The 144179-nt window shown below is 41.6% G+C and overlaps 2 protein-coding genes across 2 annotated transcripts in view; one reads left to right on the top strand and one right to left on the bottom strand.

The window, feature by feature from the left end:
* Positions 1 to 32041: 32041 nt before the first annotated feature.
* Positions 32042 to 90888, bottom strand: TDRD3 (tudor domain containing 3). The gene is made up of 14 exons (XM_087726815.1): positions 90749 to 90888; positions 82121 to 82205; positions 76975 to 77040; positions 73215 to 73375; positions 68745 to 68886; positions 66707 to 66778; positions 66236 to 66385; positions 64168 to 64305; positions 62505 to 62661; positions 61837 to 61962; positions 56544 to 57370; positions 49996 to 50121; positions 32955 to 33080; positions 32042 to 32233 (listed from the first exon to the last, which is right to left on the bottom strand). The coding sequence occupies exons 1-13, from the start codon at positions 90790 to 90792 to the stop codon at positions 32961 to 32963; spliced, it is 2214 nt and encodes a 737-aa protein (XP_087582941.1). The 5' UTR covers positions 90793 to 90888; the 3' UTR covers positions 32042 to 32233; positions 32955 to 32960.
* A 27859-nt stretch (positions 90889 to 118747) lies between these two features.
* The window catches only part of DIAPH3 (diaphanous related formin 3), a 122504-nt gene continuing 97072 nt past the window's right edge, over positions 118748 to 144179 (top strand). The window contains exons 1-12 of the mRNA XM_087726315.1: positions 118748 to 118807; positions 126141 to 126173; positions 131563 to 131739; positions 132604 to 132708; positions 134190 to 134320; positions 138168 to 138242; positions 138333 to 138402; positions 139077 to 139213; positions 140016 to 140121; positions 141797 to 141907; positions 142161 to 142279; positions 142676 to 142792. Of these exons, the coding sequence (XP_087582441.1) occupies positions 131674 to 131739; positions 132604 to 132708; positions 134190 to 134320; positions 138168 to 138242; positions 138333 to 138402; positions 139077 to 139213; positions 140016 to 140121; positions 141797 to 141907; positions 142161 to 142279; positions 142676 to 142792 (1037 nt within the window). The 5' untranslated portion in view covers positions 118748 to 118807; positions 126141 to 126173; positions 131563 to 131673. The remainder of the gene's footprint in view (positions 118808 to 126140; positions 126174 to 131562; positions 131740 to 132603; positions 132709 to 134189; positions 134321 to 138167; positions 138243 to 138332; positions 138403 to 139076; positions 139214 to 140015; positions 140122 to 141796; positions 141908 to 142160; positions 142280 to 142675; positions 142793 to 144179) is intronic.

The raw sequence follows: 144179 nt of genomic DNA, 5'->3' as shown, positions 1-144179 counted from the left end.
ATTCCATCCATCTGTTCTGTTCTATTCTGTTCTATTGTATTCTGTTCTATTATCTATTATCTATTCTCGGCAAGAGCCGAGGTGGTGCAGTGGTTAGGGTGCAGTACTGCAGGCCACTTCAGCTGACTGTTATCTGCAGTTCAGCGGTTCTAATCTCACCGGCTCAAGATTGACTCAGCCTTCCATCCTTCCGAGGTGGGTGAAATGAGGACCCAGATTGTTGTTGGGGGCAATATGCTGACTCTGTCAACTGCTTAGAGAGGGATGAAAGCCCTATGAAGCGGTATATAAGTCTAACTGCTATTGCTATTGCTATTCTATTTTACTCTATTATTCTACTCTATTCTATTCTACTCTACTCTACTCTATTCTATTCTACTCTACTCTACTCTACTCCACTCCATTCCATTCCATTCTATTCCATTCCATTCAATTCATCTGTTCTGTTCTCTTCTGTTCTATTTTCTATTTTCTATTCTATTCCCTTCTACTCTATTATTCTAGTCTATTATTCTAGTCTACTCTTATCTAGTCTATTATTCTACTTTATTCTATTATTCTACTCTATTATTCTACTCTATTCTACTCTATTATTCAACTCTATTCTACTCCACTCCGTTCTGTTCTATTGTATTCTATTCTTGCATTTTTACATGCTTTTGAACTGCTAGGTTGGCAGAAGCTGGTACAAGTAATGGGAACTCACTCCGTTACGTGGCACTAGGGATTTGAACCCAAATTTACTGCTGACCTTTCTGAGCAACAAGCTCAGCGTCTTAGCCACTGAGCCACCGCTTCCCATACGACAACATATATGGCTCCAAAAATAGGTATCATCCATTATTTCACAAAGCTGTCCAAGCAGAGCAGATATTGAGTGCCACTAATCATCTGCAAACTAGGAAGACAACCTTAAAAAGAATAAATGTGCCTGCTACCGGTCTAAATTTGGAAGAAGAAATAAGGTGGTAGCAGGGAGCATTCCCTGTGAAAAGAGCATTTGATAAATCACTGACATTAGGTCTGGCTGCTAACATGTCCTGCCGAATTGTTATCTCGTTATCTTGGCTTGTATCTTTCCAACATCAAAACTTTTTGCATGAATTACACATTCCCTCGCTATCTGAACTTGACAAGATAATGACATGGCCTAGACAACAATATTTAGAGGTCGCACAAGGCTGATAGACACATTTAAGGAGCATAATCATTCCCAAACATTTATGGAATGAAAGATGAGAGATGCACTTAGTCAAACAAACAGTTACCAAGAAAGCCAGCACAGAAAGGTTTCCTGCAGACTTAAAGGAACTCGTGGGTTTGACCTGACGATGTGATTAAGAATCAACAATTATAATTTAAACAGGACAGCATCAGGGTGGTATTCAGCAGAGTCTGACCGGTTCTGGAGAACCGTTAGCAGAAATTTTGAGTAGTTCGGAGAACCAGAAAATACCACCTCTGGCTGGCCCCGCCCCCATCTATTCTCTGCCTCCCGAGTGTGGCACGACAAAAGCAGCACGACAAATACAACCGCGGAGAAAAAAGGGTGCTTTAAAAAGCGCTTTTAAAGCAAGCCGATTCACGTAAAGGTAAGGGTTAGGGTTAGGGTTAGGGTTAGGTTAAGGGTTAGGGTTAGGGTTACGTTAAGCGTTAGGGTTAGGTTTAGGGTTAGGTTAAGGGTTAGCGTTAGGTTTAGCGTTAGGTTAAGGGTTAGGTTTAGGGTTAGGTTTAGGGTTAGGTTAAGGGTTAGGTTTAGGGTTAGGGTTAGGTTTAGGGTTAGGTTTGGGGGGGTTAGGTTTAGATTTACGCATTAATTTTAACTTTACCGCTCACAGCGTGCTGTTTTCGTCGCGCTGTGATAACGTCACGTACGCGCTTTCGTCGAGCGCGCTTTAGTCTACCGCGGTTTTGTGGTGGAACCCCTCCTGAGTCCCAGCTGATTGGGAGGAAATGGGGATTTTGCAGTAACCTTTCCCTGGAGTGGGGTGGGAATGGAGATTGTACAGTATCCTTCCCCTGCCATGCCCACCAAGCCACGCCACCAAGCCACGCTACGCCCACAGAACTGGTAGTAAAAAAAACTTTGAATCCCACCATTGGATGGCATGTATATCTTAGGCTTAGAAAATAATCAAGTCAACAAAATCTCCTTTGAGTTAAAGTCAGACCCCGGGAGTTTCATGTGTTATAGTTCTCTTGGTCTGGCAACAACAGTGGCTTTATCACTGTCCCTCCTATGTATCCTAGCTGCTGAGATTTTGAGCTTCTTTCTAACTATTGTGACGTGTGCACGAGGATGCAAACTTGGATCGGAGGTTGGTCCATCTGCATTAGCACTGTTGTTTTCTGCAAAACCAGGTCCTCCTAGCTACACGCTTATTTAGAGTTTTTGCCTCCACACTTAACTTGCTTCAAACTACAGGAATAAGGCAACCCTGTTACAGCAGGGCTGGCAAAATTCAGTGTAAGGTACGGCAAGAATTAATTAATTTGTCTGAAATGTTATAGGGTTTCCTGCCTGTGCATGGAGTTGGACTAGAAGACCTCCAACCTCCCTTCCAACTCTGTTATTCTATTCTGTTCCGTTCCATTCCATTCCATTCCATTCTATTCTATTCGCCTGGTACACCAGTTGCTACCTGAACCGGGAGGCCCTCACAATAGTCACTCATGCCCTTGTGACCTCTAGGCTGGAATACTGCAATGTGCTCTACATGGGGCTGCCCTTGAAGAGCATTCGGCGACTTCAGCTAGTCCAGAATGCGGCCGCGCGAGCGATTGTGGGTGCACCTCGCTTCACCCACGTTACACCTATCCTCCGCGAGCTGCACTGGCTGCCTGTCGATCTCCGGGTGCGCTTCAAGGTGCTACTTATCACCTATAAAGCCCTTCATGGTAGTGGGCCTGGGTATTTGAGAGACCGCCTACTGCCAATTACCTCCACTAGACCGATACGATCGCATCGATTAGGCCTCCTCCGAATTCCATCATCCAGCCAGTGCAAACTGGCAACTACCCAGAGGAGAGCCTTCTCGGTGGCTGCTCCGACCCTCTGGAACGAACTCCCCGTGGAGATTCGGACCCTCACCACCCTCCAATCCTTCCGCGCCGCTTTGAAGATCTGGCTGTCCCGGCTGGCCTGGGGTTAAGATTCCAACCCCACCCGAATTGTGTGACTGTTGTGCTCTCTTTTAATATGTTGTATTGTTTCCATATTGGAATACTGTTTGTCTTCCCCCCCCCTCCCTTTTTGAATTGTGAGCCGCCCTGAGTCCCCCCAGGGAAAAGGGCGGCATACAAATAAAGGAAATTCAATTCAAATTCAAATTCTATTCTATTATTATCTCTGCCTCCGACGCAGAGCCCTCGTCTGAGCTTTCCTCAGCCCCCAGGACTGGCCCATGTTCCTCCCCAACCTCCTCACTGTCCGACTCTGCTGCCAGCTCCTCTGGCCACCGGTGGGCCACAACAGAAGGAAAAGGCGGAGGTTTCACCAGTGAGAAATTGCCTGACTTATAATTTCAGAAGACCCATGGAAGAAGTATCTTTGTAGTGTTTCTTCTGAGGAAGCAGCTAAACTGGAAATGAATCAGTTCAGATTGAAAGACTTCTGGAAGTGTTTTTGGTATCCGGACACAAGAGAAATGATGCTAATCTTGGCTCAGATTTGCACTTAGACGTAGAAAGGGCTTTAGTAGGCAAAGGGTAAGTATTAGGCCCTCTGGGGGAAATCAACCACGTAATGGTAGCATTCTTGGAATCAAGGGATGCCACGTACAATCAAATGTGTCCCTTGGATTTCTTTTTTTTTTAAAAAGCCATTTCCGAGGTGGGTAAAATGAGGACCCAGATTGTTGGGGGCAATATGCTGACTCTCTGTAAACCGCTTAGAGAGGGCTGAAAGCCCTATGAAGCGGTATATAAGTCTACTGCTATTGCTATTGCTATTGCTAAACCATCTTAGAGCAACGTGAGGATTAATTAATTAATAGCCTAGCAAAACCACTGTCTATTATCTTTATGTAATACTGGAAAACGGGCGAGGCTTCAGATAAAGTGGTAAGAGAAAAGAGTGTTTGCATTCAGCTGAAATAAAGAGTTCACTCCTCCTGGGAAAACATTGCCAAAATTATAGGGATGGGATGGGAAACAGCTGTTTTGGTAGGAGACCAGGTGAAAAATGCTATTATAAATAGAACTGATCACAAGCTGCGTATGACTCGCAAGTGTGAAATGGATGATAAATGCTTCACTATTAGGCCTAAATATATACATTTCTTTTGAAGATGTATCTAGTTGCCACCTGGATCTATCAGTGACTCTGTATAGTGTATGTTAAGATCACCAATTGAAAAACCCCAAATGCAACAAATACTACACTGTCAATCTCAATGCATGCTCTACTTGCCATAGATATGACCTTCTACCATGCTAAGCGGCTCAAGTGGTTAGAACGCAGGGCAGGAGATTAGCAAGCCCACGTTCAAGACCCAACTGCTGCCACGGGGTGGGGTTGAGCTCTCGCCCTTCCCTCCAGCTCCTGCCAGGGACATGAAAGGAGTCGCCAGCTCAACAGTGATGTCACCGGCTAATCCTTTCAATCAGGAAGCATCTCAGTGCTTCTGACACAAGTGCAAAGATAGAGAGGGGGCGGGGGGAGAGACAGAGACAGAGAGATAAAGAAGAGAGAGATGATAGATAGATAGATAGATAGATAGATAGATAGATAGATAGATAGATAGATAGATAGATAGATAGATAGATAGATAAATGGATGATAGAGGTATGTATGTATGTATGTATGTATGTATGTAGGTAGGTAGGTAGGTAGGTAGGTAGGTAGGTAGGTAGGTAGGTAGGTAGAATAGATAGATAGATAGATAGATAGATAGATAGATAGATAGATAGATAGATAGATAGATAGATAGATAGATAGATAGATAGATAGATAGATAGATAGATAGATAGATAGATTGATAGATAGATAGATAGATAGATAGATAGATAGATAGATAGATAGATAGATAGATAAATGGATGATAGAGGTATGTATGTATGTATGTATGTATGTATGTAGGTAGGTAGGTAGGTAGGTAGGTAGGTAGGTAGGTAGGTAGATAGAATAGATAGATAGATAGATAGATAGATAGATAGATAGATAGATAGATAGATAGATAGATAGATAGATAGATAGATAGATAGATAGATAGATAGATAGATAGATAGATAGATAGATAGATAGATAGATGATAGAGGTAGGTATGTAGGTAGGTAGGTAGGTAGGTAGGTAGATAGAATAGATAGATAGATAGATAGATAGATAGATAGATAGATAGATAGATAGATAGATAGATAGATAGATAGATAGATAGATAGATAGATAGATAGATGGATGATAGAGGTAGGTATGTAGGTAGGTAAGTAGGTAGGTAGGTAGGTAGGTAGGTAGGTAGGTAGGTAGGTAGGTAGGTAGGTAGAAAGAAAGAAAGAAAGAAAGAAAGAAAGAAAGAAAGAAAGAAAGAAAGAAAGAAAGAAAGACAGCAAGCTAGTTAGCTTCTGGTTCCTTTGCAGCAAATGTAAGTAAATTACAAAATTATCTCTTACTCTATTATTAGGGAATTACTTCCCTTTTTCCTATTATCTGGGGTTTATTTCCTCCATTCCTCGCAGGGGGAGGACTGCTGCCTCCTAATTCATGCCCAATGTTAGAAGGCAGAAACATTTGAGATTTCCTTTTGTTAGAAGTACAATTCTATGTTTTCCTTCTCTTCTCTCAGCCTATATTCATGCTATTCCATTGAAACGTTCCTTGTGCTATCATGGATAATTCTCTCTTATATATTGAGTATGATCTACTATCGGATAGCACCGTATCTTACAGTAAGAGTCATTTGCAATGTACCATATAATTACCTGAAAAGGCAGCGCATAAGGGAAAAAACAATTTCTCTGTGTTCCTTTTTAGAGGGAACACAGCAATTTAGTCAATAGAAGAGAACGTAGAATAATGAAATGAACAGCCAGGGAAAGAGTTGATCAAGATTTGGATTCATTCAGCAAAAGACCTTTGCAAACTTTATGTACTTTCTCCTCGTTTTTTTCCGCCCTGGCATTGAAAGAACTTCTGTATCCTCCATAAAACTGTCCAAAAAAAGATATTGCGGCTAACATCTTTAAAACATTCAACAGCGCTAGCAAATCCTTGCTCTTTTTTTGTCACGGACACTTAGAAAAACACTTTCTGTCCTCCCCTTTGACATGTTCTATTTTATTTCTATTTATTAGTTTGTCAAACATGTACAAGATAGCAGGTATAAGGATGAACATGGACATGGACCAAGGAAATGAGTACAAATAAATGGGGACAGTAGGACCGGGACGGTAAGCACGCTGGTGCGCTTATGCACGCCCCCTTTACGGACCTCTTAGGAATGGGGTGAGGTCCACGATAGACAGTTTGAGGCTGAAGCTGTGGGGGGTTTGAGGATGTAACAACGCAGTGGTGGGTTTCAAAAATTTTTCGAACCTACTCTGTGGGTGTGGCCTCCTTTGTGGGAGTGGCTTGCCAGCCATATGACCTGGTGGGAGTGGCTTGCCGGCCATGTGTTCTCGTTCTCGTTCTCTCTCTCTCTCTCTCTTTCCTTCCTTTTGTCTCTCTGTCCCTTTTTCCTTTTTTTCTTTCATTTCTCTCACTTTTTCTTTCTTTTTTTCTTTATTTCTTTATTTCTTTCTTCCTTTCTTTCTCTTTCTTTTTCTCTCTCTGTGTGAGTCTGTGTGTGTGTGTGTGTGTGTGTGTGTGTGTGTGTGTGTGTGTGTGTGTCTGTCTGTCAGTGGTGGGTTTCAAAAATTTTTGGAGCCTCTTCTGTAGGTGTGGCCTGCTTTCTGAGTCCACTGGTGAAACCTCTTCTAACCAGTTCCGTAGATTTGACGAACCGGTTCTACCGAACTGGTACGAACTGGTAGGAACCCACCTCTGTAACAACGGAATCAGGTAGAGCATGCCAGGCGTTGACCACTCTGTTGATGAAGTCACATTTTCTGCAATCAAGTTTGGAGCGGTTTACCTTGAGTTTGTATCGATTGTTTGCCTGTGTATTATTGTGGTTGAAGCTGAAGTAAGACTTTGACAGGTAGGATGTTGTAGCGGACAAAATGATTTTCAAGAGAGCAGGTGAGGGACAGGCGTTCATAGGAGGAGGATCCAGGGTTGTTAGTTATGAGTTGGTAAGCTTGAAGACTCCAACTCATCATCAATAAACCTTTCACAGGGACCCCTGAAAACCTTGGGAAAGAACAACTGTGTGACAAGCATTTGAAGAATGAAAACAGCTCAGAGTTGAGAAAGTTTCAATGCACCAAACTTGAAATCATGACAAAGAAACGTAACTCTTTTAACCTTCATGTAGAGATATCTCAAACACTTGTATGGCCAATAGAAAGATGCCTAGAGTTCTTAAGAGAAGTTTTAGCTTTTGGAATGTTCTTCTGTTGGAAGAAATGTCCTTCTGGGTTCAGTAGTTCCAAGTGGGGAGAAAAGACACTGGAAACATGGAGGCTGCTTGGAAAGATGATTTAATGGTGGACAGCATCACATGGCTTGAGCTCCTGAACAGAGAAGGAGAATCACCTACTTCCAGATGTTGGGTGAAGAAGGAAAGAGAGACCGAGATGCTGAAAATCCCTTGTTTTATGCCTTCTCTGGTCTTTGATCTTGATCTTGTATTCTGATTGGTTGTCAGACTCCCATGGTCCCATGCAGGGGCAACTCTCTAGGCCAGTGGTCTCCAACCTTGGCAACTTTAAGACTTGTGGACTTCAACTCCCAGAGTTCCTCAGCCAGCTTTGCTGGCTGAGGAACTCTGGGAGTTGAAGTCCACAGGTCTTAAAGTTGCCAAGATTGGAGACCACTGCTCTAGGCTCTCTAGTTTGGTTGAGCATTGCTTTTTCCCAGGTGCCCTGTGGTGAGATGGCTAAAGGGCTAATACTATCATGCCTTAATCCCATCACCCTGGAGCTGAAGGGGGGAGATCTTTGTTATGCAGAATGGACTGGCTCAGGAATTTTAATGGCCCATTGACAAAGGTGGGGGCTATTAGGAGAGAGTCTGTTTCCTGCCTAAAAACATGTTTCTCCATTTCTCACCCAGGGAAATATAATATTCTGCCTTTTCAATATTTCCCAGGATATTTCATTTTTCTAGGAGAGGGCTGGGTTTTAACTTCCTACACTTCAATACCAAGTCTGATCTCACCTGTGACTGTCATGTACTGTCAGCGTGACTAATAGTCACAGGTGAGATCAGGTGAGCCATACTCCTATTGCTTCCTATTGCTTCCACACCTGTTCCACACTAGGCTAAAATCATGGAGAATTTGGGATCAACTCCTCACTATCTGCCTTTTATTTGTCTCTGCACTCTTCTGAACCCACTGAGCAACAACATTTATCCACTCAATTATTATTATTTTTTTAAACTAATCTATCGTACAGAAACAGCAGGACAAAGATAGCTTAGGAAAACTGCATTTTCTCCAGTTGCACATTTTTTTTCCGCACTGGGACAAAGGAAATATAAGTGGGAAGAATTTCAGGTAAAAATAAAGATCAGGACCATGAAAGGAAGCTAAATTTGGATCAAGAAACGTGTCTCCCAAGAGGGCACAATTAATTGCACAGCTGTGATTTATTGCTCATAGCACTGTCCAGCCTTCACCAGGACAATATATCATCCACAAAGACAGGTTGTGTATCTCCCCTGCAATCTCTGGCCAACATTGTGAGACACAATAAATCACAAGTGAGGAAATGGTCAACGATTGCTGTAAAAAAAATTTTTTTGAAAAAAATACCAGTGAACTTGACAGCCGGATCATCATCTGAAGAAAACAAAGTAGTGAATTTGGCAAAGGCAAAGTCCTTTACTAATGTGAGTAAATGGCCTTTTATTTCTTAAGGCTGAACCTACATATCTTCTAAGCACCCAGACCTGACTCTGCTGAAGAAATAATAAAGGTTTTGGTTCAAGGTATTATTTAAATAACAGAATAGCAGATTTGGAAAGGACTGTGGAAAGTTATCACCCAGACCTCTCCCAGAGAAATGAAATATCCTAGGAAAGGTTGAAAAGGCAGAATATTATATTTCCCTGGATGCGAAAGGGAGAAACGTTTAAGGAGAAACTTCCTGCAGCTTCCTGCCTCCCTGCCCCGCTTTTGTCAAGGGGCCATTAAGAAGGCCAAGCTAGTCCCTTTACATAACAAAGACTTCTCCACTTCAGCTCCAGGGGATGGGATTAAGGCACGATAATATTGGCACTTTACCGAACTCGCCACATGGCATCTGAGATCTCAACCAAACATGGATGGATGGATGGATGGATGGATGGATGGATGGATGGATGGATGGATGGATAGATAGATAGATAGATAGATAGATAGATAGATAGATAGATAGATAGATAGATAGATAGAGATAGATAGATAGATAGATAGATAGATAGATAGATAGATAGATAGAGAGAGATGGACGGACGGACGGATGGACGGACGGATGGACGGTAGGTAGGTAGGTAGGTAGATGATAGATAGATAGATAGATAGATAGATAGATAGATAGATAGATAGATAGATAGATAGATAGATAGATAGATAGATTTATAGATAGATTTATAGATAGATTTATAGATAGATGATAGATAGATAGATAGATAGATAGATAGATAGATAGATAGATAGATAGATAGATAGATAGATAGATAGATAGATTTATAGATAGATTTATAGATAGATAGATAGATAGATAGATAGATAGATAGATAGATAGATAGATAGATAGATAGATAGATAGATAGATAGATAGATAGATAGATAGATAGATAGATAGATAGATTTATAGATAGATTTATAGATAGATTTATAGATAGATAGATAGATAGATAGATAGATAGATAGATAGATAGATAGATAGATAGATGATAGATAGATAGATAGATAGATAGATTTATAGATAGATAGATAGATAGATAGATAGATAGATAGATAGATAGATAGATAGATAGATAGATTTATAGATAGATTTATAGATAGATAGATAGATAGATAGATAGATAGATAGATAGATAGATAGATAGATAGATAGATAGATAGATAGATAGATAGGGATAGAGATAGAGATAGAGATAGAGATAGAGATAGAGATAGAGATAGAGATAGAGATATAAAGGTATACATGTACAGATAAAAAGAGTATAACTGAGACTTACTGATGTATAAATGTTGCAAAGATGTTATTTATGTTTAAAAAATGGGAAAACTGTTTAAAAATATTTTTTTTTAAAAAAAAGATTCTGTAATCTAACTCCAATTCTTGGCATTAAAATATTGAAAAGACCATGGGAAATTTGCCTGTACACTACAGTTAAGGGGGCATGATAAACAGGGAATCTCTGGTAAGTCTTTGTAATAAAGCAATGACTCCTAATTAGAAGAATTCATGGACTGTTGAAGCTTTCCTACAATGGACTGTTTAGGTCAATTTCACTGAAGTTGGTTGATTAAGAAAACTTGGAAATTAAACAAATTGCTGTCAACGTTCAAAACTTGGGATTCTCTCCATGATGGAGTGCCTGCCAAAGGATTGGTTATTCTAATTACTGCACATTATCCTCTCCTCAAAAGGACATTCAATGCAGCAAAGAGATAATTGAGAAGAAACCAGATGCTTTAAAACCATATTAATAACCTATCTTCTCTAGTCTCAGCCCACATTTTGTTTACATTGGGAATAAGGATTCATTCAGCTGTCATATAAATCGGTGGAATTGTAAAGAAAGTTTTAGCATTGATCTGATAACGTGATTCAGTTTTGTACATAGTCAACTCTATACAGAGTAAAGGGGTTTTTGAGGGGTGTTTGAGCTTGGCTGGGTTTTTAAAATTTTTGCAGATGTTTTATTACCCAAACTGTTGTGGCCCAGCAGGAACCATTGGAGCTGCCACCAGACTCCGACAGCGAGGGGCCCTATGAGTCTGCTCTGGAGGATGTGGAGGACCCTGGACAGGATTCCGACTCCGAGCAGGGCGCAGAGAGGCTGGTTGGCCACCAGGAGGTGCCTGAGCCTTGGAGCAGTGGGGAGGAGACAAGGGAGTGTGATCCTGACGTCATGCATTGGAGCAGTGGGGAGGAGACAAGGGAGTTGGTCCTGGATGCCCGGAAACGGAGGGCTAATAGGCATAAGGAACAGTTACACAGTTACAGGAGATAATTGAACTCAGTTGGTGGTAATTAGGCTCCTCTCAAAACTATAAAAGGAATGACTTTCCACACACTCATCGCAGGAGTCAACATATTTACTAGAGCTGGAGAACTCTCGTGGCTAGCTTGGCTGGCTGGATTGCTGCCAAGGTTAGTCTGTGCTGGATTGCTGCCAACGTCTAGTCTGTGCTGGATTGCTGCCAAGGTCTGGTCTGTGCTGGATTGCTGCCAAGGGCTAGTCTGTGTGTTAATAAATCCTTGAAGTATCTTTGTCTCGGCGTGCTTGGTTCCACCACAAAACCGCGGTCGACTAAAGCGCGCTCGACGAAACCGCATACCTGACGTCATCACAGCGCGACGAAAAAAGCAGGCTGTGAGCGGTAAAGCTAAAATTAATGCGTAAACCTAAACCTAACCCCCCCAAACCTAACCCTAAGCCTAACCCTAAACCTAACCCTTAACCTAACCCTAAACCTAACCCTTAACCTAACGCTAAACCTAACGCTAACCCTTAACCTAACCCTAAACCTAACCCTGACGCTTAACATAACCCTAAACCTAACCCTAACCCTTAACCTAACCCTTACCTTTACGTGAATCGGCTTGCTTTAAAAGCGCTTTTTAAAGCGCCCTTTTTTCTCTGCGGTCCTTGTCGCGCTGCTGATGACGTCAGCGACGCGCTTTAATCGGGCGCGCTTTAGTGGACCGCGGTTTTGTCATGCCACGGCGTGCTTTGGTGTGTGAAGAGGCGGGGTCAGAACACCAAACTATGTAGCTTCATCAGTTCACTAGTTTGGATAATGAAACGTCTTGTTTTGGCAGGTCGGCTGCCGGCCCCTCCAGCAGCCAAATCAGAGGAGGAGGAAGCATGGGAGGCAGAGTCAGCAACAAGACAACCCGAGAGCTCCGGGGGGGGGAAGAGGGAACGAAGCTGGCAGAGAGATAATGACAGAGGTGGAGCCTGGGCCATCTGCCAGCCCTCAGATGGAAAGTCAACAGCCCTCAGGTCTGGAGGTGGCTGATGAGAAAGAGGAGGAACAGCTGGGTCCAGTGCCTGACGTGTGGCTATAGAGAAGACAGAGGAGAGGAGAGCACTGGAAATCTATGGGCCAATCCTTGGGATGGAAGAGCCACAGCTGTTAGCGAAGCCCCACCTTAGCTCTGGGGATAAAATGCAGGGGACAGAGATGGATAGATGTGGCAGACAGCTACTCATCTCCCTGCCAGACAGATTTGTTAGCCTGCGATGAGAGAGAAACTTTTTGCCGGGGCTGCTAATAAAGGAATCATTGATCTAAATACAGAGATGTTTGTCAAGTATTTTGGGGGAGCTGGGACAGAACATGTCTGCAAGAATACAACCAAGGACCCCTCATTCCAAACCCTTTCTCCTTTAGAGGGGCTGTTACTCTGATAAACATTATCTTAGAATCAGTGGTGGGATTCAGCCAGTTCGCACCTATTCGGGAGAACCGGTTGTTAACTTTCTAAGCAGTTCGGAGAACCGGTTGATGGAAGAAATCTCCATTTTTTACCCACTTTACAGGGCTGATCCCTATAAAGGAAGGCAGGAAGGAAACATTCTGGTGTTGTTTCTAGCCTAATCTTTATTGCCCTGCTTACAGAAACTGCCTCCGGTTCGTGACCCATCAAAACCGCGCTCGACTAAGCCACGCCCGATTAAACCGCGTCACTGACGTTATCAACAGGGCGACAACAGCCAGCCCGGAGAAAGAAGGGTGCTTTAAATAGCGCTTTGAAAGCAAGCCGATTCAACTTAAGGTAAGGGTTAGGGTTAGGGTTAGGGTTAGGGTTAGGGTTAGGGTTAGGGTTAGGGTTAGGGTTAGGGTTAGGGTTAGGGTTAGGGTTAGGGTTAGGGTTAGGGTTAGGGTTAGGGTTAGGGTTAGGGTTAGGGTTACGTTAAGGGTTAGGGTTAGGGTTAGGGTTAGGTTTTGGGTTACGTTAAGGGTTAGGATTAGGTTTAGCGTTAGGTTAAGGGTTAGGTTTAGGGTTAGGTTTAGGGTTAGGTTAAGGGTTAGGTTTAGGGTTAGGTTTAGGATTAGGTTTAGGGGGGTTAGGTTTAGGTTTAGGGGTTAATTTTAGGTTTAGGGTTTACAGCGTGCTTCTCTCTCCGCGCTGTTGTCGCCCTGTTGATGACATCAGCTACGCGGTTTAGTCGGACGCGGTTTAGTCGAGCGCGGATTTGTGGTGGAACCCCTCCGGTTAACCCTTACTACATTGTAACAGTTGATGCGAAGCGCCCATTGAGGTGAGTGACGTTGAGTTGGCCGCACCCACCCAGTCACATGACCACCGAGCCATGCCTACCCAATTAGTCATTAGGGCAGAGAACCGGTTGTTAAATTATTTGAATCCCACCACTTCTTAGAATTAACCGAGTTAAAAGGCACTCAAAACAGATTAGGCCTGCACTCCATGAGATTGTATGAATTATGAATAAAAGCTCGAGACAGATGGACAGGTTGCTCCAGCTAATGCTTGAAAAGATGTGTGGAAGAATTACAGTCGAAAGAGGTGCGAGAGAATGACAACGAGAAAGAAGTTATGAAGTGCGATGTAGATTTATGATAAGCAGGGACTGTACAAGACAAATGTTTTGCATTCAACCAGTCATTGGGAAATATGTGAATGTGACAACGTTCCTTGGACCTTTGATTTAAAGGAAATGCATGAGGTGTTCTGTAGGTTTCAATTATGGGAGGTTTTACATGAATATGGAGTTGAAGGCCGGCTTCTGAGGGGGGATAAGAATAGGATATATGAGGAAAGTTTTTTATTAAAAAAGTATTCGAAGGAATCTGGTGGCCCTTTTGCAAATTAACCGATGTTATTCGAAACTTTGATGAGCTATAGTCATCTGTAGTAAGCTACTGAGGCCCATGTTAGAAGGAAGGGGAGTGTGAAAATAAACACATAGTTAACAGCAAGTAGGACAAGGTCGTATGTTTGAGGTCTTCTTGGTCATTTACAGGGGTGGGCTGCTGGGGATTCTCATGGGTTGAAGATTCTGTGCAGTTCGGAGAACCCCCAAATCTCACTCCTGGCTGGCCCTGCCCACCCTTCTCAGGAGTTCCTGATGGGCCTGTTTTGGATGCAGGTAAGTGCAGGGCGCACACAAAGGCTCGAAGAGGGCAAAAAATGGGCCTACTGGAAGTTTGGGAAGGCTGGAAACAGGCCTCTGAGGGCCGACAGAGCCTGAGAAGGCCATTTTCACCCTCCCGGAGGCTCGAAAAAAGCCTCCAGAGCCCAGGGATGGAAAAACACCTCCCCCCACCATGGCGCAGGAGGCCTACTAGGCCACGCCCACCATGGCCACACTTACCCGACAACTGAGCAGAGAACCCCTTGCTAAAATTTTGGAAGCCTACCCCTGATTTTTTTAATATATTAACAGATAACAGCATAATAAATTATTAGAGATATGCTGGAAAGGATAGAAATGTGTAGAGAAGAAGAATAAAGTGTGTTAGTATAAGCTAGATTTACCAGTTGCTTCTTTTTCAAGAAGCAACTGGACTTTTGGGGTTTTCTTTGAAGACGTTTTGCTTGTCACCAAAGAAGCTTCTTCAGCTCTGACTGGATGGTGAGGAATGAAAGGATTTATAAATTCCTTGCTTGTCATTTGCATCCTTTTAGAAAGTCATTGACGCCACTTGGAGGTTTATCTGTATCATCTGAGTCGCCTGAGGGGTGCAAATCAGAGGTGGGTTCCTACCAGTTCGCACCTATTCGGTAGAACCGGTTCGTCAAATCTACCGAACCGGTTAGAAGAGGTTCCACCAGTGGACCCGGAAAAAGCAGGCCACACCTACAGAAGAGGGTCCAAATTTTTTTGAAACCCACCACTGGTCCTTGGATATGATTATTCTACACTATCATCCTCCTATTTATAAAACTCAGTGCCTCTGTGAAAGGTAAGGATGACTACTGCGTTTGTGGTGCAATCATAACATTGCATGTGTTGAAGTTGTTTTAACGCAAACCAAAGATGCCTTTTAAAAAGCAAGTTTACATCATATTCTTATGCATGCCAGTGCTGTGTGTGAGGTAATTTAAGGTGGTTCTGACAAGTGTCGTCGGCATCTTCATATCCGGTCACATGGGCCGCAAGCCACTCCCATCCAGTCACATGGGTGGCAAGCCACTCCCACAAAGGAGGCCACACCCACAGAGTAGGTTCGAACAATTTTTGAAACCTGCCACTGGTGCAAATGGATGTGGAGCAGAGGTGGTATTCAGCAGTTTAGACTGGTTCAGGCAAACCGGTAGTGAATATTTTGAGTACTTCACAGAACCGGCAAATACCACCTCTGGTGGGCCCTGCCCTCCCACCCTCATTGTTCTCTGTCCTATATTCCCTTGTTTCTTTAGCTCAGCTGATTCGCGCAGCAGAGTTGATTGCCGCGCCTCAGCTGAGCTAAAAAACAGCTTAGCTCACCAGCACTGATACTGAGGGTGGTCTTTGAGTGCTGCGCACGGTGCAAATTGCATGTTAGGCACGTGTGTGCATGAAAAGCAAGCACACGTGCAAAGCACTCTCTCATAAAACCAGTAGGAAACCATTTGGAATCCCACCACTGGTGTGGAGTCTTCTTCTTGGGACTATTGAGAGGACTGTGTTTTATACTGGAGATAGATGATGCGTCAGGCCTGCAGCTTTCTTTTGGATCTTGGACCTGCCATGTTTTCCATTATTCTACTCTGTGGGATAATGTGGGAAAATGGGAGGGGGGGGTTGTACGGAGTGAGATGCTATGTAGCCAAAACAAAATTCTTTCTAGAAAGCCAAGGTCATCCTTTGTCTCTGCACCTCTGCACCTGACCGGAACTGGATGGGTGGAACTGCCAGCATGGCAGTGGGAGATTGGACCATGTGATGGACTTGTGGATGTGGGGGCAGGATCTTGAACTTTCAACTGGGTGGGGAAGCTTTCAGATTCAGGTTTTCCCAGATGTGCCAACATCTTAATAAATTGGAGCAATACTTTGCCTTGGATTCTGATTTACTTTTGGATGCTATTTGGAACCCTGATATTATGTGGCCGTAACTGCTCTACCATTCTTCATAAGTTTTAATCTCCAGGCCTCTCATCATCTTAGTTGCTCTTTTGTCTCAGAATATATATATTTTTTATCTCAGAATAGTTTCATAGCCTGCAGCTGGAAGAGGGACTTGCTGTCTTACAGGCAAACATTCACCGCGTAGTAAGTGAAGCTGCCTTGAATGTTGCATGATCTAATGCTTTTCGACCTGATGCATTGCTAGCCATTACGTCTACTGCAGTGAAGGATGTAAGCGTAAAATGAAACTTATGGTGCCTCTGCTAGAGCAATTTTGTATTATTTAGACTTGAAAGATAGGTGGAGAAGAATATCAATGGGCTGCTTAAGATGTAACCGAAGACAATTTTATTTAGGATTGTGGCTCAAAGCACAATCCACGGTGACAGAGACTGCCACGAACGCGGCAAGATTTTTTAAAAGCTAATAACACGCCATAGATTCATAGTATAAGACGCTGTTCAGTATTAATTGACATACACGAACAGATGAGTCGTTTAAAAAACGCATGCTGGGGAGACTCTCCATGCATACTCAGTGAATGAATACATGGCTGCATTGTGCAAAATAATGTAGGAAGTTAGCACCCCCGTCTTTCCTAGGAAAATGAAATATTTTAGGAAATATTAAAAGGACAGAATATTCCTCCTAAAGGGGGGCAAAAACTCACCCCCCACACACCTTTGTCAATGGGACATTAAGGACTGAGCCAGTCTATTCTAATTAATAAAGATCGACCTCCTTCAGGCAGAGCCATAGGAGGAATTGCCCAAAGCCCCTTCATTACATCATCACCCAGCAAGAGTCAACCAAGCTTGGGACTCAGGACAGCCTACAGAGTTGCCCCTGCATGGCCCCATCAGAGTCTGACAACCAATCAGAATACAAGCTCAAATTCGATTTGAAATAGACACCTACAGCAATAGAAAAAGAAAGGGAGAGAGGAGGAGAGAATGAGAGGAAGACGGGGGAAAGAAGAAAGAGGTAAGGAGAGGAAGATGGAAGGCAGAGAAAGAGAAGGAGAGAGGGTAGGAAGGGGAAGAGTAGGACTAGGAAAAAGGGAAGAAGGAAGGGGAAGGAGAGGAGGAAGGAAGGAAGTAGAGAAGGGAGGGAGGGAGAAAAGAAAGGGAAAATAAGGTGGTTTTACAACAGGAGGAAGGGATGGTAAATTAGGCAATCCAAACTGTACATTATAACCTGTTAAATGAAGTAACAAATGTGTTAGAATGACAAGTGTAAAGAAGATTAACAATTATCTGAGTGTATACTTAAAATGGTATGTAAGAGAATAAAAAAAATAGGGGAAAAAAGAATACAAGCTCAAATTCAAAGCCCAAAAGAAAGTATAAATCTATCTATAATATCTCCCTCACCCATGTGCTCATTTTGCCCAGGACCTCAAGCCATGCGGTCCTGTCCACCATTAAACCATCTTTCCAAGCAGTCTCCATGTTCTCAGTGTCTTTCTTCCCACATGGAACTGAACCCAGAAGGGCATTTCTTCCAAAAATAACAACAGGAAATAAAAGGACACTAAATATACCTACCCCAAAGAAATTAATCAAATCATCTTTCACAATGTCATGCGGCGTTAGGGGGGGGAAATTACCTCCCACTAGAGCAGGGGTGTCAAACTCAATTTCATTAAGGACCACATCAGGGTTGTGCTTGGCCCAGAGGTGGGTTCCTACCAGTTCGCACCTATTCGGTAGAACCGGTTCGTCAAATCTACCAAACCGGTTAGAAGAGGTTCCCCCAGTGGACCCGGAAAGCAGGCCACACCTACAGATGAGGTTCCAAAATTTTTTGAAACCCACCACTGGTCCTTGGATATGATTATTCTACACTATCATGCTCATATTTATAAAACTCAGTGCCTCTGTGACAGGTAAGGATGACCACTGCGTTTGTGGTGCAATCAGAACATTGCGTGTGTTGAAGTTGTTTTAACGCAAACCAAAGATGCCTTTTAAAAAACAAGTTTACCTCATATTCTTATGCATGCCAGTGCTGTGTGTGAGGTAATTTAAGGTGTGTGAGGTAATTTAAGGTGTGTGAGGTAATTTAAGGGCTGAGCTTAGCCTTCTAAGGCAGCCCCAGGAAGTAGAAAAGCGGAGGCAGGGAAATGAGCTGTGCTGCGCAAATCAGCTGAGCCAGAAAGAAGGAAATCTAGGACAGGATCGGGCGCGGACGGCGGGGCAGCTGATCGTCGTAACTACCGGCTCGCCCAAACCAGTCCAAACCGGCCACAGCCCACCACTGCCTGCAGGCTCTTGTTAACACAATGGCAGCAGTTAACACAATGTCTTTAACGTGGCACACATCATACCTTTTCTCTGGGATAAACGGCGCAAGCACATTAGCTACATTAAATGTTATGAAATGGAGTTGAACCGGAATGCCTGCGGATCTAAAATACAGAGGCATGAGAAATCACATTTCACAGATTGAATTCCCCCCAACCGTTGAATGTTTGGTTTCCAGCGTTGACTGGCGTATCGTCACAATCCTGTGACTGGCTCTAATCATCACTTAATGTCCTGCAGTGCCTTTTATATCCCTGCCTTCCTGGAACGCCAAGCGAGCCCAAATCTACCTCTGGCTGCCTTCGTCTGAGGCGTAAACTCTGGCTGAGTTTGCATAAGGGATTAAGCCTATGAATGAGGGTATTCACCGAATGACTGGATTCAACCAGGGAGCGCTTTGAATGTAGTCCAATGTTTGTCTGAATTGGTTTGGTGAATTTGTTCTATGTGAAAGTGACAGTCCTTTTTAAAAATAAAATAAAAAAACCAGCAACAACTGGGATCTCGAGGCCGGGTTGAGCCAAAGGGGGCACCGTTTGCAAAGGGTGCTGAATCAGTTATTAAATGTTTGCAATTTTTCTGAGTATTTATGCAAATAGAGATTCTATCTGTAGAAATTTAGCACCCGTCCCTTTCCTAGAAGAATGAAATATTTTGAGAAATATTTTTTAAAAGGCAGAAAATTATATTTCCTTGGATGAGGAATATGCTCTTGGGAAACAACTCCCACCTTTCTTAATAGCCCACAGCAGATGTCAGCACTTAAGAGACAAAGAGATAGATAGCTCTATTCAGAAGCAAATACACTCACCCAAGATCCAACAAAGGTAGAATTCGCCCTTAGCCACAATAGGGATTGCCCAGCATAAGCCTTCATTGCATCACCCTCCAAACTTCACCCAAGCATAGCTCAGATTCTGCTTAGGATTTGTACATGGCCCCGTGGAAATCTGGCAACAGAATACATGTCCTTGCACAGGAACAGGAAGCTCAAGTGCAAAGCCCAAGAGAAGGTATAAAAAAATGCGACGTTCAACTCCATGTGATCAGCTGCACCAGCACCATATGCTTGGCGGTTCTGCTTCACCGTTAAACCATCTTTCCAATCAGCCTCAATGTTTCCAGTGTTCCGGCTTAGAAATGAACCAGGTGGATATTTCTTCCAACACATCTAAGCCTATTACCCCATCCATTATCCATCTGTGGGCTATGCTGTCTCTTATCTAACCATTTCCTTGGCAGAATTTCTTCACCCCCCCGGCTCCTGAGGATTGCCCCCCTCCCCATCCCATTACAGTCTCTGGCTCTTATCGTAAATCAATCCACTGCAATTACATTTCTTGCAATGGACAAATTTCTCATTAAACCAGGCTGGTGTTTGCTTGATATTGGTTTAACCTCCTATCAATAGCTATATAACAGTACATGTAACCTGCATTTGGGGCCTCACATCAATTTAGCAGAATGCAAATAAGGTGGCAGCTATTGTTAAAAGCCAAAAAAGGGATTCTTATAAAAGATTATGGTCCCTTAGCCTGCATTAGTAATAGGTAAGTCGATATATATATATATATATATATATATATATATATATATATATATATATATATATATATATATATATATATATATATATATATATATATATATATATATATATATATATATATATATATATATATATATATATATATATATATATTAAAAAAGAAAAATGGTTATAGCTGTAGAATAGAAGATTCAGTGGCCTCCTTGAGGTGAGTGAAATCAATTAGAATGGAAACCAAGGAGTGAATTTAAGGGGAAATATTTTTCACTCAGGGGTTTTAACCTTGACGAAATTAAATAAAAGCAAAATGTGTGATGCTTGATTAATATTTGCTAAGCGGTTAGATCTAAGCTGCATTAAAAAAAAGTATCTAAGAAACTTTCTTGGCTCCTAAGATATATAAGATAACAGAACAAAGTAACAGAGATGGAAGGGACCTTGGAGGTCTTCTAATCCAGCCCCCTGCACAAGGAGGAGACCCTATGCCATTTCAGGCCAGGAACTGCCCAGTCTCCTCTTAAAAGCCTCCAATGATGGATCATCCACAACTTCTGAAATCAAGCCATTCCACTGGTTCATTGTTCTCACTGTTAGGAACTGCTCCTTAGTTCTAGGCTGCTTCTTTCCTTGATTTGTTCCCAGCCATTGTTTCTTCTCTTGCCTTCGGGGATTTTAGAAGATAGGTTGACCCCCTCTTCTTTGTAGCAGCCCCTCAAATATTGGAACATTATAGCAATAGCCATAGCAGTTAGACTTATATACCGCTTCATAGGGCTTTCAGCCCTCTCTAAGCGGTTTACAGAGTCAGCATATTTGCCCCCAACAATCTGGGTCCTCATTTTACCCACCTCGGAAGGATGGAAGGCTGAGTCAACCTTCAGCCGGTGAGATTTGAACAGCCGAACTGCAGAACTGCAGTCAGCTGAAGTAGCCTACAGTGCTGCACTCTAACCACTGCGCCACCTCGGCTCATCGTGTGTTTTATAGTTCGTGAATGAAAATAAGGCTCATGTCTTTTCTTGATCAACCAAATGTTTGAAAAGGGCAAGAAGCCTGTTTAATTAGTGTGCCTGATACTTTTTATTATTATTATTATTATTATTTTGGACAAGTTTTCCACCTAGAGGTTGGAAATAGATGAGGGGTTTTTTTTTTGCACTCGGTTAAATCAAAATATTTGCACAGTGACATAAGAAATAAGGCCCATACCTGTTTTTTGTTTTTGTTTTATTAATACGAAGGGGCTAGATTACAGGAACTTGATTAATACAGGCTTAAATTATACAGAGGCGATTATGGAAGTTGCCAGGTTTAATTAATGGATTCAGAATTAGCACACTCTACAAGGACTCCTGTGGTTATCGGTGCCAGGCTGCGTCAACAAATCTGATCAATGCAGCCGTGAATCCTAATGAAGCCGGAGCGCTGTGATCCATCAGCAGGGGAGAGGCAGAATAAAAGGTGAGAAGGCAGACAAGTATAAAAACAAGATTTGGCAAACAAAACACTCCGTCTTTTCCTCCTGGTGCAGGTTAGGTGTCAACGGGTAGAAATTGTTTTTTTCCCTTCTTATTTAGGAATATTAAGAGGCAGGATTGCTATACAGGCCCAGGCTCTCTAAGCTGATCGAAACTTAATAAGCTGGCATTGACCAAATAAAAACCCCAGCCAAAATGCCAACAGCCAATTCCAAAAATGTCTAGTTGGATGGAAAGGAGGACTAGGGGAGACAAGATAGCAGTGTTCCAATATCTCAGGGGTTGCCACAAAGAAGAGGGACTCAAACTATTCTCCAAAGCACCTGAAGGCAGGACAAGAAGCAATGGGTGAAAACTAATCAAGGGGAGAAGCAACTTAGAACTAAGGAGAAATTTCCTGACAGTGAGAACAATTAATCAGTGGAATAACTTGCCTCCAGAAGTTGTGAATGCTCCAACACTGGAGGTCTTTAAGAAGATGTTGGATAATCATTTGTCTAGGGTGGTGTAGGATTTCCTACCTAGGCAGGGGGTTAGACTAGAAGACCTTCAATGTCCTTTCCAACTCTGTTATTCTATTTTATTCTATCCTATCTTATCCTATCCTTCATTCCAATATTCTGTTCTGTTCTGTTCTATTCTATTCTACTGTTCTGTTCAGTTCTGTTGCATTCTATTCTATTCTACTATTCTATCCTATCCTGTCCTATCCTATCCTATTCTATTCTATTCTATTCTATTCTTCATTCCAATATTCTATCCTATCCTTCATTCCAATATTCTGTTCTGTTCTATTCTACTGTTCTGTTTGGTTCTGTTATATTCTATCTACCATTCTATTCTATTCTATCCTATCCTATCCTTCATTCCAATATTCTATCCTATCCTTCATTCCAATATTCTGTTCTGTCCTGTTCTACGGTTCTGTCCTGTTCTACTGTTCTACTGTTCTGTCCTATTCTACCGTTCTATTCTATCCTATCCTATTCTATCCTATCCTATCCTATTCTATCCTATCCTATCCTATCCTTCATTCCAATATTCTGTCCTGTTCTGTCCTGTTCTACTGTTCTGTCCTGTTCTACTGTTCTGTCCTATTCTACCATTCTATTCTATCCTATCCTATTCTATCCTATCCTATCCTATCCTATCCTATCCTATCCTATCCTATCCTATTCTATTCTATCCTATCCTATCCTATCCTATTCTATTCTATCCTATCCTATTCTATCCTATCCTATTCTATCCTATCCTATCCTATTCTATTCTATTCTATCCTATCCTTCATTCCAATATTCTATTCTATCCTTCATTCCAATATTCTGTTCTGTTCTGTGCTATTCTACTGTTGTGTTCTATTCTATTCTTCATTCCAATATTCTATTCTATCCTATCCTACCTTACCTACGAAGGCCAAGAATCAGAAACGCCATTTATAATATATAGTTTTTCATCTGCCCCCACATGGTTCTTTTTACTTTCATTCCCCAGTTGTTTATCCTGATCTTTGATTTATGTGGTCTAGTTCCATTTATTTATTTTTTCTTTTGAGTTCCTTCTTCCCAAACCACAACTCCGTCTTTTCCGAACCGTTACCACAGAGTGGAGCTGGGGAGGGCAGTCATTGAAAAAAGAGTCACTTTGGAGAACAAGATATTCCTTGGACCAGCCACACAAGGTAGGGTACCAAAGCTTCTCCCCTCGGATGTCCTTTAGAGCCATTCGAGGGATTTAGTAGCTGAAAGAGGGATGATTTACTGACAGTAGCCTCAAACTATATTCCGTTTGGAGCCTTGGGTAAAATTTTCTGCACTGACAAATTGAACGGAATGAAAGATGGCATTTTGTTTGTGATTCATTAAGTAACCCCAAGAAAAGCTCTGGCTGGTGGTGGATGGGAGGGGAAAGAGGGCTGGGAATCAGCAACTAAATGTTGAAGCCCCCCCCTTCCCAAAATAAAATGCATCTCCAGCTTTTAGCACAAACTAATTGGGAGAGAACAGCTTGAAACGGGGAGAGATTTATCATTGCCAATCATCCTTTCGGCAGAGAGAAAGAGCCAGTCGGAGTGACAGATTGTCTCCTCTCAAGTCTTACTGTGTGTTTGTCTCCACTTACTACATCAAGGCACGCTGGAGTGCCACCTGCATCGACTGTGGGAAGAACAGCTGGTAGACTCTGAGTTACGACAGATGATAATGTTTTAGAAGAGAGGAGGAATGATTCACAGGCAATAGAAAATGTGTGGGATTGGCTATGGCAACAAGGCCTGCACCCAAAGTTTGGGGGGAGGTGGGGGCAAAGCAGAAGTGCACATAGGTGTTCCCACCCATTTAGTGTGACAGCCTGCAAAGTGTCCTCACCCCAAAAAGCACGAAGCAGATTCCTGGGGTCCCAGCAAAACCCCTTTTATTAAATGAATGTGAATTCCTCTCATTCACATTCAGCAAAGGCCTGGTAAAACAGTCTTTCAAAGGTGAATTTATAACCACAGAACTTATCTAGCTTGGAAAGCTGCCATGTAAATATTTTCCAAACACAATGTTGTGCAAGGAAAAACTTGGCACAGAGTCTCTGAGATTCACGGACAGATCTTCACACTCCTGAAACGAATGAACGAACGAAGGAACGAACTGTTTCCTGCAAAAGCCCATTTTTGGGCAGCCTGCAGAATACAAAACCTTTTTTAAAAAATTGCCTCTTCAAAATCTTGGTGCGTCTTATACTTCGGTGAGTCTTATACTCTGAAAAATACGGTATTCGTTATTAAAATCTAGCACAGAAAACAGCAGCTTTTTCTTAAACCACCTCCTCAAAACCAAAGCTATGGACCTTGTCTTTCCAAACTTGATTACTTTGACTGTTCAGAAACCCAGCTGCCAGCACTTCCAGTTCCCAATTTTGTGGGTCATGGGGCAAAAAAAATGGACCGGTAATCCTCTCCTGCTCTCCATAACCCAGGGCCGGTCTTCCGACTTGCATTTTTATTGCCTCGGTGGTAATTGCAAGTTGTAGTGTGCAAGCATAATTGGCCACCTTTGCAAGACAATTGCACCCTACCGGCCTTTCTATGGAGGAAAGGAAATGCTGAATTTTAGACTTGCGAGGGTGTGCAAGTGCAGAATGGATGCCGTTGACTTATCTGTTAAAATTGGCTTTCTAACTGGGGTTCACGCTGTGCTATATATGAATGTGATAATTTTTGCTACTTCTTCTGTACAGGACCTGCTTATTCTGTGTGTGGAAGGGAATTAAGAGGCTACCTTTGGCCTTGTTAGAACTGGACCTCTTCTCTACCATGGTAGAGTCACTCTTCGGAAAAGAATCACACAGGAAGGATGCAATCCAGAGACAAGGGTGGCCTTATTTTCCACTGCAAAGAACCAATGAAAGTCTACCGTGTGGAAAAACGGCGAGCTCAGGTTAAGACTATTTGCTGACAAAGTCTTCATTCTCCGCTCCGACTCAAATCTTACCCTTGTGCCTCTTTTCTTATGGGCACATTTCTTTTTTGTGATGATGAATAGTGTTTTGTTACAGAAACTCTAGTGTAAAGGCCAAGACTTAGGAAGTTTTTCAGCCACAACTACAGTAATGGCCAAAATTTTGGGAAAAGCATACAGTATTTTTGAGATTTGATGGCTAACAACACTCATTTTTTGGGGAGTACCATAGTATTAGTATATATCAATGGAAAGATAATTTAATCAAGAATGTAACGCAATAATGTTCATGAAGGATTTGCTATTAGACTAGCAGTTATAAAGAAGAAAAGTGAAGCACGTAGAAAAAAACGAGATATACAAAAATTGCATATGACAAATGTCCTCCTCTCAGCTTCAATACATGACATCAATAACTGAATCCTATTGTGATCTGATTGTCTCATTGTCAAAACAAGATGATGCCTGATTGGTTCTCTAAACATTCATGTTCATTGGCTACAGTCAGATGAAGGAAAGCTATCTGATATCAACTTTAAGCAAGTTGTGCTTCCTTTTTCTGGCTACTTGGCTATATCTTTTCATAGAATACAGATAATTAAACACACTTTGTTGCAGTACATTCTTGATTAAATTATCTTTCCATTGGTATATAATTTTATGGTACTACTCCAAAAACAAGTGGTGTTATTAGCCATCAAACCTCGAAAATACACTTTTTCCCAAACGGTTTCCACAATTTTGGCCACTACTGTATGTTTTTGTTCGTAATTACACAGCAGGAAAAACATTTCTACACAACACGTTCCAACAAAATGGATACCTGTTGTGGCCCAGCAGGAGCCGTTGGAGCTGCAAACAGACTCCAACAGCGAGGGGCCCTATGAGTCGGCTCTGGAAGATGTGGAGGACCCTGGACAGGGTTCCGACTCCGAGCAGGGATCAGAGAGGCTGGTTGGCTACCAGGAGGCGCTTGAGGCATGGAGCAGTTGTGAAAGCCAAAGGGAGTGTGCTCCTGACGTCAGGCCTTGGAGCAGTTGGGAGGAGACAAGGGAGTTGGTCCTGGACACCCGGCAACGGCGGGCAGATCAATGTAGAGAACAACTACGCAGATACAGAAGATAATTGGACCCAGGTGGTTGTAATTAGGCTCCTCTCAAGATAGTATATAAGGAGGGACTTTGAGAGGAGTCTGGTTGCAGGATTCAACTTAATTATCAATGCTAGAGAAGCTGTTATCTGTATCTGTCGGAGTCTGGGTTGCTGCCAAGGTTCTTTATCTGTTCGTTCATGTTTGGGCTTTCAGCCACCAAGATTTATGTTTCCTGCTAATAAAGTGTTGTGGCATTCCAGCTAAGCTTGTCTCGGCATTCGTTACTGGACGGAGGAGGGGGTCAGAACAGATACCCATGCAACTTTGTCAAAAAAAGTCCCTGTGCACCCAACCCAACCCATCACAACCAACACAAACCCTAAAAAGAATTTCATACATCAAGAATAGCTCAGAAACCACCAAAAGATTCCGACAATCACAAGGAAGTCAACATAGCACACAACTACGCCTGGAGGTGGCTGATGAGGAAGAAGAGGAATAGCTGGACCCAGTGTCTGTTACAGTGATGTGCAGAAGGCAGAGGAGAGGAGAGCAATGGAAATCTATGGGCCGATCCTTGGGATGGCAAAGCCACCGTTGCTAGCGAAGCCCCATCCTCGCTCTGGGGATGAAAGGCAGGGGGCAGAGATGAATAGATGTGGCAGACAACTACTCATCTTCCGGCCAGCCTTGTTGGCCTGCGTTGAGAGAGAAACTTTTTGCCGGCACTCCTAATAAAAGAATCTTTGAGTTCACTTCAGAGGGTTTGGGGAGCTGGGTCAGAACAGGTTGCTTCATAACTGCCTCCAGCAAAGTTTGTCACTTTGGTCTTCCCTGTTACTCCGGGGAACATTTCAAGAGAAGATGATCCAGGTGTATTTCAGACTTTCCTGAAAACGATCAATGATAGACAATATTCTGCTGTAGAAGGGATGGTCACATCTTAGACATGCTTTTAATGTAATGAATGCTCACCTTTGCAGAGCAGGTGCTCATAAGAAAAATTACTGATTTTTTTAAAAAAATTCTAGAATGTCTTTCAGGTAAACAAAGCAATATGAAAACAGACTTCTAATTCATTTCACTCCCTATCCCTGAAAAGCCAGTGGCATTCATCTTACTAATTGGGATGTCAAAGAACATTATTTTTCATTATGCCACTGCCCTTCACATTATGTAATCACTTCAAGGCTGAGGGGGGGAAATCAATGCACTATTATGGCAAGGAAGGCAGGGACAAAATTAAAAAAAAATAGTTTAGTGATTCTCTAGTTTTTCCTCTTCTTCCTCCTCTTCCCCCTCCTCCTCCTCAATTCCTACTTATTGCAAATGGAGGGAGGGAGGGATGGAAGAAGGAAGGAAAGAAGGAAGGAAGGAAGGAAGGAAGGAAGGAAGGAAGGAAGGAAGGAAGGAAGGAGAAATAGGAAGGAAGCAATAAGAAGAAAACTAGGAAAGAAGGAAGGAAGGAAGGAAGGAAGGAAGGAAGGAAGGAAGGAAGGAAGGAAGGAAGGAAGGAAGGAAGAAAGAAAGGAAGGAAGGAGAAATAGGAAGAAAGCAATAAGAAGAAAACTAGGAAGGAAGGAAGGAAGGAAGGAAGGAAGGAAGGAAGGAAGGAGAACTAGGAAGGGAGCAATAAGAGGAAAACTAAAAGGAAGGAAGGAAGGAAGGAAGGAAGGAAGGAAGGAAGGAAGGAAGGAAGGAAGGAAGGAAGGAAGGGGAAATAGGAAGGAAGCAATAAGAAGGAAACTAGGAAGGAAGGAAGGAAGGAAGGAAGGAAGGAAGGAAGGAAGGAAGGAAGGAAGGAGAACTAGGAAGGGAGCAATAAGAGGAAAACTAAAAGGAAGGAAGGAAGGAGAAATAGGAAGGAAGCAATAAGAAGGAAACTAGGAAGGAAGGAAGGAAGGAAGGAAGGAAGGAAGGAAGGAAGGAAGGAAGGAAGGAAGGAAGGAAGGAGAAATAGGAAGAAAGCAATAAGAAGAAAACTAGGAAGGAAGGAAGGAAGGAAGGAAGGAAGGAAGGAAGGAAGGAAGGAAGGAGAAATAGGAAGGAAGCAATAAGAGGAAAACTAGGAAGGAAGGAAGGAAGGAAGGAAGGAAGGAAGGAAGGAAGGAAGGAAGGAAGGAAGGAGAAATGGGAAGGAAGAAATAAGAGGAAAACTAGGAAGGAAGGAGGGAAGGAAGGAAGGAAGGAAGGAAGGAAGGAAGGAAGGAAGGAAGGAAGGAAGGAAGGAGAAATAGGAAGGGCAAAATAAGGAAGAGGAAAACTAGGAAGGGAGGGGAAAGGCACAATAAGGAAGAGGAAAACTAAAAGGAAGGAAGGAAGGAGTAATAACCCAATTAAGTTAACAGAGCAATACAAGAATTATAAAGTTATGTAATAACAAAGCACAAGTTCTTGAGCTCATAGATCTATTATATTGAGCAAGTATTTTGCAATGTAGCAATATCCAGGGACAGGGGGAAAGTAGGCAATGCGAAATTTTGCACAAGACGTGGTGAATAAGCAGTGTTTGTTTGTTTTTTTAACAAAAGTGGTTATATATACATAGCAGCTGTGTCCAGTCCAAAAAAAAAACAACGTACTCTGGGGACACCTATTTTAGAAATGTAAATAAATCTTCCGTCTACGAGCACGTTGAAACCTTCCATGTCCGTTTAAATCGTGGGCTTCAAGTCAACCACGATGTAGCTGCTGTTTTCCTCGCCTTGAGAGCCTCTCGCCTTTCTGTCCTGTTTACACAAACGCCTTTCTCGGATATCCATCAGAGATGTGTGACTCCTCGCCCCTTTCAGAAGCTGTACGAAATGGAAGATCTCCTTCTATGCCTTCCACGTCGCTTTGAGCATGGAATTGAAGGAGTTGTAAGAAGCCTCTCCTACCCACCCACCCCGCCAAGAGAATAAAATATTTTGGGCACTATTAAAAGAGGCAGAATATTATATTTCCCCAAAGGAGAAAAAAAAATCTTAACAAGAGTAGAAAGCAGGACCCCAACAGCCTCTAGCAGAATGCAGAAGTCTTTAGAGATGGATATTTTGTGTCCCTTAAGAAATTCAGGAATTCAGCCTATTCACAAACAAAACACCTTCAGCTACAGTTGATGGGATTTAAGGATTTACAACCCCCATCCCACCCAAATTCTTTCTAAGGACAGGACAGGACCTTTAGGCCGTAAGAGGATTAACCCACCATCATTAGAATAGCAAAAGACACAAGGCTTACTACATTGCACAATCCCCTGCAGCATCTCAGAAACTGCATAAAAGCCCTGGCACTCATCAAACCAATTTGTCGGCTGTCCCAGAACTACCTGATCCACAGCATTTCTTATTTTCATCTCAAAGCTGAGCCTCACTTGGCATGATAGAAAGCATACTAACCAGAGGAACCGGCAGCGACCCAGGCCTGTCACGCCTCTAAACTGGTACTCTCTGCGGTGCGACATGCACCACCATCTTGTTTTTGCCTTCTGCGCGCGCGCAAAGCAATTTTTGTTGCGATGTGCATGCGTGTGGCTTGTCCCTGAGCGAACTGGCTGTAGTAGCAGCCGGAACTCACCCGATACCAACTCTTTTCCTTTACTTTCCTAATACCTTCTGAAAAACAAATGAACACACACAAAAATGCCCCACAATTCACCCAGAAATTACATACACCATTCCAACAGCTGTTATCTTACATTTTAATATTTAGGTTGACATTTCAGACATACAATCTGTTTCCTCCACTTTTTTTTTTTTTTTTTTGGCAATTGTAATTCAAGCTCCAGTTAGAAAGGGCTAAAAAAGTCAAGAAAATTGAGACGGAATGAAAAGCTAGAAACATACAACTCAGGGACGAAATATCAGGGACCGATTCCTGAGAATTAATCCTCCTTGGGGGACTTAATTTTAATAGGATCAACAAATGGTAAGTCAACACTTCTAATCTTATCCTTTTTATAATTGAGTGTGAGGCGCTGATCTTTTCTCAAATTGTCTACTGCACAACTATTATTTCATCTAAATAGAAACACGAACTGAATTGAAAATAAAGACTTTTTTTTTTACATTGACATATAGTAGAAATAAACCAAGGGGAGGAGGAGTGGGATAGAAGAAAGAGGGGTAGAGAGGGCGGGAGAGAGGATGGGAGGGAGGGTGAGAAGGAAGGGAGGGAGTGGACCGGGAGAGAGGAGTGGTAGAGGGGGAGGGGAAGTAGGGTAGAGGGGAATGATGGAGGGAAGATAGTAAGTTGGAGGGGGGCGGAAGAAAGAGGTGTATGGAGAGTGGAAGAGGTATATTGGGCTTCTATTTGAGTTTGAGTTTTATTTTATTTATATTTCTGGGGGTATTGTTGACAAGAGGAATTGCTGTGATTATTGTTTAATGTTGTATGGCCCCGGTTATGCACAGTATATATGTAACTGTACGAAAATGAAAAATGGAAAATAAAAACATTTAATGACTAAGAAAATAAAGACTCTTTTCAGTTCAGTTCAACTCCTGATGGACACACGGCTGATGCTTTTTTGGCTACAGGGTACAATAGGCTGGTTTTTTTTTTTTAATTTCATGCGTTTGATATTTCTCTCTCTGAGCACAATGAGAAAATATCTGCTGCAAACTCTGCACTGGCGACAGAAAGGGAATCCGTCCAGTAAACACTCAGCTCCATTCCATTGCCCAGACTCCACCCTGATTCAAGGAATTATGGGGTCATTAAAAGCAATAGATAGATGATAGATAGATAAATAGATGGATGGATGGATAGATGGATGGAGAGAGAGAGATAGAAAGATGGATGATGGGTAGATGGATGAATAGGCAGGTAGATAGAGGTAGGTAGGTAGGTAGGTAGGTAGGTAGGTAGGTAGGTAGGTAGGTAGGTAGGTAGGTAGGTAGATAGATAGATAGATAGATAGATAGATAGATAGATAGATAGATAGATAGATAGATAGATAGATAGATAGATGATAGACAGACAGACAGACAGACAGACAGACAGATATAGATGATGGATGGATGGATGGATGGATGGATGGATGGATGGATGGATGGAGAGAGATAGAGATAGAAAGATGGATGATGGGTGGATGGATGAATAGGCAAGTAGATAGATAGAGATAGGTAGGTAGGTAGGTAGGTAAGATAGATGGATGGATGGATGGATGGATGATAGATAGATAGATAGATAGATAGATAGATAGATAGATAGATTGATTGATAAATGATAGAGATAGATGTATGGATGTATGGATGTATGGATGTATGGATGTATGGATGTATGGATGTATGTATGGATAGATAGATAGATAGATAGATAGATAGATAGATAGATAGATAGATAGATAGATAGATAGATAGATAGATAGATAGATGAGAGAGAGAGAGAGAAAGAAAGAAAGAAAGAAAGAAAGAAAGAAAGAAAGAACGATGATAGATAGAGGTAAATAGATAGATAGATGATAGATAGATGATAGATGATAGATAGATAGAGATTGATTTATTGATCAGGTAGGTAGGTAGGTAGGGTGGGTGGGTGGGTGGGTGGATGGATGGATGGATGGATGGATGGATGGATGGATGGATGGATGGATGGATGGATGGATGGATGGATCAATACTGGTATTCTCAGGCTTCTCCTATTCAGGTATTAATCAGGTTTGATCTTCTTAGCATCTGAAGAACAGCCAATATCTCTTAAATGCTGCAAAAACCCGGGGCCTCCTCAGTTCTCAGCTTTTCAAGTCTGAATTTTTTAATAGAGTCCATCAATTCTTTGATACGAGAGAGATCACGGCCATACTTAATAACAGTTCCTGCGAGCAGGAAAATACAAAGCAAAGACAGTGCTGAACATGGTGGCTTTTATTGATGTCACTATTAACAAGGTTTTTTTTTTTTATATGTAAAAATTTTAGCTTCACAGCATTAACTTAAAAAAAGTCATTAGTGGAGTATAGATTTCTATACTCCTTCGTCTGGATCTTTCAAAAACGATCTCCTTCAGGAAGAAATCCAGAACGATCTTGCCACAAGGAATATCTGAAGTAGAAGAAAAGGAGAATGTGAGATAAATGTCATTGCCTTTATTCTCTCTGTTCATAGGGATGTCCTAAAGGTGTTTTTTTTCAGGGGACAGCTGGACTTTTTAGTTTTTTTCCTTTGAAGTCCTTTCGCTTCTCATCCCAGAAGCTTCTTCAGCTCTGACAGCATAATGCGGACAGGAAGGATTTACCGTATTTTTTGGAGTATAAGACGCACTTTCCTGCCCCCAAAAAGTGGGTGGAAATGTCTTATATTCTGAATATTATCGTGGGGGGGGAGGGAGTTAGGGAGGTGCCCATCAGCTGTTCTAGAATGGGCCGTGGCAGGAAGAGGGTCACGGTGGCAGACAGCGAATTGGCGACGCTGAACGGGTCGCAGCAAACGGGCCGCACCGAATGGGCCACGGTGAAGGGGCAGCGGTGAAGGGGCCACACTGGCAGTGGCAAACAGGCCACAGTGGGGAAATGCGCAGTGGCAAACAGGCCGGACAATTACCGGGTGGATAATGGGAGGCAGATTTTTCCCGCCTTGTTTTCCTTCCCAAAAGCTAGGTGCGTCTTATAGTCCGAAGTGTCTTATAGTCCAAAAAATACTTTTGATATCAAACGTATCAAAATGGATATGCGCATTCCCTTTTCAAAGCTATTTGGAACGTCAAGGGAATTCCAGAAGAATAGAACTAGTCCTTTTGTTAATTATAAGAAGTAATGATTTTTACCTTTGATCAGTTTCTAGCTCTTGGAGGTTGGTAAAACTGTTGGGTGGGTCTTGTTGAGCGCCTGGGCTGCCCATCGCCCCCTCTGCGAAATTCTAAAGTTTGTTCATAGGTCATTTCTTCCTCCTCCTGCAAGTAAACAACATGATTTAGAAAGGCACGCGATTGGCAAGGATATCCTTCTGTCTATGCAGAATTATCTTCATTTATTTATTTATTTTTAAAAGAAGAAATAAAAGAAACACAGAGACGGGTTACAAGTTAGGTGGTTTTTTGCCTTCCAAAACAGATCCAATATCCCTTAGTTGCTTTTTCAGGAGGCAACTGGACTGTCGGGTTTTTTCTTCTAAGATGTTTCGCTTCTCCTCCAGGAAGCTTCTTCAGCTCAAGAAAAGCTGAAGAGGAGGAGAAGCGAAACATCTTCAAAGAAAAACTAGAAAGCTCAGTTGCCTCTTGAAAAAGCACCCCGCCCCTTGCACTCCGTGTGCATGTGCACTTGAGCCTCTGCCCCCCTCCTGTACATACACACATGTCTCTCGCCGTGACCCATCAAAACCGCACTCGACTAAACCGTGCCCAATTAAACCGCGTCGCTGACGTCATCAACAGGGCGACAACAGCCAGCGCGGAGAAAGAAGGGCGCTTTAAATAGCGCTTTGAAAGCAAGCCGATTCAACTTAAGGTAAGGGTTAGCTTTAGGGTTAGCTTTAGGGTTAGGGTTAGGTTTAGGGTTACGTTAAGGGTTAGGGTTAGGGTTAGGGTTAGGTTTAGGGTTAGGTTAAGGGTTAGGGTTAGGTTTAGGGGGGTTAGGTTTAGGGTTAGGTTTAGGACTAGGTTTAGGGGGGTTAGGTTAGGGGGGTTAGGGGGGTTAGGTTTAGGTTTAGGGGTTAATTTTAGGTTTAGGGTTTACAGCGTGCTTCTGTCTCCGCACTGTTGTTGCCCTTTTGATGACGTCAGCGACGCGGTTTAGTCGGGCGCGGTTTAGTCGAGCACGGTTTTGTGGGTGAACCGTCTCTCGCATGTGCCCCACCCCCCTGTGTATGCACAACAGAGACCCCAAAATCAGCTGGCCAACGTGAGGCACGCACGCATGCGCAGTGGAACTGAGCTGGGGCGACAGTTTGCGTGCCTGCAGAGAGGGCTCTGAGTGCCACCTGTGGCACGTGTACCATAGGTTCTCCATCACGGGTATATATTATAATTAATGGCAGTGTTCATATGTATCACTAAACTAGGGTGATATAAGCAGGGTTTTCTGAAGAAGCAGCTTTAAGATTAAGCAATTGTTTTATAGATGGCAGCTACCACCAGCGAGACTGGCAAAGGTGTTTAAGAACATGTCTGGCAAATGTTGGAAATGTAATCAGATACTGGGTTCATACTATCACATGTGGTGGAATTGTCCAAAGGCAAAAAAATATATATTGGGACAAGAAAAATATAAATGGTTAGAAAAAATGATAAAGCAATACACAGATCTAAAACTAGAAACATTTTGGTTGGGTATCAGAAAAAAGTACAATAAAGGGAATATTTAATTTACATGTGTTAATAATGGCGAGAATTGTGTTTGCACAATAGTGGATAAACAAAGAGATCCCTACAGATGAAAGTGTAATTTTAAAAAGTACTAGAAATGTGTAGAGATGGATAGATTAACACTTAAAATTAAAGAGAAGGAAGAAACAGAATATTTTTTTAACCTGGAATTCGTTTTACCAATGGTTAACTATCAGAAACAGACATTTAAAAGCTCAAGGGAATTATTAATTATATAAGGAAGGTTTATTAAAATGGATAATCAAATATTACTATCATTATGTGATCATTATCAATGTTATAAATATTATCATTATTATTGATATTTCTCAAAATTAAAAGTACCCAGACAACACATTGTACATGTAGACATTATCTATCTATCTATCTATCTATCTATCTATCTATCTATCTATCTATCTATCTATCTATCTATCTATCTATCATCTATCTATCTCTAACTATCATCTATCTATATCTATATCTATATCTATCTATATCTATATTTATATATCTACCTACCTACCTACCTCTACACACACAAACATCTCTCTCTCTCTCTCTCTCTCTCTCTCTATATATATATATATATATATAGATAGATAGATAGATAGATAGATAGATAGATAGATAGAGAGAGAGGGGGGGGGAGGGAGGGAGGGAGGGAGGGAGGGAGTAAGCAACTGTTGTATTTCTCCAATTTCTTCTCTCGCTACCTAAATGTGACAAGTAGAGCACAAACACAAAATTCTGTCATACATCAATGACAGATCAGAGTGAATAGTTGATTATTATACTTTCCTGCCAGCCAGCCCTTCCCCATGATTTGCTAAAAACAAGCCAGCCACATAATAGCTTGATGTTATGCACAGCGTGGTACATAGAGAGCAGCCGAACATGTCATCTCCAAGAACATTTTTGAGACAGTGTGAAGTAAATTGAAGTTGAAATGCAACTGTTCTTTTAACTGTCCAATTATAACCCATCACAAATATGCGGGGAATTTAAGGTGTCGCTTAGATCCCTGGTATTTACACTACAAGAGATGGAGATTTATTTTATGTACAAATTCATTTCAATGAGTTTGCAAGAGTTAGTCAGACTTTTCGTTCACAAAACATTTGCAGGGGGGGGGGAAATTGCAGGTAGCCGGCAGTCGTGTTAGAATATTCATGACTGGGAGAGACAAGGTCAGCTAATGAATAGGCATAGCAACTAAGTCAGCCAATGGGAGCTTAAACTTTCTGAGTCTGTGCAGAGATTTGAAACTGAAACTTAAAGAAGAAAGCAGTCTGCTGCTCTGAGAAGAAAACTAGCAGTCTGTCTGGGCTTGTCTACTAAAATGAAACTAACTGCTTGTGTTTGCCTGTAACTCTCTTGCCTTGTGTTTACTTGGAAGAACCACCTGTTGGTATTGTACATTTTTTCATCTATTCTTATGTATATAAAGAAGTTAATGAATCCAGCTGAATCAGTTATCTGTGTGTGCTTTCTGGATTTGATTTTTGTGCAACAAACTCTAACAAGTCAGCCTGCAATACTGCACTCTAACCCCTATGCCACTGAGGGTCTAAATAAATGTTAAAACATGTACAAATTCATTTCAATAAGATTTTTCATTCATAACATTTGCAGGGTGGGGTGGGGAATCCAGCTGAGCTAATTAAGGCTACGGGTTAAAATAAATATATATATATTTTCACATTCCATGCCATTTCTTATTTTTATCTCAACGCTGAGCCTCACTTGTCATGATTGAAAACATACTTCTCCTTTACTTTCCTGATACCTTCTGAAAAACAAATGAACAAAAAAACCCACCCCAAAATTCACCTAGAAATTACATACACCCTTCCAACAGCTGTTATCTTACATTTTAATATTTAGGTTGAAATTTCAGACATACAATCTGTTTCCTCCCCCTTTTTTTTTTTTTTTGCAATTGTAATTCAAGCTCCAGTTAGAAAAGGCTAAAAAAGTCAAAAAAATTGGGAAGGAATGAGAAGCTAGAAACATACAACTCAGGGACGAAATATCAGGGACCGATTCCTGAGAATTAATCCACCTTGGGGGACTTAATTTTAATAGGATCAACAAATGGTAAGTCAACACTTTTAATCTTATCCTTTTTATAATTGAGTGTGAGCTGCTGATCTTTTTTTCAAATTGTCTACTGCACGACTATTATTTCATCTAAATAGAAACACGAAATGAATTGAAAATAAGGACTCTTTTCAGTTCAGTTCAACTCCTGATGGACACACGGCCGATGCTTTCTTGGCTAAAGGATACAATAGGCTGGTTTTTATTTTATTTTTATTTCATGAGTTTGATATTTCTCTCTCTGGGCACAATGAAAAAATATCTGCTGCAAACTCCGCATTGGCGAGAGGAAGGGCATCCGGCCAAAGGAATTACAGGCTCATAAAAGCTTCTCCCATTCAGGTACTAATCAGGTTTGATCTTCTTAAGATCTGAAGACAAGCCAAGATCAGCTAGATGCTGCAATGGACCTAGGATTTAAGCAGGGGGTGGGGTGGGGGTGGGGGGAATTGGAATGATTTTATTTGAAAGGCCATTCCCGTGTGAGGATGAGTAATACTAATAATATTGCAAGCCACGGAGGGTTACCATGGGGTATGATGGATAGCTAATAAATTTTACAAATAAGTAAAGAGATCAAACGTCAACATCTATTTTTTTTTTTAAAGGAAGTGAGGTGAGGAATCTGGAAATAAATAAATATTTCCATTTGGAAATAAATGGAAGATTGCTCCAGTCAGTATTTAGTTGGAACTGTGACTGTGAGGAAGGAAGGGAGGAAGGGAGGGAGGGAAGTAAAATAGAAAGAGAGCAATAAGAAAAAGGAAAACAGGAATGAAAGAAGGAAGGAAGGAAGGAAAGAAGGAAGGAAGGAAGGAGAATAGAAAGAGAGCAATAAGGCATAGGAAAACAGGAAGGAAGGAAGGAAGGAAGGAAGGAAGGAAGGAAGGAAGGAAGGAAGGAAGGAAGGAAGGGGAAATAGAAAGAGAGCAATAAGGAAGAAGAAAAACATGTAGGAAGGTAGGTAGGTAGGTAGGTAGGTAGGTAGGTAGGAAGGAAGGAAGGAAGGAAGAAAGGAAGAGGAAATAGAAAGAGAGCAATAAGGAAAAAGAAAACAGGAAGGAAGGAAGGCAAAATAGAAAGAGAGCAATAAGGAAAAAGAAAACAGGAAGGAAGGAAGGGGAAATAGAAAGAGAGCAATAAGAAAGAAGGAAAACAGGAAGGAAGGAAGGCAAAATAGAAAGAGAGCAATAAGGAAGAAGAAAACAGGAAGGAAGGAAGAGGAAATAGAAAGAGAGCAATAAGGAAAAGGAAAACATGTAGGAAGGAAGGAAGGAAGGGGAAATAGAAAGAGAGCAATAAGGAAAAGGAAAACATGTAGGTAGGTAGGTAGGAAGGAAGGAAGGAAGGAAGGAAGGAAGGAAGGAAGGAAGGAAGGAAGGAAGGAAGGAAGGAAGGAAGGAAGGAAAAATAGAAAGAGAGCAATAAGGAAGAAGAAAACAGGAAGGAAGGGGAAATAGAAAGAGAGCAATAAGAAAGAAGGAAAACATGTAGGTAGGTAGGTAGGTAGGTAGGTAGGTAGGTAGGTAGGTAGGTAGGTAGGTAGGAAGGAAGGAAGGAAGGAAGGAAGGAAGGAAGGAAGGAAGGAAGGAAGGAAGGAAGGAAGGGGAAATAGAAAGAGAGCAATAAGGAAAAGGAAAACATGTAGGAAGGAAGGAAGGAAGGAAGGAAGGAAGGAAGGAAGGAAGGAAGGAACAAACGAACGAAGGAGAAATAGAAAGAGAGCAATAAGGAAGAAGAAAATAGGAAGGAAGGAAGGAAGGAAGGAAGGAAGGAAGGAAGGAAGGAAGGAAGGAAGGAAGGAAGGAAGGAAGGAAGGAAGGAAGGAAGGAAGGAAGGTTCATGATGGCAAAAATCCCATGGGGAACAAAGGATATTTCATCTTTTAAAAATATGATTGGAGATACATTAGGTTTTGTCTGAGTAGGTTTTAGCACAGTGTGTCTGTAGGTGTCAGATTCCATGTGCTACACTTGAATTCCCCCCCCCCCCGCCGCCGCCCCCCGTTATTGGAGTATGAAATAGGCTCCTATCTTTTATGGATATTTAAACAGAGTCCTCAATTACACTGCCTGGCTAAGAACAAAAGCATTGTTTAATTTATACAATGAATATCAATGAATTTGGCCTCATTCTTAAGAAGGGCGATTCTAGAGCAAAATTTCAGTGGTTGGCTAACTATGGGTGTTTCTGTCCTCTGCCGCACCAGGGGAAGGCATTTATGTGCGGTGCAACAAAGTTATTATGCCCCCCTCAGAGTCCGACTCTGAGATGGAAGACGAACATCTGGCAGAGAGCGGGAGAGTGGCTCCGTTGGCTGTGGCGGAAACTAGGGAAGGGCAAAGTCAGGCTGGGCAGAGCAGGGGAGAGGTAGAACAAGGGAAAGGGGGTTCAGATGAAGACCGAGGCCCACCCCTTCCTCATCCTAGGCAGGGGTGGGTTGCTACCGGCGTTACTGCCGGTTCGGATCGCTCGTGCATGCACCCCGCCACACGTTGCTTGCGCATGCACAGTTACTTGTAAATCGTTCTGTGAATGCGCAGAACATTATAAAATGAATAAAAAACTTGCCTGCAACAGCATGAGTGACCAGGAAACCGGTTCAGGGGGGTGGCCAGCCTATCATTCCTACCAGTTCAGTGACCCAGTCCTTATTTCCACTACAGGTTGGTCTGAACCGGTATCAACCCACTTCTGATCCTAGGGAGCACGCAGAAGAGAGCAACAGGGGTCGCATGGTTTACGAGGAAGGAAAGGCCTCCAATTCCCTTCACAAGGAACAACTGGGGATGGAGTTTAAAGGAGAGGCAGTTGGGAGGGGCCTTTGTCAGGAACAAATGCTGAGTTCACCCAGTGTAGAGTTGTGGCCTGCATTTCTGGCATTCCGCCCGACTGTCTGAAATATTTACGACCTTCTGTGTCTTTATCTCGCCTTGCTGGATTCGACCCTGGGACTCCCTATCTTGTCCTGTTGGAGTGATTGATAGCTGTCATCTGCTTACAGCGTTTGGGCTGCAGGTTTGAGGAAGAGCTTTTCTCCAAGCCCCTTCCAGTGAAAGGGACATTGGGAGCACAGTTGGGGACTCATCCCAGTTCTCTGGCTGTGTTGCCTTTGTGCCACGCCCCGGGTCATCACATAACCATTGAAGATATTGCTGGTGTTTGATGAACCCGCCACTGGAGCAGAGCTGCCAGGAGAAGGGAACAGCTAAGGAACAAGGGTCGACACAGGAGTAAAGGCACAGGTGGATGGTGAATGGCCCCTCCCATAGGTAATAAAGGGGAGCGAAAGGGGAGTGGAGAAGGGAACAGCAGAAGGGAACAGGGAGCAGCTAAGGAACAAGGGTCGGTCGACACAGGAGTAAAGGCACAGGTGGATGGTGAATGGCCCCTCCCATAGGTAATAAAGAGGAGCGAAAGGGGAGTGGAGTTTGCAGGAGACAATTAGTTCGATTCATTAGGGTGAAGATCTGTTCCTGACTTCTTGCCAAGTAATTGCTGCTACAGCATGGAGTTTGGAAGATAGCAGCCTGGCAGCTCTCCAACCCTGATCAAGGTCTGTAGTTGTGAAATCTCTTGAAAGACTGTTGGCTGGGACTTTGCTGAAGAGGAATTCACTTTCACCTAAATAAAAGAGGTGTTATTAGGATGAGGAGTCGACTTTGTGCTTTTGGGAAGCCTAGGTAAGAACACTCTGGCATACTGAGTCCTTACACAGCATCAGAAGTGGGTTGCCCCTGGTTCGGCCCGGATCAGACGAACCGGTAGTGGCAGGGGCGGGAAGCTCCGCCCACACACCCGGACGCTTGCGCACATGCGCAGAAGCGTCACGCAAACCTGTAGTTAAAAAAAGAGAACCCCACCACTGCACCGCATGCGTGCTACTAAATCATTCTGATCACTAACTGTCCTTTTCGCTATTCCTTCTAGATGAATCGGACAGCCTCTGGGAGGAAAAAATAAAAATCCTAAAAGCCGGCAATTAATCATTCTCTGGATTAACCAAAGTGACATTTCACAGGTGAAACAAAATATGAAAAGCGCCTTGCTCTTCATTCCGCCAGGTTATAATTATAAAACAGAAACTTAGAAAGCGTCAATCGGAGGCATCAAGAAGATGCCGCTCGGATAGTCCTTAGAGAACCTCCTTCTGGAAATATGAACATTAGAAAAGACAGAATATTTTGATAGAATGCCGAAACAGATTATTTAGAAGAGTTAGCAGATTTCTCATGAGTGCAACTTTTAAACAATTTAACAGTTTAAGCCAATGTTTTCTGGTGTGCCGGACTAAAAGAAAAAAAAAAAAGACTGGAAGATATTGCAAAATCCATTTCAATTCTAGTAGTAAATAATAAACTTTGGTTCTTGGCTTGATGGCCATTCCCATTAGCATCGGTACCATTTCAAGGGAATAAACTTAAGCAGTCACAACTAAATAAATAGTTTTTGGACTCAGAAGGGATGTAGAATAGCTAGGGTCTCATTTTTCCCAAGATGGTAGCACGGTTCAGTGCCTTGAAAATGGCGAAAACGAATAAAGTTGGCAGATTGTTGACCAAACATCCATAAAACCTAACACAATTTTACATTTAAATGTCCATGTACTCCAGTGGTGGGTTATGACCGGTATATGCCCCTGTTCTGGTACAGTGTTCCAGAGGGCCCGCCTGCCCACATACTTTACACACACACACACAAACACACACACACACACACACACACACACACACACACACAGAGTGTGCTGTTAAAAGATAATATAATAAATATAATTAATGTCATGAAAATTCTGAACATATTCCTCTGGCCTTTACTTTCCGTTCAACTATCTGGAATAAAGTCTGTGGTTCCTTTTTCTCTTCCTTCATATAAAGTTGATTAAAAGCTTGATTACAAAATGTATAAAATAGGGTAAGAAGCTACATTGCTAACTGCTCTGTTCCTCGTTAAGGTAATTGATTTGCAGACCTTCTTCATTTGCATTGAAAGATCATTCCAGAACATACACGAGGAAGCTGTAGCAAATCATATCTTCTCAGCAGGTGTACATATATATACACATACATATATACATACATACATACATACATACATACATACATACATACATACATACATACACGAGTCTCAAACATAAAAATGCCTTGCTTTCATCTTATGTAATTTTTTTAAAGACGGACTTAACCCTTTTAAGGATTCTATCTCCATGGAAAAAAAGGGCCCTGAGATGTGAATTCTTAATTATAGTAAGAATGAATTATACTAAAGAACCTTAGGATGGAGCAGATATTTCCATTTGTAATCTTGCTGCCATCAACGTATATAAGATCAGAGTTGTCTAAGTCTTTTTCCATTAAATGCAAAATATGATTTTGTCTACCTTGGACAAATGGCTATGGAAGTTGATGGAGTTGGCAAAGATGGCTAAAATGACTTTTTTGATCAAATAAATAAATAAATAAATGTGTGTGTGCGTGTACATATACATACATACTTACATATATACACATACATACATACACACACACACATACACATACATACATATACATACATACATACACATATATACATATGAACATATACACATATACATACGTACGTACATACATACATACATACATATATATATATATATATACACACATACACTACAAACACACACCCACGTATGTATGTATGTATGTATGTATGTATGTATGTATGTATGTATGTATGTATATGTATTTAGTGTCACAACCCCTGGTATGCCCAAATATGGGAGGAAGGTCACTACTTCCATTCTCCGTCTATCGGCTCATCACAAGAGACCATCCAGACAGAAACCCAATATTTTTACTGTTGCCTTTGCTACATTTGTATTGTATTTGTGCTGATAAATAAATAAAGGGAGACCAGTATAGATCTATTTCAAGCTATTTAGCTCTCATCAGCTAGCCATACCCTTACTGGGATTAGAACCTGTGCTGTCTAAGATGCAATACAGCACAGGTTCTAATCCCAGTAAGGGTATGGCTAGCTGATGAGAGCTAACTACTTCTGGACTTTGTGCTTGAGGTGGAAAATGAAATTATGAAAATTATGAAATTTTGATTTTGGGTGCCATGATTTACTTAACTACTGTGGCAAGAAAGGTTATCAAATGGGGGCAAAAATTCACTTCACCCATGTTCCGCTTAGCAACAGAAATGTTGGCCTCAACTGCGGTCATAAGTCGAGGAGTAACTGTATAGATTTGCAATCTTCCTGTTAAAATGTCAGATTTTTATATTCTACGTTCTGTATTTTACCCGTGTTCCTTTTTACTGAAATGAGCATGGACAATGTTGAGTTTATTATCTGATCCAAGTACCTCTTTCCATGAAAAAACCTGACTTTTGCCAAGCTGAACTTTTTGGGAGGAGTGACCCCTTATGGAAAAATAAAGCTTGCCCAATTTCAGATAAATTGGTACAAGTGGGGATTTTTGCACTGATAATGACTGAAAAATGAAACTGATAATGTCTTGACAGAAGTGGGAAAAATCACAATAGGGGTATTGCTAACCTCCTTTAAGAGTTACGTGCCATGCAATTTGGTGAATAAATTCAGAATATTTTGTCTTCCTGGTATATCTGTGGGGGAGGAATATTTCAGAAAGGATACACTCACTTTTTATATGTATATTTTTGGCAGGCAATTGGAATACATGATATTCAGTCTATTGATAATCATTAGTAGGAAGACAGTGTGTGTGTGTGTGTGTGTATTTATATATCTATCTATATCTATCTATCTATCATCTGTCTGTCTGTCTATCTATCTATCTGTCTGTCTGTCTATTTATCAATTATCTATCAGCTATGTATATCTATCTCTCTATCTCTCTATCTCTATCTCTCTATCGTCTATCTATCATCTATCTATCTATCTATCATCTATCTATCTATCTATCTATCTATCTATCTATCTATCTATCGTCTGTCTATCTATCTATCAGCTATCTATCAGCTATATCTATCTATGTATCTATGTATCTATGTATCTATCTATCTATGTATCTATCTATCTATCGTCTGTCTGTCTATCTATCAGCTATCTATCAGCTATATCTATCTATCTATCTATCTATCTATCTATCTATCTATCTATCTATCTATCAATCATCTATCATCTATCTATCTTTCTATTTTCATCATCGTGGTGTTAAACTGGCATGCTTTCAGACAAGGAAGAACTGAATTTTTTTGTCATGTTGTGCCTCTCAATTTCTCTCCCTTTCCAAATAACGAATGATGAATGTTTAACAGTATTAATTTCTACCTGTTTTGAAGGAGCCATGCTATCATGGGACAACTCCTAACACTTTTTTCATGTGTAATCAATTTGGAAATCTCTGCCCTTCAACAAAGCAAAATTAATTAATTAAGGACCACAATGCATGTGTGTGTGCATGCATGCATACACACACACCTTCCCAAAACTGAATTTCTTGTAGATATTTTCCATGGTTTTCTGAGTAGACATACCATCTTCCGATAGATAGATAGATGATAGATAGATAGATAGATAGATAGATAGATAGATAGATAGAGATAGAAAGACAGACAATGATAGACAGATGATAGATAGATAGATAGATAGATAGATAGATAGATAGATAGATAGATAGATAGATAGATAGACAGATGATAGAGATAGATAGATAGATAGATAGATAGATAGATAGATAGATAGATAGATAGATAGATAGATAGATATAGATAGATAGATAGACAAACAGACAATGATAGACAGATGATAGATAGATAGATAGATAGATAGATAGATAGATAGATAGACAGATGATAGATAGATAGATAGATAGATAGATAGATAGATAGATAGATAGATAGATAGATAGATAGATAGATAAATAGATTAGATAGATAAATAGATAGAAATATGGAAACTATTTGGGAAGTCATGGAAAATATCTACAAGAAGTGGGAAACAGTAACTATGATCAGGAGTAATCAATTTAGAATACGTGTAGTCCTTGACTTATGACAGTTCATTTAGTGACTATTCGAAGTTACAACGGGCATTGAAAAAAGTGACTTAGAAACATTTTCCAGACTTTAGCCTGTGAATCAACCACATTTTTTAAAAACCGTTCTGTGCAGCTAATCCTTGACTTACAACCAAGGGCACTGATAAAAGTGACTTGTGACCATTGTTCACACTTATGACCGTTGCATCATCTCCATGATGACATGATCAAAATTCAAAGGCTTGGAAACTGGCATGTACTTACGATGGTTGCAGTGTCCCGGGTTGATGTGCTCCCGTTTGTGATCTTCTGACAAGCAAAGGAAATAGAGAATCCAGATTCACTTAATTCTGAACGAGGCTTACCGAGAGGACGAAGCAAGCTCCTTGTCCCAACAAAAAACCCTTTTATTGATTGAATGTGAATTCTGCTCATTCACCTCCAGCAAAGTCTTTCGAGGGAGGATTTACAGTCACAGACCTTATCTGGCTTGGAGAGCTGCCAGGCCGAGATCTGCAAAACTTGGCCAGGAGTTTCGGAGAGTCACGAACCAATTAAGCCAACTAATTGTCTCCTGCAAACTCCACTCCCCTTTCGCTCTTATTTTCTCTGGGAGGGGCCATTCACCGTCCACCTGTGGCATTACTCCCAAGTCGGCCCCTGTTCTTTAGCTGTTCCCTTCCTCTGGCAACTCTGCGCATGTGCACACTGGGAACAGGCTCCAGCTGTTCGTCTGCCTCACTGATGTCTGACTCTGAAGGCAGCTGATAACTGGCATATGGCCCTGGCCCCCTCTCTGCCTCCAACGCAGAGCCCTCATCGGAGCCTTCCCCAGACTCCAGGACTGGCCCATGTTCCTCCCCAACCTCCTCACTGTCCGAATCTGCTGCCAGTTACGCTGGCGGGCCACAACACTCAGCAACCATGTTACTAACAGCTGTACTGATTCACTTAACAACTGTAGGCCAAAGGTCGTAAATGGGGGAATAAACTGCCTGGTTTAGCAAATAGAGATGTTCGGCTTGATTGTCTAAATATCCTTTTGTCATTTAGCATGGTCTTTTTAAAACCTAACTTTATTTCAGTTTTCCTTCCCCCCCCAAAAAAACTTTCTTCCCTTGTAATGAAATCTGACAGCTTTCACGGCTCGTGGGAAGTGAAATCATAAATCACAAGGAAAAAGTAGACAGGATTTACTTAACTCAAATTTAAATGAAATAACATTTCCTGTTTGTTCGTGTCGAGCTATAAAGTTATTGTGATCCGTGGAACTTCCAAACGCTGCCTTAGAATTGCACAGAAACTTCAAGAAGCCGGTTTTCGGGATTCTACATTTCTTACTGTTTATTTGGTTTGAGAGAAAGATATTCCAGTGAAAAAACTGGTAATCACCATACAGCAATTGCATATAAATTGTTTTGTTATTCTTTCTTCCACTGAAGCTAGAATGTTATCACATACAATCTCCCGGGAAGCAAAACTCATCATGTCACTGTAGTATTGTACAGACGAGTCTAGTAATTCTGGAATAATGTTGTACCCTGAGACAGAACTCACATCCGTGGCAGATCACAGTGGGTGACCTTCTTCCTAGGAATGAAATCAATTCACCTTTAGTTTCCTGGAAATGTTACGTTACTGTAAAATTAAGTGTTTTGGAAGTGGCCCTGGCGAGAAGTACAGGAGAAATACTTAGCATTGGATTTTATGAAACAACTCAACACTCAACACGTAGATCAGCCTCTAACCATCTTTAAGCTTTAGAAGTGTCCCTTCAAGGTGAAATTCAATGTAGAGAGAGGCAGCGATATGATGAAGTTGGAAAATGCCTCTAGAATCTCCTTCTAATGACCCCATAATCCCTCGAGGGGTAGAGTCTGTGCAACTGAATGGAGCTGAGTGTTTACTGCCCTTCCTGTTGCCAATGCGGAGTTTTGTTCGGCAGGTATATTCTCAGTGCACCCAGAGAAATATCTGCCTCTACCTAGGATCGAACTCACAGCCTCCTGATAGTGAGGCGAGAGCTCCACCTCTAGGCCACCGCACCACTCATGCCTCTAGAATACATCAAGGTAATTTCTACAATACACTCAGTCCTTGACGTACGACAACAATTGGGCCCAAAATTTACGTGATACATTTGCTACATGAATTTTGCCCAACTTTATGACTTTTCTTGCCACTGTTGTTAAGGGAATCGCTGCAGTTGTGAAGTCAGGAACACGGTTGTTAAGTGAATCTGGCTTTCCCCGTTGACTTGGCTTGTCAGAAGGTTGCAAAAGGGGATCCCTGTGACCCGGGGACACGGCAACCGTCGTAAGTACCTGCCAGTTGCCAAGCCTGTTTGAATTTTGATTGCGTGATTCTGGGGATGCTGCAGTGGTCGTTAAGTGTGAAGGCGGTCGTAGCTCACTTTTCTCAGGACCGTTGTAACTTTGAAGAGTCACTGAATGAACTTTCGTAAGTCAAGATTTACCTGTACACACAAAGACCCTTATGAAGGATGTCAATTTGACAAGTGTTCCCTGAAAGGAAGCTAAAATTGCCCAGCCAACTGGAAAATGGCATATGTTTTTTAAAACAAGTTTCTCTCCGGATTATCTCAATATCTTTCAGGAACAGGGGAAGCCACAATAATCTACTCCAGCAGCTGAAGATCTATCTTTGTAAAATAAAGTCAAACTACTGCAAAGTCAAGAAGGCCAAGGTATACTTGGAATAAAATGCACTCTTGATCAATATGTATTTGTGGGAAATTGTAGAAATTGACATTTCTAAATCTGAGAAAATAACATAGAACACTTTGGGTTTAAGTTATTTGTGTTTATTTTATATTTCTACAGCACAGACTTAATTTCGTCTGAACAATGCATGCTTTTTGATATTTATTTTAAATATTGCAAGAGGAAAAAGAAGTTTATTACAGTGACGACCTTTAAGCCTGGGCTGATATGTCGCAAACATATAACTTTATTCTGTGATCACTGCCACATTTAGCATAACAGTGGAATGAATGAATGAATGAATAAATATAAATATATATATATAAATATATATATAAATATATATATATATATATATATATATATATATATATATATATATATATATATATATATATATATATATATATATATATATATATATATATATATATATATATATATATATATATATATATATTTTCATTCATTCATTCATTCTCTAGTCAAGTGTAAAAGGTTAAACAATCCTTCAACAAATGGAAATGCAAGCTGCTTTCTTGTCCACATTTTCTAATGAAAACTCCCTAATGCCTACATAGGAAAAGCTAATTCAACACTCCATATTTATTGCTCTATGAAAGAAAGAAAAAATACAGACTTCGTGTAGCTGTTCATTTAGGTTTAATCAAACTAAAATGTATTGCCCTGCTTAAAATTCATTCCTGCCTTCTGCACCATGTACTTTGATGTTATTAAATGAATGCTATTTATCCACCACGATGCGAGAAGTCATGGGGAAGACTGTTGAATGATCGTTCCAGAAAACTGGTGGTTTGCTAACAAAAATTACTGAATTTAAGAGGATCAAAAGAAATCAGGTGCCTTTCCAAAAATGAAGTTCAATTTCAGGAAAAGAAAATATTTCATTGGATAGACCACAATAAAACATTCTGGAGATGTACAGGAGCTAAAACCTCATTGTCCTACCTAAACCCATGAAATCCAATGAGAACCTTCCATCTTAAGTCTGTTTATTTCAAGCCTGACTGCATGTAATTAGCCTACTTGTATTGTGTATAATTTACCGCCATGGGATGAAGCAATGGCCGTGATGATGATTATAAAACATTCAACCCTGGGTAAACCCTGAAATTTCTGCAGGTGAACGGATGATGCTTTCAACTACCATATTTTTCAGAGTATAAGATGCACCAAGATTTTGAAGGGGCAAATTTAAAAAAAAGCAGTTTTTGCATTCTGCAGACCTCGCGAAAATGGGCCCGTTTTTGTTAGGAGACTTGTAGGGTTCTCCTGGAGGCTGGGAGGGGGGCAAAAACGAGCAAACAACGGCCCATTTTTGGCTCATTTTTGCCCTCCCCATCCCCCGTGAGCACTCTGGAAGCCTCCTAAAGGCTATGCACAGCCATTTTTTGCAAAGAGGGCAAGGTTTCGGGAGGCCAAAAATGCTGTATTCAGTATATAAGATGCACCCAGATTTTAGCCCTCTTTTGGGGGTGAAAAAGGTGCGTCTTATACTCCAAAAATACGGTAGGTGGGTAATTTGCTTCTTTTCGTCACAAAACCAACTAGATATTTAGTATTTATCCTTGCCCTGCCCTAATCTTTTCTCGCCATTCGATGAAAACTGGCACCGAGAGATGCAGAATCTCAAGGAAATGCCAAAGTATTATCTAAAAAAAAACAAAACTTGGGCCTCTGAGGTAAGCACACAAGCGAACATTTTAAAGAGTCAAAAAATGTGGGAAACAACGCAGCATTTTCAAACTTAAAAATAAAATTACAGATGCTAACTTGGTATGCTCCGTCTTCCGTGTATGCATTTAATATGAAATAATGAATAATAATGGCAGCTAATTGGGAGTAGGGGAGGATGGAAATCTCAGAAAGGGAACTAAACAAAAATGGCTCAAGGCAAATACGTTTCAAGAACAACATAATTTCTTGTTCTTGCCGCACTATAACCCCACTACAAATGGGAGGGAGGGGGGAAAAAGATCGAATGAATGAGAAAAGTCTTTCTGCAGCAACCTTCCTTCTGTTCGCTATAATCCCTGTTTCTAATGCTATTATTTGGCACTTTTCTAAAAACTCATTGTGTTGAGATGTTGGATGTTCGACACAGCTTTCTGGCTAGACCATCCCTCAAATATCTTTAATATTTGTCCAAGGAACACAATACAATTAGAGAAACAATGATAAGCTCGGGCAAACATACAATGGGGACATTTAAGGGGGGGGAAGACATTTTAAACTCTGGGGTTTTAAATTTTGTGAACTCATCTGCTTTCTAAACTAAAGCAAAACACATGGGAAACCATCAATTAGAATCTACAGCCTGGCAGGATGCATTTCAAAACAAAATCAATTCTTCTTCTTCATTGTCAATCGTTACTTGCTTGAAAAGCCAAGAATATATTGCTCAATTTACAAACGTTATCAGGTGAAAGTTAAGGCTACATGCTTCTTAAGGCATAGTTATAGATGGAGATGCAGTCAAAACGAAACGGAAAAAAAAAAAAAAACACCTTAACCAGTTTTAGAATTCTTGTCTTCGGGTTTCTTATTGGAAAAACCCTCTGCAATCAGTCATCTGTTTATGGCTTCCAGGTTCATAAGAAATATTGTACTTTTATCTCTTTGTATACAATGTATTATCACGTACCCAGGTGTCAGCTTGAACAGGCCTGATGTTGCATAATAACACTTCTTCATAGTTTCCATAGTCACAAAATTTAACAACAGCAGTTGTCCCAGAAGAATGGAGAGCTTCGATTTCTGCCCGATAAAACTGGGGTGGGGAGTGGGTTGGGAGACGAAGGGAGAAAAGAAAAAAAAATATGTTTAAAAAAATGTCATTTTACAAAACAAGCGATTGCATATTTCAACGACTAAATCACAATCTGTGCATTCCCGCAGTGATAATACGGGTCGACTTACGAGTACAACGAATCCGAACATTTTTGTTGCTTAACAAAAGATGCTGGTCGAGCGAATTTTTGCCCCATATGCACGAACTTTCTGGGCACCGTTGTTAAGTGAATCGCTGAAGTTGTTAACTTAGTAACATGGTTGTTAAGTGAATCTGGCTTCAGCCACTGATTTGATTGTCAGAAGGTCGCAAAAGGGAATCCCATGACTTCGGGACAACTATGGAGATTCCCCATCATCTAGGTCATGTCCCAAAGGTGCTTTTTTTCAAGAGGCCACTGGACTTTCTGATTTTTCTTTGAAGAGGTTTCACTTCTCACTTAGCAATAGCAGTTAGACTTATATACTGCTTCATAGGGCTTTCAGCCCTCTCTAAGCGGTTTACAGAGTCAGCATATTGGTTCCACCACAAAACCGCGTTCGACTAAAGCGCGCTCGACGAAACCGCGTACCTGACGTCATCACAGCGCGACGAAAAAAGCACGCTGTGAATGCTAAAGCTAAAATTATCCCCTAAACCTAACCCCCCTAACCCTAACCCTTAACCTAACCCTTAACCTAACCCTAAACCTAACCCTAACCCTAACCCTTAACCTAACCCTAAACCTAACCCTTAACCTAACCCTAACCCTTACCTTAACTTGAATCGGCTTGCTTTCAAAGCGCTTTTTAAAACGCCCTTTTTTCTCCGCGGTCGCTGTTGTCGCACTGCTGATGATGTCAGCAACACGGTTTAATCGCGCACGCTTTAGTGGACTGCGGTTTTGTCGTGCCACGAGCATATTGCCCCCAACAACAATCCGGGTCCTCATTTTACCCACCTCGGAAGGTTGGAAGGCTGAGTCAACCCTGAGCCAGTGAGATTTGAACAGCCGAACTGCAGAACTGCAGTCAGCTGAAGTAGCCTGCAGTGCTGCATTTAACCACTGCGCCACCTCGGCTCTCTTCTTAAGAAGCTTCTTCAGCTTTGACTGGATGGAAGGATTTATACTCCTAGCAGATAGCTGGTCATTTGCATTCTTTTAGTGAGTCATTGAGGACACTTGGACGTTCATCTGTGTCTTCAGGTCATCTACCATATTTTTTGGAGTATAAGACACACCGGAGTATAAGACGCACCAAGATTTTGAAGAGGCAATTTTTTTAAAAAAAAGTTTTTGCACTCTGCAGACCTTCATGAAAACGGGCCCGTTTTTTTGGAAAAAAGAAAAAAAAGAAAAGGCATGCATAGCCTTTAGGCAGCTTATAGAGTGCTCCTGGAGGCTGGGGGAGAAAAAACGAGCAAACAACGGCCTGTTTTTCACTCATTTTTGCCCACCTCAGCCCCCAGGAGCACTCTGGAAGCCTCCTAAGGGCTATACATGGCTATTTTTGCAAAGGGGGCAAGGTTTCAGGAGGCAAAAATGCTGTATTCAGTGTATAAGATGCACCCAGATTTCCACCCTCTTTTTTGAGGGAAAAAGATGCGTCTTATACTCTGAAAAATACAGTATATCAAAATTGAACGGCTCTCTCTGAACAGAGTGGGAGGGATACAACATCATCTATCTCCAGTCTACAACACAGTCCTTTCAACAGTTCCAAGAAGGCTCCATACCCATTTGCGCCACTCAGGTGACCCTGAGGACACAGATAGACCTCCAAGTGGCCTCAACGACTCTCTAAAGGAATGCAAATGACCAGCTGTCTACAAGGAGTGCAAATCCATCCAGTCAGAGCTGAAGAAGCTTCTTGGACAAGAAGCAAAACCTCTTCAGAGGAAAACCAAAAAGTCCAGCTGCCTCTTGAAAAAAGCACTGTTGGGATGACTCCAGGACATTGCAAGCATCATATACTCTATGCCAGTTGCTGGACTAGATGATCTCCAAAACTTCCCTTTCCAACTCTGTTTTTTCTGTTATATCAGGAATGGTTTTCCATTTTCAATCATCAGTGTAACAAACCGAACCAATGCAGGTAGCCCTCGGCTTACAACATTCACTTAGTGACTGTTTGATGTACGACAGCACCGAAGAAAATGACATATGAGCCATTTTTCACCCTTATGACTGTCACATCATCCCCATGGCCATGAGACCAACGTTCAGACACTTGTCAACTGACTCGTATTTATGACGGTTGCAGTGTCTGGAGGGGGTCATGTGATCCCCTTTTGCGACCTTCTGACAGGCGAAATCGGCGGGAGAAACCAGGTTTACTTAACCGTGTCGTTTATTTAATAACTGCAATGGTTCACTTAACAACAGAGGTAAGAAGGGTCGTAAAATGTGGCAAAACTCACTTAAGAAATGTCTCATCCTGGGACGGTCACTGCAAACAGTCATTAAGTAGGAAAAAAATGGTTATGAGTCCCTTTTTTTCAGTGGTGTTTCTAACGGTATGGAGATTCTCAGTCACGGTTGTCCCAAAGGTGCTTTTTCAAAGGACAACTGCACTTTCTAGATTTTTTTGTTTTCTTTGATGACGTTTCCCTTCTCATCCAAGAAGCTTCTTCAGTTTTTGGGACTACTTGGAGGGGAAAAAAAACCTGAGGTATCTCACTTTCCCGAGAAAAACAATAATAAGCATGTAGAAAACTCAACGGAGAAATTGTGAGGCTTTCTTCCCCTGCAATGCCGTACCAAAATGACCTGCTTGATTCAGGAAGGGAATGAGTACTTGGAATAAATAATATATATCTAATTACAGTCTATATAGGAATCAATGTATCTGGCTTAACGAAGTATGAGATAAGGGGACAATTCTCTTTTTGTAAACAATGCAAAACTCTTTGTAACCATGCATTGGCTTGGTTCGTTAAAACGATTATTGAACATGGAAATAATTCCTGATGTAACAAAGGGTGGGAAGCGACCTTGGAGATCCTCTAGCCGAGCCCCCTGTTCAAGCAGGGGACCCTACGCCAAGGTTGGCGAACCTTTTTGGCAACAAGTGCCGAAATGGGAGCGCACGGGCGGGAGCACTGGAAACCGGAAGAGCAGTTCCCTGGCACGTATAGGTGCACCGAGAAGCTAAGCTTCCGGTTTCCGGCGTGCACATGCACCCCCGTCACCTGGTCTTCCTGAGTGCATGTATGCGCAAAGACTAGCTGGACGCCGTGCATGTTCACGCAGGAATCTGGAAGAGCAACAGGCGATGGCTGGCGTACCTGGAGAGATGGCTCTGCGTGTCACTTCCGGCACGCATGCCATGTGTTCACCATCACGGCCCTATCCCATTTCAGACAAATGGCTATCCAATCTCTTCTTTAAAAACTTCCAGTGTTGGCGCACCCATAACTCCTGGATGCAAATGTTCCACTGATTGATTAATTAATTAATGTCACGAAATGTTTCCTTAGTTATAGATTGGTTCTCTCCTTGATTTGTTTCCCTCCATTGCTTCTAGTCCTGATACTTTGGAGAATAGGTTGACACCCACCCACCCCCCATTCCCATGATGGGGAACTGTTGTGGCCCAGCAGGAGCCGTTGGAGCTGCCACCAGACTCCCGACAGCGAGGGGCCCTATGAGTCGGCTCTGGAGGATGTGGAGGACCCTGGACAGGGTTCCGACTCCGAGCAGGGTGCAGAGAGGCTGGTTGGTCACCAGGAGGCACCTGAGCCTTGGACCAGTGGGGAGGAGACGAGGGAGAGTGAGCCGAAAGCCAGTAGTGAGTTGTTCCTGGATGCTCGGCACCGAAGAGCTAATAGGCGTCAGGAACAGTTGCGCAAGTACAGGAGGTAATTGCACTCAGCTGGTGGTCATTAGGCTCCTCTCCAGACTATAAAAAGACTGCTTGTGCACACACCCCTCTTGCAGAAGTCAACGCATTGACTAAAAGTTGGAGAACTTCTGTAACTAGCTTGGCAGGCTGGATTGCTGCCAAGGCTAGTCTGAGTTGCTGCCAAGGTCCTTATCTGTTTGTTGTGCTTGGCTTTCAGCCACCGAGGTTTTGGTTTCTTGCTATTAAAGTACATTCCAGTTAAGCTTGTCTCGGCATTCGCTACTGGATGGAGGAGGGGGTCAGAACAGGGAATCTACGGCCCTCTCTGCAGGCACATGAGCTATCACTCCAGATTAGTTCAACCGTGCACGGACGTTGAACCAGCTGGTTCTCAGGTCTCTGCTGTGCATGCACGGGGGGCAGGGCGCATGCGGGAAATGTGCGTGCATGTGCGGGGGCAGGGGGCCGTGTGCATGTGCGGGGGTCATGCACACATGCGTGGGGGATGGGGCACATGCATGGGAGTGGGGTGTGCGCAGGGGGGGCATGTGGTGGTGGGGGCGCACGCGCATTGCATTATCGTTGCATTTCGGCAGATGATGACAAAAAAGTTGGCCATCGCTGCCCTATTCTTTCTGGCAACCGCTCAAATATTGGAAGACTGCTATCCTGTCACCCCTAATCCTTCTCTTCACCATATTAGGCTTACCCGATTCCTGCAACCATTTTTCATGTTTTAGCCTCCAGCCCCCTAATCATCTTTGTTGCATTTGCTTAGATAACTTTGTTATAAAGCTTTGCTGCATATGCTTCAGCACCATAATTCTTTGCCCTGTTTTTTAAGCTTAAACCTACCCTTCGTCAAAAAAAATAAAAATAAACAAAAACCGTAGGTCCAGCATGACTGAACAAAGATCTTTAATAAGCTAATGGGTCTTTTCTTATTGTAGCTGTCACTGAGACTTACAAAAATCCCAATTTCTGATCTGTTTTAGTACCGAATCACTTTCTTACAAGTCCTGGAATCTGTTCCAGGAATCACTGCTTGTTTTGAAAAGAAAGATTGCCCCAAATATCTATCTTGCTTAAGGTTTTATCGCGATCTCTTAAGAACGCCGGGGGGCCATAAAGCCTTGAGAAGCGAATCACTTTTTAGAGGCTGACTATCTTTCAGGAGTCTATCACTAATCTATTTGTCATCCCCGGAACTCAACTGCTTTTAAGAATGATTGTCTGCAGCTACCAATATGAACTCTGTGGCTCAGAAAAATATTTCTGCATATGCTATCTTAGAAGAACTGATTTGTTTTTATAGGGCAGAAAAGAACAGGACAGTTTTTACTACAAAGCTAATGTCCCTTTTTCCCGATTCAACTTGACAACCTTACAAAAAACAGGATGTACAACAGGTGTGTCAAACTCAAGGCCCACAAGCCGGATCCGGCCCACAGGGTGCTTAAATCTGGCCCAAGGGCCCAGCCTGGAAATAGCAGTGCCTTTGGCATCCAAGATGGGGCATGGGGGGGCATACAGTCCCCCCCATGCTCCATTTTTTGCCTATACGGCCTCCTGCAGAACTCTGCTGGCCAAATCAGGGCACAGGAGGCTGCATAAGCCCACCCCCGCACCCTGTTTTGGCCAGGAGGGTAGTGCAGGAGGCCATACAAGTCAAAAATGGGGGACTTGCGTGGCCCCCCACGCCCCGTTTTGGCTGGCAGGGTGATGCAGGAGGTGTCTGTACCCCCTCCCTCCTCCTCAAGTCAGCCCATGGAGGAAAACTACAATGCTGATTTGGCCCACGAAGAAATCCAGTTTGACACCCCTGATACACAAGCTTTATATATATATATATCTGTAACTTTAGTCGAATGTCTGTGGATGGCAGATCACTTGATCGGCACCTGAAGAGCCTTTAGGGACACTGGTATATTTCAGAATTTAGCCTGTGAATAGACCAGGCTGTCTTTTAAAAAAATATTCTGTACCAGGGTGGATAAAAATTGATGATTGTTTTAAAAAAAAAAACATTTTTTTTAAATTTTAATTGGATGTTTAAAAATTAATTTTTTAAAAAAATGCTTTTGGAGTGAAAAAAAATCTATCTAAAGATAGTTTTCTATTTAAGATACATTAATAATGTAGTTTATTCAGCATGAAACAGAGCTTAGTTATATAGCACGAAGCAATATTGGGAGTGTTTGTGAATCAACAGCAGGACAGAGGAGGAGCCGCTGCAGGAGAGAGATTGACAGTTGCTCTTTTAAAATTACGATTTAAATCGACTCGATTTAGATCAAATCCACCCTGTCCTGTACAGATAGTCCTCTGACTTACAACCCTCTGCTTAGTGACCAAATTTTCACTTTACAACCTTTGCACCATCTCCATGGTCACTTGATCAAAAATTCAAACGCTTGGCAACTGGCATGTACTCGCGATGGTTGCAGTGTCCCAGTGTCATGTGATCTCCTTTTGCAAGCTTCTGACATCTCCATATTTTCCCCCGGTTTAACTTTATAACCTTACTAAAAAAAAAAGCAACGATGACATTATCACCGACTCGGAACAAAAGCGTACCTTGTTGTCTTCCCAATAAAGAGCGAAACACTCGTCCCCCGGTTGCCAACTTTTCTCGTACTCTCCCGAAACAGGCGGCTCCAACGTTTTTTCCGGCTTGATGGGCCCAGATCGCTTTTTGGGACCGGAGTCATAGTACATTTTGACATCAAAGGGCATGGCCATATTTTGGGGAGGCATTTTAATCGGTCCGACCCGCCTCCCTTTGGGGAAATGTTCCAAATCGCCGTTTGGTATGGAACAAAAGGGATCAGTTCTAACCGGATTCGGGTAGTCTACGGGCAAACCGAATGGCTGCTCGTTTTTTAAGCCGGCAAAAGAATCATTCGCTAGGATCAACGTTTTCCTATCGCAGAAATTGTTGGGGTGATGGATCTGACTTCCTTGTTTCTTGTGGTTGTTGTCGGTTGGATCGTGGCCGGCAGAGTTCTCTTTCATTTCCACGAGCGACCCGATTTTCCCCGGCCTGTTCTGCACGGGGGTCTCCCTCCTCTTGAATGGAAGGTCCCCCGGATGACCGGCTGTAGGGTATCCAAAATCCTTCCGAGGGTAAAGTCTATCGCACTTGTTTTTCTCTTCGGTCCACTGATCGGGGCCCAGGGAATTCTGCCTTTCGGAAGGCCGGCTTCTCGGCATTCCGCTCCCGTCCGTGTTGTGTCTCGCGTTTTGACTATCTCTTTGAAAGCGCGGCGGCTTCTCGTTCCTCGGCTGCCGGGGTTCGTTTCGAGAAACGTATCTTGGATGGTTTTGTATTTTTACGCCGTTCTGCTCAGCGTTGGGCACTCTCTGGTGTCCGTGATGCTGCAATGCCACCCGTGCCTTTGGTTCTGCAAAGGAAGACACAACTTCTGACACAACTGATTTTTGACATTTATTTCACAAACAAGAGGGCAAGCTTTCAAAATACTGCCATGGTTCAATAGCAGGGGCCCCAAATGGTATAGGACGGGGTCAGCAAACTGCGGCTCTGGAGCCGCATGTGGCTCTTTCTTCCCTCTGCTGCAGCTCCGTCACCAATCGGCACAATTTTGAGAGTAACTTCTGGGGGGGGGAGGGAGAAGCACAGTGCGCCTGGAAAGACTCTATGGCAAGGGGAGGGTTTTCCAACTTATTTCCAGTTGTCTCCACAATTGATAGGGCTTTCGGTTATGACAGGTAGAGGAGAAAGGACGCTGCTCTAAGAGGAGACTCTGGTGGGGGAACTGAACTTCCAGTCAGCTCCAGAATTGAACAGGGCGCTTCCGGTTAGGACCTTTGTGGCTTCCAGTGTTTTTTCTGTCTGGAAACGGGTCCAAATGGCTCTTTGAGTGTTTAAGTTTGCCAACCCCTGGTATAGGGCACTGATGGCTAAACTTTTTGTCACTGAATGCTGTTTTGGGCCTAGTAGGTCTCCCTACAGCCTCCTGGGAGCAAAAACTGGCCATGAGGGGAGGGGGCGGCACATCCGCCCCATTCCCCCCTGCCCCCTCGAACATGCCCGTGACCACCCCCTCCCCTCGAACATGCCTGTGCATCTCCCGTATGCGCCCGCCCCGTGGGAGGCACCCGCACATGTGCAGTGGAGCTGAGTGGGGTGACAGCTCATGTGGCCACAGAGAGGGCTCTGGATCCTACCTGTGGCACATGTGCCATGCATGCCACAGGTTCGCTATCACAGGTACAGGATCTCCTGCTTGAGAAGGGGGTTGGCCTAGAAGACCTCCGAGGTTTCTTCCAACTTTATTATTCTATATATCAAACCACCCTATTATCATGCCTGATTTCAATTTGGTTTTCTTCATGGATGGAGGAACATATTGTGGAAGATACGCCACTAGATCTAAAGTTAACTCCTGACCATTACAATTTGATTGAAGCAATCAAAACATATATAAACTGTATTTATTCTGGCTTCATGAAAGCACTATTTAGATTAGGGTTTTATATCCGACATGCTTTGATTATACTTTTCTATTTCCATTTATTAAATTTATAGGCCGCCCAATCCCGGAGGACTCCGGGCGGCTTACAGAAATAAAAATTAAGGAAGATTAGAAGCAAATAAAACACAGCAGATTAAAAAAAACACAACATGCATCCAGTCTAAGCGGGGCTGGACCTTAATCAAGAGGTCAACAGCCCCAGGCCTGCCGGAATAGCCAGGTTTTGATAGCTTTTCGGAAGGCCATGAGAGTGGGTAGGGTCCGGATCTCTTCTAATTTGTCCTGAACCATTAAAGATGTGGGTGGCACATACATTTTCTAGATTAATAAACAGAGGACAAAGTAGCCGCCCTCTTTCAAATATCTCCTTTCATGCACAAAGGCCAAAGTCTAAGAGGGGACACATGATGTAGCCATTCTAGCCATCACTAACTTTCCTGAAATTAAGGTATACTGTATCTACAGCATTTCCCCCCATCCACTAGAATGCACGGGGACTAAAGAATCAAAGTACTAAAGGAGCAGTGGTTAGAATGCAATATTGCAGGCTAACTCTGCCCATTGCCAACAGTTCGATCCTGACCAGTTGAAGTGTGACACAGATTTCCATCCTTCCGAGGTCAGTAAAATGAGCAGCCAGATTAGTGGGGGCGATAAGCTGACTCTGTAAAATGCTTAGAGGGGGCTGTAAAGCACTGTGAAGTGGTGTGTGTGTGTGTGCACGCGCACACACATACACGCTAGTGCTATCCCCCAAAAGTGGGAGGAGTCATAAATCTCTTCTCCAGTCACATGGAAAACCAAAAGGATTACTTTTTCATTTGGGAAGGGGGTGGGGGAGAGCTTTTATTACATAAAAGAGAAATGGAAGAAAATGGATTTGAAGATTTGTTTTTGCTAGCTGGACATCTCAAATCTTCCCATCAGACTTTTGTGTGTGTGTGTGTGGCCAAATGATCAAGGTAGCAATTACCTTAATTTCTATTCAAAAAGGAGATTTAGCAGAAGTTAACAGAAGACGCCAATAGTGGGACCAAATGAAAAGAGAAAAAAGCATTTGGTTGCAATTATTGTTGGTGCAATTCTGACACTCCCTCACGTCAGGTAATTTGACTGACAATAATTTTGGATTGTGAAAGCCGCCATCCATTAAATAAATTTGATCAAGGTAGTAATTATCTTAATTTTTATTCAAGAAGGAGATTTAGCAGAAGTTAACAGAAGACGCCAATAGTGGGACTAAATGAAGAGAGAAAAAAAGCATTTGTTGCAATTATTGTTGGTGCAATTCTGACACTCCCTCACGTCAGATAATTTGACTGACAATAATGTTGGATTGTGAAAGCCGCCATCCATTAAATAAATTTCAATTTTGTTAATCGTCCCAAGCTAATGTATCCCCCTCCTAGTGAATTTCTAAGGCTTCCTTTAAAGGGAGAAAAATTGATTTGGCATGATTATTTCAAGGTCACAAATTCACAGGCGATGGAATGAATAAAATGACTGAGTGACAGCTTTAGAGGGAAAGAAGGCTTGTCAACTTGAAACCATCTCGCTGAAGACAAAAAGCTTTCCCGTCTTGCAATTAAGGCAAATGCTAAAGCATTTTCCAAGCCATTTTCTTCCACTTTTTACCCTAATGGCCAATGGAGACTGTCTGGGCTATACAGAAAAAAATGTTTTTTTAAAAAAAATAAAAAATAAAAGAAATAAAGATGCCTTACTTTAAAATGTCAAATTTCGTTTCGTTACAACTGTCTAGCAAAATTTTTAGCCTTCGGAGAATTTTTAGCTAATGGATCATTGGGAAAGAAATAATTGGGGGGGGGGAGATATATTCTTCTTCTAAAAATAAACTGTTTATCACCTTCTAGAAGAATTAACCCATGATGCAATGCCCATTTAGAAGGCATTTTTGTGACAGCCTCCTAGGGGCTGCATAAGTTTTCTAACGCTTCAAAAATTGCTGGCAGAGTTTAAGTCAGGGAGTCGGGGCTGACTGAATGGAACTCCAGCCTTTACTGGACGGATGCCCTTCCTGACACATAGGTGGAGTTCACAGCAGACACTCATTGTGCCGGGAGAGAAATGTATCTGTCACTACCTAGGACCAAACTCACAGCCTCCTGATTGTCAGGTGAGATCTCCACCTCTAGGCCATTGTGCTGCTCTGTTGTGCGATTAAATGTTTGCTCTAAATACAAAGCCGTTGTTATGGCCTGTTGGCCCCTCCAGCGGCCGAATCAGAGGCGGCGGCAACATGGGACTCAGGGCCCGGCATCAAGGCAACCTGAGAGCTCCGAGGGGGGAGAGGGAATGGAGCTGGCAGAGGGGGGGTGCGGGGCCGGAACCTCGGCCATCCGCCAGCCCTCAGATGGAAAGTCAACAGCCCCCAGGTCTGGAGGTGGCTGGTGAGGAAGCGGAGGAACAGCTGGGTCCAATCCCTGATGTGTGGATGCACAGAAGGCAGAGGAGAGGAGAGCAGTGGAAATCTATGGGCTGATCCTTGGGAAGGAAGAGCCGCTAGCAAAGCTCCACCCTAGCTCTGGAGATAAAGGGCAGGGGGCAGAGATGAATAGAGGTGGCAGACCAGTGGTGGGTTCCGGATCCCGTTGCAAGCAGTATGCTGCAACGGGGCTCGGCGTCCACACGCACGAGCGCATGCGTACTTACCATCCGCGATGCTCCAGCTGCTCAGCGGAGCGCAGGCACCGTACGCTCCATGTGCATGCGTGAAAGCCCCGATCGGCCCAAATACGGGTAAGGAGGGGGGTGGGCCCACCGGAGCACAGTACTGGAACGGTACCTGGTGCTCCTAACAGGCACCGGTACACCCATACCGGGGGCGTACTGGTCATATCCCACCATTGTGGCAGACAGTTATTCATCTGTCGAGGTGGCGCAGTGGTTAGGGTGCAGTACTGCAGGCCACTTCAGCTGACTGTTATCTGCAGTTCAGCGGTTCTAATCTCACCGGCTGAAGGTTGACTCAGCCTTCCATCCTTCCGAGGTGGGTGAAATGAGGACCCAGACTGCGGGGGCGATATGCTGACTCTGTAAACCGCTTAGAGAGGGCTGAAAGCCCTATGAAGCGGTATATAAGTCTAACTGCTATTGCTATCTTTCGGACGGATGGACGGACTTGTTAGCCTGCGTTGAGCGATAAACTTTTTGCTGGGGCTGCTGGCGCTCCTAATGAAGGAATCTTTTGAGTTCACTTCAGAGCGTTTGTCATATTTAGGGATCTGGGTCAGAACAGCCGTGTTGTTTAATGACCTTTAATTTTTCTCGAGAGACAACCCACGTGTAATTCTGTACAAGCAGATTTTCACGAAGGACAAAACCAGGCGACTCCTGATCTTCCCACCTACCTTCTACTGCGAGAGTACCCATTTTGGACTCGAGAAAGTCAAACAAAGTGCTTGGAGCAGATGGCCTGGCGTTTCCAAGTTCTTCCTCATCTTCAGGTCTTATTCGGCCTCTCCCCTTTCCTTTTCCTAAAGATAAGCCACACAGCCTAGTTAGACAGGGGAAAGAAACCGAGTCTATGTTGTAAAGCATTTAAAATCATTATATTTTACATTTCCTTTAGAAATACAGTGAAGGCCTATGCCAGGGATGGCTAACCTTTTTAGTGCCGAGGGGCCAAAGCATGTGCACGAAGCCCCAAAATGAAATGTGAGCGCCCCGCCCCCCCACGCATGCGCAACCGTCCCTTGCACATTTGCCCTGCCCACGGCCCATTTTTGGCTTCCAGGTTGGTGCAAGAGGCCTTCCTGACCCAAAACGGGGCACATGCACGAATCCCCAATGTGCAATGCAAGCGCCCCCCCCTCCCCGTGCATACGCCTCCCCCCCCCCACGCATGTGTGGCAGTGCCGCTGTAAGTCCGAACGGTCACTGAGTGAACTGTGTAGTAAGTTGAGGAGTAAATAAATCTGTACCGTAAGGAAATAAATTTGTACTCCAAAAAAAAAAAAAAAAAAAAACCAGATGCTACAAAAATCCTTTTCTGTCTGATAGATAAATGAAATTATACCTCTAGCGGCTGGTCCTTGAGCGGTGGCTTGTTTATTGCTGTTGAGGAGGAAATTTAATGCCGCTTCAAGGTTGTTGCTATTATCCATGAGTGCCTGCCGGGCGGCTTCCTTGCTAAAGCCCATTTCTGTTATGTGTTTGAGGGCCTTTTCATCCACCTGCGAGAGAAATGAGCAAACATAAAGTCAATTTGAAGATGAAACAAAACAAGACCCTTGCTTTTAAAAAAGCAAATAAAGAAAAAAATATTGAACTGTTGTTTTATGTGATTGATTCATTTTTTCCTGAATATTACTCAATATTTGCTTTCTGTAAAAGACTCTGTTGTAAGCGGGGGGGGGGGGAGTTTTGGGCTAGAACCAGGGGTGAAATGCTACTGGTTCGGGCCGGTTAACCGGTAGTTTAAAAATTATTTTAAAAGTAAAAAAAAATCACTTCCCAAAATCACACGACACATCTGATTGTCGCACAGCTGGTTGTCGGAACTATTTTTTAATTTTTTAAAGCATTTTTTAAACTATTGGTTCAGGCAAACCAGCCCAAAACCAGTAGCATTTCACCCCTGGTTCCTGCTCTCTAGCTAATCTAAATCGTCCTTCCTTTCATTGAAATAGCAATGCCCAATTCTGTAACTGTTCTTCGTGTTTCAACCTCCAGTACTGTTCTGTCCCAAGCCTCTAATATATACTGATGCAGACTTGGCTGTCTGCCACAACCAAAGAGGGAGATAAGCAACCCCTTGGCTAGGAGCCCAGAAAATTATCTCTTTGAAAACAAGGCTTGAACTCACGAAATTCTCCCAATCTTTCTCTACGTCTGGATTAGTAAACTGTTGTTTCCTGCAAAATTCCCCTCCCGTCGCCCCACCTATAAGCTCTCTGGGAGGGGCCAATCAGTAGCCACCTGTTCCTATTTCCTTCTGTGAGCCTTTTTCCAAAGCTGCTCCCTCCTCCTCGCAGCCCTATGCATACCTACGTCAGGGAGAGCCTCCCTCTGTTCTTCCTCACTGCTCCCTGACTCAGACGCCATCTGGTGGCCAACAGGCCTCTCTAGTTCCTGCTCTGACTCTGAACACCCCCCAAAGTCTTCCTCAGCCTCCAGGGCAGTCCCACAGTGTTCATCGCCGTCAGATTCCACCAACAGTTCAGCCGGCCGCTGTTGGGCCACAACAAGTACCCTAATCATCTTTGTGACTCTTCTATGCACTCAGTAATAATAACTGATTGAACACCATGACAGTTTCATACTATGTGGTTATGATTTATAGGGTGTCCTCCCTGAGCAGGGCGGTTTGGACTAGAAGACCTCCTCTATTCTATTCTATTCCTATTTCTATTCTATTCTATAGTCCATTCTATTCTTCATTCCATTATTCTATTCTATTCTCCATTTTATTCTTCATTCCATTATTTTCTATTCTATAGTCCATTCTATTCTTCATTCCATTATTCTTTTCTATTCTATTCTGTTCTGTTGTTCTGTTCTATTCTACTCTATTTTTCATTTCAACCACTCTAATCTACTCTACTCGTCAGTCCAATACTCCACTCCACTCTATATTTAAATTCTATTCTTCATTCCAATTACTCTACTCCACTCCACTCTAATTTACTTCTACTCTAATTCTATTATTATATTATTTTTTTTAGAGATGTGTATCTTACCAATTCACGATAGACACCTTCATTTTTTCCTTCAGGCTTCGTCTTCTCTTTCTGGAATACGTCTCTGCTTCGACTCCCTCCTGCATTCAAACTGAGGTTGCTTCTCGTGTTACTTCCACCGCCTCCAAAAGTCTTGGTCTTTTAGAAAGAGAACCTTTGTTTTAGCAAGGCCACCTCTATGTACTTCTAAAGTGACTTGAGAAGCACAAGCTGGTCACAAGCATTCCTCGACTTACGACCAGAATCGTAAGCCCCAAATTTCCACTGCTAAGCGAGGCAGTGGGTGTTGAGTTGACTTTTCCCCAGTTTTACAACTTTTCCTGCCACGCTTGTTAAGCGAACCACCACAGTTAACACAGGGGTTAAGGGAATCGTGCCTAAGGGAATGCTGCAATGGTCGTTAAGCATGAAAATGGTCATAAAGCCAGTTTTCTCAATGCCATTGAAACTTCAAAGGGTGGTTATCTCCGAAATAAATGGTTTTAAGTCGAGGATTATCAACGTTTAACATTTTGGGTTGGGAAACAAGACCACCAAACACCTGATTGGCAAGAGTTGAAAGGACAGCTGGTGTAGGTAGTCCTTAACTTACAACCAGTTTATTTAGTGACCTGGGCACTTTTTTATTAGAGGCACTGATAAAATTGAATTTTGCATACGACTTACAATTGAGCCCAGAATTTAGTTGCTAAAGTGAGGCATTCGCTAAGTGAGTTTTACCCCATTTTACGATTTTTCTTGCCACAGTTGTTAAGTGAATCACTGCAGTTGCTAAGTTGGTAACCTGGTCGTTAAGTGAATCTGGCTTTGCCATTGCCGTTGATTGCCGGAAGGTTGCAAAAGGGGATCACGTGACCTCGAGACACGGCAACGGTCATAAATAGGAACCAGTTCCCAAGTGTCCCAATTATGATCATGTGACCATGGGCATAATGGAAAGGCCGTAACTGTGAAAAACTAAGTCCTAAGTCTCCTTTTCCAATGCGGTTGTAACTCTGAATGGTCACTAAGTGAATACTGTAAGTCGTGGACCACCTGTTTGGTTCATTAAACTGATTATTGAAAATGGAAACAATTCCTGACATAACAATCAACCAATCAATCTATTATTACAGTCTTAGGTCAGACAGCAGAACAAATAAAAACGCTCAGTAAATATGCAATTAAAAATTCTAGTATAACATAATAAACAACAGCTAAAATCTATAATAAAATCCAGTCCGTCGATGATACATGCTCTAACTATGCTACAATTAGAATCCATAACCTGTGTGGCCCGTTTTAGGTTCAACGCTAAAAAAGAAAATTGATTGATTGGTATAACAGAATAACAAAGTTGGAAGGGACTGTTGTGGCCCACCAGCAGCCAGCAAAGTTGACACCAGATTCAGACACTGAAGAAGTTGGGGAGGAAGAAGGGCCATTCCTGGAGTCTGGGGAAGGCTCTGATGAGGGCTCTGTGTCGGAGGCAGAGACGAGGCCAGGGCTGTATGCCAGTTATCAGCTGCCTTCGTAGTCAGACATCAGTGAGGCAGACAAACAGCTGGAGCCTGTTCCTAGTGTGCACATGCGCAGAGTTGCCAGATGAAGGGAACAGCTAAGGAACAAGGGTTGACTCGGGAGTAAGGCCACAGGTGGACGGTGAATGGCCCCTCCCAGAGAGAATAAAAGAGGAGCGAAAGGGGAGTGGAGTTTGCAGGAGACAATTAGTTCATTCCTGCATTCTTGCCAACTATTGCGGCGTCTGAAAGATCTCAGCGTGGCCATTCTCCAAGGTTGATAAAGGTCGGTAACTGTGAACTACCTTGAAAGACTGTTGTCTGGGACTTTGCTGGAGAGGAATTCACTGTCAATTAAATAAAAGGGGGTTTATTGCAATGAGGACTTGGCTTCGTGCTGTGGGAAAACCTCAGAATAGGAGGTTTTCTAGTCCAGCAACTGGCATGAATTTACGACAGTTGCAATGTCCCGGAGTCGGACTTCGAATGATCATTAAATGAACCGTCGTTAAGTCGGGGACTACCCGTATTGTCTCAAAACAAAAGGACAAGACGCATTCGTTTCTCACCTCCTTGCTTTTCGCAACTTCCGCAATAGCAGCCGTCCGCTGTTTTTCAAATTCGTCGTTGTCGCCCATCGGCTTCGCCACGTTAGTCACCTGCAGGGTTTTCCGGCGGTCTAATTCCTTGCTGTCCACTTGAAGCTGAGATACGCATCGCTGGCGGCACAAAAAGCAGACTTCGGTAAGAGGTAAACCTACGACAGCTACAAATATTCTCCTGTCCTTGCTTCAGCATATTTATTGCGCAAGGCGTTTATAAATATTACATGCTTTTAAACGTCTACTCCCCCCCCCCAAAAAAATAATAATAATATTCCAATGATTTAACACTGCAGGAGATTTTTTAAAAAAAACAAACTGTTGAAATGATAGAGAAGTCGTTTTTCACAAAAGACAATTGCGAAGAGATATTTCAAACACAAGACAACAGTGTGAAGAAGGCAAAGAGGATGTCCAAGGCCTGAAAGCATATAGTACCTGTCCAAAAGGGAGAAAGGGGGGAGGTCCTCCTTCTGTTCCTATGTTGCTTCGGTTGTGCTTTGATAAACTCTGAAAAATTAAGCAGTTTTCGTTAACAGAGAGTAGCGTGTAAATTACTGACATCGTTTAATGCTGTTGCCCAAAAGGTTCTTGCTGCTTGAATGCTATAAATGTTCGGAAGATTCTACACAGAATCTGTTCATTAAAGAGAGGGGAAGGCTCGAAATCACTGAAAACACACATAAGTGTACAGATACACACACACATACACAGACACCTAAGGGAAAAAAATGGATGTTCACAATAACGTTTAATGGCATGGCTGACTGCCCTAATCTCTAAGAAAATAAGTAAAATAGATGATAGATAGATAGATAGATAGATAGATAGATAGATAGATAGATAGATAGATAGATAGATAGATAGATAGATAGATAGATAGATAGATAGATAGATATAGATGATAGATAGATAGATAGATAGATAGATAGATAGATAGATAGATAGATAGATGATAGATAGATAGATAGATAGATAGATAGATAGATAGATAGATAGATAGATAGATAGATAGATAGATAGATAATTGGTTGGATGGATGGATGGATGGATTGATGGATGGGTAGATAGGTGATAGAGAGATGGATGTATGGGCAGACAGATGGAATAATAGATTGAATGATAGATAGATAGAATGATGATAGAGAATAGCATTCATCTGGTAATGTAGCTGCATATTTTTTCCCCCTTGGAAAATCCTTAGGAAGTAGGATTTATACAAATTAAAGGATCCTGCTGCAAAGTCCTCTAAAATACCATCAGGCGTGTCCAAGAAATAATTCAGAGGAAACAAGCAACTGTTGCTTAGAAAAAGAATGATATGAATGTTGCTCCATTTTCTCTGCATTTTTATCTGATGCTTCTGAATATCAATAAAATTGACCTGATCCTAAATTATCCAGATTGAAATACTGCCTTTTTCGTGGGAATGTTTTCAGGGGAAGATCGATCAATTAATCAAGCAATCAATCAGAACAGAACTGGGATGGGGCCTCAGAGGTCTTCTAGTCCAACCCCCTGCTCAAGCAGGAAACCCTATACAATTTGAGACAAGTTGTATTCAGTCTCTTCTTAAAAACCATTCTTCTGCTTAACATATTTTTCGGACTATAAGATGCACCATACTAGAAGACACACCTAAATTTACAGGAGGAAAACAAGAAAAAAATTGTTTTTGGCTTCCGCACGTCCGATTTTTGCCCTCCCAGGCTCCCAGAAACACTCGATAGTGCTCTGTATGGACCATTTTTGCCCCAAACGGGTCCGTTTTTGAGCTCCCAAGCCCTCCACGCATCACATTTTTCAATTCCCGAGCCTCAAGAAGCACTCTGCAGAGCTTCACACAGCCTGTTTTTGCCCAAAATGCATTTTTGGCCTGCAGAGTGCTTCTAGGGGCTGGGAGGGCAAAAACATGTCTCGTGGAGGGCTTGGGAGCCCAAAAATGAGCCTGTTTTTTTGGCAAAAAAACAGGCTGTGAAAAGCACTGCAGAGCGCTTGTGGGGGTCGGGGAAGGCAAAAATGTGATTTGTGGAGGCCAAAAACGCCCGTATTCAGTCTATAAGACGCACCTAAATTTTCATCCACTTTTAAGGGGGGGGGGTGCATCTTATACTCCAAAAATACGGTAATTGTTATCACTGTTAGGACGCTTCTCCTTAATTTCAGATTGCTTCATCTTCTTGATACGTTTCCCTCCATGGCTTCTTGTCTTGCCTTCAGGTGCTTTGGAAAATAAGTTGACCCCCCTCTTCTTTGGGGCAGCCCCTCAAATACTGGAATGCTGCTATTGTGTCACCCCTAGTTCTTCTTTTCCCTGGAAAAGAATATATCTACATAACGTATCTAGATCTAATCTAGATAAAATATTGGCGTCGCTGCAGTAAAACGAAGTAAAAACACATCATCCTTAAATGTGTCCAACACGCCACCTGGAGTTTTAACATTTTTGGCTTAAGGTGGGGAAATGTTACCTCACCCTTTGCAACTCCCATTTTTCTATCAGGTGCTCCACTTCCCCTCCAAGAACCACCGTGTTGCTGTCATCCAGAAGGAGAAAGCCATTTTTCACTTCCACGATTCCCAGCAGCTTAATTTTTGTTCCGGGAGGGGTGTTCAGACTACGTGGAAAAAAAAGAAGAAAGAATAAGAATATAAGTGTTAGGACGAGATGGCGTTATTCAAGTTACAGTGCTCTATGTCGGGTGCTTAGATCTGGCCCGTGGGGCCGCCTTGAAAACAGCGAAAGACCAGCCCGTGGTGCCTCTGCCAGCGAAAATGGAGCGTGGGAGGGCCGCGTGCTCCATTTCTGGCTGGGACGGCCTCCTGCAACCCTTTGCCAGTGAAAACGGAGTGCGGGAGCCGTTTTCACTGGCAGAGGGCTCGGGTCACAGGCACAGAGGTGGATTCCTACCGGTTAGGCTGAACTGGTAGTAACTTGGCAGCCTGGGTCGCTGGAACCGGCAAAGACCCATGCCTGCCATGCCCCCAAACCGGTTGTCCTTCACGGCCGCCATCTTGTTTTTCGGTTCTGCGCATGCGCGGAACAATTTTCAGTGGGGAAAAAAATTGATTTTACAATTTGTGACATCAAGCTGGCCATGTCCACCCAAGGTCAACCACAACCCTGGTGCAGCCCTCAACGAAATCGAGTTTGACACTCCTGCTCTAATTCAACTCAAGTGCGACAATCCAAATTGTTTTATGCATGTTCTCTGTTAGTTCGAAGCCTGGCTGTGACCAGCATGCTGAAAACCGTACTGCCTTGTTTTAATGAGTCGATAAAAATAACACCCTCTCTGCAAGTAAATAACTAGTCTGCATTTTACAAGATAGCTGAAAGCCATGGAAAAGATGTGGGCCATCATTATCACTTCGTCCAGGAAGTGTCAGAATCCATCTCTGTTCTCTTTCTGACAGCGGCCTTTGAAAGCATGGCTTGCTGAACAATTCCCAACGCGCGTATCCATTGTTTATTGTCAAAGCAGGGAAACGAAAAAAAAACACGATTTCAAGCCACAAAGAACATCCATCATTTTCGGCCGCCAAGTCCATCCATCAAACGGACAGAATATTGAGGAAATCAGATCTCAATAATTTCCACGATCTAACTGAGGTGATGGGAACCTTTAGACATTGTGGGTGCTTCGTCCCTGGAGGTTTTTAAGAAGAGACAGTCACTTGTCTGAAATGGTGTAGGGCAATGGCGGAAAACGTTTTCGGCATGAAGTGCCAAAACTGGAACACGCACACACGCATGTTGGAGCGGCAGAAACCCGAAAACCAGCTGGCTGGTGCACATGTGCGGAAACCAAAAGAACAGCTGGTGATGGCACGCACGCCTACAGAGAGGGCTCTGTGTGCTACCTCTGGCCCACATGCCCTGGGTTCGCCATGACGGGTATAGGGTCTCCCGCTTCAGAGTTGGTCTAGAAGACCTCAAAAGTCCCTTCCAGCTCTGGTTGACAGATAGTCTGAAACTGGTGCAGTCCAAATAAAAGCACATCATTTTTTTAAAAAATAAATAAAACTTAATATCTAAAAGGTTAAAAACTCCACTTAATCTCAAAAGTAGAATCTGGCTCTTTCCCCTTGCCCAAATCTAAATTCAAACTACTCAGAAATTTTTGGACGTAATTTTATTAGAGAGATTGTCAGCCTCTGCTTCGCTTACTTGCTATCGGCTGCCGTAGAAACGGGGAGGGTGGGGGCATGGTATTTGGGATGGGAATAAATGGTACAGGAGGTGATATGGAAAAGGGAGCATTCTTCTCACCATCTTCTGCGCATGCTGGTGGCCGGTGATTGGACCTGGTCAAGGTCAACCGTCTGGCATACCAACATGATGATGCCTTTTGGAGATGCACCCCACATGACACCGAAGGGAGTTGCAGATTGGACACAGGGGTGGGGTTGTTGGAGGGAGACGGTTGGGTTATCATTTGATATGTACTTGTTCGCGCCTTTCTGGCTCAGATCCAGCTTTACTTTCTCTGCTATCTTTTCATAACCAGTAAAAGTATTTTAATTCCATGAACAATGGAGTTGGGAGTTTTCTTTCTTGTTTATTGATGGAGGCACGCCTGACAGAGATGCTTGTAGCCCGAGCTTTTTTCCTGCTATTATTAGTGATGCTGGGTCAATTCGGTTCCACCACAAATGCGCAAACAACAAAAGCGCGCCTGACTAAACCGCGGTGACAAAACCGCGCCGACAAAACCGTGCCGACGAATGAGCGCTGAAGCGTGCCAACAACAGCGCGCTGACAGAAGCGCGCTCTAAACCTAACCCTAAACCTAAACCTTACCTTAACTTAAATCGCGCTTCTGTCGGCACGCTGTTGTCGGCGCGCTGTTGTCGGCGCGGTTTTGACATCGCGGTTTTAGCGCCGCGGTTTTGTCGGCGCGCTTTTGTCGTTCGCGCATTTGTTGGGTCACGGGTCAATTCATGTCCTTGGAATTATTATGCATGTATTATGTATTCCACAATGAAAAAATAAATAAATGCACTGACTTCTTTTTTAAAGGGAATAGGAATGTTTCAGTTTTTTTTTTTTTAAACCCAAGAGTTGGGAAGCTCCGCGAGCCATTTTCACTATTCATCTATGCGTGTAATGCGTTAATAGTGTTTTCACAGCGTCAGTAAAAAGAAATTGGAAAGTGTGCAAACTCCCCCTTGAGATAATGTGAGCTGTAATTTCATCGATAGTAAAACTACCGAACTACCAGCTTGCCTCCAGCATCAACTGTCACTACTTTTGCCTAAAAATAACATATGAATAATGGTGGGGAAAATCCTTTGTTCAAAAGCAGACGAATTTAATATTACCGTTTCCCCGAAAATAAGACCTCTCTGGATAATAAGCCCAATCGGGCTTTTGAGCACATGTGCTAAAATAAGCCCTCCCCAAAAAATAAGCCCTCAGTAATAATAAGCCCTCGGTCAAAACACGGTAGTAATGCTATTTCCCTTGGACACACTTCATTGCGAAAATTAATAGCACATCAGTAATGAACTTCAGACAAATGGGTCATTGAAATCTCACCTATAAATGTTGTTTTCTCTCTGTGGCCCAAATTCCAGCCTACTACTAGCAATAGCAGTTAGACTTATATACCGCTTCATAGGGCTTTCAGCCCACTCTAAGCGGTTTACAGAGTCAGCATGTCGCCCCCACAGTCTGGGTCCTCATTTCACCCACCTTGGAAGGATGGAAGGCTGAGTCAACCTTGAGCCGGTGAGATCTGAACCGCCGAACTGCAGATAGCAGTCAGCTGAAGTGGCCTGCAGTACTGCACCCTAACCACTGCGCCAACTCGGCTCCTTGCTGAGGGCTACTGCTGAGATAGCAATAGCACTTAAGACTTATATACTGCTTTACAGTGTTTTGCAGCCCTCTGCTTTGCAACGGTTTAGAGTCCGCATATTGCCCCCAGCAATCTGGTTCTTCGTTTTACCCACCTCGGAAGGATGGAAGGCCGAGTCAACCTTGATCCTGGTGGGATTTGAACTGCCAAATTGCAGGCAGCCTGCAGTCAGCAGAGATAGCCTGCAGGACTGCACTCTAACCACTGCCCCACCATGGCTCAATGGGTACCATAAGTGCACACCGAGCTACCCAAGAAACCTGAAGGAGAAACTTTAATTATTATAATGTTGCACCTAATTCAACTTTCATAACTAATCAGGCTTGGCCGCAGTGGTTAGAGTGCAGTATGCAGGCTACTTCTGCTGGCTGCCAGCAGTTTGGCAGCTCAAGTCCCACCGGCTCAAAGTTGACTCAGCCTTCCGAGTTTGGTAAAATGAGGGCCCAGATTTTTGGGGGCAACAGGCTGACTCTGTAAACCACTTAGAGAGGGCTGTGAAGTTCTGTGAAGCATCTTCCATCCTTCCGAGGTGGGTAAAATGAGGACCCAGATTGTTGGGGGCAATATGCTGACTCTCTGTAAACCGCTTAGAGAGGCCTGAAAGGCCTATGAAGCGGTATATAAGTCTACTGCTATTGCTATTGCTATTGCTATTGCTATATAAGTCTTATTCCTAATACTACTGGCCATATACTCTACACAAAAACAGGAATAGCAATTAGGCATATACTGCTTCATAGTGCTTTTCAGCGATTTACAGAGTCAGCCTCTTGCCCCCAACAATCTGAGTCTTCATTTTACCGACTTCGGAAGGATGGAAAGTGAATCTTGAGCCAATCAGAAGCAAACTCGTGAAGTGAGGAGTTAGCCTGCGGCACTGCATTCTAACCACTGCGCCATCTTATAAAATGTTTCATCTTAACTTGGAACCCAGCACTGTCCTTTTTTTCTTTTTTTTTTAAGAAAAGAAAAATCTTGCCGACAAAATAATTACTTCTTAGAGAAAACTCTTCAGCACTGGAAAAACGTGATGTGTTAAAAGCTGCAAGAGTCATCAGAAAGCACAAACAAGCTTTGTTTACCTTATTTTTGACATGCAAGTATATTCTATCGCCGTGCAGCTGGTGTGCCCGTCGGTCATCTGCAAACGCAGCATTCTGGGAGCCACCGAAGATTCTTCATTGTCCTTTGGTGCAGTTACATTGCGGATTTTTTGAATCTGCAGGACACAGGGGCCTTCTAGCTGTGATGACAAAAGGGGGGGGGGGGAAACAACTGTATGAAAAAAAGTTGGACTGACACCCCAAAAAGGCATGGGGAAAACGCTTTTGTTTAACTCATTCCCAAGTTTTGGTTTTGGTTTCTTGCTGAAATGGGACTGCCGCAGCTCATAAGGGCACAATTGTCGAGCACAGGAAAATCAGGTCCAGTTCCGACAGCTCAAAAGAATAATAAAGGTTTATTGCTTGTGTTCTCTAAAAGAACCTGAAATACTAACAGTCAAAGCAAATAGGTGGTAGAGAAGAGTCAATGGAATTCAAGGTGGGCTGGACTTAGATCTCTTGTGGGTACGCAGAGATTTGAGGCTGATGACGGGCTTGACCCTTCCCTCTGGCTCAGCCTGGGCATCCCCTACAATAAGTCTCTCTACTGTAATTACAAACTTAGGATTTTCATACTATTTCAATGTCCCAAAGGTGTTTTTTTCCCAAGAGGCAACTGGAATTTCTGGCACCAGAATGGTACCAAAAGTAGGTTTCTGCCGGTTTGGCCCGAATCGGGCGAACCAGTAACGACGGCGGCGGGAGGCTCCACCCACCTACCCGGAAGCTTCTGCGCATGCGCAGAAGCATTGTATGTGCGCAAACGAACCAGTAGTTTAAAAAAATGGAAACCCACCACTGAATAGTATCATACCAGAAAGTCCAGTTGCCACTTGGAAAAAGTACTTTTGGGAGAACCATGACCTGAATAACTGAGAATCTCCATAGACATACTATTTCAAGTAATGTATTTAAGCTATTTTATGAGGAAGGTCTCCTACTTAATCTTAAAGCAATATAACTTATTAAGAGATGAAAAGTAACCCATCATTTATAACTGAGTATTGAGAGGTTGTATCCAGCTATTCTTGAGTCTACTAATTGGAATGTTTAACACATCCCCACTGGTGGATCATGTTAGCCGGAGATTATCTGCTTCTGCTTTGTGCCTCTATATTTGCCACAACCCAAGAAAAGGATACCGTGTTTCCTCGAAAATAAGACAGGGTCTTACTTTCTTTTGACCCTCGAAATAAGCACTTGGCATTATTTTCGGGGAGGTCTTATTATTTTTGAGGTGCAGGAGGTGGCGAGCGTGGTCACCTCATGGCTGCTGCTGTGTTGCAATATTTGGGGGGAGGGCTTATTTTAGCGCATGTGCTCAAAAGACCAATTGGGTTATTATCCTGGGAGGTCTTATTTTTGGGGAAACAGGGTAATCTAGGAGACGTCGGAACATCCCTATGAAAACAACTGCCAAATTGTGTACCGTATTATCACTTTCTGTGCTGAGTTTAGTCACTTTAATACACCAAGGAAGATAAAAGCGTGACTGAATTTCTCTCTTGATGCTTAAGTGAGAGGTTTAAAAATATGTCCAATTATTTGTGAACTCATGGCGATTCTGGTTGTGCCTTGAAATGCCAGCGTCCTCCTGTATGGTACAATTAAAGAGACTTTGAAAATGAGGTGGCGCAGTGGTTAGTGTGCATTACTGCAGGCCACTTCAGCTGACTGTGATCTGCAGTTCAGCGGTTCAAATCTCACCGGCTCAAGGTCGACTCCGCCTTCCATCCTTCCGAGGTGGGTGAAATGAGGACCCGGACTGTGGGGGCAAGTTGCTGGCTCAATTTGCTAAAAAATTTGTAAACCGCTTAGAGAGGGCTGAAATCCCTATGAAGTGGTATATAAGTCTAATAAATAAATAAATAAATAAATAAATAAATAAATGAAGGGGATTTCTACAGCAGTCTGAAGAACATGCTCAGCAACCACAAATATGTTACAGATAGTGCTCTACTTACAACAGTACGTTTAGTGACCATTTGAAGTTACAACAGCTCTGAAAAATGTGACTTATGACTGTTTCTCACACTTACAACCAGTGGTGGGTTCCACCCGGTACGGTATGGCCATACCAGTAGTAGGCGGGAACAGCTGACAGTGTACCGGTACGGTGGCTTGTTTGGCCCACCCGCCAGCCTGTGTTCTATACCTGTTTTTAAAGCTACCGGCCAACTGCGCGCACACGTACAGTGTCTGGCGCCTGCGCAAGCCCTAACAAGCAGCTGGGTGTCGCAAGGGTGGTGGATTGCGCACGCATGTGCGGCACATGTGCCCAAACAGGACGCGCGGCCCCGTGAGCAGTGTACCGGTAGCGACGGTAAGAGCAACCCGCCACTGCTTACAACTACTGCAGCATCCGCAAGGACACGAGATCAAAATTCAGGTACTTGGCAGCGGATTCATATTTATGACGGTGGTCATGTGTTCCTCTTTTGCAATCGTCTGATAAGCAAAGTCAATAGGGAAGCCTGATTCACTTAAGGACCATGTTCTTAACTTAACAACTGCAGGGATTCACTTACCAATGGTGGCAAGAAAAGTCGCCAAATGGAGCAAGACTCACTTAAAAACGTCTTACTTAACAACAGAAATTTAAGACTCAATTGTGGCTGTAAGTCTACAACCACATGTACATCCATACACATACCTGCATATTAAGACATGTTTAAAGAAGCTTTTTTTAAAATGTTAGATAGGCTGAACTCTTAAGATATTTCTGAAAATATTATATTCTCGGGGAAGAGAGAATTATCTTAATACTTTAAGCTAAAAAATCTTAAATCCTACCTTCAGTATAGCAACAATAACAGGCAAAAAAACCCCACGCCACCAGGTACCCACATTTCAAGCATATAACTAAGATTTTTCCAAGATGTTTGCAGAAAACATCCAACTTCCTAACTTAGAATGTCTAAAATAATCCAACCCTATTTAATCAGGAGGGGTGAAATAGTGTTTTCCTTGTTTTAGCTTTAAATTGGTACAACCTATTCAAAAACAGTGTTGAAAAATCAACCAGGACAGTGTTGGGGGGAAAAAATCAACCTTCTTTTTATACGCCCGATGATCATGACTGACCAGTCTGAACTATATTTTAACTCTACAATAAAAAAGAAAAAAACTGTCACTCAGCACATTTAACATTATTTTCTTCAAGTTTAATCAAATACAGCCATCTTGTGGCTGAATCATGTTTCTACAGTCCACGGAGAATATTCTACATTCGCTCTTTTACTACTTTTCTTCTTTGGAGAAAAACGGCAACGCTTTGTAATAAAAAACACACACACACACACACACACACATACAAAACAAAACAAAAACACTCCAGAGATACATCGCTGAAGGGCAGGCTGAGCAAAGCAGGTTTTTCAAACTTTTGCAAAAGCTTATTAAAGACAGAACGAAGATTTTTTATTATTATTATATACTTAATTCATTAAACATGAAACTCAGCCAACCGAAATTATTATTATTATTTTGATTATTATTATTTTGAATTTTGATTTTTAAGTCCTCATATTTTGTGATTTTTTTCATATCCCTTCTCATCGACCCTGCTATCACCTGGTATTGCGATGTCTATGATTGTAACCTTGTTTTTCTCAACCAGTGTGATGTCTGGTGTATTATGTGCCAGTATTTTGTTCGTTTGTATGCGAAAATCCCATAAGACCTTGACCATCTGATTATTATTATTATCATCATCATCAACATCATCAACATCATTTACCTTTTCTACTTTTCCGCCATTGATGTCGCCTGGGAGGAACTTCTTGCCAATGGCTCTCAAGTCTGTCTAAAGTTGAAAGAAAGAAACATTAAAGGTTAATGTTCCTTTTCAAAGGCAGAGACAGGAGGAAAAAAGGGATCAAAATTTGCAATAAAGATGATTTGACCACAGGCCACGGCAATCAATGTAGGTTTAGTATTTTTCCCCCACATCTTATAAACTGCATTTTCTTTTTCTTTTTTTTTGCAACTTAAGGCACCCTTCAAAAATAGTAAAGCTATGGTTAAAAATGATTAACTTGTAAAGAAGAATTAATAGTAATTAATTGAAGACAAAAAGAAAAGGGTGTTTAGTAATGATATGTAAGCTTAAATGAATTAATGGAAAAAGATAAAGGATTATATAAAAGAGATGAATATTGATAAAAGTGGGAAGATTAGAATATATTGAAACTATGATTATAAATATGATGTATAAGATATGACCTGGTCAACATTCTGTTCACAAAGTACGTATGTATGATGAAAAAAATTGCAATGAAACTGTGTTTTTTTTAAAAAGATATTAAAATGCAACTTTGCAAGCGCCTGATGAGCAGAAGAGCTACCAAAAGCAAATAACTTTTGCCCCAATTTTTTCACTTTTGGTAATAGTTTGAACAGTGTTTACCATTAATATCGAGCAAATCATCAGACTCCAGAGAGAATTGCTTTAATTTTATAACAAGCCATTTGGGGTTGCAGCTTAAATACTGGTTCACCCACCTCACTATTTCCATTAAGATTCATTGTAGACTATTAAAAAAAAGACAACAAATGTTCTAACTCGTTTCTATTTGGTTCAGTGTCTCAGAAAACATATAGGTAACCCAGTATTGGAGTATTTGAGAGGCTGCCACCAAGAAGTGGGGATCGATTTATTTTCCAAAGCACCAAAGAGAATAATCAAGAAATTAGGAGAATGAAGGAGAAAAGGGAACCATGTGCTTCGAGCCGGGCAATCTCAGATCCGGCTTTGAATCTCTATAACCAGAGATTTTTTTTTTTTTTGTAAAGCATACTTTTGCGAACAATGGATTCGAAAGCCTTTCTTTTCTAATTGACCAAGTTGGGAAAAGAAGGACTAAGGAGGACATAATAACTGTATTCCAGTATTTGAGAGGTTGCCACAAAGATTAGGGGGTCAAATTTATTTTCCAAAGCACCAGGGGGTAGGACAAGAAACAATGGACAGAAGCTAATCAAGGAATTAGGAGAATTAAGGAGAAACTTCCTAACAGTGCAGACAATTAACCAGTGGAACGGCTTGCCACCGGAAGTTGTGGGTGCTTCATCACTAGATGCTTTTAAGAAGAAAATGGACAGTCACTTGTCTGAAATGGTCTAGGGTCTCCTGCTTGAGCAGAGGATTGGACTAGAAGACCTCCAATGTTCCTTCCAGGACCTATTCTGACTGAGTTATAATCGCAACTGAACCACACAATTACAGCTATCAATCACTGTACTGAACCTCTAGTTTGGTACGGGGCTTTTTGTAGGGAGCTAGAAGGAAAAGCTGATTCTTGCAAAATACACCATAATTCGTGGCCACGTGGCTGCAGGGTGCTGTGAGTGGCCACGCATGTGGGACTGGCTGCCGAACATCCATAATGCTCGCATGTCACCACGCTGAGGCAGATGTTGGAATCAGCTTCTAAGTCTCTTTTTTGGCATCTGCCATAACTTCAGACAGTCACTGAACAACCAGTCGTAAGTTGAAGACTTATCTGTACATAAGGTTGGGGACTAGGAGATCCATGGGCATGGAAGCCAGCTTAGGGGACCTGGGCCCAATCATTGCCTCTCCGCCCATATCAGAACCTGCAATAAGCTGGTTGATAAACCAAGATCTTTGTAACCTCATGAATCAAGAAGATTAACAAGAGTTGGAAGGGATCTTGTAGGTCATCTAGTCAACACCCCCACCCCACCCAAGCAGGAGACCCTACACCATTTCTGACAGATGGCAGTCCAGTCTCTTCCCGAAAGCTTCCAGTGATGAAGCTCCCACAACTTCCGAAGGCAACTTCTGTTCCATGGGTTGATTGCTCCCACCATCGGGAAATTTCTCCTGATTTCTAGGTTGAATCTCTCCTTGTTCAGTTTCCATCCATGATTCCTTGTCTGGCCTTCAGGTGTTTTGGAAAAACAGGTTGACCCCCTCCTCTCTGTGGCAGCCCCTCAAATATTGGAAGACTGCTATCATGTGTTCCCTGGTCCTTCTCTTCACTAGACTAGCCATGCCCAGTTCCTGCAACCGTTCATCATATGTTTTAGTCTCTAGTCCCCTAATCCTATTGGTTGCTCTTCTCTACACTTTTTCTAGAGTCTCAACATCTTTTTAAGCATCGTCTAATTTCAGCATTAGAAAGAAGCAAATCGACTGCAAAGAAAAGTTTCCTGCGACAAACTGGGAGAACATTTTAGGAAGAACAAGGGAAGATGGTCAATGAGAAATGAGGAGGAAACCTATTGGACAGAACTCCTCACACAATTCTGAACTGAAGAATAATAATATTAAAGGACTTGAAAGGATCTTAGGATACCGCTCTTCTCCTCTTTTAATTTTCCACATAGTGACAAGTAAGTTAATAAATATCTATCCCCCTCATTTCGCCTGTCAAAACAAGACAGTAAACAAAGTTGAAGGTTTTAAGGATCTCTGGATGAAAATATGCTTTGAATAATGGATATTTCCTCCGCGCCCTTCAAAAATAGGCAAAGAAGTATTGAAGGAACTCGCATTATAATAGTAAAAAAAACATGAAAATAAATCTTCGGCTAAACTTAACAGATCAAATTTGAATCTGTAAACCAGGAAGGTCTTGGTTTATTGCCTTATTTCTAAAGACATATAAATCAATGCATCACCAGAAATAGGTTCAGTTCATCCCATTAGCTGCGAATTTCTTATTGCAAAGCAGTCCCCAATTAAAAAGACATTTTTCACGAGATGCATGATTTTTAAGAGTTTAGGAAATCTTACTAGATGAAAACATTGACAATGAAGAGTTTTGAAAAACTCAATAATGAAGAAGAAAATGGATTCAAACTTGGTCAATGTTTAATGAATTATTATTTTTTCCCTAACAGATCACTTTCAAAGCATGTAAGCATCACGCTGGACAGAAAATTGCAAGTGTTTTGAGCATACAGATCATTTTTAAAAATTTAAACTTTTTTTTTTTTTTTGGTTACAGTACTTTTATTCTGTAGTTTTTAGTGTTAAACCTTTTTTTAAAAGAAAAACATTCAGAAATTACTAGGTAACACAATACTTGGGATGTGCAACGGCTAGTAACCTGAAAGTAGAAAATATAAACAGTAGGTGCGGTTCTTTTATCCTGAAAACTTCAGTTTTTACTTACATACACAATTAATTTGGGCCTGTCAAATTTTTCAACTTTCAATTTCCAAACAGTAAGTTGTGACATGTCTTGGGGATTGTAAAGATATTTTGGTTTACTTTAATAATAATTTAGATGTGCTCAGTAAGTAACTATATAAATATCCTAACCTTTTAACATTTTGTTTGTTTCAACCTATCATCGGTTATTTTACTGTGTGTTCTACCAGTTTTCATATCATTGTATGTTTTACCACTTGCCATTTGGAAATCTATCTTGTGACTTTTTTTCAAATAGGAACTTATACTTTCTCTTCTTGCAAAATTCTACTTTAGACTAGGCTTTTATTTTTTTAAAAAAACAATAAGCTTCTCACTTTGCCTTCATTGTCTATTTCCCTCCACTTCTGACACTATCAAAGAATAGTGTTTCACATTCTGAACTTATCATCCTTGTAATTCCTATATTCTTCATAAGCAATCAAACCACTCGTGCTTTTAAACGGATATTCATTCGTCTGCCACTTCAGTATAAGAATGGATTTAATTATAATTAAATCACCACTTTATTACGTCTCAATAAAATCCACTGCAGATCTTTTATTCTGCTCTATTACATACGTCTGTTTCTCTTCACAGAATTTACAAAAAAAAGTTTCTACTTTTCTCTTTTCCCTGTTATTTGCTTAAAAAAAAAAATCATTTACTCCTCTTACGGACAACATTCAAATCTTCCAGATATCAAGAATGTCACCAGATGACCCCAAAGATATTGTCTCCTGTCATCCGTTATGGTTTTGGACAATCAAAGCTTCCATAAAATGTTTTAATAAGTAGAGAAAGTGAGGACTGTGTACGTTATCCTTAGCTGCCCTCATTCTACAGGTACCTTCCTTAATAATAAAGACGGTAGCAGTTTTGACATGAACAATTTAAACCAATATGACACAAGTAAAACTAAAGTGTAACCAGTTTTATCCTAATATTATTGACATTCTAGGCAAATTGTAATATGTAATCTAGAAATCACCTTGCAATCTAACTGACTATTATTTGTATCCTACTAAACACAGGAAGAAAAATAAAGTACACTGACATATACTTTGAGCTTTGTCCTTTAGCAAGATGAAGCAAAATTTTAATATACACTTCTAAAGAAATTCTAAACAGAAATCAGATTTGGGCTGTCCGTCCTTCCTTCCTTCCTTCTTCTGTATAGCTCCCTTCCTTCCTTCCTTCCTTCCTTCCTTCCTTCCTTCCTTCCTTCCTTCTTCTGTATAGCTCCCTTCCTATTCATTCTTCCTCCCTCCTTTCCTTCCCGTTTTCCTCTCCCTTATTGTTCCCTTTCTATTCTTCCTATTGTCCCTCCCTCCCTTTCTTCCTAGAGGTTTTTAAGAGACTGGACAGTCACTTGTCTGAAATGGTATAGGATCTTCTGCTTGAGCAGAAGGTTAGACTAAAAGACTTCCAATGTCTCTTCCAGCTCTATTCTGATTGATTGATTGCCTGCCTCCCTCTCTAAAAATATCTCTTCACTTAATATAGCTTTATATTTACTTACAAACAATACATTGCTAACCAGGTGTAAATTTGAACAATACAAAACAGAAGGCTAAACAATATTTGCCAAGGGAAAAATAAAATAACCATCGTAGGACATTTTCACTTTTAGAGCTAGTTAGTGTATTTAAAAATCTAACTAACTAGTGACCACAGGACCCGACTTAAGTATACATTTTAAAATTTTGCAAATTGTACCTACATTAAGTGCAATCAGGATAATATCATTGATGTTGACTTTTTCAGATGAGTTTGTGCAAGCCTCAATCCCTTCATCTGACAGGTACCTATTTAAATGGGGGTGGGGGGAGAAAAAAACCAGAACTTCAGTTAAGTTTATTAGAAATTCAGACTAATAACAATCCAGTAATTGCAAAATGCTGTTTTAATCAGAGCTGTACATTAGATAATAATCATTCAATAGACAACGGAGAGCAGGAGTTGTCTGATGCAGCCCAATTTTCCATTTATAAAGTTCTTAGCACTTCCCAAAGAGCCTCGTTTTAACACACCTCTCCATTCCCTAAGATACCAGTATCTTATGAATAATAAGACTCCCAATTTTTAAAAAAGAACTAATGTATACATAGTTTTTTTATAACTTTAGTCATTATTAGCTTTTGAAATTATGGATTTGGGTTCTTCTTTTAACAACTAAAGAAAACAATTTTCTTTCGTACAGTTTCAAAAGTGGCTTTCCACTTCCTGCTTGTCTTCCAACTGATCCAGGGATAATAATGTTGGATGCTGAGATCCCAAGGTTTTAAACTGCATCAATATGTTCCATTCCCCTCAGACTACGCCTTAAAACTGGTTATTGGCAATTAACCACAGAAAGGAGAAAACGGGTGAATGAGTTACAGATCTAGATCAAAGTTAACACTAGACTTCTCATCCCAGCCATGGAAAATGTCAATCATTAATAGGAAGGCAGAAAATGAATTTACTTCAAAGCCTGAACGAAAATGGAAGATATTTACTAATCTGAGAGAGAGTAACTAGCACAAAGACACCTAGTTGGTTTTCAGGCTTGAGGTGGGACTAGAATTCACCGTCTCCTAGGCCCAAAAATCACACAGCTGGCTTCCCTGCCTAAGGTAGGACTAGAACTCACCATCCTCTGGTGACTGACCCAAAGTCAGCCAGAGAGCTTTCATGCCAAGACTAGAACTCATAATCTCCTGGTATCTAAGACAGCAGCTTAATAACCACACCTAAACTGGCTCTTGTAAGATCCAGGAATAAATGCTTCGTTTTTACTACTGGCTGATTTAAATTTACTGATTTAAATTTAGAGCAGATAACAGAAGAGATACGGCTTTAAATCAGAAATGGGCTGAAGTATATGTAGTCGGCAATTCATCAACACTGTTAGCGGTAAAGCCAGTGCTGTTAGATTTATACAATTGTTAAGGGCCAACAATGCTGAGCTATTGTAACACACGAGTGGCACTTCATAAATATGTTTTGTATAGCACACAGCTATTTTAGTAAGAGCTGAAAAACAGTAATAGCTCCAACAGGAATAATGACATTTGCCAATTTGTTCAAACCCAGATGAGGACAAGCAGTAGTGGGAAAATATAAGAAGCTTCAAATTAAGTTTCCAGACATATAAATAGCATTTTGCATGACCTATAATTTAAGCTTTTAACAGTTTAAAACCTAAGAGAGTGGTAAGTTAAAAAAAAAAAAAAGCAACAGCATGCAGAAAAACTGAGTGTAAACATGAAAACGTATTTTATCCAAGTGCTCATAATTGAAAACTAGAAATTATTAGCCTTCATCACAAAGAAAAGATTACATAGGAAAAGAGTTTGGTACACATTACCAAAACAATTTGATTGGTTACTTCTACCCACTTTTAAGGAATATAAGCTTAGAGTGCTCTAAGGATGGGAGAAATTAAGATGAACTCAGCTCTTTTCCTTATTAAGAATAAGGTAAGAAGTTTGAAAGAGGAAGAAATCCATAAAATTAAAAAGGACAATGGGGGGAAAAAAACAAGGATCAGAATAACAGAGTTGGAAGAGACCTTGCAGGTTTTCCAGCCCAACCTACTCAAGGTAAGAAATACTATATCATTTTAGGTAAATGCTTAGGCTGTTGGTTTGAGCTCCAAGCTTGGCAATTTGGTTGCAAACATTTCGTCACCATTTGAGGAGACCTCGTCAGTGCGTTTCGAGTTGTGCTTGCCTATCAGTCTTTAGTTATCTTTTTATGAGATGCAGATTAGTCTGAATGTTGTTTGACGACTCAAATATCTTAAGACTCAGAAATATTCAAACAACATTCAGACTAAATTGCATCCCATAAAAAGGTATATAAAGACCTGTGTTTTGACAGATGAGCACAACTCAAAACACACTGATGATGTCTCCTCAAACGGTGATGAAATGTTTGTAACCAAATTGTCAAACCAACAGCCTAACTACCAACCTGAGCTACTAATATTCAAACACATTTCAGATAAATGGTTGTCCAATCCCTTCTTTAAAACCTCCAGTGTTGAAGCACCCATAACTTCTGGAGGCAAGTCATTAATTGTTCTAATTGTCAGGGAATTTCTGTTTCTTTCTAGGGTTGGTTTTCTCTCCTTGATTAGTTTCCATCTATTGTTTCTTGTCCTGCCTTCAGGTGCTTTGGAAAATAGGTTGACCCCTTCTTCTTGGTGGTAACCCCTCAGATATTGGAAGAATGATATCATTAGTCTTTCTCTCCATTATAAGAAAGCATTGGAATTCTTAGAACACAAGTAAAAGCAGTAAACAAATTCTGTTTGCTTTGGATAAATTGCATCTTATATGGAATAAGACAATTTCGAGGAACACAAAACCAATGTATTGACAGACAGAAACACAGTTGTCCTCAAAGTAACAATTTCACCACTTCAGGGAGAGAGACAGAGAAATGTAATTACATTAAGTTTACTCTTTTTACTTGGCATTCACTGTTATGATGGCATATGGGGAGGACACTTAAAAGGAACAAAAATCATTTTCTACAGGAAAGCAATAGTTTTAATGGGCCCATAAAACAAGTGTTCAAGGTTTCAATAACTTAATGATTCTTCTATCAAGCTAGATTATAAATGCAAAGGAAAAAAAAACGGCAGTCATAGAAAATACCAAATACATCTCACCACCAATTTCCATTAATGTTATAAGTGCAGGTCAACAATACATTTAAATATGACCATTATTACAGATATAGAAATATGTCAATTTTTTTTCAATGAGTGAAACTTTCACTGATTGGCTATTTGTGAGATGGTTTTTATCACATACTAATTTAGGTTAAAATAGCATTATGTAGTTTGTTGATCGTGGTAGGATTCCAATCATGATCTTGGCATGTACGAATCAAGCTGAATATAAGCTTATTAATCAAGCTGAATAAAAGCTTATTTGTCTGGACGGAGCGTGTTATGAGAGAAAAACAGCAATTGTTGTGCTAACGGATTTAGGACTTTAGCATGTAGGATCAACCCAGCCAAATAATAAAAATAGTAGAGAGAGATTTCTCTTCTAGACTAACAATTTTCTTTCTTAAATACAGTCTTCCTCGTTTTTTTTTTCTTTTTCATTTTTTTTTCTGATCCCAAAGCTTCTTCTACAACTTAATCTTCTACAACTAAATCTTATTTTACTTTCTTATTTTCTTTATCTCCACCTCCACCCATTAACTTCATTTTTTCCTACCTAAGGTGTCATCAATTGAAACTTTCCCAGCCTTTTTTCCTTTGGCAACCCAACACCTGGGAAAATCTTAGGTAGATCTAATCAAATATAAGTGACACTGATCCTGCTTAGAGTCAATTATAAGTAAAGCAGTAAATAAGCCTGATAAATCAATTATTGGGGTTTTGGGGGATTCTCTAAACACCATTCAGAAACTCAACAACCCTACAGTTCCGTGATGGCAAACGTATGGCACGCGTGCCCAAAGTGGCATGCGAGAGCCATGTTGCCTAGCACACATGGCCTTGCCTGTTTGTCCTCTGGGTTTCTGGCATGCATTCGTGCACGACAATCAGCTGTTTTCGTGCACGCGACACTGCCAAAAACAGCCCAGCTGATTGTCAGGCAAGCATGCACCCACAGAACCCAGAAGTTCAGATTTCTGGAGACAATTGCTTCTCGCGCATGGCAATGCTGAACACCGCCTCACGCGAGCGCGCCGGCCAACTGATGGTTGGGCGCGCATCCCTGCTAGAAGTTCAGCTTTTCTGGAGCGCGATCATTTCTCACATGCAGCAATACTGAAAACCGTCCTGCACATGAGCGCCAGCTAGCTGATAGTTGGGCGTGCATGGATGCTAGAACCCAGACGTTTTGCCTTTTCCGGAGAGCAGCCCTGACAAGCCTATCACTGCTATAGTTGAACAACATATATTCAGTAATATTGATATAAAGTGACCACTGAAGAAGAATGGCATCACATTCTAATATTCCCAATTTTCTCCAACTTCCTTGTAGCACTGATGATGTTCCCTAGTTTGGTAATGAAATGCCTGCAAGAAAATAACCAAGGCCAGAGAGAGAGAGAGAGAGTTAAGGATCCCACATTCCCGACTCTATTCTTGGTCCATGCAGGGATCAAAAAAAGAAACACCAAGGAGATGAGTAAGACGTCTATTTCTTGTCCAGGGAGGCATTTATATATACTACTTAGCCAGACACTCTCTACACAGTCCCCAATTTACAACTCATTGTAAGTGACCGTTCGAAAGCACACCACTGAAAAAAAAGTGTTCTTCACGCTTCCGACCACTGCGGCCTCCCCTGGTCTCAGGATCAAAATTCAGACACTTGGCAACTGACTCGTATTTATGACCGTGTCATGTGATCCCCTTTTGTGACATTCCGACAAGCAAAGTACAAAGGGAAAGCCCTAACAACCGTGTTAACTAACGTAACAACTGTGGAGGATTCAGTGAACAACTGCAGCAAGAATGGTCACAAAATGAAGAAAACTCCCTGAACAACTGTCTTGCTTATCAACAGAAGTTTTGGGTTCTGCCCCCTCAAAAGATTCAATAAATGAATACTTATTACAATCTGAATTTCTGGTCAAGCTTTTAAATTTTATAGATAACACAACCCTAGTCAAATGAGACAGACCCCTTAAAAAACCAATTCCACCTTCATTCTCACCAATAACTCCTGATCAAACGGATTACATTTTAATCCATTGCTAGGAAAGATGGCTGTGTCTAACATCTGTCTTGGGCTCCAAGATCACCGCAGATGGGGACGGCAGCCAAGAAATTAAAAGACGCTTGCTCCTGCAGAGGAAAGCTATGGCAGATCTAGACAGCGTACTAAAAAGCAGAGACATCCCTCTGCCAACAAAAGTGCTTAAAGTCAAGGCTATGGTTTTCCCAGTTGCAATGGATGGCTGTGAAAGTTGGACCATAAGGAAGGCTGAGTACCAAAGAATGGAGGCCTTTGAACGATGGTGCTGGAGAAGACCCCTGCGAGTCCCTTGGACTTCAAGGCCATCCAACCAGTCAGTCCTAGAGATCAACCCTGACTGCTCTTTAGAAGGCCAGATCCTGAAGAGGAAACTCAAGTACTTTGGCCACCTAATGAGAAGGAAGGACTCACTGGAGAAGAGCCTCATGCTGGGAAAGATTGAGGGCAAAAGAAGAAAGGGACGGCAGAGAATGCGGTGGCTGGATGGAGTCACTGAAGCAGTAGGCGTGAGCTTAAATAGACTCTGGAGGATGGTAGAGGACAGGAAGGCCTGGAGGAACGTTGTCCATGGGGTCGTGATGGGTTGGACACAACCTCGCAACTAACAACAACAACAACGTCTATCAAGGTTCTCATGTATCCTGGTCATGGTTGTCCCAAAAATGTTTTCATTTTAAAGGCCACTAGGCTTTTGTTATTATTTTTTTAAAGACGTTTTGCTTCTCAGTTTCCTCCGTACTAACTAATGGTGGGGAATGGAAGGGATTTATACCCTGCAATCAGCCAGCCCATAGTATTCAGAAACTATTATCTTAGTGGCTAATCTTCTTATTAATTCTATCCATCAAGCACATCTGGAGCCTTTCCTACAAGAAAGGATTGGAGTCAGTATGAAGTCTAGCAAGTTACAAAGAGTGAAATTACAGCAATTTCATGCAGAAAAAGGTATTGGAAGGTATTTCAAAGAGTTGTTCCCCATCAAAGTAATCTACAATTTCGAGACCACATCAAAAACAAAGCTAATTAAAATATATCTAATCAGAATCCTCAACAGGTGAGCATTAAGTCCAGCCATAAGTTGTCTAAGCAACATTATTGTGGCGTTGTGTGGATGCCATTTAAATCTACATTCACTTTAAGTTAATGCCATGGCTAATAGGATATAAATTGCAAGGATATAGAAATCACAAGAATTATAGTACAAGGATGTGCAGCTGAGAGTTGGAGCATACACACACACACACATACACACATATGCATTTTCAAAGACACCCAAGTCAATATATGTGTTTTCTCCATCACTGAAAGCCGTATCACTTTTCCTAGGAGGGCCGCTCCCTTCCTTGCCATCCCAGGAAGAGATGCATTTGGTTGAAAGCTTTCAGTTTGCGTAGCCGTTTAAATACATCCTGAAAGCTTTTCGCAATTTGGTGAGTCCCAGAGGTTGGATGCAGGCCTGGCGCATCAGGGCCTCCAGTTTGGCTCCATTATCGCAAATCCTCACCCGTAAATCAAAAGCCATTTGGGAAAAAGAGGTTAACATTCACAACGCTGTTAAAAATGCGTAGCACCGGGGGCTCTGAAATTGAAATCACCACACAAATGGAAAGGGTGCAACACACATCAACATGCATTTTGGCTTATTATTATATTATATAAAAATGCAACCCAACCTGAAAGGGTGCAACATGCATCAACCTGCATTTGGCTCAGTTATTGTGTTATAGAAAATGCAACGCAAATGGAAAGGGTGCAACATGCATCCACATACGTTTGACTCTATCATTATATTATATAAAAATGCAACCCAATGGTAGTGGATCTGGGTACTTGAGAGACCGCCTACTGCCAATCACCTCCACTCGACCTATTAGATCCCATAGATTAGGCCTCCTCCGAGTCCCATCTGCCGGTCAATGTCGACTGGCAACCACGCGGAGGCCTTCTCGGTGGCAGCTCCGACCCTATGGAACGATCTCCCCGTGGAGATTCGTACCCTCACCACCCTCCAGACCTTCCGCAAAGCCCTCAAAACCTGGCTATCCCGTCAGGCCTGGGGCTAAAGACTGTAACCCACCCGAATGGTATGAATGTTGTGTTTTTTAATGACGTATTGTCCTACGTGTTAAATGTTTGTTTCCCCCCCCCCTTTTCGAGTTGTAAGCCGCCCTGAGTCCCCCCAGGGAAAAGGGCAGCATATAAATAAACTTCTAAAAAAAAAACAACCCAACCTGAAAGGGTGCAACATGCATCAATGTGTATTTGGCTCCTATTAGATTATATTATAGAAAATGCAACACAACTGGAAAGAGCACAACACACATTAACATGCATTTGGCTATATTATATTTGCATTAAAATGCAACAGAAGTGGAAAGGGTGCGACCAACATTAACAACCATTTGGCTCTAGTACATTATATTTATTATATTATAGTATATGCAACACAATTTAAAAGAGTGCAACCCACACTAACATGCATTTGGCTCTAGTATATTATTGTATTGTATTATATTGTATTAATTATATTATATTTATATTACTATATGCAACACAACTGGAAATATGCAACACACATTAATGTGCACTTGACTCTAGTATATTATATAAAACACAACACACATTAACACTTGGTTATATCATATTATTATATGTTATATTAAAATACAATACAACACAACTGGAAAGGATGCCACCCACATTAACAAGCATTTGGCTACATTATATTATATTTTATATTATATTAAATGCAACACAATTTGAAAGAGCGCAACCCTCATTAACAGGCATTTGGCTCTAGTATAGTTTATAAAACACAACACACATTAACACACATTTGGCTATATCATATTATTATATGTTACATTAAAATGCAACACAACTGGAAAGGGTGAGGCCCACATTAACAAACATTTGGCTATATTATATTTTATATTATATTAGATGCAACACAATTTGAAAGAGCGCAACCCCCATTAACATGCATTTGGCTCTAGTATATTTTATAAAACTCAACACACATTAACACACAGTTGGCTATATTGTATTATTATATGTTATATTAAAATGCAACACAACTGGAAAGGGTGAGACCCACATTAATAAGCATTTGGCTATGTTATATTATATTTTAAATGCAACACAATTTGAAAGAGCTCAACCCACGTTAACACACATTTGGCTCTGCCATTATATTTTATTATCCTGTCCTGTCTTCTTCCTCCCTGGTATCTCCCCGTGGTCTCCCTTCCCCATCCCCAGGATGCAACTGATGGCCTCTTGCCGCCCATGTTCCACTGCAAGGCTTTCTGGGATGCAACTAATGGGAGAAATCAGAAACGGCCCAGAAGCACAACACACATTGTTTGGGAGGGTTTTGTGTGTATAAAAACACAACACACTCTCACCCTCAGGGAGGGAGGCGGCCTTTCATAGCGGTCGCCCATCCAAGGACGGGCCAGGGCCGACCCTGCTTAGCTTCGCTGACCTCCCGCTCGCCCCCCCCCTCACTCCCCAGCGAGCAGCGGCCCTCGCGACCACGGAACCAAGGCACCGGCCGTCCGGAGAGCGAACCGTCCGTCCGACAGCCTCCCCAATCGGCCACGGAGGCCTTTCGGCCTCGGGTAACTTACCAGCCGGACTCGGAAAGGGTCGCGGCCGCCGCCGCGTCAGCCATGGCGCTGCCGCCGCCGCCGCCGCCGCCTCCCGCTCCTCCCTCCCCTCCCCGCGCAGGAAAACCGAGGCACGGCAGCCGGAGAGGGTCAATCCGGAAAGCGTTTTCTCTCCTCGGCAAGTTACTTATTTTTTTTAAAAAAAGAGTGTGGGGAGGGTGAGGGAGAGCCCCTGCCCCCCTCGGCCTCGCTCAGGCTGCCGGAAGTCCGACGCCAGCCTGTGCGCGCAAGCGCGCCGCCTCAGTTTTTTCCGACTTCCGCCCGGAGCCCAGAGAGTCTCCTTTATCTGGCGGCGCGGGTGGGCGGGCGAGCCTGGAGCGCGGGTGCCCCTGGCGGATCCAGGCGGAACGGCGCCTGTTCTTGCAGCATGGAATAGCCTGCGGAGAGAATCCTGAATCTTGCATTGAAGAGCATGCAAGAGAATCCTGCAAGCAGCGAATACGTGGGAAAATCAACCAGAACCATCTAAAAAAAAAAAAAGGCTGGTTATTTTTTTCTGGGGACCCAGAAAATAGTGGAAAAAGCAAGCAGAACTGGGTCCTGCTAGGTCCGCAGGAAAAACCTTGAAATCAGGCTTTTTTGATGGTTCTATCTAGTTATTTTTTCCCCACTATTTGTTGCATATAGGGTTTTTTTTTTAACCCCACTTCTTTCGAATCTCGTTGTAGGGAAGTTTGACAGCTAAGAAAAGCAGAATGATAGGATTAGAACAAGCAGCCCCTCACCTAAGATCCAACACAGGACTGTAGGAAGGTAAAAACCCAGCCCTCTCCTAGAAAAATGAAATATCCTGGGAAATATTGAAAAGGCACAATATTACATACCCTGGATCAGAAACATGTTTTAGGCAGGAAGCAGACTCACTCTTAATAGCCCCCACCTTTGTCAATGGGCCATTAAAAGGCCTAAGTGAGTCTACTCTACATAACAAAGAGCTCCCCCATTCAGCTCCAGGGCTATGGGATTAAGGCATGATAGTATTCCGCCCTTTAGCCATCTCACTACAAGGCACCTGGGAAGAAGCAACGCTCAACCAAACCTGGACTCAAAACACAGCCTAGAAGTTGCCCCTGCATGGCCCTATGGGAGTCTGACAACCAATCAGAATTCATTTCTTACACGGGAACAGGAAACAGAGAGATGGGGCCGAACAGAAAGTATAAAAAAAACTCAGGGACTCTCAGCAAGCCCCTTCTCTTTTTTTCTTCTTCTTCTTCACCCAACATCTGGAAGCATCTGATCCTCCTTTTCTATTCAAGAGCTCAAGCCATTTGGTCCTGTACACCATTAAACCGTCTTTCCAAGCAGCCTCCATGTTTCCAATGTGACTCTGGCAAAAATGCAGAGAAGAGCAACCAGGATGATTAGGGGACTAGAGGCTAAAATATACGGTGAACGATTGCATGAACTGGGCATAGGTAGTCTAGGGAAGAGAAGGACCAGGAGAGACATGATAGCATCTTCCAATATTTGAGGGGCTGTCAAAGAGAGGAGGGGGGTCAAGCTATTTTTCCAAGGAACCTGGAAGCAGGACAAGGAATAATGGATGGAAACTGATCAAGGAGAGATTCAACCTGGAAATAAGGAGAATTTTTCTCTGACAGCAAGAACAATCAACCTGTTGGAAGAAATGTCCTTCTGGGTTCAGCTCCCCCTTCTCCCCCTTTCTCCTAATTTCTTCTTTTCCTTTTTCCTGTTTTTATGGTTGTGGTATCTTTTCTTCACAGTGTCCATTTTTATTATCCTGGTACTTTCCCCCAGGGTGTTCTCCTCCCTTCCTTACTATTGTGGGAAGTTATCACCCAGCCCTCTCCCAGAAAAATGAAATATCCTAGGAAATATTGAAAAGGCAGAAGATTTCTCTGGATGTGAAAAGAAAGAAACATGTTTTAAAAGGCAGAATAGCTGCCTGTAGCTTCCTGCCCATCCCCACTTTGTCAATGGGCCATTAAGAAGGCCAAGCTAGTCCACTTTACATAATAAAGACTTCTCCACTTCAGCTCCAGGGGGAATGGGATTAAAGCATGATAATATTGGCCCCAACTCGCCACATGGCATCTGAGAACTCAACCAAACCTGGATTCAAAACACAGCCTAGAGAGTTGCCCCTGCATGGCCCTATGGGAGTCTGACAACAGAATACATTTCTTACACAGGAACAGGAAACAGAGAGGTGGGACTGAACAGGTTATAAAAAGCCTAGCAAGCCCCTCCCTCAGCCCTTCTCTTCTTCTCCACCAACATAGAAGCCTGTGATCACCTTTTCTGTTCAGGACTCAAGCCATGTGGCGCTATCCAACAATAAACCATCTTTCCAAGCAGCCTCCATGTCTCCAGTGTCTTTTTCCCCACTTGGAGCCGAACCCAGAAGGACATTTCTTTCATCACTATCTTGTGGTTTCTTTTTTGAGAGGGTCTCTGTTTCGGGACAGATTTAATGCATGTGTTCTGGTCAGAGAAACTTGATTAGGAATTAGGAATAAATATTGAAAAAAAGTTCTCCATACATGGAGAGGAGCCGAGGTGGCGCAGTGGTTAAATGCAGCACTGCAGGCTACTTCAGCTGACTGTAGTTCTGTAGTTCGGCTGTTCAAATCTCACCGGCTCAGGGTTGACTCAGCCTTCCATCCTTCCGAGGTGGGTAAAATGAGGACCCGGATTGTTGTTGGGGGCGATATGCTGACTCTGTAAACCGCTTAGAGAGGGCTGAAAGCCCTATGAAGCAGTATATAAGTCTAACTGCTATTGCTATTGCTATATTTAGCTGCTCAGATACCGCAACAGACAGACAGACACAGACACACACACACACACACACACACACACACACACACACATATATATATATATCCCTTAATGACTCATAGGAAAGCGGTGGAATACAGACTAAATAATATATCTGAGGCCTGATTGCCTGAGACTTGTGCAAAGAGCTTTTTTCAAAAGCTGCAATTTGCAAAGCCCAGTAGGGGCGAAACATATTCTCCTCAAAGTACTGAAGCGATGGTGTCTTTTTGAAGGCCACCTGTGGCTTCAAAAGGAGGTTCTCGGCAGTCCATAGGTGACGGCGCACACCCGCCAGGAAAGATGGGAGCCCCAGCAGAGCGGAGCAAAGTCACTGCTTGCGCATTCAAAGGGCTAATGCCTCGCTCCCGGCACATATATTTTGCAACTGAATAAAAGTGTCCGACTCCTTCGTTTACTTATTTGATTCATATCTAGTTGTTTGGGTTTTTTTGAACAGGTTAACAGAGTTGGAAGGGACCTTGGAGGTCATCCAGTCCAACCCCCTCTGATAGCTCCATTCCCTCTTCCCCCTCGGAGCTCTCGGATTGCCTTGATGCTGGCCCCGTCCATCGATTATTTTTTTTAAGTGTGCTTTTAAAAGTATTTTTTTTCCTAGTTTTCTATTTAATAAGCAGAACCACCAAGCTTACACTGCTTGTGCCTCTCATACGATATTTTGAGTTAAAGCACAAAAGATTTTTCGTCTGATTTTTTTCTCTTTGATTTTTTTAAAATGGAAATTAGGGAAGCTGAATCTGAAAGGGTATCAGGTCGATATCAAGGGTTATATACAGTCACTCTTCTGTTTATTTAGGTCTTATTTTTAATTAAACATGTCAAATGCATATTAATAAAAATGTGTGCCTCAATGAGCAGAGAGCAGAGAGAATTAGCGCTTGGGGTCATTTTTGTTAATAATTTTGATATTAAGTGGAATAAGTGATTGTGCCTATTATAATAATGGTGTGTAGAATTTTATTTTATTTTAAAAGAAACCTCTGAAAATATCAGCTGAAGCAAAGAACATGCCAAATATTACAAGAGTCAGCATGGAGGCTGTTTGGAAAGATGGTTTAATGGTGGGTGGGTCAAGGTGGCGCAGTGGTTAAATGCAGCACTGCAGGCTACTTCAGCTGACTGCAGTTCTGCAGTTCGGCTGTTCAAATCTCACTGGCTCAGGGTTGACTCAGCCTTCCATCCTTCCGAGGTGGGTGAAATGAGGACCCAGACTGTGGGGGCGATATGCTGACTCTGTAAACCGCTTAGAGAGGGCTGAAAGCCCTATGAAGCGGTATATAAGTCTAACTGCTATTGCTATTGCTACATGCCTTGGAGCTCCTGGGTGAAAAGGGAAGAGATGCTGAGAGTCCCTGGGTTTTATGCTCTATGTGGGCTTTGAACATCCTGGGGCACAGGAAGAATATCCTGATTGGTTGCTGTCAGAGGTCATAGCTAGCTTTGTAGATTGTCTGTGTGCTAAGTTTGGTTGAAACTTCCTGGGTGGTGCAATGAAGAGCAATGAAATGGCTCTGTCTGAAGGGGGTAGATCTTTGTTATGTAGAGTAGGCTGGCTCAGGACTTTATGGTCCATTTACGGGGGGGGGGATATTAAGAGTGAGTCTGTTTCCTGCCTAAAAACCATGTTTCTCTATTTCTCACCCAGGGAAATATAATATCCTGCATTTTTAATATTTCCTAAAATATTTCATTTCTTCTTTGAAGATGTTTCGCTTCTCATCCAAAAAGCGTCTTCAGCTCTAAAATTTCTTGGATGGGAAGTGAAGCATCTTCAATGAAAAAAACCTGAAAGTGTCCAGTTGCTTCTTGAAAAAGCAGCTTTGGGACAACCATGACCTGGATGACGGAGAATCTCCATCGACATTTGCATTCTCTATAGCATTCTTTCTTGTTTCAGCTTTTTGATTAAATCTGATCTCTACTTAATCAGGATTTTCCCCAGGTTTAATAGTCTTTCTCTCACCTCAAATAACTTTTGCCATTAGAGTGTTATTAAAATGTCTGTTCACCTCCAAGAGATGTCACTGAATGACATTTTCTAAAATTCTGAGAAACAAGCTGTGACGGAAACAAGTAGGCAAGTATTTCTTTCTTTAAAATGTCTTTCTATTTATTCTTGCTCACTCTAGATCTTCACTGTATTTTTCCGGCATTTCTTCCCTTACCAATAGGTTGGTGTTTTTTTTTTTCAACCAGCAAACATTTCTGCTTAAGAAAAAGGGAGAGGAGGAGGAAGAGGAGGAGAAAGAGGAAGAAGAAGAAGAAGAAGGGAAGAAGTAGAGGAGGAGGAAAAGGAAGAGAAGGAGGAGGAAGAAAGAGGGGAGGAGGAGGAGGAGGAGGAGGAAGAAGAAGAAGAAGAAGAAGAAGAAGAAGAAGAAGAAGAAGAAGAAGAAGAAGAGGAGGAGGAGGAGGAGGAGGAGGAGGAGGAGGAAGAGGGGGAGGAGGAAGAAGAAGAAAAAGGAAAGAAGAAGAGGAGGGGGAAAAGGAAGAGAAGGAGGAGAAAGAAAGAGAAGAGGAGAAGGAGGAGGAGGAGGAAGAAGAAAAGAAGAGGAGGAGGAAGAGGAGGAGGAGGAGGAGGAGGAGACAGAGAATCTACCTATGAAATACCAAGCAAAACGTGAATTGTGACACATTATAAAAGAGAGTCCCCGCAAAAATCAATTGGTAAACAGACTTTTTCTGCCCAGCAGTCTTTGCAAATTAATGGTAATTGAAAAGGATTGATTTATTCGAGGCAGCCTTTGTGAGAAACAGATTCATTGGGGGACTTAATTGATTTAAGCTAGTTTGGATGAAAAATGGTTGATTTTGGGGGGGGGGCAGGGCTTGTCAAACCTAAAATCATAATCATTATTTCCAAATGTGCACATTACAAAGTATTTTGCATTTTGGTGGCCTTTTGCCCGATCTCTTTAATTGTCTCACATTTCTCCTCCCGAATTAACTAATGGCTGGGTTTATATGACAATAATCCTTTGACAAGGTACTCAGTAGTTTGAATAAAAACCAAGTTCCAATTTATCCTATTAATCCTGGGGTGTGATGTGTTATACAGTAGGTTAGATTTTGGTGTTTTTTTTAATCCCTTTATTCCTTTTATCAGTACCGTATTTTTTGGAATATAAGATGCTCCCAAGTATAAGACACACCTAGCTTTTGCGGAGGAAGACAAGAAAAATAAAATCTATCTCTGCCTCCCAGCAATTTGCCTCCTTGCAGCAAACAGCATGTTTCGATTTCAGCACAGCCTAATTAGCACAAGCAACTGATTGTTCGTTGGATTGGCCTCCCGATCACCTGTTTCAGGCTGCAGGGATTGCCGTAGCCGATTGCTGCCTCTGAGCGCCCTGTTTTCCACCTCACCACGCCCCATATTCAGCCGTGACCCGACAAATGCGCGCCGACAAAACCGCGCCGACAAGACTGCACCAGTTAGGGTTAGGGTTATAAGAGCCGAGGTGGCGCAGTGGTTAGAGTGCTGTACTGCAGCCACTTCAGCTGACTGTTATCTGCAGTTCGGCGGTTCAAATCTCACCGGCTCAGAGTTGACTCAGCCTTCCATCCTTCCGAGGTGGGTAAAATGAGGACCTGGATTGTGGGGGCGATATGCTGACTCTGTAAACCGCTTAGAGAGGGCTGAAAGCCCTATGAAGCGGTATATAAGTCTAACTGCTATTGCTATAACGTTTTCGCGTCCCACTATGTTGTTTGTGGATGGCGCACTTTTTGTGGGCGCGGTTTTGTCGGCGCGGTTTTGTCGGCGCACATTTGTCGGGCGTGCATTTGTCCGTGAACCATTTTCGGCTTCTGCGCACCTCATTTTTGGCGTCTGCGTGCCCCGCCCATTCCGGGAGGTGGGGATCGGAATGGGTGGAAAATGGGGCACGCAGAGGCTGAAAACAGGGTGTGCAGAGGCACCAATGGGCAAGGGCAATCCCTGAAACCTGAAACAGCTGATAGTTGGGAATCCGATCCAATCAACATTCAGCTGCTTGTGCTAATCGCAATAGAAAGCTGAAAGTGAGGCTGTTTGCTGCAAGAAGACAAATTGCTGGAAGGCAGAGTCCAAAGGATGAGCAGGACTATATTCGGTGTATAAGACGCACCCAAATTTTCACCCTCTTTTAGGGGGGGAAGGTGCATCTTATACTCTGAAAAATATGGTAAGTCAAGGCTTCAAACGTACATAATTCTCCTATTTTTCCCCCCACAAGAACAATCTTTTGAGGTGCGTTAGGCTGACAACGTCTGATTAGCTCAAAGCCAACCAGCCAACGACTTTATGTCTTAAGAAAGGATTCTAACTCACCATCTCTTGTTTTTTTTATAGACTTTTGACAACATTCTTGAAGTTTTACCATCTTTTCTAAACAAGTAATGAAATTTAATTTACAACAGATACTTCCGAAGAGCAACAAGGCGAACGTAGGAAATAAAAGTCCTGGTTGAATTATATACACACACGGAGATTGCATGAAAGAGAACAATATTTATAATCTACTTGCTTGGCAGTGTCTGCGTGTCACGGAAATATTTTAGATCTCTTCTACAGTTGCCACATGCGGTTTTTTAAGTGTAATTGCTGAATATTTGTCAACGCGCTAAGACAGGTTTTGACAGGTTAAGCCGAGGAAAGCCATAAAATTAATTTAAGAAGTGAAAATAGGATTTGCCTCTGATTTTATTTGTTGCTCCAGGCATTGAAGCATTTGTCAAGTGTGGTCACGTTAGAGATGTAGGTGGTCAGACATATTTCCTGCTGTGAGTTAGGCAAATGCACTAAGGTTTTGAAAACACAGTTCAGATACGCTTCCAGGCGAGGAGAACTTAATGCTAGATACCGGTGCTTAAGACTTGGTTGTAAATAAAGTGAAGAACAAATGAAATCCTGGCCCTTCCTTTTAGTCCCATATTTATTTTGAGTATAATCAATCCATTTTTTTCCCAGTCTCGTTTATACCTCTCATTTGAATAGTCCTTAAGATATGCAGATATTTTAGCCGTCTCGGCTAGGTTTTTGACTTTCAATGTCCATTCTTGGATAGTAGGCAAATCTTCCTTCTTCCAGTATTGCGCCACCAACAGTCTAGCTGCAGTTATCAAGTGCAAAATCAAATGAATCTCTACAGCTGTACAATCAGTCATTATACCTAACAAAAATAACTGAGGGGTAAACTTTATCCTTTTTTTTTTAAGAACATTTTGCATAACCCACTATATTTTTATCCAGAATGCCTTAACCTTTTTGCAAGTCCACTATATATGAAAATATGTAGCATCCAAAGAATCACATCTCCAGCATTTAGGTTGTAAATTCGGATACATAGATCCCATACGTTGGGATCTAAATGCTATCTATAAAACATCTTATGAAAGTTTTCTCTCAAGTTTTGGGCTTGTGTAAATTTTACATTTCTTACCCAGATCCTTTCCCATGTATCCAACATTATTGGTTCTTCAATATATTGAGCCCACTTTATCATACCGTCTTTAACTAATTCAGTTTCCGAGTCCATCTCTATTAATACATTATATAATCTCTTTATATGCATTGGGCTTTGATCTCTTATTTGTTTGAGTAAATTATCCTCGACTTGCATAAAGCCTTTTTTTTTTTTACAGTTGTAAATGTGTTTTTATTTTCCATTTTCATTTCGTACAGTCACATATATACTATGCATAACCGGGGCCATATAACATTAAACAATAAACACAGCCATTCCTCTTGTCAACAATACCCCCAAAAATAGAAACCCAATGTACCTCTTCGACCCTCCATACACCCTTTCTTTCGCTCCAACTTTCCATCTTCCCTCCAACATTCCCTTCTACCCTACTTCCCCTCCCCCTCTACCACTCCTCTCTCCCAGTACACTCCCTCCCTTCCTTCTCACCCTCCCTCCCATCCTCCCTCTCACCCTCTCTACCCCTTTTTCTTCTATCCCTCTACTCCTCCCTTCGGTGTATTTCTACTATCTATTAATATATTCAGCTTGTCCTATTTTTACAGCCAATTTTTTGATCTACGGGCCTGTAGCTGCCCGTACTGAAACCATGTTTGGATTACCTTTTCCTCTTTTAATTCATCCAAGAGTTTTAGTTGTAGTACACCTCTTTCTAGGGTAAGAAGCTGTCTGTAAGTAATTACATCCTGTTTTTGTACTATGTTCATATTTTCTATTGCCTTCCTTTTCATATCAGATATGAACGTTTCCATTCAAGTAATGATTGGGTTCATATAAAATTCGGGGACCCAAAGGTGCTTTTTTCCAGGAGGCAACTGGACTTTCTGATTTTTCTTTGAAGACGTTTCGCTTCTCATCCCAGAAGCTTCTTCAGCTCTGACTGGATAGTAGGGAATGGAAGGGTTTATATTCCTTGCAGACAGCTGGTCATTTCCATCCTTTTAGAGGGATGTTGAGGCCACTTGGAGGTTTCTTTCTTTCTCTTCGAAGACATTTCATTTCACATCCAAGAAGCTTCTTCAACTCTGACTGGATGGTAGGGAAATGGAAGGATTTATATTCCTTGCAGACAGCTGGTCATTTGCATCCTTTTAGAGGGACGTTGAGGCCACTTGGAGGTTTCTTTCTTTCTCTTTGAACACATTTCATTTCACATCCAAGAAGCTTCTCCAGCTCTGACTAGATGGTGGGGAAATGGAAGGATTTATATTCCTTGCAGACAAGTGGTCATTTGCATCCTTTTAGAGGGACGTTGAGGCCACTTGGAGGTTTCTTTCTTTCTCTTTGAAGACATTTCACTTCTCATCCCAGAAGCTTCTTCAACTCTGACTGGATGGTGGGGAAATGGAAGGATTTATATTCCTTGCAGACAGCTGGTCATTTGCATCCTTTTAGAGGGTCATTGAAGCACTTGGAGGTTTATCTGTGTCCTCGGGGGTCACCTGAGTGATGGTAATTATTCCTGTAGTCTGCAATTTTTTCCTCTGGAAATCGGTTCCTCCTCCCACACCATTCCAAGGGGGCTCATCCTAAATTGCATAGCTAAAAGCCTCTAGACATTCTCAGTCATCCAGGTGATGGTCGCCTCCTGAAAAAGCACCTGGAATGATTTATCATTTATTATTAAAATAAGCTTGTTGCTTTAGGGAAAAATAAGTGAAAGATTCTTTTAACTACCAGTCAAAAGAGCATCCTACAAACTCTGCATGCACGACCCTGTATATATTTGCCAAGCAAAGAGTTATGCCTGCATGGCTTGGATTAATTGGTAGAAGTTAGTTCACATTCCTGATTCGGCACATTTTTTTTTTCATATGCGGAGAGGAAGATCATAAGGAATGAAAGAACACTGGTGAGGGAATGAAAGTCATTCCCCCACCCCTCCTTTGCTCTCTCCTGCTTCCTTCTGAAGGAATTGCAGAGAAGTGGCCAAATTGCTTTTAAATTATGCTGCTTCAAAAAAAAAACAACAGGAAAGGAAGAGAGGGCAAGGAGACACACCACATAGGAAGCCAGCCAAGAAAGGCTCCCGGTTTAATCAAATACTTTGCTCAGTCAGTCTTCACATTCATAAAAATAATTCTTAGATTAAAAACTAGATTAGATGGAGAGATTAGGGAGTGAGAGATTAGAGTAGGACAGAGATAGAGAAACTGTAGACCAGGGATGTCGAACTCAAGGCCCGCGGGCCACATCCGGCCCACAGGTGCTTAAATCTGGCCCACGGGGCTGGCCTGGAAATAGCAAAGGACTGGCCTTCGGTGCCTCTGGCAGCCAAAATGGGGCATGGGGGCCTCGCATGTGGTCCAACTATGCCCTGTTTTCGGCCTGGGCCGCCTCCTGCAGCACTCTCCTGGCCAAAATGGGACATAGGGGGGGGGGGGCGTGTGCAGCTCCCCTGTGCCCAGTTTTGGCCAGCAAAGTGCTTCAGGAGGCGTCCATCCCATATGCCCCGGTCGGCCTTTGGAGAACTATAATGCTGATTTGGCATATATAACATATAACATATGTGGATATATGCATAATTTTGTGTTCATTTATTTATTTTGTCATGTTCATGTAGTGCATATTGGAGGTGATTACCCTTTGAGAGGTGTATGCAACGAAATTTCATTTTAATGTATGCTGATCAGTTACATTCAAAGTGACAATAAAGTTATTATTCTGTTCTGTTCCATTCCACTCCACTCCATATTCTATTCTATTCTATTCTATTCTTTTTTATATTCCATTCCATTCCATATTCCTATTCCTATTCCTATTTCTATATTCTGTTCTATTCTGTTCTGTTCTGTCTATTCCTATTCCTATTCTATTCTATTCTTTTTATATTCCATTCCATATTCTATTCTATTCTATTTCTATTCCTAGTTCTATATTCTGTTCTGTTCTGTTCTGTTCTATTCCTATTCCTATTCTATTCTATGCTATTCTGTTCTATTCTATTCTTTTTATATTCCATTCCATATTCTATTCTATTCTATTCCTATTCCTATTTCTATATTCTGTTCTGTTCTATTCCTATTCCTATTCTTATTCTATTCCTATTCTATTCTATTCTTTTTATATTCCATTCCATATTCTATTCTATTCTTTTTATATTCCATTCCATTCCATTCCATATTCTATTCTATTCCTATTCCTATTTCTATATTCTGTTCTGTTCTATTCCTATTCCTATTCTTATTCTATTCCTATTCTATTCTATTCTTTTTATATTCCATTCCATATTCTATTCTATTCTATTCTATTCCTATTTCTATATTCTGTTTTGTTCTGTTCTGTTCCTTTCCTATTCCTATTCCTATTCCTATTCCTATTCCTATTCCTATTCCTATTCCTATTCTATTCTATTCTATAGATGAGAGAAAGAAAGACATAGTGAGCTATGGGAAACAATGAGTTGTTTTTTTTTAAGTGCTGTGAGTAAGGACCTGAACTCACTCCCTGGTGTCCTCATAGAGACATTTACACAGTTTTCATGCAAGCAGCTTTCCATTATCTTCTAGATGGTTTTTGAACTTCCCAGTCTGACTTGCAGCCCTGGGATCCTCAACTTTTCCTTTCAAGAACTGACCAGGTTGGACTATCCAAATTCAAGGAGTATAAAGGAATTTAGGGCCAACCTTAGGGAAGGTATGGAAGAGTTTTAAAGGTGCAAAAAAGAGAAAGGAACTATTAGAATAGAATAGAATTCTTTATTGGCCAAGTGGGATTGGATACACAAGGGATTTTTTCTTTGGTGTATATGGTCTCGGTGTACATAAGGAGAATAAAATACATTCACCAAGAATAAAAAGATACAATACTTAATGACAGCCAATATTACTATAAGCTATTAGTATCAAATTGTATTAGGAAACAAAAACAATATAAATTGAAAGAAACAAGCAACATATTATAGTCATAAGTGGGGAGAGATAGATACTAGGAATGAAGAGAAGAATAATAGTCATGCAGTCTTAATAAATTATTTGGCAGTGTTGTGGGAATTAGTTGTTAAGCAGAGTGATGGCATTCGGGGGGGGAAAAACTGTCCTGGTTTCTAGTTGTTCTGGTGTGCAGTGCCCTATAGTGTTGTTTTGAGGGTAGAAGTTGAAACAATTTATGTCCAGGATGTTGAGGGATCTGTAAATATTTTCACAGCCCTCTTTTTGACTCATGCACTATACAAGCCCTTAATGGAAGGCAGATTGATAGTAATAGTTTTTTCTGCAGTTCTGATTCTCCTCTGAAGTCTCTGTCTGTCTTGTTGTGTTGCAGAGCCAAACCAGACAGTTATGGAGGTGCAGGTGACAGACTCAATAATTCCTCTGTGGAACTGAATCAGCAACTCTTTGGGCAGTTGGAGCTTTCTGAGTCTGCACAGAAATAACATTCTTTGTTGTGCTTTTTTGATGATGTTTTTTGATGTTAGCTGTCCATTTGGAGAAACTTATTTCTCAGACCTCAGATTGAAAGAAGCGGGCAAAAGAATCTCAAAACTGACCCTGCCTTGATTTTGTTTAGAATTGTGGGAAGTTATCATCCAGCCCTCTCCCAGAAAAATGAAATATCCTAGGAAATATTGAAAAGGCAGAATATTTCTCTGGATATGAAAAGAAAGAAACCTGTTTTAAAAGACAGAATAGTTGCCTGTATCTTCCTGCCCATCCCCACTGTTAATGGGCCATTAAGAAGGCCAAGCTAGTCCCCTTTACATAATAAAGACTTCTCCACTGCAGCCCCAGGGGGGGTGGGAGTAAAGGCATGATAATATTGGCCCTTTACTCAACTGACCACATGGCATCTGAGAACTCAACTAAACCTGGGTTCAAAACACAGCCCAGAGAATGGCCCCTGCGTGGCCCTATGGGAGTCTGACAACCAATCAGAATACAAGATCAAGATCAAAGGCCAGAGAGGGCATAAAGCCAGGGACTTTCAGCCTCTCGGTCTCTCTTTTCTGCTTCATCCAACATCTGAAAACATGGGATTTCCCCCTTTTCTGTACAGGAGTTCAAGCCATGTGGTCCTGTCCACCATTTAACCATCTTTCCAAGCAGCCTCCATGTTTCCAGTATCTTTTCCCCCACTTGGAACTGAACCCAGAAGGACATTTCTTCCAACACACTTTCCAACACCTGCTTTAGAGCTAACAAAAACAAATTGCTAGCACTTCCTTTTGGGTTACTCAATGGCACGGTGCACTAATACACGGTATGATGAAAGATTTCCAAAGAAAAATAGCAACCTGTGCCAATATTTGTAGAAGAAGTCAACTGAGCAGGTATATTTTTTTGGCACCTGTCAGTATGTAAATGAGAAGGGATGTGTTAGCACCTTTTCAGATTAACACAATTTATTCAAAGGAGTAAACTTTTGCGAAGAACAGCTCATGTCACCCTTCCGATGGTTGCTTCCGACAGACTAACACAGGTCTCCTACTACAGTACCTATCAATACTGAGATATCTTGATGTCAGGTGTCCAATCACCATCAAACCAACATCTTGGTTGAATGACGAGGCTATATTAAAGATGAAAAGGTGAAGAAAGAAAGAAAATAGGCAGAAATTATTGACCAGGGGCAAGGAAGGAAATGGGGGGAGCAGGGTAGAATACATTATAACGATTGCTCTCCAAATCGGAAAGCGTTAAAGATATAAATATAACCCTTTCATGAGATGAAAAGAGGCATCCAGCACTTCGTCCTGTTTTCCATAAAATCAATCACAGTCTTTCATTCCGGTTTCTTAGCAACAGGTATGAGAAGCATTTCAAAATGGCCGTGGGTGTGTGTCTGTGTGTTGAGCTAAAAGCAAAACACTCAACTTACAAAAAAAACAGAGCATCCTAGGTGTTATAAGTGTTTCTTTGTTGACCCTGGTCCTGTGGTTGCTGGTGTTAAACACAAGAGTTCAGATGTAGTTATCTAGGGAAATATTTTTTACCTTTCTCTGGTTTGTGGCTTGCTTTTCTTTCGGCATTTTACTCATGTGTCAAATGGCTGATAGGCTTTTGTGTGCGTATCAAATACGTTTTTCCCAAGGTTACTACATGAGGTTTCTGTCAGAGTTTGTTGCAGCGCACACAATCAGACAATCCAGCAGGATTCAAAATATACAATACCAAAAGCAGGTTTTTCAATGTGGTAGCAAGCACAAGCAGAAGAGAGGAGTTTCAGTTTCAGTTTAGAGCAGCAAACTAGTTAAGAGCTCCCCACAGACTCAGAACTACAGAGCTAAGCCACACCCAGGCTCCAAACTCTTTCAGCTCCAATTGGCTGACCTTGTTACTAAGCCCTATTCCAGTTCATGAATTCTCTCTCACACTGACAGTTTCATTATCTGTTTTTTTTCCTAGGCTGGAGCAAACCAAGCTACTTGTGGGACGAGAAAGAGGTGCAGCCATGAAATGTTTATTTCACAAACTTGATTAGCAGAGGGATGGATGAGGTCCTTGACAAACACTGACAATGAATTCCGAAGAGCTAATTCCGAGTTCTAAACCTGAAGTGTTGGGTGTCTCAATTAGTAAGCCAATCTGCTCCTTCCACCAGGAACTGAGGAAGACAGTGTTGAAAGAAATGTCCTTCTGGTTAATTGTCCTTGCTATTATAGAGTTTCTTCTTAATTCCAGATTGCTTCTCTTCTTGATAAGTTTCCACCTGTTATTTCTTGTCTTGCCTTCTGGAAAATAAGTTGACCTCCTCTTCTTTGTGGCAGCCCCTCAAATACTGGAATTCTGCTATCATGTCTCCCCTACGCCTTCTTTTCTCTAGATTAGTCATACTCAATTCCTGCAACCATTCTTCATAGGTGTTTGTCTCCAGGCTCTTAATCATCTTCATTGCTCTTCTTTGCACTTTTTCCAAAGTCTCAACATCTTGTTTTGTAATGTGGTGACCGAAACCAGACGCAGTATTCCAGATGTGGACTCACTAAAGATTTATAAAGTGGTATTAATATGTCATGTGATTTTGATTCTATTCTTCTGTTTATACAACCAAGGATTGTATTGATTCACAGCCAAGTTTTATTTCCTGTTTTATTGCTTGCATTCTTTGGGTGTACAACATGTATATATTTCATTGTTATAAGGCAGTAATTTGAATGAAAAAAATATATTTTATTTATGTATTTATTCAAAAGTGTGCTACAAATGAAAATAAAAAAAAAACGGGAAAAGTTGTAAATCGTACTTTATCTCAGAGTTGTGTGAAATTTAATTTTCCAGAAAGTTACATCCCGTGTTTATAAAGTGTTCTTTGCATTTGGTAACAGATGGCACGCAAGCGTTTTCGATGTTTCCACTAAACAGCAAGTGGTATCGTAACATAAACACAACATTGCAGGAAGTTATTAACATTTGTGCAATCTGGCAGCTAGTTTGCACATTTAACGCCATCTTAGTCTGATACCACCACCAACTGAAATTGCATTTCTAGATACCGATTCAAGGACTTATGGACGTTTTTAGTACCTAAATTCGTTGTTCCAAATATGCCCTTTAATCCTGCTTGAAGGATGCTGACTTGTAGACATAGAGTAGTAATAATGTTAGCAAACATTAGTGTCCTTCGGAATTGGGCGGCATATAAATTTTATAAATAATAATAATAAAACTTCATTTGCTAAGGAAAACAGGTAGGTGGGGAACAGTGCAATTACACCGATAGTTGAAGAAGACAAAAGGGCATTGGAAGAATATCTGAAGGATGGTGACCCTAACCCTAACCCTTGTGGGATAGAGTCTGGGCAGCTGAATGGAGTTGAATGTTTATTGGCCGGATGCCCTTCCTGTTGCCAATGCAGAGTTTTGTTCAGCAGATTTATTCTCATTGCATTCTGACCCAGGTTTCCTTAACAAGGAAGAAGCAGACTCTTGGTCCCGGCAAAACCCCTTTTATTTACACAACTGTGAATTCCTTTCGTTCACAGTCCACGAGGCTTGGCGAACAGTCTTTTGGAGGAATATTTATCAACACGAACCTTATCTCACTTGGAGAGCTGCCAAATACTAGTTCCAAAATACAGGGCAAGACAAAACTTGGCACAGAGTCTCTTATAAACAGAACTTTTCTCTCTTGACACGACCGAATGAACAAATTGTTTCCTGCAAAAGCCCACTCCCCCTTCGCTCCTCTTTTGTTTCCTATGGGAGGGGCCAATCACCTCTAAGGTGTAGCTTTACTCTTAAGTTGACCCTGCTTTCTTAATTGTTCTTGTCTTCTGGCAGCTCTGCGCATGTGCACACTGGGAACAGGCTCCAGCTGTTCCTCTGCCTCACTGCTCTCTAGCTCCCTCTCTGCCTCCGACACATAGCCCTCGTCTGAGCTTTCCTCAGCCTTCAGGACTGGCCTCTGTTCCTCCCCGACCTCCTCATTGTCCGAGTCTGCTGCCAGCTCCTCAGGCCACCAGTGGGCCACAACATATACCTTGAAAGCTTACTGAGTGCCGGAGAGATCAAACTTGACTGCAAGATAGACCAAATAAAGAATGGAAACGATACATTACAAAGCAAAGAATTACCTGGCCAGGAGATTTTTTTAAACAAATATAAAGCAAACAAGGAGAATAACAAGACTTGCCAAGAGCAGTAAAGTTGAAGAAAAAGAGAGAAGAGCCAGTTTTTTCCTGCCCAAAACCAAACCTTAAGAGCAAACTCATACAAAGCCAGAGTTTAGAAGATGGCAACAGACATATAGAATATCAAGGGTTGGAAGGTACCTTAGAGGTCTTCAAGCCCACCCCGCTGCTTAGGCAGGAAACCCTAAACCAGAGGTGTGAATCCAGCATGCTGGGTGTTTAGATCTGAACCGTGGGGGGCCCACCTGGAAAGAGTGAAGGATTGGCCCACGTTGACTCTGCCAGCGAAAATGAAGCTCGGGACTTCTGACGATCTCGCGGCGAAGCTGATAACTGGAACCTGTTTTTAGCATTTTTTTTAACTACTGGTTCAGGCGAACTGGTAGCATTTTTACTACCGGTTTGGGGAAAACTGGCCTGAACCGGCAGCCTTTCACCCGTGGATACAGGTATTTCTAATTCTCAATTGTTCACCCTAGAACTAAAATAAATTCTTACCTCTACTCTACTCTAAGTAATGTAGCTTTAAAAAAGTTTAATTTTTAAAACAGTTGTCTCCACCACTATCTGATGGACGTTACAATATAAAGTAGATCCTGGAAAAATAAAATCTGTCCGCTCTTGATGCATTTCTCTTTGTTATTAAATGTGATTATGGGCCACGCATTGTCTCTGGTGTAAGTAAGTAATGATGCTATCTGATTGCAAGATGCAAACTGTATTGCATTAAATCCATGCCGTAATGCATTGCTATTTCCATACGCGCCATCTTTACTCAAAGACGCATCAAATCAATTTTCCTTCCATCTTGTTTTGTACTTTAGTGGGAAGCGGGCGAGGGAAAAGCTTAGCCCATTTGTCAAATTCAGTTTGTACCTGAGTTGATACTCAAGTGCAAGGAATTATTCATGCATTGGTCATTTAAAAGCAACATCTTGAATTCCAAATATGAAGAGGATTTATATCCAAACGTTCAGCTTTCTCTTTATGTTTATGCAGCCATTTTCTTGGCAGAATGGCAATATCCATCTGTCATAAACTATACCCTTACATAAATTGTGTGCCGTAGATGCTGAGATGTGTATCCACTGTGCATATTCTACATATTAAGGTAATTTGTAAGCGCAACCCATATCTCAGCCATTACAATGACTGGCCAGAATTGCCAATGCACACAAAGAGAAGCTGTTCATTCGGTAGACATTATTTAATTCTTAAATTTATAGTCCCTCTTGACCAACGTTTCCAAAGGTTCAATTCCCCCCCCAGCTCTCTCTGAGTCCATCCTAATCATTCTTGGCAGGTCAGAGACATCTGAATTCATTTCAATATCGATGCCACTTGGAGTCATAACTGGGTTTGTTTTGTCACGACCAAAACATAACTTGGGTTTGATCAACTTTGTTGGAATTCTTTAATCTGGAGAGAAGGTTATTATCTTCTCTACAAGTGTTTTTGTCTTTTCAGATTAGATTAACGGAGTTGGAAGGGACCTCTAGTCCAACTCCCTGCCCAAGCAGGAGACCCTACACCATTTCTGACGAATGGCAGTTCAATCTCTTCTTGAAAGCCTCCAGTGATGAAGCTCCCACAACTTCTGAAGGTAACTCTGGTTCCAGTGGTTGATTGTTTATCTATCTATCTATCTATCTATCTATCTATCTATCTATCTATCTATCTATCTATCTATCTATCTATCTATCTAATCTATCTATCTAATCTATCTATCTATCTATCTATCTATCTATCTCTATCTATCTATCTATCTATCTATCTATCTATCTATCATCTATTATCTATCTATCTATCTATCTATCTATCTATCATCTATCTATCTATCTATCTATCTATCATCTATCTATCATCTATCTATCTATCTATATCTATCATCTATCTATCATCTATCTATATCTATCTATCATCTATCTATCTATCTATCTATCTATCTATCTATCATCTATCTATCTATCATCTATCTATCTATCATCTATCTATATCTATCTATCTATCTATCTATCTATCTATCTATCTATCTATCTATCTATCTATCTATCTATCTATCTATCTATCTATCTATCTATCTATCTATCTATCTATCCATCCATCCACCCACCCACCCACCCACCCACCCACCCACCTACCTACCTACCTACCTATCTATCTATCATCTATCTATCTCATCAAGCATGCATTAGACAACATATATATGATTTTGTATACATGAAATGGATATGAATAAAAAGAAACATTAGGCCGGAGATGTTAGGCACATTGGTGAGCTTATCCATACCCCCTTACAGACCACTTAGGAATGGGGTGAGGTCAACAGTAGACAGTCTAAGGTTAAAGTTTAGGGGGTTTGGGGAAGAAACCACAGAGTAAATTGTTCTCACTGTCAGAATATTTATTTTTATTTCTAGGTTGAATGTCTTCTTGATCAATTTCCACCCATTATGTGTGTGTGTGTGTGTGTCTGTGTGTGTGTGTGTGTGTGTGTGTGTGTGTGTGTGTGTGTGTGTGTGTGTATCTGTGGTGGGCATGCATGCCTTGAGCTCTTGATGGAAAGGCAGGAGATAAATCCAACTAACGATTCTGGTCTTGTTATTAAAGGACATTCTAATTAAGCTTGTCTTGGCTTTTGTTACTGGATGGAGGAGGGGGTCAGAACAGATAGAGGTGGGGCCAGCCAGAGGTGGTATTTACCTGTTCCCTGAACTACTCAAAATTTCCACTACCGGTTCTCCAGATCTGGTCAGGGACTGGCTGAATACCACCTCTGCTCTAAACTCAATCCCTACTCAAATCCCTTTTCCAAATGGGTGCTGACTGGACCCTGGAAAGCATTGTTGTTTCTTCATATGGACTAGTACCTTTTAAATAACAACTAATGGAAGTTTCTTCATCAAGTTCAGGGAGTATGTTTCATCCCGACGACTTCGGTTTTAGTAAAGATATGCTTCTAAAACTAGCTATTATTAAATAGGAGCCATTTATCTTTTTTTTTTTTTGTTCCGTTATGCAAATGCCTTTTCAAAAGTGAGCTTAATGCGTAGTTTATACTGAGGAGTATATTTCTGTATGAAGTTCCTCAGGAAAGATTTGAATCTTTATAATTAGGAAGGGCAAATATATTAATAAGGATAAAGGGATAATTTTCTAATCTCCTGCGATGCAAATTAGTTTATAATTTTTTATCATTTACTTCAGAACTGGCAGAACAATGAAACCTTTGTTCACCGGCAAAAGGAGCCTTCGTTGTCAGCTTGACACTCTAAAACTGCACATTATCTTCAAGCAAGCATTCATAGGCGGCAGAAGACTATAAATACATATGAATTAGTTAAGGACATGGACATACTACAAAACCAGTCAATACAAAAAAAAAGTTTGAATTTTACACAGACTCCATTCTTGATCCGCTAGGGCAGGGGCATCAAATGCCAGGCCCGTGGGCCGGATGGATCTACTGCTTGGAACCCTGACAAAAATCTTAACAGACTAATGCATATGTTCTTTGTGTTCTTTTCTGTGTATGTTTCTTTTCAACTTATCAGGGATTTTGAAATTTATATCTCAATACTATAGTTTGGACATCAGCTTTGATATAAACCAAAATATGACTTTGCCTAGGGCAGTGGTGGCAAACCTATGGCATGCGTGCCAGAGGCGGCATACAGAGCCCTGTTTGTGGGCAAGTGTGCCGTCACCCCACTGTTTTGGGTCTCTGCCGCACATGTACCCATGCCTCCTGCCAGCCAGTCTTCAGGCCTCTGTCGCGGGTGCATGCGTGGCGTGCACACGCATGCGTGAGGCACGCACATGCGCCCATGCCTTGTAGTTTGGGCACGCGTATGCACTTTGGGCACTCGGCCTAGGGGGCCAAAATATCTAGAACCAGTCCGGGTGTCAGGTTTCCGAAAGATGCCCTAATTGATTCATGAGCCTCAAGCTAAGTTTCAAAAGAAAACCAGTCAGTTATTAGGAGCACCATTTCGGCAACACCCTATTGCAGTCAGATCTAAACCTCATTTGAATTATGGATGAACTTTACCCCCGTTCCTTCCCTCCCCTCAGTCTGTGTCATAAATCACATTTTCCAATGAGGTGCAACCCTCCCAAGCCTGCTGTAGTAATCTGAGATCTGACTCTAGCTGACGATATGCGTGGAATGCGCTCCCCTCCTTACCTCACCACGGCAACTTTATGAGTTGACACCTGATGGTATCTCTTTGTTTACTACAGCAGCATTTTTGGAATATAAGTAGTCCTCGAAATACAACAGTTTGTTTAGCGACTGTTTAAAGTTGCAACTGCAGTGGAAAAATTAACTTATGACCATTTTTCATACTTACAACCACTGCAGCATCCCCGTGGTCACGTGATTGAAATTTGGATGCTTCGCATTTATGATGATTGCAGAGTCCTGGAGTTACGTCATCCCCCTTTGGCGATCTTCTGACAAGCAGATTCACTTAACAACCGGGTGATTCACTTAAGTGATCCCCTCAACAACGATGGCAAGGAAAGTCTTAAAACAGGGCAAAGTCACTTAACAAATGTCTCGCTTAGCAATATAAATATCAATTATGGCCATACGTTGAGGACTACCTGTTTATCCTTATTTTCACAGCCCATATTCTGCTTTCTGTATATTAATTTTGCCTAGGAGGGGAAAAAAAGCTGAAACTTTTTAGCTTTCCCTCACATTCCCCTCTTGTTTCATGATATTCACTAAATCAAGCAATGTCACGGGCCAAATGTCAATTATTGCAATAATTCACAAACATTCTATTTCTGAGGTTAAAAAAAAAAGGAAATTCTTTGGTTCATACGTTCCTGCGGATACTTTTCTTCTCAATCACCGCCTAACCCTTGTGTAGAGGAGATGCACAATTGCTACCAATTTTTTTCAAGTGGGATTGAAGTACTATGCTGTTAAGCAGAACACCATTTTCATGATTCTGTATAGCTCTTACCACAAAATGGATTGCATTTGCAACCAGGGCTTCGCTGTGTAGAAAATGCTTATTATTGTTTATTTTTTAACGACACGATTTTATTAACCCAACCATTAAAGATAACAGATTCCACCTAGTTAAAATAGTGTAACGGCCTTGGCCTATTGTTATTCCCTCAAGTTCTTCACAACATCAAATCTGTTTTGCAGTCAGGAAGGCGGTGAATGAATGTGAGGGTTGAGTTTTGCCTTCAATGTCTACTAATTCATTTAACTTACAAATGTCATATTTATTCTTGCGCTGTCTGATGAACTTTCTGAATCCTCTGAGTCGCAGGCTGAAGAAGTTAAAATTAGAATAGAGCTGGAAGGGACCTTGGAGGTCTTCTAGTCCAACCCCCTGCTCAAACGGGAGAACTTATACCATTTCAGACAAGTGACTGCCCAGCCTCTTCTTAAAAACCTCCAGTGATGGAGCACCCACAACTTCTGAAGGCAACTTCTGTTCCACTGGTTGATAATTGTCCTCACTGTTAGGAAGTTTCTCCTTAATTCCAAGTTGCTTCTCTTCTTTATTAGTTTCCATCCATGCTTTCTGGTGCTTTGGAAAATAAGTTGATCCCCTCCTCTTTGTGGCAGCCTCTAAAATGCTGGAATACCGCTATCATTTCGCCCCTAATTCTTCTTTTCTTTAGACTAGCCAAACCCAAATCCTGCAGCCATTCTTCATAGGTTTTAGTCTCTAGGCCTTTGATCATCTTAGTTGCTCTTCTCTGAACTTTTTCCAAAGTCTCAACATCCTATTTGTAGCCTGGTGACCGAAACTGGACGCAGTATTCCAGGTGTGGTCTTACTAGAGTTTTATATAGCGGTACTAACACTTCACGTGATCTTGATTCTATGCCTCTGTTTATACAACTGTGGGAAGTTATCATCCAGCCCTCTCCCAGAAAAAATGTGTTCTTTCTGAGAAACCTATTTCTGTTGAGGTTTTGGGGGGCAAATCATGGTGTTTGCTTCTGTATTGTTTCTTTGGTGTCCAATCAAGGCTGCTGTTACTATTCTACATCGACCAGCCAAAGGATATATTTTCATTTGTTGCCAACAGGTTAATGGCGATTTTCAAGCCTAACATTTTTTAGTGGAGGCTTAGCTTGTCAGCTAATATATTCACAACGCTTGAAAACATATATCCTTTTGAGACCAAGCTGTCAACAATATATTGGCTCGAGTCTTCAAAACATTTGCAGATTTCTGATTTACGAACAAACAAAAAAAATCTGATTTCTGTTGTAATGGAGAACATACGATCTAAAAAGAATAAATAAAGGTGTCGTTTACTCTTATTTGCTGAGATTCACTGGCTTATAAACAGATGGGTAAACCCAGCCATGCCACGCAGGTAATAGGATTCTGAAACATAAGTATGCAAATCTTTATAATCATCCTGTTAGTGCCATGTATCTCATCACACATAATTAAAAAAACACGGGGCCATGTGGATTTGTGTTGTAAAAAACAGGGCACATATGAATGATTACACCATGCTATCCTTATTCTCCCAGCAATAGATTAAAACTACGCCTTTTGAAGGCCATCTGCTTTAGATGTCTGAGACACCTGTTGTGAAATCGACGGAGAACAGAGTGTAAAAATTGAGATACGTGTTCTCCCCAAAACGTGATCAGATGTTTAAATTACACAATTCAGTAGGATAAGGGGTATCTCGATAAAGAAATGGGCAAGGGGGTGGTGGATTTCCCCACGAAGCTGATATTTGGTAGGTGACATGTTTGTAACGTTGGTGGAACAAAACAATTATTGTATCAGCCTGAGTAGTCAAGTAATGGATCAGGGGTAGCAGATGTTCCTTTTTTCCCCTCACAGCATGCATGGGATTGTTTAACTTGTTCTGCTCCTCCAAATGACAGCAGTGATAACATTTGATGCAAGTCCAGAAATTTCCTGACAGTTAGAAGAATTGATCAGTGGAACAATTTGCCTCCAGAAGTTGTGAATGCTGCAACACTGTGTGGGAAGTTATCATTCAGCCCTCTCCCAGAAAAATGAAATATCCTAGGAAATATTGAAAAGGCAGAATATTTCTCTGGATATGAAAAGAAAGAAACATGTTTTAAAAGACAGAATAGCTGCCTGTAGCTTCCTGCCCATCCCCACTTTGTCAATGGGCCATTAAGAAGGCCAAGCTAGTCCACTTTACATAATAAAGACTTCTCCACTTCAGCTCCAGGGGGAATGGGATTAAAGCATGATAATATTGGCCCCAACTCGCCACATGGCATCTGAGAACTCAACCAAACCTGGATTCAAAACACAGCCCAGAGAGTTGCCCCAGCATGGCCCTATGGGAGTCTGACAACCAATCAGAATACATTTCTTACACAGGAACAGGAAACAGAGAGGTGGGACTAAACAGGGCATAAAAAGCCTAGCAAGCCCCTCCCTCGGCCCTTCTCTTCTTCTCCACCAACATTGAAGCATGTGATCACCTTTTCTGTTCAGGGCTCAAGCCATGTGGTCCTGTCCACCATTAAAACCATCTTTCCAAGCAGCCTCCATGTCTCCAGTGTCTTTTTCCCCACTTGGAGCTGAACCCAGAAGGACATTTCTTTCATCAACTGGAAGTTTTTAAGAAGAGAGTGGATAACCATTTGTCTGAAATGGTATAGGGTATCCTGGCTATTTAGCACTGAACCAGAGGTGGGTTCCTACCAGTTCGCACCTATTCGGTAGAACTGGTTCGTCAAATCTACCGAACCAGTTAGAAGAAGTTCCACCAGTGGACCCGGAAAGCAGGTCACACCTACAGAAGAGGTTCCAAAATTTTTTGAAACCCACCACTGGCAAAGATTTTGTAACTTGACAGCTTTAAGACTTGCATGCTTCAATGCCAGAGTTTCTGAATAGCTACTTGGACAGACCTAAGTACTAATTCATAATTTCATATCTGGTCACATGGGTGGCAAGCCACTCCCACAAAGGAGGCCACACCCACAGAGTAGGTTCCAACAATTTTTGAAACCCACCACTGCACTGAACCTATATCAGAATGTGGCATTATAAAAACAGATATTCTTTTGAAGTCTGTTTTTAAACAAATAACTTCACATGCACACTATTCTTTTCTTGGATCATAAACAACTGGTAAGTTTTCCTTAAACCAGTTATTTCTATCACTTGCCCTTTTGCATATATCTTATAACATTTCCAAATTTTCTATGATTACCTTTTTCTTCTTATTATAAACATAAACATTATGAACATATAATCCTTTGCTTCAAGATGGTGTCTGGGCGACTGAACGGAGCTGAGAGTTTACTGGCTGGATGCCCTTCCTGACACCTACGCGGAGTTCACAGCAGATATTTTCTCTTTGTGCCCTGATAGAGAAACATTTGTTGCTGCCTAGTATGGAACTTTCAACCTTTCGATTGAGAATGAGTGTCACCTCTAGGCGACCACGCTACTTTTCTATGATGGTATAAGTATCTATATTTCTCTGTGAGGAAAAGCTGCGGTGCTTGAGGTCATTTTAACAGACAATTAATTGATAATGACATAACTGTATCTTTATTTCAGGTATGTAATTTACTGCCCCAATTTGAGAGGAAGGTAAGATACAAATAGACCTGTTTGTGGAAGATTGATAGCCAAGATGGAAATGAAAGAAAATACAATATTGCTGATGTCAATTGCTCTATGACAATTGAAAAAGGATGCCTTGAATCTGGGAAATGAATGTGTGAAACATTGTATGATTCAACGGCCAAATTTTTTTGAGTGTAATAAGAAAACATGTAGATTAATGGTTAGAAATTTACACTGAGCTATGACCTTTTACAAAATGTATCATTGATACCCAGTTCCTGACAAATTGTCAAAAGATGTACTGTATACAGCTGTTTCAAATGTGTGTTGGAAATGTACAGAAAAAACTTTTTAATCATCTGGGCTAGAGTTGTAATAACACAAAGAAATATTGGGGCCAGATTCATGATTTAATGCAGAAGATCCTTAAGATAAAACTGAAACTGGAAGCTTTTCTTTAAGGATTATTGGATAAGAAGCTTGAAAGAAAATTTGGAACTTTGTTATTATATATATGTTGACAGTGGCGAAAATCCTACATGCACAAAAATGGAAAAAAGAGATCAATCTCCACCATGAAAGAATGAATGGAAAAAATGATAAAGAGTTGAGAGAGATGAAAAAATTAGCTGTTTTAATCAGATAAAAGAATACATCTAGTTTTGTTTAGACCTGGAAACCATTTCTAAATTTTGGGCTTCATACAGGAAAAAAAATATGAAATTTTGACTTGGAATTTTCTGATTAATTAGTTAAGGAAGTGGTTAGTACTTACTAGGAATGTAAAAGTAAAAATTTGAGGCTGTGCATTTAGTTAGCGGTTCACTGTGCTGAAAAAAAGTTGAAAGTCAATGCTTTTTTAAAACTCTCCCTTTATCCCACATTTTCCTTTCCCCCCGTTTTTTCCTATCATTATCTTTATTGGTATTTTGTATTATGATAATCTTAATAAAAATGTACATATGGCTTACCATGTTTATCAGGTATACATTCTATATTTAGATTTGGTGGTCCTATTGATGTATTTATTCTGGTTGTGTTCCCTTGTCATAGTCATAGTCATAGTCACTTTATTTGTATGCCGCCCTTTTCCCTGGGGGGACTCAGGGCGGCTCACAGTTCACTGTCACTGTTATTGTTCTATTATTTTATTCTGTTCTGTTTACAGGCTTTTTCATTTTTCTTCCTTTTTATTGTTGCGAGTCGCCTAGAGTAGCCCCATGGGGTGATAGGTGGCAAATAAATTTATAAATAAACATTTTAAAAAATAATTTAAAGTAGTAATTATTAATAATGTATACACACACAGTAAACATATACATACCAACATATACAAACACATATACATAGATATCTATACACACATATACACACACCCATCCAGACGAACCGGTAGTGGTGGTGGCGGGGGTCTCCACCCACCCATCCTGACATCATCACGGACGCTCTGCGCATGTCCAGAAGGTTCTGTGCATGCACAGAAGTGCCACACATGAGCGAAGCGAGTGCACAGGCTCCCAATTCCGAACCAGTAGTGAAGGTAAGAGAAACCATTACTGATACAAACACATATACATATATATCTATACACACACATATACATACACACACATACATACACACATATGCATATCTAAACACACATATACATATATCTATATCTATACACACATATATATCTATATCTATATCCAGACACACAGATACATATATACACACATACACACGTAGATATTTATGGATATATATATCTATATATCTATATATATCTATACCTATATATATACACACACACACACACACACACACACACATATATATATATATACACACAGACATGTACATATATATGGATATATCTATATATATATATCTATACACACACACACATATATATACACAGGTAGATATATATATGGATATATCTATATATTTATATATATATACACACATATATATACACACAGACACTCATAGATATAGCTATAACTATATATTTATATATCTATATACAGACACAGGCACATATAGGTACATTCATACATACACATAGACCTATGATAGTTTGCATCCTGTTTGTGCATATCGCAACCTGCCTCCCTTTCGCTTGTCCTTTGCACCCCCCTTCCTTACCCCCCACCCCGGCCAGAAGCCCCCCATGGGATGCCTCCCCGTTTGCCCCCCCCTCCCAAAGGACTTGCCCCGCCCCACTCCGAGGAGGCGTAGGCGACTCAGCCGGCCGACTGACGTCACCAGCGGCTCCTCCGCCCCTTCCCCCCGCCCTCCCCGTACACCCTTCCAAAACGACGGTTAAGGCGAGCGGCGATTGGTCAGCCGCCTGGCCCAATCCGGAGGCCGTGTTCGGGCGCGCGGACCCCGCCATTGGCCAACTTCGCGCCAGGAGGGGGCGTGGCCAGGGCGGCGGGAGAATTCGAGCCGGGAGAGGTCTGTCGTGGAGTATCTCCACCGCATCCTGCTCCTCCTTCGCCGCCGCCGCCGCCATGGAGAGGGGTCCTCGCGGGAAGACCCAGCCGCCCCGCAGGCAGGCCGCGGAGGCGCTGGGCTCGGAGGGAAGCAGCGGCAGCGGTGGCGGCAGCAGCAAGAAAGCCAAGTTCGTAAGTATTAGGGGGGGTCTCGAGGCTGAGGCCTTTTTGAGGCGGGGTCGGGGGTGGTTGCAGAAGGAAATTGATTGGCTCCTGGACGGGGGGGAGGAGAGAGAGGAAGGGTCGCATTGGAGCTTATAAAGAAAGGGGCGGGGGGTGGGGAGGGGTCCCATTCCTAGTGTCAAGGGGGCTTCTAGCTGGTAATGCTCGCAAAGCAGCCTTTCAGTGGGAAGGGGAATTGTGGTTTCTCTGTGTCATGTCATATATGTGGCTATGTGCATAATTTTAGAGTAGAGTAGAATAGAAGTGGGAATAGAATTAGGAATAGAATTAGAATTAGGAATAGGAATTGGAATAGAATTAGAATTAGGTATAGAATTAGAAGTAGGAATAGAATTAGGAATAGAACATAGCAAAGAATTAGGAATAGAATTAGAATTAGGAATAGAATATAGGATAGGATAATGGAATGAAAAATAGAATGGAATATAGAATAGAGTAAATAGAATAAATTAGAATTAGGAATATAATTAGGAATATAATTAGGATTAGAATTAGGAGTAGAATTAGGAATAGAATTAGAATTAGGAATAGAACATAGAATTTGATATAGAATTAAAATTAAGAATAGAATTAGGATTAGAATTAGGAATAGAATGAGAATTAGGAATAGAACAGAATAGAATAGAATTAGGTATAGAATTAGGAATAGAATTAGAATCAGGAATAGAACAGAATAGAATTAGGAATAGAATTCGAACTAGGAATAGAATTAGAATTAGTAGTAGAATAGAATAGAATTAGGTATAGTATTCGAATTAGGAATAGAATTCGAATTAAGAATAGAACATAGAATAGAATATAGAATAGAATTAGGAATAAAATTAGAATTAGGAATAAAATTAGAATTGGGAATATAATTAGAATCAGGAATAGAATTAGGAGTAGAATGTAGAATAGAATTAGAATTAGGAATAGAATTAGGAATAGAATAGAATTAGAATTGGGAATAGGAATAGAATTAGAATTAGGAATAGAATATAGAATAGATTTGAATTCTTTATTGGCCAGGTGTGATTGGACACACAAGGAATTTGTCTTTGGTGCATAACCTCTCAATCTACATAAAAAAGGAAAAAAAAACATTCATCAAGAATCATAGGATGCAATACTTAGTGGTAGCCATAGGTTACTAAATAAGCAATCAAATCATACTAGGAAGCTAAATAAAGCAATATAAACCGTAGAGATATAAGCAACAAGGTCATAGTCATAAGTTGGAGGAGATAGGTAATAGGAAGGATGAGTGAGGATAAATCGGAAGGATGAGGAAGGATAAAATTTGCATTTATGTATGTATATTAGAGGTGCAGACCGTTTGGGAGCTGCATGCAACCAAATTTCATTTTTAATATATCCCAATTGTACATTCAAAAAGTGACAATAAAGTGAGTCTAAGTCTAATTGACCTGCGCTGGGAAAGGATGGGGAAATGTCTGGGGTTGCGCTGGGGCATAAGGAAAGGGGGCAATGGAGGGTCCCTTGCACACTGCAAAAGCACTATTTCTACTGATTATAAAACATGCTTTTAGTAGGAAGGGAATTGTTTTTTCTCTGTGTCATATAATACATGTGAGTAGGTGCCTAATTTTGTATTTCTTTTTGTCATGTTTACGCAGTGCATATTAGAGGTGGAGAGCTTTTGGGAGCTGTATGCAACGAAATGTTTAATGTATGCCGATTGGGGTACATTCAAAGTGACAATAAAGTTATTCTAAGTCTAAATGACTTCGGAGTCTATTCCTTTCCCACTCAAAGAGTGCTTTGGGAGTACTAGGGGCAGCCCTATTGCAGTGTCCAAAGGACCGTCCCAAGCCCCCCTCCTTATACCCTAATGTGGGGGTCTCTAAACCTGGCAATTCTGGGAGTTGAAATGGCCCTTTAAGGGGAAGGGAATTGAACCTGCGCTGGGAAGGGATGACAAAGGGTGTGTGTATCAGAAAGAGGCCTTAGGAGTGATTGGGGTTGCATTAGGGCAGGCGTCTCCATACTTGGCAACTTTAAGACTTGTGGACTTCAGCTCTCAGAATTGCCAAGTTTAGAGACCCCTGCATTAGGGAATAAGGAAGGGGGCTTGGGAGGGTCCCTTGGACACTGCAAAAGAGATGCTCCTAGTGATTTTAAAACACCTTTTCAGTGGGAAGGGAATTAACATGTACTGGGAAGGTATGAGAAAATGGGGTTGTATTAGGGCATTGTATTGTATTAGGGCTGGGTCACTTCCACACTGAATAGAGTTCCTGTAGTAGTGTTTGCAAAGTGGTCTTTTAAGTGGGAAGACATGGACCTGCTTCTGAACAGAATTAACTAAACATTTGGACTTACAAATGTTGTATTATGATCATAAAGGAATGAGTGATTTCCTTGGAGAGACCAAGGAATTACAAAAGGGTTGCCTGTGGTGATGGTGACACGTTACACAATTATCTTTTATTGGAAAGGGAGTTAGCTGATGCTTGGGCAGGAATGATAAACCATTTGGGGCCGTAGTAGGGTTTGAGAAGGGAATCTTTGACCTCTTGGGAAAGACCTGACTGGTTGTGAAAGGGAAATTGATCGGCTGTGTCTCCAATTTTCTCCCTAAAATTTCAGGAGATTTGCATATACAGTGGTACTTTGGTACTCATTGGTGTTAGGAGGTGTGATGAGTACAAAAAAACCAATGAGTAATAAGCAATTTTTTTCCATAAATAACGTAGTGAGTCACAAGGCAGCCAACACAAGTTCTAACTGGTGTTTTGCATACCAAACAAATGATGAATACCGGGACAAAGTTTTTGCCTCTAAATGCATTGAGTACCAAATTTGATGAGTTTCAAAGAAGTTTAACTACCCAGGTACCACTGTACTTTGCTTTTCTATTTTCTTTGAGGTACTTTGCTCGTTCAAATCCAGCAAAGTCTTTCAAGGGAGGATTTACAGTCACAGGCCCTATCTGGCTTGCAGAGCTGGCAGGCCGATATCTGCAAAACTTGGCAAGGAGTCTCGGAGAACTAATTGTCTCCTGCCAACTCCACTCCCCTTTCGGTCTTCTTTTATTTCCTCTGGGAGGGGCCGTTCATCGTCCAGCTGTGGCCTTACTCCCAAGTCAACCCCTGTTCTTTAGCTGTTCCCTTTGTCTAGCAATTCTGCACATGCGCACACTGGGAACAGACTCCAGCTGTTCTTCCGCCCCACTGATGTCTGATTCCGAAGGCAGCTGATGGCATAGGGCTCTGGCCCCCTCTCTGCCTCTGACACAGAGCCCTCATCAGAGCCTTCCCCAGACTCCAGGACTCCCCAAAGTTCTCACTCCCCGAATCTGCAACCAGCTCCACTGGCAGAGCACAACAATCCTTGCATATGGCACCAGCATAACATTTGACAATGTCATCTTTATCGAAGTCTGGACATCCTTATCTGAAAATAAATCCTAGTACATTTGATGTTTCTGAATAATATACATACGATTTTGGCGTCAAGTTTATTTCTCAGATGGTAATAGCTATTGTATGAAGTGAAAAATTATTTATACTTCATCCAGTGGGAAAAATCCTTTTATCCATTCAAGGATATCATGTTTACTAAATTCTTCTATCTTGTTTAAAAGGTTTGATTAAAATACAGTAAGCATCCCCCCCCCTTTTATTTTTTGATGCTAGAATGATAATTCTAAGCAGACCTCAAAATCATTTTGGTTTCTTGAGAACATGGATTTTTCTTTCCTACTAAGACACCTGGGAATTTTAGAAATGGCTTTACTAAGGGCTGTGCTTTTGCTTTCAGGATTGAATTTCAATTGAGTGCTGAAACATCATAAAAGCTACGCTTCTTAAGGGATTAAAAAATCTTTCTCAAAAACGAAAGAACCAATAAATGGCTGCTAACACTTTTACTTGCCGGTCTCGCTTGGAGTTAACAAGTTTTCAAGATAGAACTGTATTTCACCCTCTGAATATAGTTTCATTAGTTAGTTACTGTACAGATTGCTTGTCTCAAGAGATCTGTAGAGATTCTCAGTCATCCAGGTTGTCCCAAAGGTGCTTTTTTCCCAAAAGACAACTGGACTTTCTTGTTTTTTTTTCTTTTGAAGACATTTCGCTTCTCATCCAAGAAGCTTCTTCAGCTCTGACAGGATAGTGGGGAATGGAAGGATTTGTGTTCCTTGCAGATAGCTGGTCATTTGCGTCCTTTTAGAAGGTCTTTGAGGCCACTTGGAGGTTTATCTGTGTCGTCAGGGTCACCTGAGTAGTTAAAATGGTTCCTGTCGTCTGCAATTTTTTCCCCTCTGGAAATCCATTCCTATTCCCACCATTTGAAAGGGGTTCATCCCAAAGAGCCGAGGTGGCGCAGTGGTTAGGGTGCAGTACTGCAGGCCATTTCAGCTGACTGTTATCTGCAGTTCAGCGGTTCAAATCTCACCGGCTCAAGGTTGACTCAGCCTTCCATCCTTCCGAGGTGGGTAAAATGAGGACCCAGATTGTTAGGGGGCAATATGCTGACTCTGTAAACCGCTTAGAGAGGGCTGAAAGCCCTATGAAGCGGTATATAAGTCTAACTGCTATTGCTAAATTGTATAGTTAAAAGTTGGTAGAGATTCTCAGTCATCCTGGTCATGGTTGTCCCAAAGGTGCTTTTTTCAGGAGGCAATAGGACTTTCTTGTTTTTTCCTTTGAAGATGTTTCGCTTCGCATCCAAGAAGCTTCTTCAGCTCTGACAGGATAGTGGGGAATAGCTGGTCATTGGCATCCTTTTCGAGGGGTCGTTGAAGCCCTTGGAAGTTGATCTGTGTGCTCAGGGTAATCTGAGTAGCGCTCTTGGTCCTGTAGTCTGCAATTTGTTTTTATTTTTTTTCCTCTTTGTCTAAAGAGATGTTTTTGAAGTTCATAAGCCCTTTCTAATTATCAATTTAAAAAGGCAGCTTTTTTAAATTCTCACCAGGCTCAAGGTTGGCTCAGCCTTCCATCCTTCCGAGGTGGGTAAAATGAGGACCCAGGTTGTTGGGGTGAAATACGCTGACTCTGTAAACCGCTTAGAGAGGGGCTGTAAAAGCCCTCTGAAGCGGCATACAAGTCTACTTGTTATTGCAGTATTAAAAAAAGGATTTGTGCAAAAGCCACCATGGCTTAGCTTCTTTGTTACAATTTTTATCCAAGGCAGTTAAAAGACTTTCCTGGGTACAAGGAGTGCTACATTTTGAATTCTGCCTGGAGGCAGATGGGCGTTTATCTCTCCAAGGACTTCTATAAGTTGCCGTTTTTGTTACTTTTTTTTTTTTGGTTCCAGGTGAAAGCTTTGCCTTTACTTGCTTCAGATCACAAGCCGTATTTCTCCGTGCTGCAGTTTTTTTTATTTCTTCCGATGTTTATTACTTTGCTACATATATTTTTGTTGTTCTGGTTTTTTTCCCCCGTAACTGTCAGTTCATCTGAGCTTTCACAGAAAAGCAGCCCTATCAAGTAGAAACGTGAAAAAAAAAACAACGTAAAAGGCTGTATCTTATATTTATTTTTAATACAATCGGTAGAGGCTTACTGCAACAGACAGGTTTAATGTGGCAAAGTAGTATTTATGGTTTTCATAATCTCTGCTAGATAACGTGCGTTGGAAAAATCTGAAAGAAGAAGAAGAGGGTGTGGAAGCAGGTTGAAATATTTCTCCTAAAAGAGAAATAAAAAAATCTTAAGGGACACGGAGACTCAGAGCCCCTGGCCCCAAGTAATGGATTTGGTAATCCATTACTCCCTGCAGCAAAGGTAGAATAGCTCTCACCCATGAGCCAACCCAGGGCAAAGCCATTAAGCCATAATAGGAATTATTGCATCACCCTCCGAACTTCAATCAAACTTAGCTCAGACAAACACCTAGGATTTGTACTTTGCCTATAGAGCCAGCTATGACCCTTACATAACCCCTACATGACACCACGAGAGCCTGACAACAGCCAATAGAATACATGTCCTTGCACAGAAACAGGAAGCTCAAGTTCAAAGCCCCAAGAGAAGGTATAAACACCCTCCCCCCACTCTCAACTCCATGTGGCTCTGCTTCATCATTAAACCATCTTTCCAATCAGCCTTCATGTTTTCAGTGTCTTTCCCCCGGCTTGGAACTGAACCAGACGGATATTTCTTGCAATAAGGCTTTGGGCACTTCTGTTTAGCGTATCGCTGCTCATGGGGACCATTCTAGAAGGCCCCAAAAGTTGTTCTATGAAAAGAGAAGGTCAGTTGGAAATTGTACATTTTCATTTGTCTCATATTGCCAGCCAGGAAACAAGATGTTTGATTCATGGAATATACATAACTCTACTGTAATGGCTTGAAGCATCCCAGAAGCTAACTTAGCATATGGTGCTAAACCATCCTTTAAATCAAAGCACATTCCAGTTTAATTGAGTATGAACTGACTACTGACTTTTGAATTTTGGGGGGGGGGATTATACAAGAATTGAGGGATGTGGTTGCTCAGTGGCTGATTGGAAAGACTCTGAACTTGTCGATCAGGAAAGTTGGCAGTTCGGCGGTTCGAATCCCTAGCAGTGAGCTCCCGTTCCTTGTCCCAGCTTCTGCCAACCTAACAGTTCAAAAGCACGTAAAAAATGCAAGTAGAAAAATAGGAACCACCTTTGGTGGGAAGGGAACAGCGTTCCGTGCTCCTTCGGCGTTGAGTCATGCCGGCCACATGACCACGGAGACGTCTTCAGACAGCATTGGCTCTTTGGCTTTGAAACAGAGATGAGCATCGCCGCCTAGAGTCGGGAATGGGTAGCACATATGTGCGAAGGGAACCTTTACCTTTACATGACTCTACTGTTATGGCTTGAAGCATCCCAATAGCTTACTTAGCATATGGTGCTAAACCATCCTTTAAATCAGTGCTTGTCAACCTGGTCCCTACCGCCCATTAGTGGGCGTTCCAGCTTTCGTGGTGGGCGGTAGGGGTTTGCTGTAACTCTGCTTTATAAATTTTATAAAGTAAAGTTACTTCCCTACTTTATAAATCACCTTTACTGTGGAACTGGTGGGCAGTTAGAAACTTTTACTACTAACAGAGGTACAAAAGTGGGCGGTAGGTATAAAAAGGTTGACTACCCCTGCTTTAAATCCAACCACATTCCAGTTTAATTTAGTGTGAACCGACTACTGACTTTTTGAATTTTTTGGGGGGCGAGTATTATACAAGTATTGGAGTCACATAGATATAGTTGTGTATATTTACATTCCACCTAAATCTGTGTGAAAACATTTCTTCCTTTTAGTTTATACTTTTAATCGCCCTAACAGATGGTTTGTTTCATTTACAGCCCTTGCACCTCAAGATTTTGACAGATGATGTGGTAAGCTATTTTGTTTTCCTTGTTATATCGTAAATTTCAGGAGAATTTGTTTGGGAAAATAATCTGTTATGTGTTTTGCTTCTTTGGATATAGCTGTCTGTTGAGATATAAAGCCAAACTCTATAGCTCCTTCTGACAATTCCAACTGTGTTCATCCCACATATTAAGATGTTGTGTGATTGTCCTGATTTTGTGTGTTGTGGAAGCACAATCACCACCTTATTCTTTCTTTACTGCGATAAATGATGGCTTGATTTTATGTCCTACTCATGCAAAGTTTCTTGGGCCTAGAAAGGGAATTATCGAAACGTAACATCTACTTCCTTATGCCCTAATCCAACCTTACTCATTTTCTCATCCCATCCTAGTGCAGGTCCATTTCCTACCCACTAAAAGGTTGTTTTAAAATCTCTGGGTAGTCCTTTTGCAGTGTGCAAAGGATGTGTTTTGCCAGAGTTATAATAGAATAGAATAACAGAGTTGGAAGGGTCCTTAGAGGTCTTCTAGTCCAACCCCCTGCTTAGGCAGGAAACCCTACACCGCTTCAGACAAATGGTTATCCACTCTCTTCTTAAAAACTTCCAGTGTTAGAGCATTTACAACTTCTGGAGGCAAGTTGTTTCACTGATTAAAATTATTCATTTTTTAATTGGACATCTATCAATATTAGTATTTGGGAATGGTGTGGACCTAATAGCATTGAAAAATATGCCATATCTGATTAGAAGGTAGAAATATATAAGTCAACGGCAACTTTCCTAAGTGTTTTGTTGCTCAACAGCTGATTTCTGATGCCAACAACAGAGTTATCAACTAGGATGCCAGAGATGTTGGCTGATATTCTTCAACATTTTTATGACTTGGTTGATGATATTGTGGTGGTCCGGTATGTGGAAATGGACAGGAGGAAGAGCTGCAGACAAGGCAGTGGTCAGACAGTAGCAAAGTCCAGAAAAGCAATAAGTGGTGTCTCAAACATCTCAAAAGGGACAATCCCTGATTTCTTGAACTAAGGCAGGGGTCGGCAACCTTAAACACTCAAAGAGCCACAAAGATCCTAACTGGAAGCCCCCTGTTCAATTTTGGAGCCAACCAGAAGGCTGGTTCTCCCACCACAGAGTCTTCTCCTAGCGCGGCATACTTTCTCCGCTACCTGACCTAACTGAATGCCCTACCAGTTGTGGAGCTGACCAGAATACCTTCTCCTTGCCATAGAGTCTCCTCCTGGCGCGCTCTGCTTTCCCCCTCCCAATCGGAAGCTCCTTTCAAAATTGTGGCACCAACCGGAGACAGGGAGCCACAGCAGAGGGATGAAAGAGCCACATGCGGCTCCAGAGCCGTGGGCTGCTGACCCCTGAACTAAGGGGTTGGGCCAAGCAATTTACTTTCATACCTGCAAGGTTTTGTTAACCTCACAAAAGAGTTGATGACAGTACTTCTAAGGGGTCCTGGGTAGTCTCTGAGCTTGGTTGCTTTCTTGCAGATGTTTCATGTTGTGGCTCGATAGGAGCCTTTGGAGCTGCTATCAGACTGACAAAAAAATCTCCTGTGAGTGGTTTCAGGATGCTCACAGGAGAAGATAACAAGCAGCTGGGGCTCATTAAGGATCTCCTCCTGTGGATAAAAGACTGATGGTGCCATGCCTTAGTTGCAGAAGTCAACGTCGTTCGTTAGTTTAGTTCCGTTCCTGTTCGAGTTCGTGTTCATGATTCAAAGAGGCACTTGGATAAGTGATTTGCTTTCTGTAAACCTGGTTTGCTGTGAGAGTTTGTTTTTGCATTTGCTGTTTAACTTTTTGCCAGAGAATTTATCTATGTTTATTTTGGGCTCGCAGCCAGCAAAAGCCGGGACTGATAAAGACATTCCTTTGCAAGCTGAGTGTGGCTGTCATTTCTGAATGAGCAAGGAGAGGGGTCAGAACATTTCATTATCCAAACCAGGTAAAATCATTAGTGCTAGTCTGATGATGAAGTTACCTAGTTTGGACAATGAAACATCTACAAGGAAACAATCAAGCTTGGAGATGACCCAAGACCCCCTCATTTCAACCCTGAGCTACAAATATTCTCCTTTATTGCTAGTACTTCTGAATATGCTTCCAGGCTGGAAAGCCTTGCAAAGTTGATACGTAAGGAAATGTTTAGTAGCAACAGCACTTAGACTTACATACCGCTTCACAGTGCTTTTACAGCCCTCTCTAAAGCGATTTACAGAGCCAGCCTATTGCGCCCCCAACAATCTGGGTCCTCATTTTACCGACCTCAGAAGGATGGAAGGCTGAGTCATCCATTAGCCATTGAGAATCGAACTGCTGGCCGTCAGCACAGTTAGCCTGCAATACTGCATCCTAATCACTGTGGCGACTCCTAGTAAATTTGCAGGTGACATGACAAAAATGTCGCCTTGCTAGATTAAAAGAGTTGGTTGAAAGTAATCAAAAGGGTAGGTCCAGGAAGGAGTTTCCCTGGCTTGATGACAGTGACACATGAAGAGGCTCCTGGATCTGTAATTAATCCCAGATTCTACAAAGGTCAGCAGTGTGTGGCTTTATTGCCCAGGAAGCAAAAGCAACTGAAGGCTGCATCCAAAGAAGCATAATTTCAAAAACTTGGATAATTTGTCAAGTGCCACTTCAGTTGGCACTGGAACTCAACACCGCAGTATGTCCGTTTTTCAGATAAAAGTAAGGAAGACGATCACGGAACTATTCAGAAGGAAGGAGAGAGAAAACAGTTTAATTTTGACAAAAAGGCGGCTGAAACTGGGGCCCGCTGACATTTTTCCAAGCCCCTGAAAAGTTGCCCTGCGGAAAGAGACTGTCTCTTTCCCTACCACCTTAAGGAGCCAAACAAAATGTAATTACGTCAAGTTCTAGCAAAGCAGATCCGGAAAGCAGAATGGAATTTGCAGTTTGCGTGTTCGGTAGCAGACTATGATTACAAAAAGATGAGCTTCTTTTTTTGCAGGATGTGTTGAGGCCGGCGATGCTTTCGTTCTCTTTGCAAGGACCGTATTAAATTGGATTCGTGCCCTGAGACGGGAGTTGGACTCGCTGAGCCCTAAATGGCCTCTTCTTGAGTCCAGAGGAAATGCAGCTTGCAAAACAGCCTTTACCCAACGGTCAAGGAAATGAAATGTTTGATGCTTCAAGAGTTACGCTTTAATATAAGGTTGCAAAACTAATATAATTTTAGGAAGGGGAGAAAAATAAAACTAGGAGAGTTTTTTTTCTTAGGATGTAGGAAACAGTTTTCTTGAAACTGTCTTTATTAAGAACTAATTTGCAGAAATAGCAATTTAATCTAGGGTTATCTTTAATTACAATTGATATCTTAGACTTAGATTCGTACCACCTAACTAGATAAAATTTATGCCAAATATTTTCCCTGTTCTTTTAAAGACTCAAGACTCTACTGTATATGTACTTATGTATCTGTATATGTATCTCTATGTCCGTCCATATCTATCTATCTATCTATCTATCTATCTATCTATCTATCTATCTATCTATCTATCTATCTATCTATCTATCTATCATCTATCTATCTATCTATCTATCTATCTATCTATCTATCTATCTATCTATCTATCTATCATCGTATCTATCTATCTATCTATCTATCTATCTATCTATCTATCTATCTATCTATCTATCTATCTATCTATCTATCATCGTATCTATCTATCATCGTATCTATTTTATCTATCTATCTATCTATCTATCTATCTATCTATCTATCTATCTATCTATCTATCTATCTATCTATCTATCTATCTATCTATCTATCTATCATCGTATCTATTTTATCTATCTATCTATCTATCTATCTATCTATCTATCTATCTATCTATCTATCTATCTATCTATCATCGTATCTATTTTATCTATCTATCTATCTATCTATCTATCTATCTATCTATCTATCTATCTATCATCTATCTATCTATCTATCTATCTATCTATCTATCTATCTATCTATCTATCTATCTATCTATCTATCATTGTATCTGTCTATCATTGTATCTATCTATCTATCTATCTATCTATCTATCTATCTATCTATCTATCTATCTATCTATCTATCTATCTATCTATCATCGTATCTATTGTATCTATCTATCTAATCTATCTATCATCTATCTAATCTAATCTAATCTATCTATCCAATTCAAACCTTGAACTCACAGTGTAAGACAAAAAATCCCTAGCCGTGTGTGTGTGTGTGCCAGTCTGCCTGCCTGCCTGCCTGCCTGCCTGCCTGCCTGCCTGCCTACCTACCTATGCTTAAATTGTCAGCATTAGAAAATATAAGGGACTCTGAAATAAATAAGAAACATGGCAAGCAACGTTATATCCAGGCTTTCTTTAGTTAGAATTGGTATCTTAGATCCATACCACACCGCCACCCCTCTCATCTATCAATCATGTACCATATCTATCTAATGATGCTTAAATTGGCAACATTAGATACAAAATATAAGGGAGTCTGAAATAAACGAGAAGCGTGGCAAGGAGCATTGTGTGCAAGAACTGTATGTTGGCAAAATGCCAGTTGATTCAACTTTATGGAAGAGGCATAAAATATGGTGTTGGGGTTTTGTTTTGTTTTTTTGACTCCTTAAACCAAGAGAAAAAGCGCATAGCTCCCAATGCATGTGGTTTCCCAGTGTGGAAAGTTTCTTCAAGTCTTTGTGGGAATCATAAGTGTCCTGCAACTGACCCAATTCTTCTTCGTGAAAGTTTCATTTTCTTCTTTTGTATTACTATCCTTCCAATTCTCATTTGTACACTTTCAACAACTCTAATTAATTTGTAAATGATTGGTTTCTAGTCTGGAGGGGTGGGTGAGAATACTGTATTTTTGGGAGTATAAGACGTACCTTTCCCGTCTTATACACCAAATACAACCATTTTTGGCCTCCCGAAGCCCCACCCCAGCATCCCATTTTTGCAAAAAGTGGGCTGTTTTTTGCATTTTTGCTTTCCCAAGCCTCCAGAAGCACTCTGCATGCTTCAGCAGGGCTGGGGGAAGACAAAAATGTCTCTGTTTTTGCAAAAGATGGCCTGCTTTCTGCAAAAATGGTGCTTTTGCCTTCCCCCAGCCCTGCTAAAGCCTTCAGAGTGTTCCTCTGGGGACAAAAACCTTTTTTTTCTTACTTACCACTTCGAAATCTTGGTGTGTCATATACACTGGTGCGTCTTGTAGTCGAAAAAATACGGTAAATGGTGTCTGGCTTACTGCATAATCAAACTTTTTTGGCTTGCTTTTAAAACTTCCGGATAATCAATTGTGTTTGTTTACACCAAATCTTTTTTAGGAGAAATGAGGTTGTTTTTTTACGTCTAACTGTGTACCTGCTGAGATGTGCTTCTTCTTTTTTTGTTTAGTTTGATAAATTTTCTAGCATACGGATCCCGGGCAGCAAAAAGGACAGGCCGCCTCTCCCACATCTGAAGCAATCACATTGCTCATCTAGTGAATGCACCACCCCTGCAGAGATGGATGACTTCAAGCCTACGCATTTGTCAGATGGAGAGATCCTTGCACTGTTTGAAAAAATGATGGTAAGCATCGCAGGCCTGCTCCTGGACTAGATGGGTAATTCTTAACTGGATGCAGTATTCCAGGTGTGGCCTTACTAAGGCTTGATAAAGCAGTACTAATACTTCACGTGATGAAGATATTGTTATTATTATTTTGAAGATGGGAAATATCAAGATGTTTGTTGAAGTATTGGTTTCTGACATTATTTGCTGACTTGGGAAAAAAAACCACGAGAGCTTATGTCCTACGGTGAGAATGGAAAGGCAGGATGTTACCTCCTAAACAGACTACTTAGAAAGTTGTTTTCCTTCCTATGGATCGAGAAAATGAGAAGAAAATGGAAGGCTGGTGGTTTTTTATTTCAACTAGCCGGTAACCCATTGTTGCCTGGTATTTATTTATAGGGGGAAAATGTGCAAACCAATTGTAATGTTGGATTTTTCCCTCTTACGAGAGGATGCCCCCTTGTAGAATACTGTGAAGCCGTTACGATGGCAACTCCACTGCACTGTATGGTAGAAGCAATTTTACGACAGTGCAGTAGAAGCCATTTCAAGGCACAACAGGCTGTATTTTAACAGAACACAGACCCTTATTGGTGTTAGGGATTTCTTAACCCCACAAGATTTTTATCCAGAGAATAACTCATCTGTGTACCAAGTTTGGTTGAAATTGCTTGAGGTGTTCCAGAGTTACATACACACACACACACACACGCATACATGCACACGGAATTAAAACACACACACATACACACCCCAACAATTTTTTTAAGGCCTCTTGACTTTTAAAGCAGACCTCATCCCATTTCTCCCCACTCCGAAACATTTTGGAATCAATTTGCGATCTCTCATACCTGTGTTTACTTTTTAAATATTTTTTAGGAAGATATGAATTTAAACGAGGATCGAAAAGCTCCGCTAAGAGAAAAAGACTTCAGTATCAAAAAGGAAATGGTGTTGCAGTATACTAGCGCTGCTTCGAGGCAGGTAAGCCGTTCCCGACTCTAGGGGGCAGTGCTCATCTCCGTTTCAAAACCAAAGCGCCAGCGCTGTCTTCGGTGGGCATGAGTAAATGCCGAAGGTGCATGGAATGCTGTTTCCTTCCCACCAAAGGTGGTTCCTATTTTTCTTCTTGCATTTTTATGTGCTTTCGAACTGCTAGGTTGGCAGAAGCTGTGACAAGTAACGGGAGCTCACTCCATTACGCGGTTCTAGGGATTCGAACTGCCGACCTTTCTGATCGACAAGCTCAGCGTCTTAGCCACTGAGCCACTGCGTCCCCCAGACCACGCATACACTAGTGAAAGAGACTGATAAAAGTTAGAAGAAGAAAAAATAGAAACAAGGTTTAATTGGCTGATAGGCTTTTTTGCCAAAGACCCTGATGTTGGGAAAGAGGGAATTCAAAAGAAGAAGGGGACAGCAGAGCATGAGATAGTTAGATAGTGTCTTCGACACAGTGAACAAGGATGTGGGCAAAGTCCAGTAGACAGTGGAGGATAGGTAGGGGAGCCTGCCACGTGGCAATGCTATGGTCCATGGGGTCGCGAAGAGTCAGATGTGACTTGGCGGCTGAATGACGAGAATGGTTCCACCACAAAACCGCGGTAGACTAAAGCGCGCTCGACGAAAGCGCGTACCTGAAGTCATCACAGCGCGACGAAAACATCACGCTGTGAGCGGTAAAGTTAAAATTAACGTGAAAACCTTACCCTAACCCCCCCAAACCTAACCCTAAACCCAACCCTTAACCTAACGCTAACCCTTAACCTAACCCTAAACCTAACCCTAACGCTTAACGTAACCCTAAACCTAACCCTAACGCTTAACGTAACCCTAACCCTTACCTTTACGTGAATCGGCTTGCTTTAAAAGTGCTTTTTAAAGCGCCCTTTTTTCTCCGCGGTCGTATTTGTCGCGCTGCTGATGACGTCAGGTACGCGCTTTAATCGGGCGCGCTTTAGTGGACCGCGGTTTTGTCGTGCCACGACAGAGAACAACAACATTTTCTGAGTTTAATTAGGAGTTCTGGTTCTGCAAATAAGTTAGGGTAAGTTCTGACATGGCATATGTAATCCTCTTAAAGCATTCAGTACTCATGGTTTTCATCCCCCAATGGTACTATTTTGGAACACGCGTACATCTTTGAGCGTGTTTTCAAGATCGTATATAGGGTGGGATGGGATGGAATAGGAATTAGAAGAGAAGGAAAAGAATAGAAGAGAAGATAATGTATTGAGATGAAGAATGGAATGGAGTGGAAGTAGAGGAGAGTAGAATGCTTTGGGATATGGAATGGAATAGAATAAATAGAATAGAATAGAATTGGGATATAGATCTATACATTTAGCATGCGATTTTGAAACGAAGAAGGTCCCAGATTGACTGGAACGTATGTGTTTTTTAAAAAATGCATATGAACATTTATTTATATTTGTTTCACGACGGGTACGATCATCTCCTTTCAGGGAAGCCTCAAGAATAGAAAGCAGATCTTGCCTCAGGAATTCATATACGAATTAAAATCTGGAACCGTGGATGAAAAACTTGTCAGCTGCCTAGAATCTCTTCGTGTGTCGCTAACTAGTAACCCTGTCAGGTAAGGCAACACTTCGGCAGAAGTTTCTAATAAAAATAAAAGCTGGTTTCATGAAGGTTGTGTTTCTACATTGCAGCTGTCTTCCATTCGGCGTTTTAGGTAAGTTAAGGTAGAATAGAATAGAATAGAATAGAAATACAGAATAGAATAGGAATACAGAATAGAACAGAATAGAAATACAGAATGGAATAGAATAGGAATAGAATAGAATAGAAATACAGAATAGAATAGAAATACAGAATAGAACAGAATAGAAATATAGAATGGAATAGAATAGAAATACAGAATGAAATAGAATATGAATAGGAATAGAATAGAATAGAAATACAGAATAGAATAGAATAGAAATACAGAAGAGAATAGAATAGAAATACAGAAGAGAATAGAATAGAAATACAGAATGGAATAGAATAGAATAGAAATATAGAATGGAATAGAATAGAAATACAGAATGGAATAGAATAGGAATAGAATAGAAATACAGAATAGAATAGAAATACAGAATAGAATAGAAATACAGAATAGAACAGAATAGAAATATAGAATGGAATAGAATAGAAATACAGAATGAAATAGAATATGAATAGGAATAGAATAGAATAGAAATACAGAAGAGAATAGAATAGAAATACAGAATGGAATAGAATAGAATAGAAATACAGAATAGAACAGAATAGAAATATAGAATGGAATAGAATAGGAATGGAATAGAATAGAATAGAAATACAGAATAGAATAGAAATACAGAATAGAATAGAATAGAAATACAGAATGGAATAGAATATGAATATGAATAGAATAGAATAGAAATACAGAATAGAATAGAATAGAAATACAGAATAGAATAGAAATACAGAATAGAATAGAAATACAGAATAGAACAGAATAAAAATACAGAATAGAACAGAATAGAAATACAGAATGGAATAGAATAGGAATAGAATAGAATAGAATTCTTTATTGCCCAAGTGTAATTGGACACACAAGGAATTTATCTTTGGTGCATAGGTTCTCAAGTGTACATAAAAAGATAAGATGCATTCGTCAAGAATCATAAGGTACAACACTTAATGATAGTTGTAGGGTACAAGAACACGGTTAAGTGAATTTGGCTTCCCTGTTGACTTGTCAGAAGGTCGCAGAGTGGGGTCACGTGATGGACACTGTGACAGTCATAGTGTGAGTCAGCTGACAAACGTCTGAAGTTTGATCCCGTGACTATGGGGATGGCCGCCACACTCGTGTTAAAAAATGGTCGGAAGTCTCTTTTTCAACGCTGTTGTAACTTCTGAACAGTCTCAAAACGAACTGTTGTAAGTCAGGGACTACCTTTATAGAATTTAATTTTATTAAAAAGACACAGCCATTGGCCAAGCTACATAGAGAAATATGGGCTTGGTAGCTTAATATATTTCCCTGCACTCTGGAAACTACCGTAGATTTCTTTTTCTTTTTTTTTCTTTTTGTAACAAGCTAGGAAAGGTCTCATTGGGAGTTTTTTTTTTATGGTGCTATTGATGTGCTTCATCTGGTTGCACATTCATTTCTTCTTGACTCAATCTCCATATCATTATGATCTTGTCAGGGGGCTCGGCACTAAAATTAGAACTTGATTAAGTCAGTGGATATAGGATTTTTTTTAATGGCACTATCTGGATAATTTGCTTCCAGGGCTATATGAACATGAGCACGGCTGATTTACACATAGCCTGCAGATTATTATTGTTTAAATGAAAAACCTTTTAGTGGGAAGACTAAAAATAGGTTCTTAATAATAATAATGGGAGGTCCAGGCTTTTGGCATAGCTGTTGTTAGGGTTCCAAATGACACCCCCAACGAAAGAAGACTCAAAGGCTTGAAGTTCCTCAAAGTTCCATGTTATTAGAGATGTCATATTGGCACATCTGGGAAAACCCGAATCTGAAAGCTTCCAAGTTTTGCTCACCCAAACGAAACTTCAAGTCCCTGCCCAGCACACACATGTCCATCCCATGGCCCAGTCAGGCACTGTCCCAACTGGAGATGCCTCTCCCAGTCACCTCATTGCAGCTGTAGGGCAAGGTGTCCTTGACTCTCTGAGAAAGGGATGTTATTCTGACTATATATCTCCCATACTCCATATAATCCCCCCTCCCACAGCATTAAATGTGGCCAATGTAAAGATGGCGTAAAAGAGGGCTGATAGGCTACCCCCCTTCAGCAGGGCGCTAATCATGTGCCTCCCATAGACCGATTAGATTACACAGGTTAGGTCTCCTCCGGATTCCATCTGCCAGCCAATGTCGGCTGGCGACTCCCCAGGGGAGAGCCTTCTCTGTTGCAGCTCCATCCCTCTGGAACGATCTCCCCGTGGAGATCCGGACCCTTACTACCCTCCCGGCCTTCCACAAAGCCGTTAAGTCCTGGCTGCTCCAGCAGGCCGGGGGGCTCTCGAAATATCCAGCCCCTCAGAAATTGTGACTGTTGTATATTTTAATATGTTGTTTGTGTATTATCCCCCCTCCCTCGTTTTATTGCAAGCCGCCCGGAGTCCTTCGGGAGTGGGCGACATATAAATCAATAAAACTCTAAACTCACTCTAAACTCTAAACTCTAACCACCTCTCAACCCCTTCGGCTTGTCGGGATATTTGTCATGGAATTGCTTAACCAACCTGTCTGCTTTCACATCCCAAATCTTAACCCAGGTAGCTTCAGACAAAGGGTACTCTTTCCAATGAGCTGAGAAGTAGCGTGTGCAGCTGGTACAAAAGTTAGAGCAAATGTATAGCATTTTCTATCTCAATACCTACTGTAAAGACATGTGATTTTTTTAAAAGTTAATTTAAAATATTCTAAAGCATCCTAACCAAAGTATACAAGTACAGGCAGTCCTGGATTTACGACCGTTCATCGAGTGACCGTTTGAAGCGACAACAGCCCTGAAAAAAGTGACTTATGACCATTTTTCACACTTACGACTGCATCCCCACGCTCAATAGCAGTAGACTTATATACCGCTTCATAGGCCTTTCAGGCCTCTCTAAGCGGTTTACAGAGAGTCAGCATATTGCCCCCAACAATCTGGGTCCTCATTTTACCCACCTCGGAAGGATGGAAGGCTGAGTCAACCCTGAGCCGGTGAGATTTGAACCACTGACCTGCTGATCTAGCAGTAGCCTGCAGTGCTGCATTTAACCACTGCGCCACCTTGGCTCACACGGTTGGCATTCATTTATGACCGTTGCAGGGTCATGTTTTGCTACTTTCTGACAAGCAAAGCCAAGGAGGAAACCAGATTCACTTAACATCCGAGCTACTAATTTAAAAGCTGCAGTGCTTCACTTAACATACGTGGCGAGAAAATGGGGGAAACTCGCTTAACAAATTTAGCCACAAACATTTGGGGCTCAGTTGTCCTAAATTGAGGATTACCTGTAATGCTGTTCTTAGTTTATCGTTTACAAAAGCAATAAAATCAAGAAATTACCCTCAATCCCAGAGTTGCAACAGATGCCACCAAGGTACTTGAGGAATAATAAAAAAATAATAATGTCCTTCAAGTACTAACCGTATAGATTCCACTTGCTCACCCAGCTTTCCATAGGTTAGAATTGAATCGAACAGAACAGAACAGAATAACAGAGTTGGAGGGGAATCTTTACCTTTTAATATATTATCACCGATATATCCATCTCCAGAATCCCCAATGCCACACTGATTTTCTCTTTCTATAGTTCGCAGAAACTAAACGGCACAGCAAGGAACTGAAGAATTTAGGCACTGATATTGCACTTATGTGGTTATTGGCTTAGATCCATTTATTCTCAATGCCAAAGATTAATTTTTATTTTTTATTTTTTTGCAGTTGGGTTGAGAACTTTGGACGCGAAGGACTCGGATTATTATTGGATCTCTTGGAAAGACTGGTTGAAAACAAACAGTAAGTCTTCTAACAAGGCTGTAATTCTGAGAAAGCATGGACAGTAACCAACATGATATAATTGTGGCGTCTTTATCTTCCTGCATTCAGACAGGACAAGTTCCTAAAGAAGACACAGCATAAGATAATTCAGTGCTTAAAAGCTTTTATGAATAACAAGGTGAGTACGCTCGTTTGCTTAATTGTTTGAAGCTGAAAGCTTACACCGGGGTATCAAACTCAATTTCATTGAGGGACGGATGGCTGTAGCCGACTGGGTGGGCGTGGCCATCTTGACACCACTCACTGGGCGTGGCCGATTGGGTGGGAGTGACACCACTCCTCAATCTACTGGCCCAATGTTTCCTCTTCGCACTGGGTGGACCAAGCCAAAGCGACATGTGCCATTCCTTTTGTCAGGCCTGCAGCCATCTTTAAAATGGCTTCTACTGTACTGCTGTAAAATGGCTTCTACTGTACTGCTTCTACTATACAGTGCAGTTGACATGGTAACAGCTTCACAGTACTCCACAAGGGGACTCCTTCCGGTAAGGAGGAAAATCCGACATTAGAAATTACATTTTGTCCGGACATTTTTCCACTATAAATAAATACCCAGGCAATGCCGGGTTATCGGCTAGTATTAAATAAAAAGAAACAGCATTTAAGTCAACCTCAATTTGATCATCTTGTGGAAGGGCTCTTCGCAACTCTTCACAATTTGGTAGGATTTCATATATTTTCTTGATACATACGTATCAAGATACAACACGGCAACGACCCGTCTACATATTTGCATCTTGTTAACCATCACCACCTGCCTCCTGCTAATTTTTATTTCTTGACCCTTTTTAGTATGGTTTGGAGAGAATAATGAGCGAAGAGAGAAGTTTTTCGTTACTGGCTAAAACAATTGATCCCAAACACATCAACATGATGACTGATGCAGTGAAACTTCTCTCTGCGATATGCATTATTGGGGAGGAAAACATGTAAGTGTAACATTGTGTAGCCAATGAATGTAGGGACAATCTTTTTTTAAGGAATTGAATTATGCTTTTAATTGGAGACAAATTATGTTAAACAAGAGCCTGCCATTTATTGAAAGGACCCTCTTTCCCTGAAAATAAGACCTCCCCGGATAATAATCAGGGGGGAATTGCCCTGAATCTGAACTCCATTGGGAATGGTTGGTGATTGGAGGTTTCTGGGAAATATTGCTTGGTGATTTATTGCAAGCGCCTTGAAATAGATGTATTTAAGACGTGAGAATGAAGTATGCATTTCTGTTTAGTTTAATAATAATTCCTCCCTCCCTCCCTCCCTCCCCTCTCCTTCCTTCCTTCCTTCCTTCCTTCCTTCCTTCCTTCCTTCCTTCCTTCCTTCCTTCCTTCCTTTTATCCATCCATCCATTCATCATCTCACCTCCCTCCCTTCTTTCCTCCCTTCCTTCCATCTTCTCCCTCCCTCCCTCCCTTCCATCTCCTCCCCCCTTCCTTCTTTCCATCCTTCCATCATCTCACCTCCTTTCTTTCCTCCCTCCCTTCCTCCTTGCATCTCCTCCCTCCCTCCCTTTCCTCTCTTCCATCTCCTCCCCCCTTCCTTCTTTCCTTCCTTCCATCCTTCCATCATCTCACCTCTCTTCTTTCCTCCCTCCCTTCCTCCTTGCATCTCCTCCCTCCCTTTCCTCTCTTCCATCTCCTTCCTCCCTCCCTCTCTTCCTTCCATCCTTCCATCATCTCACTTCCCTTCTTTCCTCCCTTCCCTCTTCCACCTCCTCCCTCCCTTCCATAGCCTGGAAAAAATCTTGAAAGCCTTGACTAGAGAAGCAGAAGCGAGAGGCATTGACCGATTTGGCCCGATTCTGCAGGGTCTCGAGGAGAATTCGGTCCACCTGCAAGTAAGTAATGCTTTTCTGGTGGTGTTTTAAAACTAATACACGTAACTAAGGCAGACAGCGTACTTGAAGAAAAAGAAAATTCCGGGTCTATTATTCCACCTTGGATGAAGCTAGATATGCTCATTCATTAATCTCACTATTACACTTAGAATTTGGGAATGGTTTCTCCTATGCCACTTCTATAGTTAAATATTAGGAAAAAAAACCAACTGCATAGATAACCAATGATTGCATATTATCAATGACCAACAGGAAGTAACAACTTGACCAACCAACAAACTGAGATTTAAGCAGTTACGCTATCATGATTTGGGAATATCCGTTCAATTTTTTTGAAATGAAAGGTGCTGTTAATTGCTTTTCCATTTTCCTGGGTGCTGCTCTGGAGAGTCCAAGCCTGGGTTAAATACAGCCAATCTGCCCAGGACTGAATTGAAACTTTAAGCCAATTTTAATTCCTCCTGATGAACCTAAAGCAAATATAATAGCCCCAGGTTTTGATTTTAACCCATTAAGTTCTTTAAATTGTCATGCCAGAGGCATCTTCTGTTGTTTTGAACGTCATATTTGGTTTCAAATAAAGAATAATGCACTAGAAATTGTGCATTATCCAGTATTTCTAAAACCTAACCTCCCTTAAATCCACAAGATAAAAAATTTGGATATGTTCGTTATTACTTCTAAAGTTTGTCCATGTCTAGAGGTGTTGATTGGAGATTTTTTGGCTGAAAAAAAAAATGGAAACGTTTAATAATCCCCTGAAACAATTATAGCTATTCTCTTTTGAATAACGTTATTTTATATGTCACACGTCCTCAACTACACGTAGACATCTGTTCATGACATAACAATTTCATAATGTTCATAGCAATAAAATAATGTTACTGTTGGCTATGCCTGAGGTATCTGTTTTCTCCGGATGTTTCATGCTGAGGACATATTAGGAAGACAAAACTGTAAAAGCACATTGGTTAGAATGCAACATTTCAGGCTAATTCTGCCGACTGCCAGCAGTTCAATCCTGACTGGCTGAAGGTTGACTCAGCCTTCCATCCTTCCGAGATGGGTAAAATGAGGACCCATATTATTGGGGGCAAGAGGCTGATTCTGTAAACCGCTTAGAGAGGGCTGTAAGGCACTGTGAAGCGGTATATAAGTCTAAGTCAGGGATCAGCAACCCGCAGCTCTGGAGCTGCATGTGGCTCTTTCATTCCTCTGCTGCGGCTCCCTGTCACCAGTCGGCTCCACAATTGATAGAGCTTTCCGTTCGGACAGGTAGAGGAAAAAGGATGTTGTGCTAAGTAGGAGACTCTATGGTGGGGGAACCAGACTTCCGATCAGCAGAGGAAAAAGGACGCCATGCTAGGAGGAGACTCTATGGTGGGGGAACCGGACTTCCGGTCAGCAGAGGAAAAAGGAAGCTATGCTAGGAGGAGACTCTATGGTGGGGGAACCGGACTTCCGGTCAGTAGAGGAAAAAGGACGCCATGCTAGGAGGAGACTATGGTGGGGGAACCAGACTTCCAGTCGGCTCCAGAATTGAAGGGGGGGCTTATATTTAGGACTTTTGTGACTCTTTGAGTGTTTGAGGTTGCCCACCCCTGGCCTAAGTGCTAGTGCTACGTCAATGAAGGCCAGCTAAGTACTGCAGATTAAAAGTTTTTGCATTTTGTAGATAGCTTGTATGCAGTTCATCAATGCTCTGGTTACAACTCCTGACGATTTGGACTTCCGACTCCACATTCGGAATGAATTTATGCGTTGTGGATTAAAAGACCGGCTGCCGGTAAGTATGTGTACGCCTGAATTAATATTTAAATTAAAAAGATTGCAATGAGAAGAAGTGTGAAATGCCTTGTGGACTTTCTATTATTAAGACAGAGCAAACGGCCTCCTGTATAAATTGTTTCGCAAGGTACATATTTGAATAGCATAACTCCCCCAAATTATTAGCTTTGGATACATGCGTTTTGTTTGAAATAACTCATTTTAAGACGCAGTTATTAATTACAACACCGTTGATGCTTTCCCTTCTGCAGCTGCTGAGATGCATAAGGAATGAAGCGTTGGATATCCAGATGAAAGTATTCAGTGAACACAAAGAAGAAGATATGATTGAATTTTATCACCGCTTAGATGACATCAGATCAGAATTCGAATATCCTTTCACGAAAATAAATAAATAAATGGAAATTCGCAATCAATTAAACAAGGCTTTGTAGCCAGCATCCAAAGGTTGATGCTCTTTTTTTATTTATTTATTCGTAGTTGACTCAATTTATATGGTCAAACGAAACTTTGGCAATTCTCATCTGGTGATAGTTAAAGTTTGGAATCGTGGATAAAATATAAGAATTGTTCTGTTGTTCCAAGAAGCTCTGGAACAAAATCGGTTAGTGACCGATGGCTCATTTTGGGGTCAAAAACATAAACCAGTTTTTTCCTCACCGATTGAATTTTAAAAACTTTTTACATAATTGCAGGAAAAATCTAAATACGAACAAACCTTACCTTTACAAACCATTTGCAGTATTTTTATCCTTAATTTGATCACTGATGCAAATGATGTTTTTAATTTAGTGTGGAATACCGTTAAGGATACAAGCGCAGAAAACTACTTTCTTTCTATACTGCAACACCTCTTGCTGATACGAAAAGATAATTTTATACGGTAAGAAAAGGATCATACGGTACAAAAAATAAAGGCTGCCTAACGTTTGATAAAGGTTTTTTTTTTTTTAAAGGCACACATTATTACAGTGTCTTAGTTTCATGGAAGACCTTCAAATAAATCTGAACTTAGAAGTGTGTAACATCTGTCAAGTCAGATGTGGGAGGCTAGGAAGGCCGGCCTAATTGGAGAGAAAAATTCTGATTCTTTAAAGAGTTAACACGTTTCTAAACAACCTTGCAGCTCCTCAGAAGGTAGAAATAGTTATTCAGTTGTTACCTTTGTTCAGTGGAGTCACAAGAAAGATGTGGGCAGCCTGCGTTACTCACCTCTAGATTTAATTTTGGTCTTCGTGGCCTCACAATGAAATCACGAAAGTGGAAAAAAATTACCAGATAAAGTCTGCCTTGATATGCATGATAATGAGCAAAGTTTTCCTAATTTGGGTTTGGTATAAATAAATAATAAAGGAGGCGGGTGGCTCAGTGGCTTAAGATGCTGAGATTGTTGATCAGAAAGGTGGTCAAGTTCAGGGGTTCGAATCCCTAGCGCCGCTTAACGGAGTGAGCTCCCGTTACTTGTCCCAGCTTCTGCCAACCTAGCAGTTCGAAAGCATGTAAAAATGCAAGTAGAAAAATAGGAACCACCTTTGGTGAGAAGGTAACAGCGTTCTGTGTGCCTTTGGCGTTTAGTCATGCCGGCCACATGACCACGGAGATGTCTTCGGACAGCGCTGGCTCTTTGGCTTTGAAACGGAGATGAGCACTGCCCCCTAGAGTCAGGAGCACAGATGTGCCAGGGGAACCTTTACCTTTACCTAGTTTGCTTAATGGGCAAATGCAATCTTAGCTATGGTTTTGAGAAAGAGATTTTTTTGTGGTGGAATCAAACTGCTTTTCTGGAAATAGCTTCTTCTGTCGTTATGCAAATACACGGGTGGGTACTTTGAATTTAAAAAAGTGACCTTTTTTTTTGAGTAGGTGTTATAATAGGCAAGTACTGCAAAGTGCTGCGGTTTGATTAGTGACATCTAACTTTATTCCACCTTCTTGTGGAGTTAAGATAAAAATATTACTGAGGGGGAGGGTTGTCTTTGGGTCAGTTATTCTCTCAATTCACTCCGCAAGATCATTATCCTGGAATAACATTGTAAGAGAATCCTGCCTAGGCCACTTTTCGTTCACAGAGGGGAAAAAAAAAGGCAGGTGTCGGAAATAGAATCAAGTCCCAGTACCAAACTGGGAAAAGAGGCCAGAAATAAACTGGAGGGAGGACGCAGGAAAGGAAGTCTCTGTTTATTTGGTAGCCAGAAATTAGAGACGGCAGCATGTTTCTGGGGTGGCTGACAAAAGGGGGTTGAGAGGAGGTGGGTTTTATACATACTTTG

The sequence above is a fragment of the Thamnophis sirtalis genome, unplaced genomic scaffold (assembly GCF_051295495.1).
Source record: "Thamnophis sirtalis isolate CommonGarterSnake01/CBP01778 unplaced genomic scaffold, rThaSir2_p1.2 scaffold_12, whole genome shotgun sequence".
NCBI lineage: Eukaryota > Metazoa > Chordata > Lepidosauria > Squamata > Natricidae > Thamnophis > Thamnophis sirtalis.
Note: the sequence above shows the minus strand (reverse complement) of the source record. Positions and strands in the feature narration are given on the sequence as shown.

What these genes read in the sequence shown, in the direction of transcription:
- TDRD3 (XM_087726815.1), bottom strand. Translation starts at nt 90,792, where the DNA reads ATGGCTGACGCGGCGGCGGCCGCGACCCTTTCCGAGTCCGGCTG. An exon ending in ACCCTTTCCGAGTCCGGCTG is followed by an intron (nt 82,206 to 90,748) that starts GTAAGTTACCCG and finishes CCATTTAAATAG; the next exon opens with GTACCTGTCAGATGAAGGGA. An exon ending in TTTATTGGGAAGACAACAAG is followed by an intron (nt 50,122 to 56,543) that starts GTACGCTTTTGT and finishes TCCCCACCCCAG; the next exon opens with TTTTATCGGGCAGAAATCGA.